The sequence below is a fragment of the Hemitrygon akajei genome, chromosome 7 (assembly GCF_048418815.1).
Source record: "Hemitrygon akajei chromosome 7, sHemAka1.3, whole genome shotgun sequence".
Classification (NCBI taxonomy): Eukaryota; Metazoa; Chordata; class Chondrichthyes; order Myliobatiformes; family Dasyatidae; genus Hemitrygon; species Hemitrygon akajei.
This window is the reverse complement of record NC_133130.1, coordinates 108139425-108278552: the sequence shown is the minus strand read 5'-3', so window position 1 is coordinate 108278552 and position 139128 is coordinate 108139425. Positions and strand designations below refer to the sequence as shown.

General features: G+C 47.6%; 1 protein-coding gene across 1 annotated transcript; it reads left to right on the top strand.

The window, feature by feature from the left end:
- The first annotated feature begins 48799 nt into the window (after window positions 1-48799).
- Window positions 48800-130582, top strand: LOC140730780 (ezrin-like). The gene is made up of 13 exons (XM_073051662.1): window positions 48800-48942; window positions 87002-87085; window positions 92300-92395; window positions 96239-96513; window positions 102550-102633; window positions 103459-103605; window positions 112785-112881; window positions 120509-120672; window positions 123738-123868; window positions 125185-125345; window positions 126029-126121; window positions 126469-126714; window positions 129325-130582. Exons 1-13 carry the CDS (start codon window positions 48931-48933, stop codon window positions 129487-129489), a joined length of 1755 nt encoding a protein of 584 aa, XP_072907763.1. The 5' UTR covers window positions 48800-48930; the 3' UTR covers window positions 129490-130582.
- Window positions 130583-139128: the final 8546 nt, after the last annotated feature.

Here is a 139128-nt window from a genome sequence, read left to right as displayed (position 1 = left end):
TCGCTGACCTGAAGTCGTATTTTATTTGTCACTAACCACACTAATTTAACACAAAGGGGCAAAGCTAATATTTTGTCACTTACAGTTGTGGTAAAGATTACTTAAGCAAACAAAAGATGAAAGGGGCTGGTGTTGGTGCTGCGCTGCTGGCCTCACCCTTTTCTGTCGAATTAATGCGGCTGGTGGACAGGTGAGCAACATAAAGGCTCATCAGTCCTGTCGTAGCTCCTTTGATCTCTTTCCTGTTTGATGTTCTAGTGTTTGTAAACAGACAACGCTCTCAAGTTACAACAATATTGAGTCTGAGCTTCAAATTTCCCACTCAGAACGACCAAGATGGCACTGTCTCCAGGTCCACAGTGCAAGCAAACTTAGACCTAACACTCAGCGGATGTGATTAGCTGAGATGTGTAGCTGGTGGAGCCAAAAGGCCTTTTACTGTGCTGTAGGCTCTATGACCAAGAACGTCTGTGAGTTGATGCACTTTCAGGAAGGCAGATAGGGCTGAGGAATATACACTAGGCACTGAGGAATGCTGGTCAACAGAGAGACCTCGGGATTGAAGCGCGTGGTTCCCCGAGGAGAGGTCCCTGATCTCAATCTTGACTGGCTTCCCATCCCACAGATGCTGCGAGGCTAGCAACTTTCCGTAGATCTCACAGCTTTTCGTAGATATGGCAGGGAGATCACAAAAAAGATGGCAATGTTTAAGGTGAGAAGAATATGTTATAAAGGGGATTTGATTAGAATGTTAATTGCATGGGAAGTTGTTGGTATCTAGAACTCATTGCCAGAGGAGGTGATGGAATCAGATGTAGCCACCTTTACATAGGCTCTTTAACAGCAAGGCACAGAAAGATATGAACCTAATCTGGGCAAATGATGTAAGTAAAACACACACAAAATGGTGGAAGAATGCAGCACGTCAGGCAGCATCTATAGAGAGGGGTAAATCGTTGACATTTCTGGCCAAGCCCCTTCATCGGGAATGGAAAGGAAGGGAGCAGAAGCCAGACTATGAAGGTGGAGGACGCAGGCTGGCAGGTGATAGGTGAACCAGGTGAAGGGGAAGGTGTGTGGGGAGGGGATAGGTGATAGGTGGAAGGGGTAAAGGGCTGAAGTGGAAGGAATCTAATCGGAGTGGACCATGGGAGAAAGGAAGGAGGAGGGGAGCCCCCCCCCCCCGAAGGAAGCGATGGGCAGGTGAGGAAAAAAAATAGAGTGAGAGGGTAACCAGAATGGAGAAAGGAAAATTAGAAAAGCAGGGGGAGAAGTTACTCAAAGCTGGAGAAATCAGTGTTGATACCATCAGGTTAGAGGCTACCCAGATGGAATATGAGCTGCTGTTCCTCCATCCTGAGCTTGGCCTCAGCAGAACAGCGGAGGAGGCCGTGGACAGGCATGTCAGAGGGGGAATGGGAGGTCAAGTTGACATGGGGAGCCACCAAGAGTCCCCATCTTTTGGCACAGACAGAGTGGAGATCCTGGGCCAAATGGTGGACATTGTTATGATGGGCTGTCCTCTGCAACACAGGATTCCAACTCTGAACCTACACTTACCCGTGCCAACAATGGAGATATGTAAATATCTGGTCTACACTTGGTTGACAGCCTGCAAATACTGGGGAACTACAGGCACCAGCCTGCATCCTGCCAGCCCCTGAGGGAACAATACAACTCTGCTTGGTACCAACATAACAACCAATTAATCCCAGTAAATCTGTGATGGGTATCCAGTTATAGCCAGTCCTAAGAGAAGAGGCTGTATATAATAAAGCACATTGTATCTTCAAAATGGTTAGAGATAATTTTGTTCTGACTTCCAATTAAGTTCTGTGACTCTTTCTTTATTCTTGTTCTAGCAAGTACCTGATTATATTACCTTGTCAGGCAACTCGGGAAAGATGTGTGATGTCAGAGCCTCATGATTCAAGACTAGTCATTCCAAAGATTGGACAGGATGCCAAAGAGTTTTATAATGAAGTGGCTGGAAAAAGATTAAAGCTGTATTGCCAATTTGCAATACGATCTTTTGGTTCCTGCACTTAACCATAAGATCATAAGAGGAGAATGAGGCCATTTGGCCCATCTGATGGCACCTGAAACAACATTCAAGAAGAATGGAATGTGTTCTTGCACTTGTACTATGGGCAACCTTTACAATACTGTGCAAAAGTCTTGGGTGTGTGTATATATATATCTCTAGGGTGCCTAAGACTTTTGCACAGTAGTGTATTTGTCAATGTGGAGCAGAGAGTGAGTTTGTAAACCTGGCATGAGTAAAAGGTGCGAGGGAATGGTGAGGGTGGAGTGTCTTGGGAGGGGTGTGGGACAGGTGGCAGAGGAGGAGTGCCAGGGGTGGGGGGATGGTGCGGGTACAGACACACCCAGTCCTGAGTCACCAGGCAAGGTGATTTGATTGCAAACAATGAGTTTATTGATCATTACAGAATGTCTCTTTGGTACTTCCAGCTCCCTCCCCTCTCCCTTCCTCCTTTCCCCAACCATGATCCCACCCCCCTCCCCACCGTCCCCTTCCCACTCCCAGTCCACGATAGAGACCCATATCAGAATTGGGTTTATCATCACTCACATACGTCATGAAGTTTGTGTTTTTCTTGCAGCAGCAGTACAGTGTGATACATAAGATTATTACAGTCCTGTGCGAAATGAGTGAGGATATCCAAGGGCAGAGTAACAGATGAAGGGCGAGGGATTCCATCAGCACCTTGTGAAGTCTCATAGGAATCATTAGGATGGAGGGCCTCGCATCTCCAGTTACCTGGCTCAACCCGACTGGCAGCGCAGCCCGCGTTAGCACGAGGAAACCCGCTTGCGTGTTCTCACTGTGACCATGCGCGTTTGCTTTGGTGCTCCAGCTTCTTCCCACATCACAAATATGTGCAGGTAAGGAGGTTAAATTGCCCCTGGTGCGTGGGCGAGGACTGGAATCTGGGAGATGTTGGGAATGGAATGGCACTGCTGTCGGCTAAGTGGTACCTGATGGACGGCGTAGACTTTGTGAGCCGCAGGAGCTGATTTTGTGCCGTGTGTCTTTGGGACCCTGTGACTACAGAAGGGCATTGCCTCGCTTCCCTGCGTCAGGCCACGCACTGAGTCCAGGGTTATCAGTTTCAGCACCACCTTCTCACTGATGTTTAGCGAGCTCTCACAACCATCAGCATTTAACCCAACAGCTGCCACCTCTGCAGCTGGCTCCCAAAAGCACAATGTCAGCAACACCCTTTCTCACAGTGTGAGGTGCCGTTAACCGAGTGAACGGGGCCAGTGTCCGTGACAGTTCTCCCAGGTGGTCGCAGGGTCCAGGGTTCTAGCTGGATTTTCCCGATGAGGCGTGGCCAGGGAGGACGGGGTGGGTGCGAGCAACGTCACCGAGTGGGTGCTCTCTGCGAGCAGTGGGGTGTCACACAGGTGGCCAAAGCAGAAGCTCACGTTGGTCCGGAGGCCGGCTGGGTCAGAATTCTGGAGCTCCTCTCTTGCTTTATAGTGGCTCGAAGCAAGAAGGCAGCTCACCGTCACCTTCTGAAGGCCAGTCGGGCACGTGTAATGAACGGCAAGTTCAGCCCCCAAGTGCGACCACGACCCTGAGCTCCAGGAACAGAGCAGTCCGAGTAGGATCCAAGAACAAGGAATTCTGTTTGCCGGCTCCGGGCAGTGCAGTTTCATGGAAAGGCCTAAGTAAACAAGAATTGTTTTCTGGACAGTGAGGTTAACAGGTTTAATTCAGTATGTTGCATTGCTGTTGGAGCAGGGAAGGTTGTAATGGAGATGAGGGAGCGAGGAAGATTTAGCAACTTTAGTTCATATTCCCACAACCCCACCGGGCCTGATCGTCGACAGTGACCGTGAGGCATGGCTCCACTCTGCGGGGATCGAGCACGGGCAGAACTGCAATAAGTAACGTGCAGTAACTATACAGAGATGATTCAGTGCCTCAGTCTGAATGCTCAGCTCATGGCACCTGGGTGCGAATGGGTTGCTGGGGTAAACGAACGTTGTAGGTTATAGACAATAGACAATAGGTGCAGAAGTAGATCATTCGGCCCTTCGAGCCTGCACCGCCGTTTTGAGATCATGGCTGATCATCTACTATCAATACCCGGTTCCTGCCTTGTCCCCATATCCCTTGATTCCCCTATCCATAAGATACCTATCTAGCTCCTTCTTGAAAGCATCCAGAGAATTGGCCTCCACTGCCTTCCGAGGCAGTGCATTCCAGACCCCCACAACTCTCTGGGAGAAGAGGTTTTTCCTTAACTCTGTCCTAAATGACCTACCCCTTATTCTCAAACCATGCCCTCTGGTACTGGACTCTCCCAGCATCTGGAACATATTTCCTGCCTCTACCTTGTCCAATCCCTTAATAATCTTATATGTTGCAATCAGATCCCCTCTCAATCTCCTTAATTCCAGCGTGTACAAGCCCAGTCTCTCTAACCTCTCTGCGTAAGACAGTCCGGACATCCCAGGAATTAACCTCGTGAATCTACGCTGCATTTCCTCTACAGCCAGGATGTCCTTCCTTAACCCTGGAGACCAAAACTGTACACAATACTCCAGGTGTGGTCTCACCAGGGCCCTGTACAAATGCAAAAGGATTTCCTTGCTCTTGTACTCAATTCCCTTTGTAATAATAGCTTTCTAGGTTGCACGTTTTTGCTCCAGTGAGGCAAAGACAGGCATCCCACACCTGGATGTGTGAATGAACATGGCCGCCTGTGCCAGGGTGAATGAATTCTGCCTGGAGCGAGGTGACCAGTGATGTTCTGCGGGAATCTGTTTGTGATTTTGATGGCTGCATTGGGTGGGGAAGTAGAAGGCCGGGTTAGTCGGTTCTATCCTGTGGAAGAGGACACTGCTGCACCTCAATGAGCAATCACAAATAGCTTTAGCGTGCACGTCTGGAGCTGCTGCGTGGGACGACGTTCCCGTGAATAGCCCAGAGAAGGAACACCTTGTTACACCGGGACAGAGCAGCAATGTCAAAAGGAACCTTTTCCACTGGGTGGCGGTACCACCCGAGAACGACCACTGGGCCTCTGTCTCAGGGACACCCCGGGTTGTAATCACACCACGTTAACCGCCATGTTTCTGCGGCACCCACAATATAATAACCTTCCATACTGTCCACAACTCATCTGCAAACCTACTGACCCAGCGCAACACACATAAAGTGCTGGAGGAACCCAGCAGGTCAGGCAGCGTCTATGGAAAAGAGTAAACAGTTGGCGTTTCAGGCCGAGACCCTTCATCAGGACTGGGAAGGAAAGGCGGAAGGGGATAGAGGCTAGCTGGAAGGTGATAGGTGAAGCCAGGTGGGTGGGAAGGGTCAAGGGCTGGAGAAGAAAGAACCTGATAGGAGAGGAGAGAGGACATAGGAGAAAAGGATGGAGGAGGTACCCAGGGAGAAGTAATAGGCAGGCAAGAAGAATTGGAAGGTCAGAGTGGGGAATAGAGGAAGGGGTGGGGAGGGAAATTTGTTCATCGGAAGAAGTAATTGATATTCATCCCATCAGGTTGGAGGGTACCCAGGCAGAACATGTGGTAACAATCAACTCCAACCTCTTCCCAACCACTAATTCGCCTATAATTTCCTCTCTTCTGTTTTCCTCCCTCTTGACAAATAGAGTGACATTTGCAATTTTCTAGTCCTCTGGAACCATTCCAGAATCAAGTGATTCTTGAAAAACCATTAATAATGCCTACCCAATCTCTTCAGCAAACTCTTTCACAACCCTGGGGTGTAGTCCATCTGGTCCGGGTGACTTACCTACCTTCAGACCTTTCAGAACCCTGGGGTGTAGTCCATCTGGTCCGGGTGACTTACCTACCTTCAGACCTTTCAGAACCCTAGGGTGTAGTCCATCTGGTCCGGGTGACTTACCTACCTTCAGACCTTTCAGAACCCTAGGGTGTAGTCCATCTGGTCCGGGTGACTTACCTACCTTCAGACCTTCAGCTTCCCGAGCACCTTCTCCTTAGTGATAGTGATTGCACTCATTTCTGCTACCTGACACTTTTCCATTTCTGGCATACTGCTAGTACCATCCACAATGAAAACTGACACAACATGCCTATTCAGTTCGTCTGCCAGTTTTCCAGAGGATGCGAATGGGCCCATCAAGATTCTCCATGGGAACCACCTTCTACCTCTGGGACAAGAGGTGCGGGTTGACCCAGAGCCCGACCTGGACCCTACACCTGGTAAGAGGACTCTGTGGCGACGTGGAGAGACTGGAGGGTCAGTAGCGGGAAAGGTTTGACCAGCCCCGGCCCTGAATGGGATACAGACTCAGAGGATGAGGAAATGGTGCTGTGGTATATGCTGCCTTTCGCTAACTAATCGAGGAAAAGGTTCTCAACCCTTCTCACGCTGAGGCAGGTGAAATTGTGGGGACTATCTGTGGGTAGGCAGGCATGCAGCTGGACCATGAAGGGGGGCTGGGCTCTGAAGTAACTGGGAATGAAGCTGAGTTCAGCCCAGTGGCCGAGGGAGCTGAGTTGCAGGAGGGCACGAGTGATAGGCCTCACCATGTAGACCAGCTTTATCCCAAGGAGTGTCTGAAACTGAAGACGTAGATGATGGGATAAGAAGGTCTTAAAGGGTCTTAAAGACCCCTAGATAGGCTGGCTATTGTAGCACCGGGGGAACAGAGGGTTATGACTACCCCCTGGTGAGATATGTCACTACCATTTACAAATGGATTGGAGGTTATGACATCACGAAGTTCCTTTGAAAACGGTGTTATTAATGACGGGGTGACAAATTATTTGTGGTGTGGGGGTGGTGTAACGCCCCGGTTCACATCGTTGCTGTTGGGATTTCATTCAGCAGCTCTGTTCTGCTTTCAGTCTGTTTGGGTTATTGTTGAAGATGAGGGATGATGTGGAATGTGTGTTATCTAATTAGCGGGAGGTTTTCTTGATGAGGGCCAACAAGGTTGGTCTTGGGCTTTTGTTCCAGAGGAGATGAAGAGAGGAGACACTGGGGGAACCGGTCATAGGACACGATCCAGTGGGAGACCCGTTTGTTTGAGATGGAGTACGGGTGACGTTCGGATGACAGTGTGGGTGTTCACACTGCCCAGTGTGTGGGTGACGGAGAAGTCCAAGATGAGCTCCCACTTGTGCATGTTTGACTGTTTAATTAGAACGGGCCCTTTTCTTCTTGTTGTTCTTTACTAACCCTTCAGTTAAGATTCATAAATAGAATTTCTTTAATTGTATGCATTGTGCTGTCTGTTATTTTGTGGCACTAGTTGGTAACAGGGGAGCAAATCACACAGCATCCACACAAACCAGGGTTTGGGGTGGGACAAGCAATCTCAATCTCATGAGTTTGTCGGGACTTGAGAGTTCTTCCTTAGACTTCCCAGCCAAGGAAACCAGGGTGTTTCAGATACATTTTCATCAATGAAAACGGGACTCAGCACTCCACATGAGCTTACACAATTCTGATAAGAAGTACCCACCACAAAACTACAACACAGAAAAATTAAGGAACTATTACTACAGAAGAAAGAGTAGAAGGAATAAAATGAAGAGTATGAATGCAATGGAAGACATCCCCACGGCCTGGGCAGACTAGATCTTGATAAGGAGGCATCAAACACCTGGCTCAGAGTTGGAGACCTCTTCCCAGAAACAGAGGGCTTCTTGTGGCAACACAAGACCAGGTGGTTAACACAAAAAAAAATCAAAAATACAGAATAAAAGACCAACAAATTCAAAATAATAAATGCAGAAAATGGCCGAACAGCCTACTTTCTGCTCCTGTATCTTATGGTCTTGTAGTCTAAAATGCCAAGAGAAACCAGAAACAATCCGACAATTACAGGATCCTGTCGCAGTTTAACTCAATCTGATTACAAACGCAGGCACAATCATTGCCAACGTCATTCACCAAAATCTTGCTTTAAAATACAAACTCTTAAAATAAATTGTATCTTACAATAAATAGAAATCTGATCCAGTTTTAGAGTCAGAATCCTACTTATTATTATTATTATAGATAATACAATCCATAATAACCCATAATAACCATCCAAATATAATGTTACAGGATAAGCAAACAGGAACAATTTACTTAATAAATATAGTCATTCCAAACACACATAACTTACAGAAATTAATAACTGAAAAACATCTGAAATATTCAGAATTAAAAGAGGAAATTGAAAGACTATGGAACATGAACAAGGTGTTTACATTGTCCCCATTTTAATATCGACAACTGGTATCATCGCAAAGTCAAAGTCACTACATTTTTGTATTTAGATTTTTGAGTTCAATAAAATATGTAACAGGTTTCATTGAACATAAAATGCCTCACTTTGTTTTATTTGTGAAAACCTACACTGACGACTCTGATGCTCCAGGCCAATTCCAAAGATATTGAACATGTTGGCCAACACAGTTGCTTTGAAACTGCTGGAGTTTTGGGAGCAAAATCCTGTCAGATGGTTTGTACAAGCTGCGGCCCACTGTGAGAAATCACTGCCAATGACACCAAATTCTACTACGTGGCAGCGTCGCTCAGAAACTCCGCGGCTGCGAGAGTGAGCAGTCTGTTTGAACTCCCGCCTGAACACAATAAATACCGATCGCTGTGAACTCACCTTTTACAGACGTGTGGTCTATCGGAGTCAGAGCGCGCCGAGTAGCTGCTCTCCTTACCTGCTTTCAGCAATGCTAGGCTGTCAGATTTAAAGGACTACGTGCTGACTCTCCAGGGAAATCACCATCCTTGTTTCATTTTTAAAGAACCCTTCATGCAGAAAATGCCTGATCAAGTTGAAGGACTATAGGGAGCTTGTTAAAATGGCTGATAGGCTACACTCAGCCAGGAAGCGGTGCATCATTCCTCCTCTTATCCCAACCTCAATAAGCATGGTCAGCATGGCCCCCAACATAAGGACGTCTGCAGCAGTGATACAGACAACGCAGGGCCTGTGTTTTTACCGGGCTTGCTTTGGTACGACCACTAGGGATTGTCGACCACCTTCCAGCTTTGTCAGTGCCAGCACATCGGGCATCAGAGGTCTGTGAACACCGTGGGTTCCAGCTGTCGACTGTTCATTACAGACACCCTCTCAGGGTGACACTTCCTGTGTGACACGGGTGCTCAAATGGGTGTGCTGCCAACATCGCCTATTGATGAGAAGGCAAAGAGCGACGAAACCTCGCTGGAGGCCACCAACGGCAGCAAGATCCAGACTTACGGGATACAACGGGTGAGGCTCTGCTTCAGTGGGCGATGTTATACACGTGGGGCTTCATCCTGGCTGACGTGGCCAGACCTCTGCTTGGTGCAGATTTCCCGTGAGCCCGAGGACTGTCAGTCGATGCAGGAATTGCTGGCTTGTGGATATCAAGGACTTTGGGTCGTTATCCTACTCCCTCAGTAAGTTCTTCACGGCTCTGTCAAGCACATGCACCATCACATGTGAGTTTACTCGAATGCTGGGCGAATTCCCAGACCTCATCAAGCCCACATTCTCCACTACAGTCACAAAACATGGTGTCAAGTGCCACATTCCCACAAGTGGTCCGCCAGTCCATGCCCGCGCAGGTAGACTGGACCCAGAGAACCAGGTAGCTGCGAAAGCAGAGTTTGCCAACATGGAAAGACTTGGCATTATACACTGCTCAAGCAGCCCCTGGGCTCTCCCCGCCTCCATTTGGTTCCTAAGTCCGATGGTGGTAGTCACCCATGTGGTGATTACTGAGGCCTTAACGAGGCCACCACCCCAGATCGTTACCTCGTCCCACACATCCAAGACTTTTTGGCATGTGTAAGTTTATTTTTGTCCAAAGTTGATCTGGCTAGGGGCGACCATCAGGAGCCTGCGTGCTCGGAGGACATTCCCAAATCAGCTGTGATAACCCCGTTTGGCCTCTTTGAGTTACCGCGCAAGACATTCGGACTGAAAGATGCAGCACAGACTTTGCAATGGCTGATGGGCTCTACATTAAAATTCTTAGGTTTCCTTTTTGTTTACCTGGATGACATACTTGTCGCCAGTGTGTCCAAATCACCTCCACACACTTTTCGAGCGCTTTAACGAACACAGGTTGTTTATTAACCCTAGCTTGGGTTGTCAGCCATTGTTTTTCTCGGCCATCGCCTGTCTGCTGAAGCTGCAAAGCCCTCCCGTGAGAGGTACTTGCTATCACGGATGTCCCAACTCCCCACACTAGTAAAAAACAACAGGGGCTTGTAGGAATGGTAAATCACTGCCTCATTCCGCAAGCTGCTGAACTTATCTAAGTGGGGTAAACCTGAATGTAGATCGCCTTAAACCAGCCCACCAAGATTTGGAGTATTCAGCTACCATGCCCCTGGCATCACAACATGACCATGGACCTCTGGAGGAGCCAGAGGCTCCTGACGTTCCTCCACCCATGGAACACATGCCCGAGCTGGGCTGCCTGTTCGATCTGAACTGACTGGGGCCTGCAAGTGTGGAAATCGAGGATCCAATTGCCCAAGGGGGTATTGAGGCCAGGCTTTTGAAGCTTATTGATTAGTTTTATGGGGATGATGGTATTGAATGCTGAGCTATAGTGGACAAAGAGCGTCCTGACTTTGCTGTCCTGGTGTTCCAAGGCTGAGTGAAGAGCCAATGAAATGCATCTGCTATGGGCCTGTTATGTAGGTAGTCAAATTCTCAGGGTTTTCCCTACTCTCTTTCGTGAATAAAGGAATAATATTTGCCACCTATTATCATCCGGTACTCCTGTGATCAGTGAGGATGCAAAGATCATCGCTAAAGCTGAAGTAATCTCTTCCTTTGCTTCCCAGAGTAACCTGTGGTATCTCCTATCCAGTCCTACGACTTATCTATCCCAAAGTTTTTCAAAAATTCTACAACGTTCTCTTTCCTAACTGACATCTTCTAGCATTTAAGCTGTTTTAAGCTGTTCTCACAAACTTCAAGGTCCCCCTCACTGAAGTAAAATATTCATTAAGGACTTACCCCTATCTCCTCTGACTCCAGACACAGGTTTCCTCACCTATCACTGATCTACCCTCACTCTAGTCATCTCCAATACTTCACATACGTGTAGAATGCCTTGGGGTTTTCCTTAATCCTACTTGACGACGACTTCTCATGCCCCCTTCTAGTCCATTGGTCAGCTTGTAACTCACTAGAGCCTCAGCATCAGGGGTGTTTATAGAATACCCCCGATAGGTTGATTGCTCCCTTCCTGTTCCTGACTTACACCCACACTGACTCCCTCCTTGACGTCGTCCCTTTCTGCAGCTGTGACACTATCCCCGATTCGCAATGCTCCTTTACCTCCTTCCCTGTCCATTTTGAAACGTCTGAATCCCAGAACATCCAGCGGCCATTCCTGGCTTTGTGACGGCCAAGTCTCGGAAATGGCTACGGCATCGTAGTTCCACGCACTGACCCACGTTCTATGTTCATCACCCTTGTTCCTAATACCTTTCGCACTAACTTCTGGTAAGATGGCGGTGCACTTAGTCGCAGCGGCCTTTCTGGGTCCAACAAGTGGAGCAAATATTTATTTATTTACTTAGTGATTCGCCTTGGAGTGGGTGTGTCCAGCCTCTCAAGCCATATGCTGCAACCACGATTAACCCTAACCTAGTCATGGGATGATTAACCCTAACCTAGTCATGGGACCATTAGCCCGTCTGGGACACCTTGGACTCTGGGAAGAAACTGGAGCAGCCGAGGAAAACCCATGCATTCCATGGGGAGGATGTACAGACTCCTGAACTGAACGCTGTGCTCCATAAAGCCCTGAGCTGTAATAATGTCACGCTTACTGCGACGCTGCCATAGTGCCCCGTTTTTATTCGTCTTACACGTTTTTCTTATTATCGCAGGACCTTGAAGTCCGGTTCATTAGCGAGACCGACAGCGGAGGGGCAGAGTAGCCTCAGTTATAGCACCGACTGGGCCCTCCAGGCGCTCATACCTCAGCGCTGCCTAGCGGGGAGAGAGAAATCAGAAATGCAGCAAGCGCACTGGAGTCCACGCCAGATTGAACGGCTAACCCCGCAGGCAACCTCTCCTGTCGATGCTGCTCTCCAGTGCTCGCTCCCTGGAAAACAAACTGAATTACCTTCACCCGCAGCTGACCAGAGTGAGATCGTTAACTGCTGGGTGCTCAGTCTTACAGAAACGTGGCTCCAGGACAAAGTCCCTATGCACCATCAACCTTCGCTCAGAGACAGTACTAATATTATTTTTGTGCATGTACGTGCTATTGTAGCTATGTGTACTCTGTGTGTATTTTGCACCTTGGCCCAGGAGGAACGTTGTTTCATTTCACCGTATACATGTGTATGGTTGAGAGGCAATAAACACGGAACTTAAAATAAAACTGACTGCAATTTTGCCCTAACGACTGCCTATCCTTCCTCAGAGTCTCTGTAAATACCATGTCTACCTGTATACCAACTGCCCCATCTTCTGACCTATCACTCTTTCTCCACCCACCCCGCCAGATGAGTTAGACCCTCCCCTGCAGCTCTAGCAAATTTGCCCACACGGATATTGGTCCCTCTGAAATTCAGGAGTAACCGGTGCTTCCCCCTGAAGGGATCCCAATGATCCACAGATCTGAAACCTTGCCCCCTCAGCCATGCATTCATCTTCCAAATCACCCTATTCTTAATCTCACTAGCATTTGGCAAAGGCAGCAGTCCAGAGATTACTACCCTGGGATCCTGTTTTTCAGCTTTATATCTAGCTCCCTGTAATCTCTCTTCAGGACCTCCCCCCCCCTTCCCTATCTGTGTCCTTGGTACCAATATGTACCATGATTTCTGGCTGTCCATTGTCTTCCTTTGGAATGCTTGGACCAACCATGAGGTGTCCTTGACCCTGGCACCGTGGGAGGTGACATGCTACCTGGAAGTCTCTTTCACGTCCACAGAATCTCCCGTCTGCTCCCCTAACTACTGAATGCCTTATCACTACCCCACTCCTCTTCCCACCACTTCCCTTCTGAACCACAAAAGCAGGCTTAGTACAGGGGCCTGACCAAAGCCTCAAGCACATCACTCTGACACTTTACCCACCCACTCTGTGGCTGCCGCCGCAAAGGGCACTCTGTTTGAACTTAACTTATTTTTATGGGCCTTCCTATTGGACCACGATATCTCGAGCCTGCCAAAGACTTCCAAGAGGCCCCACTTGCATTATAAGTCCTGTGCTCAGCTCACTCACCTCAAAACAGGGACTGCCCACAATCCCTCAAGCCTGCTGTGTTGTTTTCTTTGTGATGTCTGCAGCGGCTGGGGGGTTGGGGGGGATGGTGTCGGAGGATGGAGATACAGAAGATCATTGAATGATGAGAGGTACAGATAGAGTCTTTACCCCGGGTGGAAGTATGAAACACTAGAACTAGAGGCAGTAAGAGGTGGAAAGTTTAAAGGAGACATGCAGTTTTTTACACAGGGAGTCGTGGGTGCTGGAACATACTGCTAGGGGAATGCTGGAAGCAGATACGATAGCACTTAGACCAGGTTTGTTGTAATGTACAGGACACCCCTCAAAAAGATGCCCAGTTGTGGCAATGGTCATGCAGCAAGTAAGCTGGCATCCATCGGCGGTGCTGGTGGCGAGGCTGCAGTGTGCCGTGCTCAGCTGTGGGATGGTAAATGCGGTGGAGAAGACCTGCACTCTGCCAGCTGGCAGTGCCCTCTTCTCCAGGATAGCTCGCTTCCACCTGCAAAGCACAGTTGGCACTGGTGCCATGCTTGATGGAGCCTTTCAGCTGTTGACCCAGGGCACCTCTCTACCAACGAGGATTGACGAAAGCACCCATGGCTGGGCCACTGTTGCACCATTTCCACTGGCTGGTTACTGAGTTGGTGTGTCAGCCTCAAGCACAACGCTGCAGCTGCCTCTCTTATCATTCATTTTAATCCCGCCGCCCCCAAGTCTGCAAGATTTCCCACACAAGCATCTCAATTGCTGACACAGCCTTTCTAATCTCCACCAATGCTGCATGACTTTGGTTTGAATTTTGTGCTCTGCTAGTTTGGAGATATCTGCTGCAGTCTACTGGGGAGATACACAGTGCTGTGCAAAAGTCTTCGACACATACTCGTATACAGGTGCCCTCCCCCCCTAACAAAGGTAGAGCGTTCCTATGAAACCTTTCTTAAGCCGAAATGGTGTAAAGTGAAGAACCATTCATTTATAAGGGAAAAATTCTCTTGAAAGCAAAAATCCTCTTTGTAATGCAAAAACAGGTTACTAATGTAGGTGTTTTGTAAAAGCAAAGTGGCGTAAAGGACCAGGAGACCAGTGCTGAGTGTATAAATACATTAAGGTGTTTAGATGTCAAGGGGGAGGAAGTGTTGGGCCTCCTAGTGAGTATTCAGGTGGATAAGTCACCAGGGCCTGATGGAATTTACCACAGGTTATTGAAGGAGACAAGAGATGAGATTGCTGGGGTCTTGACCAGTATTTTTGTGTCCTCACTAGCCACAGCCGAGGTCCCGGAGGGAAATTGCAGGAGAATATTCTTAGGGATAGGATATGTGGGCATTTGGCCTAATTAGGAGGAGCTAGCATTTGCTTTATGTGTGGCAAGTTGTGATTTACCAACGACTGAGTTTTTTGACAAGGTGACAACAGAGATTGATGAGCGTCGAGCAGTGGATGTTGTCTACATGGATTTTAGTAAGGCATTTGACAAAGTCACTCATGGGAGACTAGTCCAGAAGGTTAAGATGCATGGGGTCCACGGCAAATTGATTGTTTGGATTCAGAACTGGCTTGCCCATAGAAGACAGGGTAGTGTTGAAGGGACTTATTCAAATTGGAGGTCTGCAATTAGTGGAGTTCTACAGGGATCTGTACTGGGACCCCTACTGTTTGTGATGTACATCAACGACAAGGATGAAAATGTAGGTGAATGGGTTAGTAAATCTGTCAATGATATGAAGATTGGTGGAATTGTGGATAGTGTGGAAGACTGGTAAAGAATACAGCATAGTATAGATCAGTTGCTGATATGGACAGAGAAATGGCAGATGGAATTTAACCCAGGTTAATGTGAGATGTTGCTGAGCAGAGAGATCTTGGGATCCAAGTCCATAGCTCCGTGAAAGTAGCTCCACAGGTCGATAGGGTGGTTAAGAAGGCTTATGGAATGTTTGCTTTTATTAGTCCAGGCATGGAGCTTAAAAATCAAGAGGTTAAGTTGCAACTATATAGAACTCTGGTTAGGCCACATCTGGTTGCCCCACTAGAGGAAGGATGTTGAGGGTTTGGAGAGGGTGCAGAAGAGGTCTACCAGGATGCTGCCTGGTTTAGAGGGCATGTGCTGTCATGAGAGGTTGGACAAATGGGGGTTGTTTTCTCTGGAACGGCAGAGGGTAATGAGGGGCATAGACTGGACAGAGAATATCCGTTTCCCAGGATTGAAATGCTTAATGCCAGAGGGTATGCATTGAGGGTGAGAAGGGAGTAGGTTCAAGAGTGATGTGAGGGGTAAATTTTTTACCCGGTGGATGCCTGCCTGGTGTGGTGGTGGAGGCAAATACACTAGTGGCTTTTAAGAGACTCTTGGATAGGCACATGGACGCAAGGAAGGTAGAGGGATATGACACAAAGTACACTGCAAGTGCTGTAGTCAAATCAACACGTACAAACAAGCTGGAGGAACTCGGCTTGACATGCTGAGTTCCTCCAGCTTGCTTGTACGTGGAGGGATATGACATTGTGTAGGTAGGAGGGATTAGCATCTGGTTGTTTTGGATTTGCTGTTTAGCTCATTCGGTACAACATTGTGGGCCGAATGGCCTGTTCCTGTGCTGTACTGTTCAATGTTTACGTTCTAATTTCAAGATCAAGTTCAACTTTATTGTCATCTGATTGTACGTAAACAGCCAAACAAACCAATATTCCCCTGGCCCACCGTACACCCACAAAACATAAAAAACAATTATAAAGAATAAAGAATTATATAAAAAATAAAGTTAGAGGTTAAAGTACAGATATGGAATAAACTGTGCATAAATACCTGGATGTATTTACAATGTAAACAACATTATAAAAAGTGGTTTAAAGTGTTTCCAGTGCAGTAACGGGGGTAATGGATGGAAGGGGGCAGGGTGGGGCTAACTAGAATAGTTGATCAGATTTAACTGCCTGAGGGAAGAAATGTTTCAGCTGGCGTGAAGTTTTAGTTTCGATAGCTCTGTGGAACTTTCCAGCAGGGAGCTTTTGGGAAAGTCGGTTTGCAGAGTGGGTAGAGTCAGCCATGAGTTTTCCTGCTTGCTGTTGTGTCCTGGACACGTAGAAATCCTGCAGTGATGGTAGACTTATCCTGCTGAGCTGACAGCTGGCTGGGATTTTCAGACATTGTGAGACTCACAGGATGTGCTCAGCCTGATGACAGCGTCCGGAAGCATCTTCCCACACGCTGTGTGCCAGGCAGCGGCCTGCACTCTGCATTCCTCTCCAGCCCCAGCGACCTGCCTTTTTATAGTAGCTATTTATAAAGCAGCAGCCCCATTGGCTGGGCGGGGAGAGGGAGGGCCGTGCTCAGGTGTGGGACAGGGATCGGCTCTGACTCACCAGTTGTCATGGTCACTGTGTTTGTGAACAACTCACCTGGATCCAGGCAGCACCTGTCTGTCTGCGGACCCAGCCCTTCACAGGTCGCTTGCCCTTGCAGGGGGAGCAGTGTCCCATCATGCTGGCTCTGCATACCCCTGGGGCACAGGCTTCAGTCAGGAACAACCTCTGGCCCTCTCCCTACAAGGGAGCAGGATTTACTGCACACACAGCGTGGCAGTGTGATCCTGCGTCTGATAACCTGGGTGCCTTCTCATCTAATCTGCAAGAACTGCTGGAACGGAGAGCTGCAGGAGGCTTTCATAAACCCAGCACCGAGACTAGGCTTGCAGGCCTCTAGACACCGAGGCCTGAGACGGTGGCGTCACCATCTTCCATCTGGTGTGTCCAGCTTTGCAGATGCCCCATTGGTGGTGTCTCTCCAGTGCTTTCTGAGGTGCCTACCGTGACTGTCCAGGTCACCGATACAATCAGAACGTCACTGCTGCTAAGATCGAGCTTTGCGCCAGGTTTAAAGTCAAAGAGTCATATAGCGCAGACCAGGCCATTCGACCCATCACATTCGTGCTAACCCTCTTGTCCTTCTGCACTAATACCATTTGCCCACATTGCCCACATCTATATCCTTCTATGGTTTGAGTATATACCTAAATGTCTCTTAAACATAGTGACTCTATCTGATGCCACTACCTCACCCGGCATAGAGTTCCAGAGCTTAACCGCACTCTGTGAAAATAAAAAAAACTTACCCTTCAAATTGGACAAGGAAGGATGATGCTAAAGGTCAAGGCATAGTTGGTAGATTGGGTTCAATATTGGCTCGATCACAGAAGGCAGAGGGTAGAACTGGAGTGTTGTTAATCTGACTGAAGGTCTATGATCTCTGGTGTTCTGCAAGAATCAGTACCTCTGTTGTTTGTGATATTCAGTATATAAATGATTTGGATGAAAGCGTAGGTGGGATGATTAGTAAGTTTTCAGATGATACAAAAGTAGGCAGGGTATGGACAGATTTAGCGGGATATGGATCAGTTGGAAATTCAAGTAGAGAAATGACAGATGATAGTTTAATCCAGGCAGGTGTGAGTTGTTGGGTTTTGGGATGTACAGAGGGACCGAGGTTTGCAAGTCGAGAGCTCCCTGAACATAGCACCACAACTGGACAAGGTGGTAAACAAGGTGCATGGCATACTAGCCTTTATCAGTTGTCATATTGTACAAAACTTGGGTTGGGCCACACTTAGAGCATTGTGTGCAGCTCGTGGCTGAGAGACTTTGTGGCTTTGGAGAAGGTGTGAAAACGGCTCACCAGGATGCTGCCTGGTTTGGAGTGTATCAACTGTAAGCAAAAGTTGCACAAACTTTCGTGAACTTCAGTTCTAAATGTTATTTGCTTATTTTTATTGTTTGCATGATTTTTTAAAAATTCTGCACCTTGGTTCTACTGGGTTTCTTTGTTTCGTGGCTGCCTGTAAGGTTGTATATAGTATACATAATTTGATAGTAGGTCCACTTTAAACTTTGTTGCCCCCGGAGCAGCCGAGGTTGAGGAGAGACCTGATGGGAGTTTATCAGATCATGAGCGGCATTGATAGAGCTGACAGCCGGTATCCTTAACCAGGGTAATACTAGAGGGTATGCATTTGGGGTGAGAAAGGGAGATGTGTGGGGCAAATATTTTACACTGAGATTAGTGGATGCCCGGACTGAGACAAACACAATGGAGGCATTTATGAGGCTCTTAAATGGGCACATGAATGGAGGGATGTGGATATTGTACAGGCAGTATTAGTAGTTAGGCATCTTCTCACTAGTCTCCCTCCTGACAGGGCAGGTGGTGGAAATAGATATCATACCAGTGTTTAACAGACAAGGATGGAGGGATGTGTTGACAGTTTAGTTTGGCATAATGGTTGACACAGACAAGATGGGCCAAAAGGCCTGTTTCTTGTGCAGTCTGTTCGCTGTTCAATGTTTCCTTACTGATGCACCATCAATAACTCTTGGAGACGTGAGGCAAGATATAGGCTTTTATTGGCTGGAAGAAAGAACAAGCAGCAATCGACCACCACACTGCATCCTGGAGACTGAGGCCGGGGCGATGTCTCCAATCGCCTTTATACCGGGGTCTGTGGGAGGAGCCACGGTCCGTGGGAGGGGCCACAGGAGCAGTCAGCGGGGGTCTGTGGGAGGAGCCACAGGAGCAGTCAGCGGTGGGTGGGGGGGGAGGGTTGTCCAGACAGGTATATGTAGTTCACCACATACCGGGGTCTGTGGGAGGAGCCACAGGAGCAGTCAGCGGGGGGGGGGGGGGGGGGGGCGTGTCCAGGTATATGTAGTTCACCACATTTACCTCTCACCTTAAACCTTTGCCTTTTTGTTTTTGATACCCCTACAGTGAGGAAAGTGAGTTTGATTATCTACCCTATCTCTGCCCCTCATCATCTTTATTAGGTTATCCCCACCCCTTCAGCCTCTTTCATTCCGGGGAAAACAAGTCCAGCCTATCCAATCCTCCGATCTGGGCAACCAACGCCCTTTTCGTCTGATGGCCAGGGGCTTGTGCTGCTGAGCTGAGGGCGGTGTAGGGTCTGATTCATTAAGGACCATCACCAAGCCTTGGCTACACAATGGTTGCTCGACAATCTTGACGGCATTCCTGGAGGAGGCAACCAGGAGGGCTAATGAGGGCAGAGTTTTGGCATTTGTTGTGATGCCCGGCTGGCCACAAAGTGAAAACCCATGGGATCCAAGGGAGAGCAGAAGATTGGATTCAAAACAGGCTGGAAGAGAGGGTAATGGTTTGGAAGTAACTCAATACACGGTGTCCTGCTTTTGGTAATATTTATTAATGATTAGATCTAGAATCATTTAGAAGGCACTTGAGAAAGGAATAGATGATCAAAAACCAATGGTGTGGTGTGTGAGGCGGAGTGTTTAGACCACAGGAGGACATCGATGGTCTGGTCAGTAAGAGTCACAGAGCTGAACATCACAGGAACAGAACCCTGTGGCTCGGCACGTCCATGCTGACCTGATAGCACTCATCCCATCTGCCAGTATTGTGACTGTGGGCAGAAAAACCGCGACTGGTGTCTGGGATTTGATCTGGAGAAGCGGAGTAATGAGAAACACGCACACAAAATGCTGGGGGAGCTCAGCAGGCCAGGCAGCGTCCATGGAGACGTTTCAGGCCGAGACCCTTCATCAGGACTGGGGAGGAAGGGGGACGAAGCCAGAGTGAGATGATGGGGGTGGGAAGGGGCAGATGATAGGTGAGACCAGTTGAGGGAGAGGGAAGGTGCATGAAGAGGGGGAATGAAAGGGAATGATGTGAGAAGCTCGGGGGGGTGATAGATGGAAGGGTAAAGGGCTGAAGAAGAAGGAATGTAACAGGGGAGGAGAGTACACAATGGAATAAAGGGAAGGAGGTAGTGAACCAGTGATGGGCAGGTCATGGGGCTGGGAGAGGGGAAGAGAAGGGTTGTGAGGGCCACCAGAATGAGGGGAAATAAAGCCAGGGAGGGAGGGGGGGGGGGGAGAAGGAAAAAGAGATGAGTAGTTACCAGAAGTTAGAGAAATCAGTTTTCATGCTGACAGCTTAGAGACAACCAAGACAGAATATGAAGTATTGCTCCTCCAACCTGGATTTGACCTCATCAGCACAATAGAGAAGGCATGGCATCGGGGGGAATGGGAAGGGGAATGGTGACCTCCGGGGGATCCTGCCAGCCAAGGAGATAGACTGCACGTGGTGTGATAGTGAGTGACATGTGGAAACAGATTGCAAAGAATCTGTATGTCTACAAGTCCTTAAAAGGCCCATCAATTAGGTGGGGAGAGAGGCATCAGCAGAGACACAGGTTAACACACATAAAAAAGATCAGGTCAGCACAGGGCCAGGTATAGGACTAGGTGAATACAGAGCAGGTACAGAGAACCATTATAGTGACTAAGTGTAAACATCAGTTGGGAAGTGGAATGTAAAGGTTTTAAACAATGCATATGACACATACCGTGGTAGCGTCACAGTTTGTACAGCACCATTACAGCTCGGGGCCTCGGAGTTCAGAGTTCAATCCCATCATCCTCTGTCAGGAGTTGCTATGGTCACCCTATGGAATGCGTGGATTTTCTCCGGGTGCTCCAGTTTCCTCCCACGGTCCAAACACGCACCAGTTAATTGGTCATTGTAAATTGTCCCGTGATGAGGTTAGGGTTAAATTGGGGGTTGCTGGGCGGCTCCAGGGCCAAAAGGGCCCATTTCCTACTGTATCTCTAAATAAATAAATGTCACTGTATGTTTTGATGTGTCAGCGTGAGTGAAGTGCAGAGCTCATCTCTTTAATCTCTCTCTTCACTCTTTGTAAGTGCATCGATTTGTTGGTTTCAACTTTTTTTTTAATTGTCCCTCAGTCCGTGTGTAAATATTCCTTCCTCTAACCAGTTCAGTCACTCTGTGACAAATTTGGGAAAAAAGTTCAGAGTGGCACCAACCTCACAACTGGAATGTGGCCTGTTTCAAGCTCACAGATATCAGTCGGTTTGCTTTAAAGGGATTCCTCAGCAGCGTGGACTGTGTCAGCACCATTACCTATCACTCTCCACCTTCTCCAGCTGATTCTAATCAACCGATTCACCTCAGGCCCTGGGCCAGCTTGGCGAGGGTTGAGGCAAGGTGTGTCATTACCCACAATACTGCATCTCTCCTCCAGCAACTTCCACACTGCAACAGAGCTAAGTTATAGGATGACCAGGAAACCATTCAACCGAGATCACTTCAGTCCAGAACCAAGGTAACACCAACCTTGTCCATTGATTTAGAACAGACACAAGAGACAGCCTTTTCTGTGCGCTTGGAATCACATCCATTGTTAACCCTTTCTCTGATCGGGATGAAAAAATTGAGAAGATAAAAATGGTACTCTCATCTGCCCATTGAGTACCATGCCACCCTCATCTGCCCCCACTGGCAACATCTGCCCATCGAGCACTATTGCACCCTCCATGTGTCTTCCAGTGACTGATATGCGGGCAGCCAGTGAATGGCTGGCACCAGGTTCCATTGTACCTGCCCAACGCAGGTGTGTGTGAACAGGGCACGTGATTGGGCAGTGGGTCTATGAGCCAGAAAGGTTGGCATTCAGAGGAGAAGTTTGGATATCTAGCGTGTAGTGATAAGCAGTGGGAGTACAAGAATAAGCAAGTCTTGCAGCTAGCGTAGAGGCTTTTGGACATGATCACACCTGGGTGGTTGTGCATCATATTCCTCTCCTTACCTAAGCTGGTTACCTCGGAGGGAGTGCAGTGAGGATTCACAAGGCTTGTGCCTGGGGAATGGGCTGCCCTTCATTCAGAACTAGCCTGCTTTTATGAAAATTCAGATGTGTAAAGTTTTTGAGGGTTGGCAGAATGGATGCTGAGGGATTTTTTCAAAGGGCCAACAGCACAGAAACAGGCCCTTCTGCCCTCCATTTTCACACAGACCATCAAATACCCACTTACCGGCATTTGATCTTCTGTACCCTTAAAGTGCTTGTCCAGTACTGTTTAGGAGTTGTAAGAATCTCTCTCACCCCCTCAGTCAGTCCTTTCTAGATTGCAACCAACTCTGGGTGAAAATGCTGTTCCTCAGATTTCCTCTGACCCTCTTACTCCTCTCCTTAAACCTTATCCCACTCGTCTTAGACACCTCTGAACAGACAGAACATGGAAGCTCCTTCACCAAACCCCTGTGATTTCAGTCTCTGAGGCTGGCGTGAGAGAATCCTTCAGGAGGGTGAACGCACGACCCCTGGTCCAGGCGGTGTACCTGGCTGAGTACTGAAGACCTGTGCTAATCCACCAGCTGTAGCGTTCACTGATATCTCGAACCTCTCTGCAGTCTGTGGTACTCGCCTGCTTCAAGCCAGCTTTAATGATTCTGGAGCCGAACATGGTAACCTGCCTCACTGACCATTGCCCGGTAGCAAATGCACCCACTTTGATGAAGTGCTTTGAGAGGTTGGTGATAAGGCATATCAACACCTGCTTGAGGGGTGAATTGGATCCGCTCCAATTTGTCCATAGCAGACGCCGTTTCACTGGCTCTGGGACGTCTGGACAATGAAGATGCGTGCATCAGGATGCTCTTCATTAACTGCAGCTCAGCGTTCAGTACCATCATCCCCTCCGAACTGATCGCTGAGCTCCAAGGCCTGGGCCCCATAACCTCTTTGTGCAACTGGATCATCGATTTCCTCGCTTGTGGATCCCAGTCAGTTGGAACTGGCAACAGCACCTCCACAATCACCACCAGCACAGGTGCACCACAAGGCTGTGTGCTTAGCCCCCTACTCTACTCACTTTATACCTTTGACTGTGTGGCAAAGTACAGCTCTGAAGCCGTATTTAAGCTTGCTGATGACACCACGCCTGTTGGCCGAATCAAAGGTGGAGATAAATCGGCAAGTAGGAGGGAGATTGGAAATCTGGATGAATGGTGCCAGAACAACCACCTCTCACTCAACATCAACAAAACCAAAGAACTGATTATTGACGTCAGGAGGAAGAAACCAAGGGTCCATGAGTCAGTGCTCATTCGGAGATCGGAGGTGCAGAGGGTCAGTAACTTTAAATTCCTTGGCGATATCGTTTCAGAGGACCTGTCCGGGGACTAGCACACAAGTGCTTTTACAAGGAAGGCACGAGAGTGCCTCCACTTCCTTATAGGTTTGTGCAGACCTGACATGTCTTCTAAAGCGCTGACACACTAATAAAGATGTACAGTGGAGAGGATCGTGGCCTGGTGTGGTGATGCCAATGCCCGAGAACAGAAAAACCTACAAAGAGTGGTGGATGAAGCCCAGTCCAGCACAGGGAAAATCCTCCCCACCATCGTGCACATCTGCAAGGCACAAGAAAGCACAATCTACCACAAGAAAGCAGCATCCGCCATCAAGGACCCCCACCATCCCGGCCACGCTCTCTTCTTGCTGATGTCGTCGGGAAGGTGATACAGGACTCGGTTCAGGAACAATTATTACCACTCAACCTTCAGACTCCTGAAGCAATATGGATAACTTCACTCACCTGAACTCTGAGCTGATTCACTTTCAAAGTCCCAACAACTCATGTTCTCAGCATTATTTGTTTCTTTATCAGGTTAACCATTTCTTGATTGGTTGGTCGGTTTATTTATCGATTGATTAATTTATTATTGTTTGCACTTGCGCAGTTTGTCTTCTTTGCACATTGGTTGTTAATCAAAGTTTGTGTGTATATTTTCATGGATCTGTTGTACACCTATGTTCTGTGAATGTCTGTAAAGAAATGATAGTATATAGTGACATCTGTGTACTTTGATAATAAATTTACTTCAAACTTTGAACGTCTGACATGGGGAAAAGTTTCCAGGGGTGTCAAACTCATTTTAGGTCATGGACCGGATTGAGCAAAATGCAGCTTCATGCGGGCCGGATCAGTCGGACGCGTGCGAATGCAGCTTTCGTTGCCTCCGTTTTTTCAGCCTGCTCTCATGTGTCTCAGTCTCTGCTATAACTACAAAGTGTTTCACTTTACAAATTCCGTTTCTTATGAAGAAGACTGCCGAATAAACACTAAAAACCCTGAAAACCTGGTACCTGAATAAACTCAGCATTAGCCATATCATACGCCATAGGCGCTTTGATTACTGGGGCCAGCTTTAATAGTAATTAGATATTATCTCGCGGGCCAAAGATAATTCCAACGCGGGCCTTGAGTTTGACATATATGAACTACCCTATCTATGCCTGTTATAATTTTGTGCTGCTCTGTCAGGTTCAGCCTCAGCCGCCTCTGCTCCGAGGGAGACAAACCCAGTCCCTCCAGCTTCTCCTTGTGACCAAAATGTTCCATTCATGTTAATACACAAAACCTCAGGTCAATACATACTGACTCCCCTCTGCACCCTCTCCAATCACATCCTTCCTTGCCATGGCAACCAGAATGGTACCAAGTCCTCCAGCTGTGACCACAGCAATGCTTTATGAAGTTAGACCATGGCCTCTCTGCTCTCACACTCTGTGCCACAGCCAACGAAAGCCAACATCCCTATCCCTTCTTTGCTGCCTCATCTACCAGAGCTGTGATGTCCAGGGATCTATGGTTGTAAATCAAGGTTCTCTGATCCTCTGTACTCTCTATGTCCCTAGTATTCATGACATATGACCTGCCCTTCTTTTTAATCACCCAAAGTGAATTGAATTCAATAGACAATAGACAATAGGTGCAGAAGTAGACCATTCGGCCCTTCAAGCCTGCACCACCATTTTGAGATCATGGCTGATCAGCTACTATCAATACCCGGTTCCTGCCTTGTCCCCATATCTCTTGATTCCCCTATCCATAAGATACCTATCTAGCTCCTTCTTGAAAGCATCCAGAGAATTGGCCTCCACTGCCTTCTGAGGCAGTGCATTCCAGACCCCCACAACTCTCTGGGAGAAGAAGTTTTTCCTTAACTCTGTCCTAAATGACCTACCCCTTATTCTCAAACCATGCCCTCTGGTACTGGACTCTCCCAGCATCTGGAACATATTTCCTGCCTCTATCTTGTCCAATCCCTTAATAATCTTATATGTTGCAATCAGATCCCCTCTCAATCTCCATAATTCCAGCATGTACAAGCCCAGTCTCTCTAACCTCTCTGTGTAAGACAGTCCGGACATCCCAGGAATTAACCTTGTGAATCTACGCTGCACTTCCTCTACAGCCAGGATGTCCTTCCTTAAGCCTGGAGACCAAAACTGTACACAATACTCCAGGTGTGGTCTCACCAGGGCCCTGTACAAATGCAAGAGGATTTCCTTGCTCTTGTACTCAATTCCCTTTGTAATAAAGGCCAACATTCCATTAGCCTTCTTCACTGCCTGCTGCACTTGCTCATTCACCTTCAGTGACTGATGAACAAGGACTCCGAGATCTCTTTGTATTTCTCCCTTACCTAACTTTACACTGTTCAGATAATAATCTGCCTTCCTGTTCTTACTCCCAAAGTGGATAACTTCACACTTATTCACATTAAACGTCATCTGCCAAGTATCTGCCCACTCACCCAGCCTATCCAAGTCACCCTGAATTCTCCTAACATCCTCATCACATGTCACACTGCCACCCAGCTTAGTATCATCAGCAAACTTGCTGATGTTATTTTTTATTCTCACTATCTCACTATTCTTATCAGCTGATTGATATATTTCTATAATCTACAACTATTCTCCTTTTTGTCAGCAAACCAACAATGTTCATGTCATCTACAAACTTACTAATCATACCAACACACACAAAATACTGGAGGAATTCCTCTCCAGCCCTTTACCTTTCCCACCCACCTGGCTTCACCTATCACCTTCCAGCTATCCTCCATCCCCTCCTCCCACCTTTTCATTCTAGCGTCTTATCCCTTCTTTCCAGTCCCGATGAAGGGCCTGTTTGTTCATTTCCATTGATGCTGCCCGACCTGCTGAGTTCCTCCAGCATTTTGTGTGTGTTGCTTTGGATTTCCAGCACCTGCAGTCTTTCTCATGTCAGTAATCATACCTCCTACGTTCATACCTGTCATTAATGTTTATGACAAACAGCAAGGTGTAATGTATACCACTGATCATTACACTATTACATGAGCTGCCAATCATAAAAATACATCTCCACCACTGCATCCTATCTCCTATCACCAAGCCAGCTCTTGATCCAACTTGCCCTGGATTCCATGGACTCTAACCAGCCGTCCATGTGGTCAAACACTTTATTGAAGTCCATGTAGACTACACCAGCTGCACTGCCCTCTTCAATAAATAGCTGAAGGTCACAGGTTGACTGTAATAGATTGCAAGACACAATAACCTCCCCGACATGTTGGGGAACCAAGAGTTTAGGAAGAGGAAGGAGCTGAATCAGCGTTAGGAAAGTAATAGTGCTAGAAAAGTTAACAGGGCCAATAAAGGTCTTCCATGTTCTACGTTCTACATCCCCAGACCATGGAAATGGGCAATGGGTTGGTGGACATCTTCAGAATTCTGGGAGAGCTGGGATAGTACTATGAGTGGTTGCTACAGACTGGAGAGTGATAGTTGTAACCCAACTGTTAAAAAGGAGGAAGGGGAACAATGAGGGATTACAGACCAGATCCCTTGTTCCTCACAAACCCCCTGCATTCAACGCTTCAATGGTAAAAGCTCCATTGCTGTTGTGTGTGGGGAAGGGTGGAAAGGCTGCGAGCAGACATAGAGAAAACGGAGGGCAAGAGGGCAAGCCATGTTTCCAGAGGAGTGAATCGGAGGTTTACCTGCACTTCCTCTGGCCTGGCTCACTGCACTCAGTTTGCACATGGATCTCCCAGTCGCCTCTCACCTCTGTGGGCTGGAAGAGAGTATACCTTGTGTACATGGAGTGTGCGAGGCTGCAGCCCCTCTGCACATATCTGAGAGCTGCCTCTTGCATTTTAGCCCCACCATCTTCATCTACGGAGGGGGGAGGGCAGGGAGAGAAGAGGATGTCCTAATGAACCTGCTCCTGGGGTTGGCTAAGATAGCTATCCATGGGTCCTGCAAACGAGGGTTCTGTTGAGGGGGTATGTCCATTCTCAGGTAGCCATGGGGAAAAACACACACACACACACACACACACACACACACACACACACACACACACACACACACACACACACACACACACACACACACACACACACACACACACACACACACACGATCCAGGGGAAAGAGAGGTGTCTTCAGACCATTGGGCACGGGCGTGGGGGAGTGGATAAATGCCATCTGGAGGATGGGAATGTGTTAATTTAATCTGTATTAGTCATGGTTTGTTTGAGTCATGGAGAAGTACAGCACAGAAACAGGCCCTTTGGCCCATCTAGTCCATGCCAAAACCATTTAAACTGCCTAACAACCTGCACCGGGACCATAGCCCTCCATACCCCTATCATCCATGTACCTATCCAAATTTCTCCTAAACATTGAAATTGAGCTCACATGCACCACCTGCACTGGCAGCTCATTCCACACTCTCATGGCCCTCTGAGTGAAGAAGTTTCCCCTCATGTTTCCCTTAAACTTTTCACCTTTCACCCTTAACCCATGACCTCTGGTCAGAGTCTCTCCCAACCTCAGTGGAAAAAGCCTGCTTACATTCATCCTATCTATACCCCTCATATAGATTTTTTTTTTGTTTGTAATGTGATTATACAATAGTACTGTAATGATTTGAATTTACAATGTGTTTTTGTAGAACAAAGAGGCATGCCACTAGTCACAGGCCTCCAGCCTGAAGAACAGCCCTCATCGTCACCCATCAAGCCAATTGTGCATCCAATTGGTTAGCTCTCCCTGGAGACCATATGATCTAATCTTCCACAGCAGCCAAGGAAACCTTATCAAAGTCCACATAAACCACATCTAGAGCCCCACTTTCGTCAGTTTTCTTGGTAGCATCATCAAAAACGCAACCAAGATTGTAGGACATGATCTCCCATGCTCAAACCCATGCTGACTACTTCTAATCAACCCTTGCTTATCCAGGTTATACGTACAAATATCCATCAGAATCCTCTTCAATAACTTATTTACGTCAGATGTTATAATGATCCATAGTTCCCAGGTTTTTCTTTGCCACCTTTCCTAAATAAAAGTACAACATTGTTTAACCTCCAGTCTACCAACTCCTCACCTATGATTAACAATGATGCCAATATTTCAACCATTTCTTCCGTAGCTCCCCATAGTGTTCTTGGATATTACCTGGTCGGACTCTGGAAGTTGCCTACCTTCATGCGTAGAACACAGCACAATACAGGCCCTTTGACCCACGATGTTGTACTGAGCCTCTAACCTACTCTAAAATCCAAACTCTCTTTCCTATCACCCATGTGCCTGTATAAGAATTTCTTAAATACCCCTTATGTAACGACCTCTACTACCACCCCTGGCAGAGTGTTCCAAGTACTCACCAGTCTCTGGGGAAAGAATGTACCCTGTACTTTCCTCCAATCATCTAAAAATTGTGCTTCCTGGTACTTTCCATTTTGTCCCTGGAAAAAAGTCTCTGGTTATCCAATCGATCTACAGTATGCCTCTTCTCATCTTGTACAACTCTATCAAGAGATCTGTAAACATTTTGAGACATTCAGCACCTCCTCTACTGTCATCCTCAAGACCTCCCCATTTACTTCTCCTAGTTCTGAAGTCTACACGTCTTTCTCCATCATAAAACCAGAGGAGGAATATTCATGAAGGACTTTGCCCATCTCCTGCGACTCTAAACAAAGGTGACCCCTTTGGTCTTTGAGATGCACTGTTCTTTCTCAATTTATTCTTTCGCCACATAATATACTTTAAAAATGTCTTTGGATTTACTTTAATCTTCTCTGCCAAAGTTATCTCATGCCCCCTTTTCTACCTGTTTGGTAGCCTACAACTCAGTATGATTACTGAGTTTTGCTATTTCATGTAACTCACGCCCTCTGTGCTCTCCACCCTCACACACACCTCTCCAGCCAGAATTCTTCACCTTTTGTTTACCTTTCCCATCCTCTCTTCCCACCTGGTTCTGCCTGCACATCGTCCTCGCCCATCTGGTACTACCTACCACTCCCTACCTCACCCCCTCCTCCCCTTGTACTGTTATATATAGGCAATCTTTTCTCTTCCCTCCCCCCCCCCCCCCCAATTAGCAACCTGGGTTAGTAGGTTAACTAATCACTGTAACTTGCCCCAAATGGGGGTGGGTAGTAAAATCTTGGAGCTGGGGTGTGGGGCGTGTGGGGGTGGCAGATGATGGGAATGCGGGGAGGGTAAAGCAGGAGTGGTTGTTGCTCAGCATGGATTTGACCGGCCGAATTATCTACTTCTGTACTACATCTATCTATGATCACAAATGTCTTCATTCATTAGTCCCTCTGGAATTACCTGTTGACTTGGGTCTGCTCTTCCATGTCAAGTGAAAGTTTTAGGTACAACATTTATAGTCATCTAAACTTAATTGCTTAGAGATTTACTTGTTAATTCAAATTGATTTCTACAAAACCTTATCAGAGTTATTCCGTTGTCCAACACCTTGTGGGGAAAATTCGGCTCAGACAACCTGGTGTGGTGCCTCAGTGAAACCCCAGCCCAGCCTCCCACAGGCAAATGCTCTAAATCCTTGAACAAAATGGCAGTGACTGTGGTAGTTTCCGTAGCAGAGTGGTTATCACTACAGACAGGCAGAAAGTGTGATTGTGTCTGTGTCGATAACGTCTGTATCTCCAACCACATGGCAAGGATTCATTGCTCTGAGCTTGGACTGTTTACACTGCGAATAGGCAGACGAGATTTCGTTTACCATGTCATAAATCACAATTCCTCTCACAGACTACTTTGCTGAAACATTCCTAACCATGACATTCATACTACCGGTAGTTATATTCACGTCACACACAGACACACCCTCATATGTCCATAATAAGCCAAGGCCAATCCCTATAATGCTTCCTCTAGAGTAATCTATTTCTCCTCACTGTATATTTAAAATGGTAAAGCTCATGGGCAGGTCAATACATGTGTGAGAAAGAAACACTCCTATGTTTGTCCAATCAATTTAGAGCCATGGCAACTGCCTAGCTAGTAATGTGTGAATGGATAGGTGACATCAGTTCATCCCTATTGATCCCAGTCCTTAGTCATCTCATCCATTTGCCTCATATATTCAATTATTACACATGAACTTTCAATGGGAGAGCTCGATACTGGCAAATTGTAAACACTAGAGCTGCACACACAAAATGCTGGCAAGCATCCATGGAGACGAATAAACAGTCAAAGTTTTGGGCCAAGGCCCTTCTGCAGAAGCAGAAAGAAAAGGGGGAAAAAGCCAGAATAAGAGGGTGTGGGGGTGGGAGGAGAAGAAGTACCAGTTAGAAGGTGACAGGTGATGCCAGGTGGGTGGGGAGGGAGGAATTAAGAAGCTGGGAAGTGATATAGATAGGGAGAAAAGGTAGAGTATTGGAGAAGAAAAATCTGATGGGAGAGGAGAGTTGACCATGGGAAGAAGGGGAGGAGGGGCACCAGGGGGAGGTGATAGGCAGGTGAGGAGAAGAGAAGAGTTAAAGGGGGGAATTCAGAAAGAAGGAAGCGGAGGGGGAAAAACTACCGGAGGTTAGAGAAATTGATGTTCATGCCGTAGGGTTGGAGGCCACCCAAACGGACATAAGGTGTTGCTCCTCTAACTTGAGAGTGACCTCATGGGGGCAGTTGAGGAGTGAATGGACTGACATGTCGGAATGGGAATAGGCAAATTGTTTACGTAATTTTAAATCTTTTTTTGCCTTAAAAATAGTGGGTTTTAATGAGGGGACAGAATCATACTCTGAACGAGTGAACTGCAGACTGAATTATTCTCTGTATAAGATTGCCCCCATTGAGTTACTTGTCACGAATGAACTTTTGCAATATTCCTGGAGGAACTCAGTGGGTCAGGCAGCGTCTGTGGGGGTATGTATCCTGCCCCTCATAACCCGAGTTCCTCCAACAGTTTGTTATCTCATAAGTGGGCTTATTTGAGAGATTTGTTGCATAATATTAGTGTGTGGCCATCTCCACACAGCTTTCATAGTTCATTACGTCATGCCAATGCAGTGGTTAGAGCTGGAGGCAGAGAGCTCATACGGACCCTGGCCCAGAGTGGGTCATGGTAGGTAGCATCATATAGACTACACAGAGTCCAGCACATGCACTCTTCCTTGTCCCGCTGGGATGGGGCTACAGTGGGGGCAGGATCACTGTCGCAGGAAAGCAGCATCCATCATCAAGGGCCCCACCACCCAGGTCATGCTTTATTCTCACTGCTGCCATCAGGAAGAAGATACAGGACTCTCAGGCCTCATGCCACCAGGTTCTGGAACAATTATTACCACTCAACCATCAGGGGACAACTTTACTTGCCCCATCATTGAAGCGTTTCTACAACGCATGGGCTCACTCATCTCATGTTCTCCCTATCTGTATATTATTAATAATTCGTCCTTATTGTACTTGCGCACTTTGAAAGCCCAAGATGGTGCAGTGCTTCACTGATTCTATTATGGTTAGTACTGTACTCTGGGTTTATTGAGTATGCCCACAAGAGGATGTATCTCAGGGTTGGATATGGACTTTGACAGTAAATTTACTTTGAATTTTGAGAGCACCAGAGATTCTTGAGGGGACCTCACAGGGAGCACTGTGTGGGCTGTCCACGTTACACACTCTTCACAGGGGAGGTGAGGGTTAGGGTGTTCAGCCAAAAAGCAGGTCCTTTGGCCCACAACGTCCTGTGGGGACAGTTCAAGAAGGATTGGCCTGCCCTCTCTGGACTTCAGTGAGACACGTTACTGGCATGCACGACGAGGCTTTGTTACTTCTGACTGGCGAGTCTGGGAACGGGGCTGTCAGGACAGGGGGGTGAGGAGGTGGTTTGCACAAAGGGAGCTCAATTCTCTGCATCGGAGACGCGGAGAACAAGCTGACCGGTGGAGTGCAGTAGTGGTAGGGGATTTCATCATTAGGGAAACAGATAGGAGGTTCTGTGGCTAATAAAGTGGCCCCTGAGTGTACGTGAATGGTTTGCTGCTGCTGTAGCCCATCCACTTCAATGTTCAGCTTGCTGTGCGTTCAGAGACGCTCTTCTCCACATCACTGTTACTGTCACCTTCCCGTAGGTTTGAGCCAATCTGGCCATTCTCCTCTGAGCTCTCCCATTAACGGGCATTTTCTCTCACAGAACTGCTGCTCACTGAATGTTTTATTTTTTGTTTTACACACCATTCTCCGTAAATTCGAGGGACTGTTGTGTTTGAAAATCCAGGAGATCAGCGGTTTCTGAGCTACTCAAACCACCCCAGCCGACACCAACAATCATTCCATCGTCACATTTCTTCCCTGTTTGGTCTGAACCTCTTGACCGTGTCTGCATTGAGTTGCTGCCACATGATTGGCTGATTAGACAATTGAATTAACGAGCTGGCGTACAGGTGTACCTAATAAAGTGGCCCCCAAGTATACAGTGCCTTGAAAAGCTTTTCAGCCCCTACAACTATTTTCACATTTACTGTCTCATTTCCCAAGTTTAAAATATATTGTAGGAATTTCTGAGCTTATCTACAAAACACTGTATCAAGTCAAATCAACAGAAAAATTCCAAAGTCTGTCAACCATTTACTAAAAATTAAAAACCAAAATTGTGAGCCTGAAAATGTATTCATCCCCTTTGTAACTTTCCTCAGATGCAATATACACACAATTTGTTGATGTAGAAAATTGGAGGATCACCTGTTTTTAATGAATTCATAAGAATAAATATCTCCTCTGTCTGTAAGGTCCAACAGTATGGTAGACTTTCAACAGACCAGACCAAATTGAAGGTAAAAGAGCATTCAAGGCAACGACAATAGAGAAACACAAATCCGGGGAAGGGTACAGGACCTTCTCAAAGGCACTGAACACACCTTGGAGCTTAGTGCAGTCCATTGTGAGAAGGTGGAAAAATATGAAACCACAGGCCGGCCCTCTAAACTTAGTAACCAGAGAATAATGGCACTTGTAAAAGAGGCTACTGTGATACCAACAGTCACTCTGCGTGAGCTGCAAAAGTCAGTGGCTGCAACCGGAGAAGGTATTGCAGTGGCAAGGAAGAAGCACAGGCTTAAAAAAACATATTCTGTCTCATAAAGACTTTGCAAAGTGTCACTTAGAAGATACTGTAAAGGTGTGGAAGAAGGTCTGGCGGTTGGATGAGACTGAAGTGGAACATTTTGCTTCAACACTACGCGTTACGTGTAGCATAAATCTAATGTAAAGTGTGGCGGAGATAGCATCATGCTCTAGGGATGCTCTTCGGCAGCAGAGACTGGAAGTCCAGTCACGATTGATGGGATGCTGCTGAATACTGAGAGATCCTGGATAAAAACCTGCTCGCCTCTGCCAGAGAGCTTAAACTGGGGAGCAAGTTTGCTTTTCAGCAGGTTGACCCAAAGCACACTGCCAGAGCAACCACGGAGTGGCTTCAGATAAAGAAAACTGATGTCCTTGAGTGGCCCAGTCAGAGTCCTGACCTTAACCTGATCAAACATCTCTGGCAAGACCTCGAGATTGCTGTTCACCACCATTTCCCAAATAACCTGGCACAGCCTGGGCAATTTTCCAAGGTGGAATGGGAAAACCTTGCTCTATCACATTGTGCAAAGTTAGTAGAGACTTATCCAAAACGACTACTGACTATAATTGGTGCAAGAGTTGGTTCAACTAAGTACAGGGCAAAAGGGGTTGAATATTTTTGAACTGCTGACATTACAGTTTTTGAAATTTTTATTTTTCATGCTTTACAATTTGCCTTGTTTTTTGGGCTCTACCGTGAAAAAGGAGTATATGATTCACCAATAAAAATTCTCACTTAAGTTGATGATCATCCCTGGTTGTAATACTCATTGATGTGAACAAAGGGTTGGGGGCTGAATACTTTTACAAGGCACTGTATATCAAACCGCCTCAATAGGTCTCTGATCTCCATTCTTTTTGGACACCAGTTCCTCTGCCCTATCACTGTCCTCTGGTTCTCACCCTCAATGATTTCTCTTTCAATTCTCAATTTCTCCAAATCCAAGGTATGGCTGTGTGCCCTCACTATGACTGCCCTTTTTGTGGGCTTCATGGAAAAGTCCACGTTGTAAGCCTGCACTGGTGACGCTCCCCCACTTTTTCTCCACTACACTGACAAGTGCATTGGTGCTACTGCATGTACTCTTGTTGAGTTTGACAATTTCATCAACTTTGCCTCCAGCTTCCACCCTGCCCTCAGTTTTACTTAGTCCACCTCTGGCACTCCTCTCCCTTTTCTCAAGCTCTCTACCTCCATTTCCAGAGCTTTCCAATTGAGAGTTTTAGTTAATGGTCCTGTTTGGCCGAGCGTTCATTGTTTCCTTTTCCTTCTTAACTCTGTTCACATTAAAGTCTGTGAACTATCGGCCCGCTTCAGTGTCTCTCACTCCGCAGTTGGGCCATATCTGCACTCGGTGACCCAGGCCAATGGGTCAATTTATTATCAAAGAATGTATACAATATATAACCTGAAATTCTTATACTTCACATTCATCCATGAAACAGAACAACCCCATAGAATGAATGACAGAAAACATTAGAACCCCACAAGCCTCCTCTGCCCTCCCAAGCACAAGCAGTAGCAAAAACAGCAACCCCCCCACTTGCTCCAGCAAAAACAGCGACCCCCCCACTTGCTCCAGCAAAAACAGCGACCCCCCCAACCACCCACCATGCAAGTAAGAGCAAAGACCTCAACGAGACCACGATCTAGTGTCCATCAAAAATTACTGTCCATCCCAACACGTCGACATCTCTGACAGGTTCTCTCTCTCACAAGCAAGGGAGAGAGTGACAGTGCTGTTGCAGCAATGAGGGGGGGAACTAGCGGCACACTGTTTTGATGTTACAATCTGTCTTATTGCTTGTCCAAGTTCCCCAGCTCAAGGACCTACAGACTCTCAGGTACCACTGAGAGAGAGAGAGAGAGAGAGAGAGAGAGAGAGATCATTCGAGTGGAGAAGCCATCCAACAGCAGAGCACTGATGTCTTCAAACTTGATGTTTCAGTCAGTCAGCGAGGAATATTGGTGAGGAACTGGGTCGTCCAAAGGCGCATGTCTTCCTAGTCACACTTGGAGATATCGAAACGCCAGGCTGCGTGGCAAATCCAAGAAGGAGAACCCATCGCCTGTGGAGAACTGTAGTTTGACTGCAGCTGTAGATCACGGACTCTGACAGGATCCCAGCCACCTTGAAAAGAAAGGAAAGACATGAAAAGAAGAATAAGAATAAATGGCTTTGCAGACGAACTGGAAGGAGTCATCTGGGTTTGCAAAAACCACTGGCGCCATCTTTAGCTCCTCTTACTCCTAACTGTCCCATGATTAGGCTAATCAGGGGAATTGCTGGACGGTGTGGCTTGAGGGTCTAGAAAGACCTGTTCTGTGCTGTATCTCAATAAAAATCAATCAGTCAATGGTCCATACATGGATTCCTACATTCACCAATGATCAGTGTGGTTCCATTCGCCAGGACTTTCTACCTCCTGCCCTGAAACAGCTTCTTGTCCTGGTCAGCATTTCCCCATTAACTCTTCTCACAAGTTGCTCTAACACACAGGTTCCCAACTGCCACTCATCAGTGAGGCCAGACATAGATAGATAGATAGATAGATAGATAGATAGATACTTTATTCATCGCCATGGGGAAATTCAACTTTTTTCCAATGTCCCATACACTTGTTGTAGCAAAACTAATAACATACAATACTTAACTCAGTAAAAAATATGATATGCATCTAAATCACTATCTCAAAAAGCATTAATAATAGCTTTTAAAAAGTTCTTAAGTCCTGGCGGTTGAATTGTAAAGCCTAATGGCATTGGTGAGTATTGACCTCTTCATCCTGTCTGAGGAGCATTGCATCGATAGTAACCTGTCGCTGAAACTGCTTCTCTGTCTCTGGATGGTGCTATGTAGAGGATGTTCAGAGTTTTCCATAATTGACCGTAGCCTACTCAGCGCCCTTCGCTCAGCTACCGATGTTAAACTCTCCAGTACTTTGCCCACGACAGAGCCCGCCTTCCTTACCAGCTTATTAAGACGTGAGGCGTCCCTCTTCTTAATGCTTCCTCCCCAACACGCCACCACAAAGAAGAGGGCGCTCTCCACAACTGACCTATAGAACATCTTCAGCATCTCACTACAGACATTGAATGACGTCAACCTTCTGAGGAAGTACAGTCGACTCTGTGCCTTCCTGCACAAGGCATCTGTGTTGGCAGTCCAGTCTAGCTTCTCATCTAACTGTACTCCCAGATACTTGTAGGTCTTAACCTGCTCCACACATTCTCCATTAATGATCACTGGCTCCATATGAGGCCTAGATCTCCTAAAGTCCACCACCATCTCCTTGGTCTTGGTGATATTGAGACGCAGGTAGTTTGAGTTGCACCATATCACAAAGTCCTGTATCAGTTTCCTATACTCCTCCTCCTGTCCATTCCTGACACACCCCACTATGGCTTTCAACATGAGTTGCTTTCAACACCGGTTTTTCTTTTATTGTTGGCCTGAATTTTGTTTCACATGTAATTTCCTCAGTGAACGTTTTAGGAATGTTCCTTTAACTTGTGTTGCTTCTCATCTCTCCTTGGGTTTTCTATTCAAAAACCCAGGTTGCAAGTTCTGTATGGTTCTGGTGTCCAAGGTTTTTGAACACCCCCTTCGTCCATCTGTAATTTACCCTCTTGGAGTGTAAGTGGTGTCCAGGGAGGGGTAACACCTCTGGTGAAGGGGTTTGTTGGGTCCATTTTGGGACAGCTCACTTACCTTTGGGCCCCACTGGACCATCAGCTCTCATTTGTGGCTCCAAGTAGCTGTTTGCGTATGACAGTGGCCACACCCCAGTACGCTGCTTCGACAGGTGGGTAAACCAGGAGAACGTAGCTGGCGGGTCTCATACTGCAGTGAGATAGGAACATACCTGTCCTAGCACGCGAGGCCAGCTCCGGCAGACTGGGCAGATGCAACCTACAAGGCACAGAGGATGTTGTGACCATCCACCGCAACCGAGGAGGACCCCAGTTTGTGACACTGGACCCGGATTCCAGAGGCCGAGAGAGTGGAACTGCCCCAAAGCAATGACTTTTCCATTTTAGAAACTCTCCCACACAGGTTTCCCATCATCATCAGACACCACAGTCAACCACTAATTTACCTTTTAACAATGTTGCAAGAATTTTATTAACCGCATTAAGTTCCTCTTTTTCAGACCCAACATTTCATTGTCATGTATTGATCTATGTCAGATATGCTTATTGCTTATGAATAAATTGAGAATGACCTGTTCTGGTACATATTATTCCAGGAAACCACCTTAAGTTCACTTGAGAATATTCATCACTTGAATTATTTTGCTTTTTTCAATCTGTCTTGTATTGGTTTGATTTTGATACAAGTCCTGATAAATCTCTGAATCAGTAGATTTTGCCACTTCATTGTCACCTTTCCAGTGTTTCTGTCCTGTTTATAGACAATAGGTCCTTCAGCTCTGCTGCGTCATTCAACACAATCACGGCTGACCTTTTATCGTGAACCTCTCCTTCACCACACCCTACAGGTTTATTATAGACGATTTTGAGAATCATCCGGGAGGACAGACACACTAACGCCAGCGTACTGGAGGAGGCCAACATCTCCACCACGTTAAAGCAACACCAACTCCGACGGATCGGTCGTGTCATTCAGATGCCCGACTCTCGTTTCCCCCCACAGAGGCCTTACTCCCAGCTGAAGGAAGGTCCGCGAGCCCCTGGTGGCCAAAGGAAACGCTTCAAAGATAACATCAAAATCTGCCTGAAAAAAATCAGCATTACATCTAAAAACTGGGAAGACACCTCACTCAGCAGATGCACCTGGAGCAAGTCCGTTCAAAAGGGAGATGCGGTACATGAGAGCAATCTATGCTGTACCGCAGAGAACAGGCGGCAGCTGGGAAATGAGGGACTGAACATCCAATAGACAATAGGTGCAGAAGTAGACCATTCAGCCCTTCGAGCCTGCACCGCCATTCTAAGATCATGGCTGATCATCTACTATCAATACCTGGTTCCTGCCTTGTCCCCATATCCCTTGATTCCCCTATCCATAAGATACCTATCTAGCTCCTTCTTGAAAGCATCCAGAGAATTGGCCTCCACTGCCTTCCGAGGCAGTGCATTCCAGACCCCCACAACTCTCTGGGAGAAGAAGTTTTTCCTTAACTCTGTCCTAAATGACCTACCCCTTATTCTCAAACAATGCCCTCTGGTACTGGACTCTCCCAGCATCTGGAATATATTTCCTGCCTCTATCTTGTCCAATCCCTTAATAATCTTATATGTTGCAATCAGATCCCCTCTCAATCTCCATAATTCCAGCATGTACAAGCCCAGTCTCTCTAACCTCTCTGTGTAAGACAGTCCGGACATCCCAGGAATTAACCTTGTGAATCTACGCTGCACTTCCTCTACAGCCAGGATGTCCTTCCTTAAGCCTGGAGACCAAAACTGTACACAATACTCCAGGTGTGGTCTCACCAGGGCCCTGTACAAATGCAAGAGGATTTCCTTGCTCTTGTACTCAATTCCCTTTGTAATAAAGGCCAACATTCCATTAGCCTTCTTCACTGCCTGCTGCACTTGCACATTCACCTTCAGTGACTGATGAACAAGGACACCTAGATCTCTTTGTATTTCTCCCTTACCTAACTCTACGCCGTTCAGATAATAATCTGCCTTCCTGTTCTTACTCCCAAAGTGGATAACCTCACACTTATTCACATTAAACGTCATCTGCCAAGTATCTGCCCACTCACCCAGCCTATCCAAGTCACCCTGAATTTTCCTAACATCCTCATCACATGTCACACTGCCACCCAGCTTAGTATCATCAGCAAACTTGCTGATGTTATTCTCAACACAGCCTGACTGACCACAGCCACCACTCACTCTTGCCCACACTGCACCGGAATACGCGGATTCTGCAGGCAACTGAGGGCACACCGATAGACAGCCCCTGAAGAGGACATCAGACTCAGATCGCGTGATTGTGGTTAATTAGCCACAGGACCTGGCAGCACAGGCATCAAATTAGCATTGCTCAAGTGCTGACTTGCCAACTAAAATTAGCCAGCATTTGAAAGTTTGATATTTGAAAGGCCAGAGGTGTAGTGGATCTGCACTGGAGGCGAGTTGTCCTGGGTTCGCATCCGGCTGGCTCCTTGCACACTTCCCACCCCTGCGGGGTTGATCATCGAGGTAGCAACTCGGTCTCGTAAAAATACAGATATATGCTACAGAAAGAGCAAGGTTACCCGCCCAATGTGCCATAAGGCACGGAGAGGAAGAACAGCAATAATTCATTGAAAGTAGCATCACAGGCAGATTGGGTGATAAAGAAAGCATTGAACAAACCTCAAGGTGTATAATTTATACATTCTTTAATAATATATCTACTTTGAATTGGAATGTGTGAAGGAACCAGATAATTCTTACGGGGACTAGGCAGACTAGATGGGCCAAAGGGACTGTAGTGCCCTATGTCTCTACGACAGTCCGGAGTTTCTGCACAGTTGCACTGACATTCGGCTTCAGTTCTTCCCATTATCAGTGCGGGGTTGGGGGCAGGGGTACAGGTATGGTTACTGGATTTTAAGATCAAATTGTATTCAGCGCAACCTGAGTTTCCACATTCTTTAACGCTGGTCCCAAGCATAAAGTTGATTGTGTGCAGGATCCATGACAAAAATTACCATTAGGAGGGACCTATCACTAATTACAGGCCTTTAAGGGCGATTCAAAAATTACTGGATGCTAATACACTTAATTGAAAGGTTTAAATGAAGTTTTTACCTTAAAAATTAACCAAACATTGTGCTGCAATATAATTCAGAAAAAAAACTTCTATATTTTTAAAGAACTTTTCATCAATTGATTTAAAAGTGGGAATTAAAGGATAATTTAAGATTTCCTCTAAGTGATAAATCTATTTTTACATGCATCATTCAATCTTCAGTAAACTACAGTAAAACTTAGATAACCTGCTATCAGGTTGTTTAGAGAACCCAGAGTCAGTGTCTGGGTCACCATCCCATTTTCCCTTTAAACTCACTATGCTTCGTTCCCAAGTTCACTCACCCAGTTCCCCAGTTAACTCAAGTTACCCTGAGATTCATTTTCTTACAGGCATTTACAAACAGAATTTATGAAAAACTATACATAAACACAGACTGACAAACAACCAAAAGAAGACAAGCTGTGCAAATAAAAAATTGTAGTGAGAACAAGAGTTGTAGAGTCTGTAGGTTGTGAAATCAGTTGGGGTGAGTGAAGTTATCCATACTGGTTCATGAGTCTGATGGTTGAAAGGTAACAACTGTTCCCGAACCTGGTGGTGTGGGACCTCCTTCCTGATGGCAGGAAACATACAATTCAACTGCCAGGACTTAAGAACTTTTTTAAAGCTATTATTAATTTTTAAAGCTATTATTAATGCTTTTTGAGTTAGTGATTTAGATGCATATCATATTATTACTGAGTTAAGTATTGTATGTAATGAGTTTTTGCTACAACAAGTGTATGGGACATTGGAAAAAATGTTGAATTTCCCCATGGGGATGAATAAAGTATCTATCTATCTATCTATCTATCTAAATAGTGTGCAGAAAGGAAAATGAAGTTGTGTTCATTTGGGAATGATGAGGGCGGAGTGCGGTGGGAGGTGGGGAGGGGGAGAGGAGGGAGGCAGTGCGGGTGAAGACACACCCTGCATCGGACACCGGACAAGGTCACTTGATTCCAAACAATCGGTTTATTGATCATCACAGAATGTCTCTCTGGTGCTTCCAGTTCCCTCCTCTTGACCCTGCCCCTTCCCATCCTCAGTCCACAATAGAGACCCAAATCAGAATCAGTTTTATCATCACTCACGTATGTCATGAAATTTGTTTTGTTTTCCCATCAGCTGTACAGTGCAAATGTAAGATTACTACAGCACTTGGGCAGCCTGGCTTAAGACTTTTGCATAGTACCGTATGTGGGAGGCACACAAAACCTACTCAAGTAGAGCCACTGACATGCCTTCTTTGTGATTCCATCCAGTGGGCTCAGGTTAGACCACCCTAGATGCTGATGCCCTGGAGCTTGAAGCTGCTCACTCCTTCCACTGTTAACCTCTCAATGTGTGCTCTCCCAACGTCCTGAAGTCAACAGTCTGTTCCTTAGTCTTACCAACGTTGAATGCAAGGTTGTTGTTGTTGTGACACCATACCACCAACTGATCTGTCTTGCTCGTGTAAGCCTCCTTGTCATTTCCTTCATCTGTTTACATATCTGGATAGTTTGAAGAGTGTGTATTTTAATGCTAGAAGTATTGTGGGTGAACGTAATGAGCTTAGAGCATGGATCAGTACATGGAACTATGATGTTATGGCCATTACTGAAATTTGGTTCAGCGAGGGGCAGGAACGGGTGATTAATGTACCAGGTTTTGGAAGTTTTAGAAATGATAGGGAAGGAGGTGGAGAGGGAGTAATCAGGGACAATAACACAGCTGCATTCAGGAGAGACATAATGGAAAGAGTGCATTTAGGTGGAAGTCAGGAATAGGAAAGGTTCAATCACACAGATGGGATTGTACTGCAGACACCACAATAGCCACCAGGAGATTGAGGAACAGGTAGGTAATCAGATTAAGGAAATGTATAAAAATAATTGGGTTGCTGTTTTGGGGGAATTTCAATTTCCCCAATATAAACTGGGATCTTCTTAATGCAAGGGGTTTAGATGGGACAGAATATGTTTAGTATATCCAGAAGGGTTTTTTAAAAATCAATATGTATATGGTCCAACAAGAGGAGGGGCTGTACTGGATCTGGTGTTGGGTGATGAGCCTGGCCAGGTGACCGACCTTTCCGAGGGTGAGCAGTTAGGGAACAGTAGCCGCAACTCCTTAACTTTCAGGATAGTTACAGATAAGGACAGGTATGGTCCTTGTGGGGGAGTTTTAAATTGGAGTAGGGCAAATCATGAGGGCATTAGGCAGAAACTAACAAGAGTTAACTGGGAACACCTTTTCCCTGGCAAGTTCATGTCAGGCGCGAGAAGGATCAATTGAACAGAGTGCAGGAAAGGTATGTTCCTGTTAGAAGGAAGAACAGGGTTGGATAGATAAGAGAACTTTGGATAGCCAGAGAAGTGGTGAATTTAATCAAGGAAAAGGAAAAGTATGTCAAGCTTTGGAAGCTAGGATCAAACTGAGCAGATGAGGATTATTAAGAAACCAGGAAATAACTCAGGAAGGAAATTAGGAAAACCAGGAGGGACCATGAAAAGCCCTTTGCAAGTAAGACTGAGGTGAATCCCAAGATACGTCCATACATCAAGATAACTAGGGAGAGGGTAGATCCGCTCAGGATAAAGGGGGGTGCTTTTGCTTGGACGTGGAGAATGTGAGTGAGATGCTTAGTGAGTGCTATACTTCAGTTTTACCAAAGGAAAGGATGTGGAGGACCAGGAGACCAGTGCTGAGTGTATAAATACGCTAGAGCATTTAGAGGTCAAGGAGGAGGAAGTGTTGGGTCTCCTTTTGAGTTCTAAGGTGGATAAATCCCCAGGGCCTGAAGGGATTTACCCCAGGTTACTGCCGGGGCCTTGATCAGTATTTCCATGTCCTCTCTAGGCACAGGGGACTTCCGGAGGACTATCAAGTAGCTAATGTTGTACTCTATTTAAGAAGGGAACAAGGGAAAATCCTGGAATGTGTAGGCCAGTGAATCTCACGTTATCTGTAGGGAAATTGCTGAAGAAAATTCTGAGGGATAGGATGTCTGAGCATTTGGAAATCGATGGCCAAATTAGAAAGAGCCAGCACAACTTTGTGCCTCACCAACTTGATTGAGTTTTTGACAAAGTGATGAGAGAGACTGATGGTAGCACAGTGGATGCTATCTATGCAGATTTTAGTAGGGCACTTTAAAAAGTACCACACAGGAGGCAAATACAGAAGATCAGGGTGCATGGGGTTTGGATTCAGAACTGGCATGTGAAAGCAGACAGAAGGTAGTGGCTGAAGGGACTTATTTGAGCTGGAGCTCTATAATTAGTGGTGTTCTGCAGGGATCCGTACTGGGACCTCTGCCGTTTGTGATGTGTATAAATGACCTGGATGAAAATGTAGATGGGTGGGTTAGTAAGTTTGTTGATGATACCAAGATTGGTGGAGTTGTGGACAGTGCAGAAGACTGGCAAAGAGTACAGAGCTATATAGATCATTTGCAGATATGGGCTGAGAAATGGCACATGGAGTTTACATAGAAAGCCTACAGCACAATACAGGCCCTTTGGCCCACAAAGCTCTGCCGAACATGTCCTTACTTTAGACATTACCTAGGCTTACCCATAGCTCAATATTTTTCTAAGCTCCATGTACCCATCCAGGAGTCTCTTAAAAGACCCTATCGTTTCCGCTTCCACCACCCCACCCCATTCCACACACTCACCGTTCTCTGCGTAAAAGTACTTACCCCTGACATCTCCTTTGTACCTAATTCCAAACACCTTAAAACTGTGCCCTCTCGTGCTAGCCATTTCAGCCCTGGGGAAAAGCCTCTGACTATCCACACAATCAATGCCTCTCATCATCCTATACACCTCTATCAGGTCACCTCTCATCCTCCGTCGCTCCAAGGAGAAAAGGCCGTGTTCACTCAACCTGCTCTCATAGGGCATGCTCCCCAATCCAGGCAACATCCTTGTAAATCTCCGCTGCACCCTTTCTATGGCTTCCATGTCCTTCCTATAGTGAGGCGACCAGAGCTGAGCACAGTACTCCAAGTGGGGTCTGACCAGGGTCCTATATAGCTGCAACAATACCTCTCAGCTCTTAAATCCAATTCCACAATTGATGAAGGCCAATACACCATATGCCTTTTTGACCACAGAGTCAACCTGCGCAGCTGCTTTGAGTGTCCTATGGATTTGGACCCCAAGATCCCTCTGATCCTCCACACTGCCAAGAGTCTTACCATTAATTCTATATTCTGTCACCATATTTGACCTACTAAAATGAACCACCTCATACTTATCTGGGTTGAACTCCATCTGCCACTTCTCAGCCCAGTCTTGCATCCTATCAATGTCCCAGTGTAACCTCTGACAGCCCTCTACACCATCCAAAACACCCCCAACCTTTAACCCAGATAAATGTGGGGTGTTGCACCTGGATAGGGCAAATGCATGGAGACTATGCTGTTAAGGTCAGGACCATATATGTCAAACTCAAGGCCCGCGGGCCAACTCCGGCCCGCGGTGGAATTATCTTTGGCCCGCGAGATAATATCTAATTACTATTAAAGCTGGCCCCAGTAATCGAAGCGCCTATGGCATATGATACGGCTAATGCTGAGTTTATTCAGGTACCAGGTTTTCAGGGTTTTTAGTGTTTATTCGGCAGTCTTGCTCGGCAGTCTTCTTCATAAGAAACGGAATTTGTAAATTGAAACACTTTGTAGTTATAGCAGAGACTGAGACACACGAGAGCAGGCTGAAAAAACGGAGGCAACGAAAGCTACGTTCACACGCGTCAGACTGATCCGGCCCGCATGCAGCTGCATTTTGCTCAATCCGGCCCGTGACCTAAAATGAGTTTGACACCCCTGGTCAGGACCATTGTCAGTGTTGCTGAACAAAGAGGTCTTGGGGTCCAAGTTAATTGCTCCTTGAAAGTAGCGACACAGGTCAATAGGGTGGTTAGGAAGGCTTATGGAATACTTGCTTTTGTTAGTCAAGCCGTTGAGTTCTAAAGTTGGAAGGTTATGTTGCAACTTTATAGAACCACAGTTAGGCTACATTTAGAGCATTATGTACAGTTCTGGTTGCCCGACTGTAGAAAGAGTATTGAGGCTTTGGAGAGGGTACAGAATGGATTTACTACAACACTGCCTGGTTTAGTATTTACTACAACACTGCCTGGTTTAGAGGGCAAGTGCTATCATGAGAGACAGGATAAACTTGGGTTGTTTTTTCTAGAGCGCTGAGGCTGAGGGGAGATCTGATAGAGGTTTATAAGATTATGAGAGGCATAGGTAGAGTAGACAGTGAGTATCTTTTTCCTAGGGTTGAAATGTCTGATACCAGAGGGGGACGTTGAAGATGAGAAGAAGTAGGTTCAAAAAGGGGGTGCCAGGGGTATGTTTTTTAACTCAGAGAGGGGCGGATGCCTGGAAGATGCTCTCTGATATGGTGGTAGAGGCAAATACATTAGAGGCTTTTAAGCGATGTTTAGACAGACACATGAATATGAGGAAGCTGGAGATATATGGCCATTGTGTAGGTAGGAGGGATTATTTTTTGTTTTTTTTTAAATTTCCTTTTCAGCTGGTTCAGGACAACATTGTGGTGCAAAGGGACTGTCCCTGGGCTGTACTGTTCTCTGTTCTATTATCCACCTTATCTATGCCCCTTATGATTTTACATACCTCTGCCTTACCCTTCTTTGGTCCAGGGAAATAAAACCCTAGCCTATTCAGTCTTTCCTTATAACTCAAACCTTCCGGTTCTGGTAACATCCTTTGTCAATGTTGTTTTGTACCCTTTCCAGTCTAACAACATCTTCCCCATTTTGGGGTGAAGTTTTACCAGTGACTCGTGACCAGAACTGCTCACGACATTCCAGTCAGTCTCACCAGTGACTCGTGACCAGAACTGCTCACGACATTCCAGTCAGTCTCACCAGTGACTCGTGACCAGAACTGCTCACGATATTCCAGTGCAGTTTTACCAGTGACTCGTGACCAGAACTGCTCACGATATTCCAGTCAGTCTCACTAGTGACTCGTGACCAGAACTGCTCACGATATTCCAGTCAGTCTCACCAGTGACTCGTGACCAGAACTGCTCACGATATTCCAGTCAGTCTCACCAGTGACTCGTGACCAGAACTGCTCACGATATTCCAGTCAGTCTCACCATTGACTCGTGACCAGAACTGCTCACGATATTCCAGTGCAGTTTTACCAGTGACTCGTAACCAGAACTGCTCACGATATTCCAGTCAGTCTCACCAGTAACTCGTGACAAGAACTGCTCACGATATTCCAGTCAGTCTCACCAGTGACTCGTGACCAGAACTGCTCACGATATTCCAGTGCAGTTTTACCAGTGACTCGTAACCAGAACTGCTCACGATATTCCAGTCTCACCAGTGACTCGTAACCAGAACTGCTCATGATATTCCAGTCAGTCTCACCAGTGACTCGTGACCAGAACTGCTCACGATATTCCAGTCTCACCAGTGACTCGTGACCAGAACTGCTCACGATATTCCAGTCAGTCTCACCAGTGACTCGTGACCAGAACTGCTCACGATATTCCAGTCAGTCTCACCAGTGACTCGTGACCAGAACTGCTCATGATATTCCAGTGCAGTTTTACCAGTGACTCGTGACCAGAACTGCTCACGATATTCCAGTCAGTCTCACCAGTGACTCGTGACCAGAACTGCTCACGATATTCCAGTCAGTCTCACCATTGACTCGTGACCAGAACTGCTCACGATATTCCAGTGCAGTTTTACCAGTGACTCGTAACCAGAACTGCTCACGATATTCCAGTCAGTCTCACCAGTAACTCGTGACAAGAACTGCTCACGATATTCCAGTCAGTCTCACCAGTGACTCGTGACCAGAACTGCTCACGATATTCCAGTGCAGTTTTACCAGTGACTCGTAACCAGAACTGCTCACGATATTCCAGTCTCACCAGTGACTCGTAACCAGAACTGCTCATGATATTCCAGTCAGTCTCACCAGTGACTCGTGACCAGAACTGCTCACGATATTCCAGTCTCACCAGTGACTCGTGACCAGAACTGCTCACGATATTCCAGTCAGTCTCACCAGTGACTCGTGACCAGAACTGCTCACGATATTCCAGTCAGTCTCACCAGTGACTCGTGACCAGAACTGCTCACGATATTCCAGTCAGTCTCACCAGTGACTCGTGACCAGAACTGCTCACGATATTCCAGTCAGTCTCACCAGTGACTCGTGACCAGAACTGCTCACGACATTCCAGTCAGTCTCACCAGTGACTCATGACCAGAACTGCTCACGATATTCCAGTGCAGTTTTACCAGTGACTCATGACCAGAACTGCTCACGATATTCCAGTCAGTCTCACCAGTAACTCGTGACAAGAACTGCTCACGATATTCCAGTCAGTCTCACCAGTGACTCGTGACCAGAACTGCTCACGATATTCCAGTGCAGTTTTACCAGTGACTCGTGACCAGAACTGCTCACAATATTCCAGTCAGTCTCACCAGTGACTCATGACCAGAACTGCTCACGATATTCCAGTGCAGTTTTACCAGTGACTCATGACCAGAACTGCTCACGATATTCCAGTCAGTCTCACCAGTGACTCGTGACCAGAACTGCTCACGATATTCCAGTCAGTCTCACCATTGACTCGTGACCAGAACTGCTCACGATATTCCAGTGTAGCTTTACCAGTGACTTGTGCTACTGGAACATAACGTCTCAACTCCTGTACTCAATGTGCTCACATAAAGTGTCAAACATCTTCCTACTACCTACCTAGTTGACCTTTCAGTGAACTGTATCCCTAGGTCTCTCTGTTTACTAACACTCTCCAGGGCCCTACTGTTCACTGTACATGTCCTACCCTGATTTAATTGATATAAATGCAAACCCACACACTTACTCAGTTTAAATTCTATCTGCCTATCCTTGGCCCACTTTCCCAGTTGACCTTGATATCACTGTAATATTGGATAACCTTTTTCACTGTCCAATACACCAATTTTGCTGTCATCTCCATTCACCATCCTTTGGCTAAAGAAACTCCCCCTCTAAAGGGGCATCCTTTCATTCTGAGGCTGCACCCTCCGCTTCTAGACTCTCCCACTATCGGAACATCCTCTCCACATCCGCTCTATCTAGGCCTTTCAATATCTGATGGGTTTCAAAGAGATTCACCTCTGTTCTTCTAAATTCCAGTGAGTACAGGCCCAGAGCCATCAAACACTCCTCCTCCGTTAACCCTTTCATTCTTGTGAACCTCCTCTGGACCCACTCCAGTGCCAGCTCACCCTTCCTTAGATAAGGGGCTCAGATATTGAGACATGCCACTGATTACAGTCCTCGAATCTGAAAAGCAACACTCCAGTACCACCATCTGATCTCTAACACCAAACCAAATTCGTATGGAGTTTACTCTGGATCCCATGTGATCTAACCTGGGCCTGCCTTCATGTAGGATCTTGTTAAACTCTATGTCTACTATCCTGCCTTCCTTAGACCTCCTTGTCACTTCCTCAAAACACTCACTATTCTTAATCAGTTAACTCCTTTGAAAATGTTGGTTGATCCTGTCACTCAAAATCCCCTCTAGTAATTTTCCCGCTACTGACGTTAGACTCATTCCATCGTCTTGAAGTTCTCTGGCTTGTCCTCTAGGCTTCGGGAACTTCACCTGTGGTTAAGGGACTCATTGCCAATCCCTCCTTTCCACTCTCTCTGTCTCCTCCCCGATGTTTCGTGGGCCGGGCTGGGCTTCGCTCCGCACCGCCCCCCGTCCCGGTGTGAGGCTGGCACCGCCCTTGTTCTGACAGGTGACCGGACCGTGCTCAGGGGCGGCTGTTTCTCTCCGTCTTTCCTCTCGCCGTCGCCGTACGACCACTGTCAAGATGCCGAAACCCGTGAGTGTTTAGCTGCAAGTGACCGGGAGGCTCGGACCCGGGCGGGGGCGGGGGCGGGGGGCGGCTGCCGATACCCCCCGAGAGTTGCGGTGCAGGGCTGCCCGGGGTTACTGTGGCCCGTCGCTGGGTGCGAATACGCCTTCCCCGCCCTTTCCTTCACTCCACTCTCCCGGGACAAAGACTCCACTTGTACAGAATGAAGTTACTCCCAACTTGTGGAGTGGTTACCAAGGAAACAAGGGAACTTTTCATAAAACCCTTGGTATTGTGTCTGTGCGGGAATGTACTCGCCGAGGTCTCGTACGCAACCGTGTCCCGCACACACCCACGGCCGCGAACATCGATGTTCCACCACTGCTAAAGCGCTGGTTAGCAATACGTATTTCTTTTATAATTCCTTATCGGCTGCTAACCTTGTGGTTTGGGCAGTTCTCGTCAAACTCTTGTGTGCGGTAACCTGGCCAGCCGTGGTGCCTGCCAGTGGGTGAGTTTTAGGCGGTTCGCTCTCAGGTCACCTGCTCCACGTTGAGCCGAGCGGAAATGCGTTCATGTCCTCCAGACGTTTGCCTGGTCGGTGGGACCGAACTTTTTTTTAAAAAGTAATGATTTATCCCCCATTAACACTTTCCTCTTGTGCGTTTGAGACTGTGAGATTGTTTCAGACGCTGGTTTTAATTTCCACACACACAAAATGCTGGAGGAACTCAGCAGGCCAGGCAGCGTCTATGGAGCAGGGTCGAAGTTTCCGCCGAGACCCTTCGTCGGGACTGGGAAGGAAGGGGGGAAGTTAGAATGGGGGGGGGCAGGTGAAACTGGGGGAGAGGATGAACTAAAGAGCTGGGAAGTTGATTGGTGAAAGAGATAAAGGGCTGGAGACCGGATCTGATAGGCGAGGACAGGAGGGAAAAGGGGGAGGAGCTCCAGAGGGAGGTGATGTGCAGGTAAGGAGACAGGTGAGGGAGGGAAACAGGAAAAGGGAATGGTGACGGGAGGCGAGTCATTACCAGAAGTTAGAGAAATCAGTGTTCGTGCCCTCAGGATGGAATGTGGAGTCCAATCTGAGTGTGGCCTCATCGCGACAGTAGGGGAGGCCATGGGCTGGTTTTAATTGATCCATCCTGGCAGTTTAAAGTTTTTACTTAAACAATAAAGTTTACTGAATGGATATCAAATCTGAACTAGTGCTATTAAAAACTTCCAGTAAGAATATGTAACAGATTGAAATGAGGAAAGGTTTATTAATCTGTGTTTAAAATGGCTACACATTAACTCAGTTTCGAATCTATAAACATTTTGCTTTGTTGCTGGCATCACAGGCCTCCAAAACTTATGCCAGTTTCATCCTGAAACTCTCCTTTCTCCCTCCATAGGAGCTGCCTGACCTGATGAGTAATTCCCCAGCATTTTCTCCTTTTTATTTCAACTTTTCAGCATCTCCATTTAAAAAAAAATCCCAGTCCTGTTTATAAATATATGTGCAGATTGAAAATTGAGATGTGCAACTTTATAGGAATTTAGTTTGATCAGAATTTGAATGTTTGGGGCTTCATGCAATTTTCTGGAAAGTGAAATTTGTGCATTTTCACTGCGACCTGCTGTAAAATTGTAGGTGTTTTCTTTGAAGCCAGAGATTTAAATGTGAAAAAGGTGCATTCTACACAATACCACAAGGGCTGGATGGGTTTACAGGTTTGGTTTTGTTTTTAAGGTAATGCATTTATAAGTTTCTAAGCTCCAAAAGCACAAAACTGTTGAGTTTCATATTAAAGGCAAAGGCTTTCCGAGGCTGGGGCGTGATACCAGTTACCAGTGAAGTGGAGTGCAGACCTGAAATGGAGACTGCCGGAGTGGGGAAGCTGTCCGTTCAAAAGTGTTGCTTTATTGTGCTGATTGTTTAACCTTGTGGCAAAGTTCAGTCTGTACACTTACATTCTTGGAATGCCGGAGTTTAAACTGAGTTACTTTGACTTGTCTATCCTGCACATTATAATCACAATTGGAAACTCTTACTTGGCACGCCCTCCCTCCCTGAAACAGCAGTAAGCAGTTTACTTTCTGGATGCCATCCTGAGGAGTCATTCTCTTTGCCGGGTGATAAAGGTCATCGTTTGGAATCTCTGTAGGTGCGAGGAGGTGCTCAATAATGCCTCTCAGAGCAGCTGGGAGCTTTTTGAGTAGATATGGAAGGTTATTTGGCACCCAGCTGACCATAGCAGGTGGTTCTTCCAACTCCCAATGATATCCATGAACTATTGTGACTCGCCAGTCTCTCGTCATCTTCCATTTCTGCTTGTGGGGCCTGGGTCTTCCTTTGTTTACCACATTGCAACGATATCACTACAACTCTTACCGGGCATGTTTGAACGGTATTATTGAAGTGATAACTTTTCTTTACGGGTGCTGTGGCAACTGCTTAGCCCCCTGATCAGGGTCACACAGAGCCATGGGAAAAGGCCGTACAAGCAGCTGGTGCATATCACAAGTCCTGGTTAGGACGCCAGGCAGACGACCTCTGAAGAGCATCGATAATCGCTGGGGTCACCCGTCTTGTAAAGACACAGCCCAGAGGAAGAAAATGGCAAAACACACCAGCAGGAAGGTTTGCCGAGAACAATCATGGTCAGGGGACTGTGACGTATGACGAGACACATTTTTGATCTTTCTGCTGTTGGTAATGTTTGGCAGATGGCTGTGGGGGAACCCATGCTGATGGGGTGCAGGTATTTTGTTTTTTACTTGGAGATACAAGCTGAGTTGCTCAGCAACCCAGCAGAAAACAATTTACAATGACCGACCGGTACGTCTTTGGACTGTGGGAGGAAACCGGAGCACCCAGAGCAAATCCATGGGATTGTGAGAAGGACGTACAGGCTTCTTACAGGCGGCATCGGAATTGAACTCTGACCCCCCCCCCCCCCCCCCCCGATCTGTATCTGCGTTGTGCCAACCGCTAAGTTACCGTCAAGCTGGAGCAAGTGGCTGGACGCTACTCTTATAGCCTGGCCTCCTGGAAGATGGCACCTCCTCTGCGGCCAAAGTCAAGTGATTGAGAAAAAGAAGAGACAAGTGTGGCCCTTTACAGTCAGAAATGGGGGAGTTTATAACAGTTAAGTAAAACAGAGCCATTACATTCATACTTCAGTACTTTCCTCACAGAGGGCTGAAATGGAAATAGTGTTGGGGAATCAGTGGGATTAAGAGTATGAATACCAGTGTATCCAGGAAACCGTCTGTGCAAATGGAGGATATAGCGATGGTCAGTCTTTAGATTCTAGAATGGTTCCAATGGTTTGGAGACCAGCTAATGTAACCCCAGTAATTTTTAAAAAAACAGGATTGGACAGAGTCAATGTGGACATGATTATGTTTGACAAATCTACGGGGATTTTGAGGGTGCAACCAGCAGAGCAGAGAAGGGAGAACTAGTGTGTGTGTGATGTATTTGGACTTTGAGAAAGCTTTCAGTCAGGTTTGGCATGAGCACTGTTACACAGTTCAGAGTTCAATTATGGCACCACCTGTGAGAAATTTGTACGTTCTCCCCGTGACTGCGTGGGTTTCCTCCTGGTGCTCCAGTTTCCTCCCACAGTCCAACGACGTACCTGTCAGTAGGTTAATTGGCCACTGTAAATTGTCCTGTGATTGGGCTCGGGTTAAATAGGTGGCTTTGGCTTGTTGGGCAGGAAAGATATCATGCCCTGTATAACTAAGTAAATCAGCGTGAAGACACATGGGCTTAGAGGCAGTGTACTGTCATGGATGAGAATTGGTTGGCCGACGGGGAAGAATAAATAGACTGAGGAAGAATAAATCGGTCTTTTTCTGAGTGGTGGTTGGTACCAAAGGGATCCAGGTATTCATGATGTAGATTGGTGAAGGAACTAAGTATAATATCTCTGGGTTTATAGAGCGTATAGGCTGGTGGGAGGTCGCAGGGAAGCTCCAGGTTGATTTGGATGGGTTGAGGGAGTGTCAGATGCCTGGCTGGTCTAGTGTAATGTGGCAAGTGTGATGTTAACCACTCGTACTGTAACAGGATGACGGATTATCTGAACGGTGGTGCAGCAAGACCCACGTGTCCTTGTGACAAATCTGATTGAATTCCTTGAGGATGTCACGGAGAAAAACTGATCCTAGGGAGCCTGGAGAAGTTGTGTATTTAGATTTCTAAAAGGCGTTTGACAAGTTGCCACATAAGAGCGCAAGGTAATGAAAGAAGTGTGTTGGCACGGATTGAAAACTGGCTGAATAAAGAGTTCCTTTGTAGGCTGGGGGAGATGTAACCAGTACTGTACCCCAGAGATCAGTTCTTGGCTCCTGGTTGCTTAGTGGCTACATTAGCAGTGGGGCAGGGGAAGAAATGTAACGTTTACAAGATTACTTGCGATGCAAAAATAATTGAGGGTGGGGGAGCATGTTGTGCTTCTGCAACGGGATAAAACGGAATGAGTGAGTGGATCAAATCCCCGGCAAAACGAATTCAGTGCATTTCAGCAAGAGGAATTAAAATGTGGGTTACTATCTAAACAGAGAGTGGGTGAAGTTCAGAGAGATCTGGCTGATCAAGTGCATGGTAGCACGCAGATCCAACAAGTGCTTAAGAAGATAAATGGCAAGTTGGCCTTTATTATGAAGCAATCAGAGTTGAAGAATAGGGAGGTTTCACTGCAACTTTACAAGGTGTTAAAGAGGCTCACCTTAAATACTGAGCACAGTTTTGGTCCCCATACTCGGGAGGGGATGGAGTAGCATTGGAGGCTGTCCAAAGGAGGTTCGGCTGCCTCATTCCTGTAATGAGAAGGTTGTCCCATCGAGCGGCTAGACATTTTGGGTTTCTGTTCCTTGGAATTTAGACGAATGAGGGGTGACTTTATTTAAGTGCGTAAGATCTTGAGGGGTCTTGACATGGTAGATGTTGAGATATTTTCACAAGATGAGAAGTCACGAGAAAGGGGGCATAGAGGTTGGTCATTTAAAACTGAGGGGTAGAAATTTCTTCTCTCAGATGGTAGTGAACCTCTGTTGTTCTCTGTCCCTGAGGCGGAGGTGACATCATTAGCCATATTGAAGATGGAGACAGATAAATATCTGAAAGATTGAGGAATTGTGGGTTATGAGGATCTGGCATAGAAGTCTAGACCAACGTAAGTCAGCCACGATCACACTGAATAGTGCAGCTGATCAGAGGGGCGGAGTGGTCTACTCCTCCCGTATTCTTCTGTTCTTGGTAAGCAGACAGGTGCAACGGGAGTACTGAGAAAGCAGATGATGCCCTGCCATGCCCAGAGTCACACGGCAACGTAGCGGTTAAATCACTTTATAGCATCAGTGATCACCGGTCAGGTTCGACTCCCGCCACTGTCTGTACTTTCTCCCCGTGACCGCGTGAGCTTCCTCGGGGTGCTCCCGTTTCCTTACCCTGCAGGGATGTTCAGAATCAGGTTTAACGAACGTCTTGAATGTGTGGTTTTGCAGCAGCTGGACAGTGCAATATGTAATCTATAAATTATCAGAAGTAACATGTATTTAAAAAACTTAATGAAATGAGTAGGGTAAAAAGAGGGAACACTAGTGAGGTAGTATTCATTGGTTGGTTCACTGAATATTCTGGAATCTAACAACAGAGGGTAAAGAGCTGTTCTTAAAATGTTGTGTGTGTGTCTTTGGGCTCCTGTACCTCCGCCCTGAAGGTAGCAGTGCAGCAGAGGGAGTTCAGAAAAGGTTCACAGACTGAGCCGATCCCTGGCGTGGCAACACTGCTGTATGAAGAGGAATGGAGTCAATCAGCCTGTCCACAGTAGAGTCTGGAAGAATGAGATGAGATCTCATAGAAGCCTACGATGTTCTGATGGGACTGGACAGATTCGAGGGCAGAAGGACATTGCTGACAGCTGGGAGACTAGGACCAGGGGTCAAGGGCTAAGCATAAGGGGTAAACCACCTTGCTCTGATATCTCATCTTTTTTCTCCAGTCTTTCCAGAAATGTCGACTGTTTACTCGTTTCCACAGCCTGGCCTGCTGAGTTCCTCTAGCATTTTGTGTGTGTTGCTAAGAGTGAGGTAACAATTTTGTTATCCCAGACAGTGGTGAACTTGCAAAGCCCTTTACCACAGAGACCCACTAAAGTTAAATCAAGTCAAGGAGTTGGATATGATGGTGAGAACGGGAATGGGGATGATTAGCTATGATGACATTGAGTGGTGGAGCAGGGCAGAAGGTCTGAATGATCTTCTTCGCTAATGTTATGTTTTAATTTACTGGAGTTTGGATTGGTGCCAGGATTCTCTCACTTTAATACCAAGAGCGCGCATACAAACATTGAGGCAGGCTGGTAGCTTGTTTGTCTTCTTCCAGCGAAGGGTGGAGCAGTTAATATAGACTCACTTCAGTTGTTTGAGTTTCAGCTTCTCATGCATCTAAGGATTGTTGAGTTCTTTAAATTTATGCTAAGTTCTGGAGGAAGCTCCTGTGTTTAACTGGTGTCCTTGGTTTCAAAAGGAGTGCTTGTTTATAGAGAACAACCGTTAGATTTTGGCACATGAATCAGTCTGAGGGCAGGCCCATCAAATTAATCACCGCTTTTCAATTTTGTTAAAAAGAGAAAAAAGCACCCTTTATTTCATTATTCATTAGGGATGAGAGGCTGGTGAACCGAGTAGAAGACTAAAAAGCTCCTTATCTTGATGGTTGGATGGTCCAGCAGTATTGCAGCGAAGGCCCTGGACCTGGGGTTGTCCATAGGGCTCTCAGCAAGCACCTCACGTGAAATGAGGACGGAAATGCCGGCGATGCTCAGCAAGTCGGGCAGCATCTCATGGAGTCCGAGTTGTACAGCACAGAAATGGGCCTTTTGGCCCACATGTCGTTCTGCACATCTATATGAATCCTGTTTGCCTGCACTCTCCTATGCATTGCCAAGTTACACATCTCTAAGATGTCGTGATTGCAACTGATGCCACCGCTCCTCTGGGAGAGTACCATCCTCTGTGTAAAATAAAGGCAGCAAGCCTCAGTTGCCCTTTACATCCCCTACCTCGCTTCTGTTTCCTGTCACCCAACATCACGGCTGTCTAGCTCTCATCATTTTAAAGGCTCCTTCACACCAGGGAAAACAAGCCAGTTCCTCATACCCTGTGCAAAGAGAATTATATTGCTGACGTTATCATATGTTTGGAAATGTTGTTTTTGTTTCTGTCTTCACAGCTGCTGATCTGCTGGATACCTCCAGACCTTTCTGTTTAGCTTTCTGTCTGTTTTTAATGCCTGCTGTGAGAGACTGCACCCTCGGCTCAGCACTCCCCCAGTACTGCATGAATGTCGCTGTGAGCTGTAGTCACGTTGTAGTGTATCTGCACACACTAGCCCTCGGGGCCCTCGTCGAGCTCGTGTGCTGCTGCAGGATGAGATCACTGGCTTGCTGCAGTTTATTTCTCTAAAGCCCACAGTGCCAGTGGAGCTATATAATGTTTGTCACCAACCACAATGTAAGAGACCGATGTCTGGTTTCCATATCCCCTCCAAACACCAGCACACTACAAAGTTTTTGAGCGCTGGTCTTGCTCGAACTCTTTCGTCTGACTGAAAGTTTAAAGCAGATGGGTTGATCATCTGAATGGTGTAAACACATTTTCTAAATGTTGACAGTGGTTAAACCAGGGTTATAGACAACGTTCCCTCCAATTTGCAATGACCAGTGTGCGCAAAAATCTTAGGTTGTGCGATTTTTTTGCCCAGTGACAATGTGCTCACTGATGAATTTTTAAAATAATAACAGTATAAATAAGTCAGTGCCAAAATCTGCAGGCTCAGGAATCCGGGATGATGAGAGGTATAAATTTAGAAAGGAAAAAGAAACATGAAAGGTTTAGGAAGCTGAAATCAAGTTCAAGTTGAAGTTTATTGATATTCAACCAGGAGCATGTATACCACCGATGTTCCTGTGGACCAAGGTGCACAACACCGTACATATAACTCACACAACACATCAAGTAATATCACCACAAATAAAATTAACTAATAATAGGGCGCATTGGCGACTCATTAAAAAAGTAAGCAATATTACGCTACTGGCGCTTCACACGTGAGGAGACCTGGGTGGTAGCAGGGCATTCTGTCATCTCACGGTCTGGGGGAAGGAAGCTGCTCCCCATCTGACGAGGCCCTTGAAGCTAAGAGGGGCCATTAAAGGTCCTTGGTGAGTGGGATGAAGGACAATGTTGCGTCATACCAATTAAATTAGTAATCAAATGCTATCCCAACTAGCCTCTTCGGCTCACACAATGCCGCTATCCTTCCACTTTCCTCACATTCGTGTGTCTACCGAAGCAACTCTTTAAAGTCTCTGATGGTTCTGCCTCTGCCACCTTCCCAGACACCCACCACTCTCCATGTGGGGGGGGGGGGAAAGAACTTGCCCCTCACATCTCCTTCGAATTGACCTCTTCTCACCTTAAGTGTCTGCCCCCTGGTATTAGGCATTTCAACCCTTGGAGAAGGATATTGTCTGTCTACTCTATCTCTGCCCCCTATACTCTTGTACACCTCTGTCAGAGCTCCCCTCAGCCTCTGCCGCTCCAGAGAAGACAATTAGTTTGACCAAGCTCTCATTATAGCAGATGCCCTCTAATTGAGGCAGTACCCTGGTAAACCTCTCCTGCACCCTCTCCAAAGCCTCGACTTCCTCCCTATAATAGGGCAACCAGACTGTATGCAATACTCCAGATGCTATCTGACTAGAGTTTTTTTTAAAGCTGTAGCACAACTTCCTAACTTTTGAACAGCCTACGTAGCCACCTTCTGGGACCTGTGAATTTAGACCCCAAGATCCCTCTGATCATCAACATTTGACCCACCAAGGTGCAACACCTCACATTTAGCTGGGTAAAACTCCATCTGCCATCTCTCTGCCCATATCTGAAACAGTTCTATATCTTGTTGTATTCTTGGCCAGTCTTCTACGCTTTCCACGCCTCCGCCAATCTTCGTATCATCTGTAAGCTTACTAATCCACCCCCCTTCCCCCACATTTTCATTCAGGTCATTGCGCCTGCCATCCCGAGAAGCACTGGCGAACCTCCCAACAGGATATTGGATCCCCTCCATTTTAGGCCCAACTTATTCCCCTTGTACAGCTCACCCCTGCCCCAGAAAAGGTTCCAGTGATCCAAGAACCTGAAACCCTGCCCCCTCAGCCACTCATTCACTGTTGTATCTTTCAATTCCTGCCCTGACACCAGGAGTAATCTGGAGATCCTGCTCTTCAGCTTTTTTCCTAACTCCCCGGGCAGGGCCTCTTCCCCCTTCCTACCTGTGTGATTGGTGCCAAAGTGCATCAAGACCTGACTGTTCACTCTCCCCCTTGAGAATATTCTGCAGCCGCCCCGAGACCTCCAGGACCCCAGCACCCAGGAGGCAACACGCCAACCGGGCTTATCTTTCAGAATCCCCCTAACTATCAAGTCTCCTATCACTGTCGAGCAAGCTGACTTTCCCTTCTCCACTGAGCCTTGGAGCCAATGGGCTAGCTGCTGCTGCTGCTGTCCCCTGATAAGTCAGCCCCCCCACCCCCTCCCCCATTTCAATCACTGCATTATTGGAGGGGTGTGGAGAGGTTCGTCAGGATATCACCGGGATTGCAGTGTGGTAGCTATGTGGTGACGATGGATAACCTTCGCTTCAGACTCCGAATTGGGTTCATTATAGAGGATCAGAGGGATCTTGGGATCCGAGTCCATAGGACAGTCAAAGCTGCTGCACAGGTTGACTGTGGTTAAGAAGGTGTATGGTGTATTGGCCTTCATCAGTCATGGAATTGAATTTAGGAGCCGAGAGGTAATGTTGCAGCAATATAGGACCCTGGTCAGACCCCACTTGGAGTACTGTGCTCAGTTCTGATTGCCTCACTACAGGAAGGATGTGGAATCCATAGAAAGGGTGTAGAGGAGATTTACAAGGATGTTACCTGGATTGGGGAGCATGCCTTATGAGAATAGGTTGAGTCAACTCGGCCTTTTCTCCTTGGAGCGACGGAGGATGAGAGTTGACCTGATAGAGGTGTACAAGATGATGAGAGGCATTGATCGTGTGGATAGTCAGAGGCTTTTCCCCGGGGCTGAAATGGCTGCCATGAGAGGGCACAGGTTTAAGGTGCTGGAGAATAGGTACAGAGGAGATGTCAGGGGTAAGCTTTTTACGCAGAGAGTGGTGCGTGCGTGGGATGTGGTGGCGGTGGTGGAGGCGGATATGATCGGGTCTTTTAAGAGACCTTTAGATAGACACATGGAGCTTAGAAAAATAGAGGGCTATGAGTAACCTTAGTAATTTCAAAGATAAGGACATGTTCAGCACAACTTTGTGGGCCGAAGGGCCTGTATTGTGCTGTAGGTTTTCTATGTTTCTATTGTTATTGACATACGTCGTGAAATTTGCTGTCAAGAGTGCCAGAGGGCGTGTGGAGAGCTGAGAAGCGTGGACAGGCCTTTTCCCAAGATAGAAATATCATCTGCAGGGCTCAAGGTGAGAGGTGGAAAATCCGAAGGTGATTTGAAGCAAATCTTTTTACAAAGAGCATGGGGGCGTTTGCAGTGTGCTGCTGGGGAGGTCGTGGAAGTAGATATGGGAGGTATTTAGACAGACACATGTAGAGATGGGGAATGGAGAGGTATGGACCATGTACAGACAGCTGGGATTAGTTAGATTGGTACAAGCATTACAGACTGAAGGGCGGGGCCCTGTACTGTACTGTTCCATGTGCGAATCCTTCAGAAATATTTCCATGACTCATCTGCCCCATCTTTGTGAGGTGCGCAGTCTGCGGAGGGCTGGATCTGTGTGTAGCGTTCGGGACCGGTGATCCACAACTCTGCAAAATGTCCAAATGTGACTTACGGAAGGCAATCTCAAGAGTGAAAATGAAAATCTGTGCGAAGGTTGAAATGGAATCGGATGTACGTCTGCTCTGGCAGGGTTTGCAGGCCATTGCTTCTTACAAGGTGAAACCTAACATCATAAATGGCTGTGATGCTTCACTCCCTGATGAGCTCAATGCCTTTTATTCACACTTTGAACCGTACCTGTTCCATTCGCTGCAGCATCTGGTGACCCTGTGATGTTTGCCTCAGAGGGCAATGTCGGAACATCTTTCAAGAGGGTGAACCCTTGCGAGGTGCCAGGCCCCGATGGTGGTACCTGGTAGGGCACTGAACGCCTGTGCCAACAGACTGGTGGGAATGTTCAAGGGCATCCTCAATTGCTCACCTGCTTCAAAAGGGCAAAGATCACGCCAGTGCCCAGGAAGAGCTGTCTCAATGACTGTCGCTTAGTGGCTCTCCTGTCTACTGTGATGAAGTGGTTGAATCTGCTTGGCCAGAAGCAAGGAGCTGGACCTGCTGCAACTTGCCTACCTCCACAGAAGGTCTTCCGTGGACGTAATCTCACTGGCTCTCCATCCGGCCGTGGACAACAGGAATACCTGTATCAAGCTAATTACGGCTCAGCATTCCCTCGGCGCTAGTCAGCAAGTTTCAAAACTTGGGCCTTTGTTGCTCCCTCTGCAACTAGATCCTTGACTTTGTCACAGTCTGAGCGTGTTGGAAATAACATCTCCTCGCTGACAGTCCACACAATGCTCCTCAGGGCTGTATGTGTAGCTTGCCGCTCTACTCTCTCAACACTCACGGCTATGTGACCAGACACGGCTCAAAAGCCATCTGTGAATTAGCTGATGACACAACTGTTGTCGGTAGAATCTCAGACGGTGACGAAGAGGTGTACAGGAGTGAGGTAGTTCAGCTGCCGCAGCAACAGCCTTAGTCAGCAAGACCAAGGAGTTGATTGCGGACTTCAGAAAGGGGAAGTTGAGGGGACACACAGCAGTCCTCATCGTGGAGTCAGTGAGGGCATTTTTAATGCCTGGGCCCAGCATATTGATGCAATTATGAAGAAAGCACACCGGCAGCTGTATTTGAAGAAAGCAATTTGAGGAGATTTGGTATGTCACCAAAGACACTCACAAATTTCTACAGATGCACCGTGGAGAGCGTTCTAACTGGCGACGTCGCGTCAGTGTCTGGTGCAGAGCGGCTATTGCACAGGATCGGAAAAAGCTGCAGAAAGCTGTAAACTCAGCCAGCTCTGTCACGGGCACTATTCTCCCCACGTCGAGGACACCTTCAAATGCGATGCCTGAGAAAGGCAGCACCCATCATTAAGGACCCTCATCACCCAGGACATGCCCTCTTACTGCCACCAGGGAGGAGGGGCAGGAGCCTAAAGACTCACTTTAGAAACGGCTTCTTCCCCTCGCCGTCAGATTTCTGAACGGACAGTGGACAGGTGAACACTACCTCACTACTTTTGCTCTCTCTTTGCACAAATTATATATTGCTATATATATTTCTTATTGTAATTTATAGTGTATTTTATGTATTGCACAACAAATTTCATGATGCATGTCAATGATAATGAAACAGATACTGATTCCCATTTCCTCGAAAGGGCTTTGGCCTGAAATGTTAGCCCTATTTCATCATGTATAGAAGCTGCCTGGTCTGCTGTGCCTGCATAGCCTGGTCTGGTAGAACAGTTCTCGTCCCTGCGTTGAGCCTGTGAGCACGGCTGCCAATGGCAGGGGAGCACCTGCCGACGTTTTACAACGGGGCAAGGGTCGCGTACATTTACGGCCTTTTTCCCAGCTTGCAGTTGCATGTTCGGAGTCATTTCCATTTGGCCTGAGGTGGGTTGTTTGAAACAGCTGGTAATAAGAGAACATATAGCAGACAGGACCCAAGAGTGCTGTCATGCCATCACCTCCCCAAAGAAGGGGACGTTAATCTCGATGTAGAACTCTCCGGGATTGTGATATAAAGAGGGGAAAATAATCCGTTTGCATTGCTCACTTTGTAACTCCAACGTTCCGCAAGATTGGCGCCAGCGTTCATCGATCCCACTGCAGTATCACCTGCTAGCAACACTTCAGCCGGCCAGTAGGCAGGAGTAGGCATTTGCTATGTAAAGTCACTACCTTTGGGCTCGACTTTTACAAGAAATTCAGTGATGTCGAGGTGTTATTGTCCTCACTGTAATTCAGTGATGTCGAGGTGTGAATTGTCCTCACTTTAATTCAGTGATGTCGAGGTGTGAATTGTTCTCACTTTAATTCAGTGATGTCGAGGTGTGAATTGTCCTCACTGTAATTCAGTGATGTCGAGGTGTGAATTGTCCTCACTTTAATTCAGTGATGTCGAGGTGTGAATTGTCCTCACTTTAATTCAGTGATGGCGAGGTGTGAATTGTCCTCACTGTAATTCAGTGATGTCCAGGTGTGAATTGTCCTCACTGTAATTCAGTGATGTCGAGGTGTGAATTGTCCTCACTGTAATTCAGTGATGTCGAGGTGTGAATTGTCCTCACTGTAATTCAGTGATGTCGAGGTGTGAATTGTCCTCACTGTAATTCAGTGATGTCGAGGTGTGAATTGTCCTCACTTTAATTCAGTGATGTCGAGGTGTGAATTGTCCTCTTCTAACCTGCTGGTTCCTAGTTTGGTCTGGGGGGTTGGTCTAATCAGGTGGCAGCCAGCCATTTCCTACCCTGGGTGTCCCAGTCTAGTTACCAATGTCCTTTCTCAGGATGTCTCCCTGGCCACTCATAGTGGAGAATCTGCCCGTCAGCATTCAGACTGGGATAGTTTGATGCCAACAGGGAGTTGGTGAGCGGGGGGTGGGGCTGGACAGATGCCTACATCCAGCCTGATGTAGTCCAACGTGAGGGTGTTGCTGGACACTGTGATTTAAGCTGGAGCCAGTAGTTAGAGAGGGTGAGCAGAGAGATATTGGGTGATCGGAATCAGAATCTGGATTCATATCACTTGCATATGTCATGAAATTTATAGTTTTGATGCAGTTTTACATTGCAATACATAGTAATAATAACTGTAAATCTCAGTTAAGAAATTTATAAATATATATAAAATTAAATAAATTGTGCAAAAAGAGAGCATGAAAGAGGACAAAGTAAGTAAGTTAGTGTACATGTGTTTGTTGAAAATTCAGAAAACTGTTCAGTGTGGGGAAGATGCTGTTCCTAAACTGTTGACTGTGTGTCTTCAGGCTTGTGCACCTCCTCCTTGTTGGTAGCAATGAGAAGAGGGTATGACCTGGGTGGTGGGGGTCCGTAATGATGGATGCAGCCTTTTTGAGGCATCATCTTTTGAAGGTATCCTGGATGTTGGGAGGCTTCTGCCCCTTGTGGCGCTGGCTGAGTTTCCAACTTTCTGCAGCCTTTTCCGATCCAGTGCGATTCCTTCGTTCATCTTGTGCCACGTTGTAGGACGTGGGCAATTGTGGTCTTCCTGTGACCGTGATTGTATTTGGCAGTTGCTTTTCCAGAAGTGGATGGACATTGCCACCTTTTGGCCGACATTTTTACAAGACGGGTGACCCCAGCCACTATCAGTACTCTTTAGAGATTGTCTGCCTGGCGTCAGTGGTCGCGTAACCAGGATTTGTGATATGCACCAGCTGCCCATACGACCGTCCACCACCGGCTCCCATGGCTTCACATGACCCTGATCCCGGGAGGTGGGGGGGGGGGGGGTTTGTCTAAGCAGGTGCTACAAGGGTGACCTTTGTCAGAGACAAATCTCCACCCCATCCCCACCTGTGCAGTGGAGCCCGCATACCAGACAGTGATGCAGTTAGTTAGAATGCTCTCCACGGTACATCTATAGAAATTTGTGAGGAAATCTCCTCAAACTCCTAATGAAATATGGCAGCTGTCGTGCCTGCTTGGTAGCTGCATCAAAATGTTGGGCCCAGAGATATTAACACCTAGAAACTTGAAACTGCTCACCCTTTCCAGTTCTGATCGCGTAGCAAGAATTGGTGTGTGTTCCCTTGACTTCCCCTTCCTGCAGTCCACAATCAATTCCTTGGGTGTTTTTGTTCATGACACAGCTGCTGTCTGAACGACTATGTCCTTGTCTTTTTGTGTGTCCCGCCTTCAGCTGCCATCAGTTAAACTTAATGCCACCTCTGTCCGTGCTTCTCTGCCCAATACCTTTTCACCCCTCACCGCTACACACCCTAGCCGACACCTTCCATCCTGACTTCCAGCCTCCCTTTACAGCTCTCATGCCAATCCATGAAGTGCTTTGATGTGTCTTAAAGAATGCTTTTTGAAGGAAGCTGCTTTAGAATCCATTGGACTTAAAGTCAGTGGAACTTTGAACTTTTAAACTGAATCAGTCTCCAGCATTTTCCATTTTCCTTTCCTGAATAATACACTCATTAACAATGTTTAAAACATTTTTTTCCTCGACCTCCCCTCTTCTATTCCCCATTCTGGACTCTTACCTCTTCTCAATTGCCTATCACCTCCCTCTGATGCCCCTCCTCCTTCCCTTTCTCCTCCGGTCCACTCTCCTCTCCTACCAGATTCCTTCTTCTCCAGCCCTTTACCTTTCCCACCCACCTATCACCTTCTACCTATCCCTTTCCCCTCCCCCAACCTTTTTATTCTGGCATCTTCCTCCTTCTTTTCCAGTCCTTAAGAAGGGTCTCGGCCCAAAATATTGACTATTTATTCATTTCCATAAATGTTGCCTGGCCTGCTGAGATCCTCCAGCATTTTGTGTGTGTTGCTCTGGATTTCCGGCATCTGCAGAGTTTCTTACGTTTTTAAAAAAGAAATGTCACTGTTGACTTGGTTTCAGTGTAGATGGTATTTGTGCGTGATCTTGCTGTGGGTTTACCAGAAACATTGCATTTTGATGTAGAAAGTGAGGATGTCTTGTGGATCTCCAGTCCTGGCTTTCTGAAAAGACTGACCTATTTAACCCTTTCTCAGAAACTGTTTGTTGTGATCTTTCTTTAAGGTAAAGGTCCCAATGTGTAATTAGCGGAATGCTTTGGGAATGCACGGGAATACTAACGCACAAAAATGAGATGTTAGGATTCTCGCAGTGCCTGAAGGAATTTGTAGTAAGTGTGCTGTGAAGAAACAAATGTTTCATAAACAGAATAACATCTGATTAAGTATCAGAACTCCCCCGCATCGGGCAGTACAGAGCTGTCCAGTCAGGCGGGCAGGTACTGTGTAACGTAGGTGAGAGGTAGAATCTCTGGAGGGATGTGGAGTTGGTAGGATGTGCCTTCAGAACAGAGATGTGGAGGAATTTCTTTGGCCCGAGGGTGGTGAATCTGTGGAATTCATTGCCACAGATACAGTATAATTAAAGCAGAGTTTGACAGGTTTTTGAGTGGTAAGGGTGTTGAAGGTTATGGGGAGAAGGCAGGAGAATGGAGTTGGGAGAGACTGGCCTGTTCAAATGGTGGAGCAGACTCAATGGGCTGAATGGCCTAATTCTGGTCTTATGGATCTCATAAAGAGATGATGAATATGCTAATATGGCACTCCCTTGGAGCTGGGCTGCGACAGGAGTGTTTAAGACAGGAGAGTACCTGTAGCACCACTTCCTGTTCAGTCCAGTGCCCAAACCTGTCCCAGGAAGGACAGCCTGCTGTTTGTACGTAAACCAGTGACGCTGCTTGTCAGCCGCAGGGTCTGCCCTAACTGGTTTTGATTCGTGAATGTGATATCCCTTTGAAATAAGATAGTGACAAAACAGCCCCTACACTCAGGGACAGGTGAATTAATACTGAGGGGAACTTGTAGTTTGAACCCTTCCTTAGGGTCACACGGTGTCGTTTTTACCTGGGAGAAAGTTCACTACCTGCCTGACAGTGCTACCCACCACTTGTGTGGGCACAGCACCAGATTGGGATGGAGACACTTCAAAATGGGATGCCAGCTGTTAGTTACTTAGCAAAGATAGCTGGGAATGGGTCTGCTGTGAGCAGAGGGAATTTAACTCCCCTGGAGGAAATTGCTTGTGTGAACGTTGATTGTGGAGATCACGGGCTATATGACTCCAGCTCCCTCTCCACCTCCGTTTTGCCCAGAAGAAGTGCTCGGCTTCTTTAGATAGGTGTTGTATATTGAGGCCAGCAGCTTCCCTTTCGACACCAGTTGAAGCTGTTTGGGCTCTGTGCCAGATTTTAAATCACCGCACCGCACCGCACCACCCTGCTGGGAGCTCTCTCAGTCAGTACTCCTCGCCTGACGTTCTCCCTCCTGTGCTGCCTCGCTGTTGGTCTGTGTTGGGGAATGTCCAGTCAACATTCCAGTTCAGTATCTCTCTCACCGAGCTGCACATTGCAACTCCTCCAGGTTTCCCAAACTCTCTGAGTATAAACTGGTTATGCTTCATTTCAAATTAAGTGTTTATTCAAAGTGCTTTAAGTACTGTAGCTCTATTCATTGGGTTATGAACAAGAGAAAATCTGCAGATGCTGGAAATCCGAGCAACACACACAAAATGCTGGAGGAACTCAGCAAGCTAGGCAGCATCTATGGGGAAAAAGTACACTCGACGTTTCAGGCCGAGACCTTTCGGCAGGATACATCTGAGAAATAGGCCCTTCAGCCCGATATGTTGATGCTGATCTATTCTAATCCCATTTGCCATCACTTGGCCCATGGCCTTCTGTACCGATACAGTTCTAGTGCTCATCCCAGTAGCTAAGTGTAGTGAGAGTATCTGCCCCCCCCCCCCCCCCACCTTCACAAGCCAAGCATTCCAAAAATCCTCTGCCTGAAAAGAATCCTTCCTCAAATCCTGTCTGGTTTTGGACATCTTCGTGATGGGGGAAGGTTTCTTGCTTTCCACCGTATCTGTGCTTTCCATAATTTTGCATGCTTCTATCCACCCACCCACAGGCTCCTGTACTCTAACGTCAACAAACCAAGCACTCCTGTCTCCCCTCATTACTTTTTCCTCTGCACCCTCTCCAGTGCAGTGGCAATCCAGTATGGTGGCCGGAACTGTACACAGAAGCTCATCTGTGGCCTGCTCAAAGTTTGATGACGTTGTCATGACTTCCTTGCTCTTAAACTCGCAAGCTAATGAAGACAAACGTCCCCTGTGGCTCCAGAGCCACCACTTTATGTGGAACAGTTTGAAGGAATTTGGGGTGAAGCGAGTCAAATTGCTCAGTGGTGGATGGAGTGTTCATTCCCTGCAGCTCTGAACATCCCTCATTCAGGAATGTTCCGGTACCTGCACACCCTCCTGTCAGCGTGCTGCCCAGAATTACTGGACGCTGCTGTCCAGTTGTAGACCTCACTCTTTTGCACTTGGACCATGAAGCTGAATCTTTTACCTGTGCCTTCAACGTGTCTCATTACTTGTCCACCACTGCTGCAGCTCCTGCTGTTCCTCTCAGAACCATGGCTTTTCCATCTCTGTTTCACAACTGTATTAAGTTTCATCTGGCTCCCGTCTACCCATTGCTGAGATACATCCTAGGAATCTCTGGGACACACCATCAGTGATGTAACCTGGGGTCCTCGGGTGTTTTGGCTCTTTCTCTCCCAGGCGACCCAGCCTGGGTTGATCAGGCCCTGGCTTGTGTCCCAGTAACATTGGTCCATGGGTCACACCGCTTGATCCTCAGCCACCTGGAGGCTCACTCAGTGTCTCTGTGACGGTCCTGATGTCTGTTTTCTTTGCCACCCTTGTAATCCTAAGGAGAGAGTAGGTTCTGCTGGGCAAGCAGCCAGCAAAAGCTCTACAACCCACCTCTATAGACCCGCATTGTGCCCTCCACCCCTGTCACTGGCACTGCTCTACCAGCTCCTGGTACTTGGCTTTCTTATGGTCAAATGCCTCCTCAATCTGATCTTCCCAAGGAACTGTCCGTTCTACTGTGACCAGCTGCGTCGAGGTTTCTGACAGAATGACCATGTCAGGCCTCAGGGATGATGATGCAATGAAGTCGGGGAACTTTAATTGCTTGCCAAGATCGACTTTCAGTTGCCAGTCAGATGCGGTGGCGAGCAAGCCTGCTGGTGATCTGGGCTGAGGCTGTGGTCGGTCTCCAGCTTTGACAAAGGCTATGGGACTTCTGGGTTGGTGGAGGTGTTAGTGGCCGAGAAGCTATTTTCTGCCACTGCCTCCAGCACCTGGAGATGGGCAGTGGAATGTTTTTGATCACCACGCTGTCCTGCTGGTGCAAGTGATGACACTTGTCAAAGAGAAATGCTTGTAGGTCAAGTGTTATTTTGGATTTGTTTTAGACAAACTGGATTGTGTAATTTTGTTAGGGTTTAGAGAGTGGATAGCGGTTCTTAAGATGGGAGCTATGGAGGGACAATTCACACATGGTTTGGTAGGTCAGTAGTGAGAAATGTTCTGGAGCTGTGTTCAGTGTGCAGTTCTTGCTATGACCTTCTCCTGGTGTCCTGTTAAACTGGCCACCTGTGGCAGATCAAGTTCTTCAAAACTCACTCCAGTCACCATGTTCCACATGTCCTCTTCTCTCGAGTTCTGCTCACTGCTGACTCCTCTCCTTCCAACACCCTTGATAATAAATGTACTTCGAAACTTTGAAGTTTGGTCCAAACACACCCCCCCCCCCCCCCCAATAACTTGTTGGTTTTGCTTCTGCACTTTTCAAATGGAAAATCTCCAGCCTCCAGCTCTAAATCCTGGTGTAGACACTAGAAACTCTGCAGATGCTGTAAATCCCAAGCAACACGTGCAAATTGCTGGAGGATCTCAGCTGGCCAGGCGCATCTATGGAAAAGAGTACCGTCGACGTTTTGGGTTGAGACCCTTTTTCAGGACTGGAAAAAAAGATGTGAAGATAAATCATTGATTCTATTATGGTTATTATTCGTTATGGATTTATTGAGTGGGCCCACAGGAAAATGAACTGAGATATATGTACTTTGGTAATAAACTCCCTTGAACTTTGCAGCTCATTGAAACCTATCGAATATTCGAAGGCCTAGATAGAAGGGCTGTGGAGTGGAGGTTTCCTATAGTAGGAGAGCCTAGGACCAGCGGGCACGGCTTCAGAATAGAAGGACATCTCATTAGAACAGAGATGAGGAGGAATTTCTTCAGCCAGAGCATGGTGAATCTGTGGAATTCATTGGCACAGACGGCTGTGGAGGCCAAGTCATTGGGTATATTTAAAGTGGAGGTTGATAGGCTCTTGATTAGTCAGGGCATCAAAGGTTATGGGGAGAAGACAGGAGATGGGGTTGAGAGGGATAATAGAATGGTGGAGCAGATTTTAATGGGCTGAATAGCCTAATTCTGCTCCTATGACATATAGTTTATAAAGAGCTGCAGGTCTTGAAGAAACTGTCTTATATCTTACAAACCAGCAAACACTTTAATGTTCAATGTCCTTCTACCTCCTGGCTAACCCCTGTAAGTTTCCCGTTACCTGTGTATTAGATAAAAAGGGGAGGCTTATAACATTAACAGGGGAAGTAGGAGTCCTGAAGATTGGCAGCAGTTTGGAAGTCAGCAATAAAGGGCCAAGATTTGGGTTAAGATAGGCTGTGGCAGATGGACATACCTGAAGTTACCACAGGAAGAGAATGAAGAGATTTCTGCACCATCACTGTACACGAAGCACAGGTCTCACCAGAACAAACTTTCAGGGAACATAAAGGTAGGCTGTAGAAGCTTCGGCATGCAAGGGAGGAAAAAAATATAGTGAAGTCAAATGTTGCAGTCAGTAAGGTGAGAAACAGAAACAACAGAACGATTAGAGAAACGTTTCCCTCTTCATGGAAGAGAGCACAATACCAGAGGCTAATGAACAGGAGGAATTAAATAAAATTTCATGTTGAAATTTAAAATAGTGCTGGAGGAATTACTGGCAGTAAAAGTGGACAAACCATCTCGGGGTTTGATGATCTGTCTCCAGAATATTAAAAGAGCTGGTGGATGCATCTTATGTGATCGTCTAAAATTCTATAGGTGGAGGACCATCCTGCAGATTGGAGGGTGGAGTGTGTAATTACACTACTTAATGAGGGAACCAAAGGAAAAGCAACACCCAACAGAGCGGTCTGCCTCCACTGGAGGGAAAACACTGGAGTCCGGTGTAATGGACACTCAGAAAGCACCAGAAGAATTTGACACCATTAACATGGATGCTGATATTTGACAAAGGTACCAGAACCTTTGAGGATGTTGCTTGTAATTTAAGAGCAGATGTGGTTTTCTTTTTGGGAGGTGGCTTTCAGAAAGGCGCTGTGGTGGCATAGCGATTAATGTAACGTTACTACACCGCCAGCCATAAGATTGGAGTTCATTTCTCGCCACTGTCTTTATGCCGTTTGTACGTTTGCTCCGTGATTTCCTCCGGGTGCCTCAGTTTCCTCGCACATTCCAGAGGCGTGCGGTTAGAGTCAGTGAGCTGTGAGTACGCTGTGTTGGAAGGATGAGAGCTCTTGTGGGCTGCCCATCACAATCCTCGCTGATTCGATTTCACGCAAATGGTGCATTTCCCTGTATGCTTCGAGGTACATGTGACAAATAAAACTAATCTCCTTAATCTTTCTTTTGATAAAATTCCCCTTGGAGGTTAGTGCGCAAGGGACTGAGCATCCTCTCTGCAGCCTGTCAGTCTATGAGAACTGGTTGGTCAAGCTCTGGACAATGCAGACCTGCATGTTGTAATCCCCATATCTCTAATCGGACAAATAAACCCTATCGTACGTAAAGGGGGCTGGAATACACCGGACCAGTCTCACCAAGGCCCTGTTGCTTCTTCCTGCCATCACTGTGAGGCCCAGCTGATCATTTGCCCTCCTTCTCTACCTGCACGCTGACTTCACTAACTTATGGAAGCTGTGTACAATTTTTGCATGAGAGAACAGGGCTTGAATTTAAAAAAAAGGTCTTCCAGAATGTAGCTGAGGAGTCCGAACAAAATTCAATAGTCTATTTATTTATTTAGCGATACAGAGTGGAATGGTTCTGTCCAGCCTAATAAGCTACACTGCCCAGCAACCCCCCCCCCCCATTGAATCTGAGCCTAACCGCAAGACAACTGATGATGGCCAATTGTCCTACTAAATGGTGCACCTTTGGGATGTGGGAGGGAACCGGAGGTAACCCATGTGTTCGTGAGGAGAATGTACAAACTCCTTACAGATGTGCCAGAATTGAACTCTGAACTCTGATGCCTGAGCTGTAATAGCGTCACACTACCATGGCACCTGGTTTGTGGTAGGATTGGTGCAGCTGGGTGGATAATGGTTGGCACAGGCTTGTTAGGCCTGAGGGCCTGTTCCTGTGAACTGCCTGAGACTTTTCTTTCTCTTCGTGCCTCGCCCTGCTCTCTGTGCCCTATAGGGGGCTCCACATTGGGCCATCCCACATGATCCTTTGCAGAAAGGCATTTGCCTCTCTGTGGCAAAGGCATTTCCCTTTGTCCAGTGGAAACCCTGGTGTTTACTATGGAGTTCCTGCCATTGACGACAGTGTGTCCCAGTAGGGAGAGGGTGAAGTCTCTCGAAGAGTGAACATACTCCCCTTCTGTATCCTTCCCAACTGTGCAGAATGTGCTGACCTTGGCCAGGCCCTGCAATAACACTCTGAGCTGGTGGCTGAGTTAGATTTAGCAATGAGTAGAGATTGCATTAGTTACCGTTTGGTCACTTAATCCCTGGCTCAGCACTGTACCCTGTAAACTCTGTTAATAATTCACCCTGGAACTTGCGGATTCTGTTAGAATCAGTTTATTGGTCTCAAACTCTTATCTGCATCTATATTTGGGTGATAGTAATAGCAGGCAGCTTCAGGTAAATAAGGTTCCCCCATTACGGCATCAGAGAGAACTTTAGTTTACAGCTGGCTGCAGTGTTGGTCAGTTTATCTTCTTGGCTGGGAGTGAAATGTCTGCCAAAGCCTCTTCAGTGAGGAGCCTGCGTTCCAAATTTAACAAAGCTGCGCAGACCAGTCACCAAGTGGAGAGGAGTGCTGGTCTTGTTAAAACGGAGACCATTTCTGTCTGCTGCTGTAACTGGGAACTTCAGCAAATATGCAGTGAAATGGTAAAATCTATAATGCCTGTTCATTTTCACCCCACTTGGAGGTGTGACCTTGACAGGAAGCAATAATGTAATCATTCCGATTCAATCATTTATCACAAGTACATCGAAAAATGAGGTGAAACTTGCCTTTGTATTCACAACCAACACAACCCAAGGATGCGCTGCAGACAGCCCCAGAATGTAGCCTCGCAACCCAGCGCAGACGTCTTCATCTCCACATCCTGAGGACTTTTCACTTCTACCCTTCCCTTTAATCATACTTACTCTCCCACCTCACTCTCTCACTGACTTGGGGTTTCTGTGGAATGGGTCTGTGGGTCATCCAGTATTTTTTGTGGGGGGGGGGGTAAGAGAGCATTCAGAGTCAGAATCAGGTTTAATGCAATTTTGTTGACTTTGTGACGGCAGTACAATGTCATACATGTTAACAGAAAAAAACTGAATTACATTAATTCTAAATAGTTAAATAAGTAGTGCAAAAACAGAAATAAAAGAGTGGTGAGGCAGTGTCGGTAGGTTCAATGTCCGTTCAGAAGTCAGTGAATCCGGTTGATTCTGTGTTGTTTCTCGAAGAGGTGGGTTTCTGGGCATTCCGCGGATTGGGGTCTGGTACAAGATCTGCCGTGATCCTACCCACCGGTGGAATGAACTCTGGGTGATTGGCCCATTCTGGCCCTCCCTACGCCTCCCTTGTGTTTACCTCCAATGAGGTAGAATCGAGGTTAGCACAATCACGTCATAACGCCAGCATTCACCCACTCGGGGTCGGATCCCTGCCCCTGACTGTAAGCAGTGTGTACACTCTCCCCGTTCCTCCCACGCTGGGTTTAGTGAGTTGTTGGTGCCGGCACCTCCACATCCTCAGACTGTGTTGGTGGTTGACGCAGAACGCGTCGAAGTGCATGTGAAAAGTAAAGCTAACCTTCAAAGTGTTATAAAGATGCAATATGATGTATCCATTCAGGACTTCCTTCCATGTAGTTTGAGCTGCGTTGGAGTGCTGGTCAGTTCCCACCCAAGTCATCAGACTTCCAGTATTTGTAAGTGGTTCTGTTGCTGTGAACTGCTTTGTGTAAATTGTCCCTGCCCCCACCACACCCACGGTTGCCTCTCGCACACCCAGCTGAGCCCAAGTGCAGGTATCCACACCTCCTGCTGCCTCTGATTTCCTCCATCCGCCTCCCCTCACTCCTGATCCTCCACATTCCCGAATCTCCAGCTCCTACCCTTCCCCGCCCCCCTCCGGCCCACTCACCCTGATCCCAGAGGGAGATGAACTTGTCTTGCTGTCTGACCTCGGTCCCAGATTCGGAAAGGGTGAAATCCCTGGAAGGCTGAGGAAGAGAAAAGGAACGGTCACACTCCTGAAGTGACCAGTGCCCTGCTTTCCCAGAGAAACCTGCGCATGCTCCCCCATCCTGCCATGGGCGTCTGTGATGACGCCATTGTCCTTTCGACACCCTCGTCCACTTCCCTGGGTACTGATAACTGCGGGCCACTTCTAAACCCATGTGCATTGGCCTGCCTCAGGATAACGGCGGTTTCTGCTGGATCGTTGGGCAGATGGAATTTAATCCAGGCAAGTGTGAGGTCATGCACTTTGGGAGGCCAGATTCTGGAAGGAAATTCTATAAGTGTACCGTGGAGAGCATTCTGACTGGCTGCATCACCGTCTGGTATTGGGGGGGGGGGGGGGGGCTATTCAACAAGTTCAAAGTAAGGTGATGAAACTTATAAGATTAGTCAGCTCCATCATGGGTACTAGCCCCCATGGTGTCCAAGACATCTGCAAGGAGTGGTGCCCCAGGAAGGCCCCCACCACCTTGTTCTCACTGTTGCCATCAGGTAGGAGGTACAGGAGCCTGACGGCACACACTCAGCGATTCAGGAACAGCTTCTTCCCCTCTGCCATCTGATTCCTAAATAGACATTGAATCCATGAACACTACCTCACTATTTTTTAAATTTGTTTTGTTTTTGCACTACTTATTTAAATTTAACTATTTAGTAGACATTATATCTTTTTTACTGTAATTCATTATCTTTCTCTGTTTATTGTGCATTTCATTGTACAGCTGCTGTAAAGATAATGAATTTCATGACATATGCCAGTGATAGTGAATCTGATTCTTCTAAATGACAAGGACCTAGGGGTGTTGATGTTCAGAGGGATTTTGGGAGCAAATCCATAACTCCCTGAAAATGGTGAACACAGGATGATAGGGCAGTGAAAAAGACATTCTTAGCTTGGAAATGTCAACTACTAGGCTTAAGGTGTGAGGGGGGGGAAGGGTTAAAAGAATTATGAAGCATATTGTTTTACTGAAGAGTGGTGGGTGCTTGGAATGGGTTGCTGGTGACAGTGGTAGAAGCAGATATGATGGCAACATTTAAGAAGCTTTTGAACAGACACATGAACAAGCAGTGCACGGAGGGATATAGGCCCACGTGATTACTGGTGGGTTGTGGACCCGCGTGATTATAGGTGGGACGCGGGCCCGCGTGATTACAGGTGGGACGCAGACCTGCGAGATTACAGGTGGGCTGAGTTGCTTGTCGTCATTGTTGCCAGGGACAAGATGGACTGAAGGGGCTGTTCTCGGTTCTGCATCGTGTTATCGTCGTATGAAACTTTGATTAGACGCAGTTGGAGCGTTGTTTACAGTTCTGGCCACAACACTCCACAAAGGATATGGTGGCGATAGAGGGAGTGCAGAAGAGATTCAGTAGGATGTGGGCTGGATTTAGAGTGCCGTAGTTATAAGTGAGCGAAGCATCGAGAGGTGACTGAGACAGAGCAAGGAGGGGCAATATTATACACCACGGTTTCTCAACTGGGTTCTGCAAGAGGTCACTAGGTGAGAGATTGTGACTGAAAAAAACATTGTTTTTTGCACTTCACACAACGCTAACGCTCACAGTGGAGGGCAGTGACTGCGAAACCCTGTTAGCAATCTTGTCAGAGGTTCCTCAGCCCAGTATGGCAGTGTACAATCAGCATTCTCAGTTTATGATGTGAGATAAAGGAGGCCGTTAATTGGTGAGTGCTGTATTACACGGAGTGGAGGACAATCGGCTGATAATTGGTGAGCGCTGTATTACACGGAGGGGAGGACGGTAGGCCGTTACTTGGTAAGTGCTGTATTACACAGAGGAGAGGACAATCGGCTGATAATTGGTGAGTGCTGTATTACACAGAGTGGGGACAGTAGGCTGATAATTGGTGAGTACTGTATTACATAGAGTGGGGACAGTAGGCTGATAATTGGTGAGTGCTGTATTACACAGTGGGGACAGTAGGCCGTTAATTGGTGAGTGCTGTATTACACAGAGTGGGGACAGTATGCTGATAATTGGTGAGTGCTGTATTACACAGTGGGGACAGTAGGCCGTTAATTGGTGAGCGCTGTATTACACAGAGGAGAGGACAGTAGGCCGTTAATTGGTGAGTGCTGTATTACACAGAGTGGGGACAGTAGGCTGATAATTGGTGAGCGCTGTATTACACAGAGTGGAGGACAATCGGCTGATAATTGGTGAGCGCTGTATTACACAGAGGAGAGGACAGTAGGCCGTTAATTGGTGAGTGCTGTATTACACAGAGTGGGGACAGTAGGCTGATAATTGGTGAGCGCTGTATTACACAGAGTGGAGGACAATCGGCTGATAATTGGTGAGCGCTGTATTACACAGAGGAGAGGACAGTAGGCCGTTAATTGGTGAGTGCTGTATTACACAGAGTGGGGACAGTAGGCTGATAATTGGTGAGTGCTGTATTACACAGAGTGGGGACAGTAGGCTGATAATTGGTGAGCGCTGTATTACACAGAGGAGAGGACAGTAGGCCGTTAATTGGTGAGTGCTGTATTACACAGAGTGGGGACAGTAGGCTGATAATTGGTGAGTGCTGTATTACACAGAGTGGGGACAGTAGGCTGATAATTGGTGAGCGCTGTATTACACGGAGGGGAGGACGGTAGGCCGTTACTTGGTGAGTGCTGTATTATACAGAGGAGAGGACAATCGGCTGATAATTGGTGAGTGCTGTATTACACAGAGTGGGGACAGTAGGCTGATAATTGGTGAGCGCTGTATTACATGGAGGGGAGGATGGTAGGCTGATGAGGGGCATGAAGTGGGTTTTCCGAGCACTGAATGGACTCACCCAATTTGAGATTTACTGACCTGCCCCAGGACATTCTGGATTTCTGTGAAAGAAGAGTATCCTGCCATTCATTGGGAAGCAATGAACATTTTGCTGCAGTTTCCAACTTCTTACATGTGTGAGCAAGCTTTTTCTTGTTTAACAAGCATCAAGAGCAAGGATAGAAATCCTCTCATTTCAGCTGAAGGTGAAATCCATTGTGCTTATCTCAATTTCAATCCAGAATTGAGTATTTGGGCAGTAAAAACAAGCCCAGGTTTCACGTGCCAGCCAGGCCGGTATTAGAGCCTGATCATGTCACTTAGTAAGAAAATGTTTTTTCAAAGTCTTGTGTAAAACTGTGTCTTAGGCTATGTTTTTATTCATATTGTTTTGACTTATGGTTTTTAGTAACCTTACTATTATTGGTGTTTGGAAGTAGGTGCAGAGGAGATGTCAGGGGCAAGTTTTTTAACTCAGAGAGTGGTGAGTGCGTGGAATGGGCTGCCAGCGATGGTGATGGAGGTGGATATGATCGGGTCTCTTAAGAGACTTTTGGATAGGTACATGGAGTTTAGAAAAATAGAGGGCTATGGGTAAGCCTAGTAATTTCTAAGGTAAGGATATGTTCGGCACAACTTTGTGGGCGGAAAGGCCTGTATTGTGTTGTAGGTTTTCTATGTTTCTATTTAACATTGTCAATAAATTTTCATGTTGTAAATAGCATTAATTAAAATCAATCTGCAGCCTTTCTTTAAATTAAACCTACTGAGCCTATCTTTAGAAATATTAAATCCCATTTTGGCTTAAGCCAGTTACTTAACAGAAATTTATTATGTTTGCCTTATGAGTTCTGAAAATTTATGAAAGGGAAAGAAATTAATTTCAAGAACGGAAAGCTAAGTTTAACTACCTGGTTTTTTTTTCCAAGAAAGGTTGGCTAAAAATGTATTCTCTACTCAAAAGAGCATTGACAATTATTTTTGGATTATTACGTCTACAACTTACTGATCCCACTAACGTACTGTGAGCTGTAGATACCATAATTTTTACGCAGGGGTTCCCTGAGACCAGATAATTATTTCCAGGGTTCCTCCAAGGCAGAAAGGTTGAGAAAGGCTGGTCCAGATGGATGAAGATGATTACTGATATAGTGATGGGAGCATTTTAATCCCCGTGAGATGACCAAGGTTGAGATTGCATAGCGTCAAGAAGTGAGTGGACAGAACAAGGATAAAGGAATTCCTGAAGGAAAGTAGAAAAGATTATGGATGCAACATGGAAACAGACCCTCAGTGTGGCCTATTGACCCTCGTTCTGTGTGAATCTTGTTTTATAAGAATCACATTTTCTTCTCCTTTGAAACATCACCTCCCCACGCAGACTCTACCCCTCGCTGGGGCAGTTTACCATGATCAATTAGAATGTGGGAGGAAAGCCACATGGTCACGGAGAGAACTGCAGGCTCCACACGGAATGCACCGACTGTCAGGACCGAGTGTGGCTCGCTGGATCTGTGAGCGAATGTCGTCCCAGCTGATGCAGAGGATGGAACTGCTCAGAGGCGGTGGTCAGGAAGAGCATTAGTACGGAGAGGCGGCCGAACCTCGCTCGTGAACTGTTGGAGCAAGCGGAAAGAGGAAACGTGACAGGATGTTCAGAGGCGGATAGAACCGGCCAAGAGCATTCCCACTCAGTTAGAGGGTGGAATGGTGGAATCGGAATCATTTCCACTCTGCCTTGCCACAATTCACCCAGCTTATCTGTTGGATCAGGTCCAACACTGGGTCTGCAGGAAACTCTTCCAGTCACCAGTCAGGTACCAGGAGAAACCCTGTTGGGGTTGGCCTGTCTGACTTCACCTGAGCCAGAGCCTTCACGTCAGCAGGTCAGGTTTGGCAGGACTGGGGCTTGAACCATTCCTCATCCCTGCGGGTGGGTGGGATGTAGGATGGCCCACTGAGGGTCTCCAGCATTTTTTTTTGCTGGACCTCACTAAAGTTTAGAGGGATGTAATAGCCAGTGTTGTGGCAGGGTAGGACAGGCAGGAGGTTTCCCAAGCTGGGTTCTAGGGCCCAGAGTAATGCTTGAAGTGAGGAGAGGTTCCGTCACTGGGGTTGGCCAACCGCATGGTTCTCTACCCGAAGGCTAATGAACCCAGGAGAGACGTAAAAGGCATCGATCCCAACCTCTGCTGCTGACTGTGTGGAGTCTGTATGCTGTCCTGTGGGTTTTCCTGGGTGCTCCACATCCCAAAGGTTTGGTGATCCACGGTGATGTTGGTGGGTGGCAGTGGAATTGGGGCGGGAAGGAGTGATTGGGATGTGGGAGGGAATGGATTACAGGGAATCTGGGCTAGAGTGGAAGGGGGAAGCAGGAGCCAGTCACGTGATAAAGAGCGTTATCAGCGAGAGCAAGTGTAGTAATTGAGATGGTCTGGGGCAGAGAAAGACAGGAAATGGAATACCCATTTAAACTGCATTTATTTTGATGATTGAGGTTTAGCGGGTAAGGCAGATGACACATTCAAAGCGTGGATTGGCTCAGGACTGGGACGCTAGGGGGCATAACAGAAACGTGGCTGAGAAAGTGGCAGGACTGGAAGCTCAGTGTGCCAAGATACGGACGGTACAGGCGTGACGGTGACACAGGTACATGGGGAGGGAGTGTTGCATTTCTGATAATGGAGGACGCAACAGCAGTTGACATTCTCAGTGAGGCCAGTGGGTAAAACTCAGAGACAAGAATGAGACGGTCACTCTCATGCAGAGATTCAACCTTCCTTTATGCCATTAACAGAGGGGTCTGTAGACTCCAGGTTGGGAACCCCTTCTGTAGTGGGTCTGTGTTGTATTCCCCCCCAGAACTCAGTGGGAACTTAAGAAGCAGATGTGTAGAGGAGTTGCTTATAATTCAAAGTTAAAAGTGAATTTATTACCAAAGTACATGTATGTCACCAGATACAACCCTGAGATTCACTTTCTAGTGGGCATACTCAATAAATCCATAGAATAATAACCATAACAATCAGTGGAAGAATGCACCAACTGGGAGTACAACCAGTGAGCAAAAGATGACAAACTACAAACACAAAAATAAATAAGTAAACAAACAAACAATAAATATCGAGAACATGAGATGAGGAGTTCTTGAGAATGAATCCTTGAGTTCTGGGAACATCTCAGTGATGGGGGCGAGTGAAGATGAGTGAAATTGTCCCCTTTGATTCAAGAGCCTGATAGCTGAGGGGTAATAGCTGTTCCTGAACCTGGGCGGTGTGGAATTGTAATTGTGTTACAATTGGGAGATTTCAAATTCCCCGTATTGGCTGGGCCACTCGGAGTATTCAGGGCCTAGGTGGCATGGAATTTGTGAAATGTGGCCAGCTACATTTCCCGAGTCACTATCGAGGGCCCTACTCGGGAGCTTGCAGTGTTGGTGCAAGCTTGGGGAATGAGACAAGGCAGCTAACTAAGATGGCAGTCAGGGAGCACTTAGAAATACTTTGAACTTTGGCTCTCAAAGTCGCAAGATAGTGATGGGAAAAGGTAGGACGGATTTGCAGTTGAGGGTCCTCAACTGGGGCTGGGCTGATTCTGGTGGAGTTGGAGCGGGTTTGGCAGGGGTTGATTTGGTGGGAGAGCAAGTGACTTTTGGCTTTTGAATCGAGGCTTTAAGAGAAAGCAGCATGGTTCTATTTCACTGATAGGCAAACCTGGCAAGTGTAGGAAACCCTGGCTGCTCAAGAAGAAGAAGAAAACGTACATTGGGATTTGGAGTTTTGGATCAAGCACTGATTATAAAAGGAATCAAAATATTCTTGAAAGAGTAATCAGGGAAAAGTGAGGGTGTGAAATGAATCGGGCAGGTAAGGTCTAAGGAAATCCCTAGAGCTTCTAAAGCCATATGAAGAGTGACAAACGTGGCCAGGGAGCTCCCCTTCAAGATCAGAAGGGCCATTTATGTCTTGAGCTGCAGGAAATGATTGGGGTATACTGAGGAAAAAGAATATCATGGCTGCTGAAGAGATGAGGGATTCGAATAAGTGGGTATGTTTTGGATGACGTTCACATTTCGGGGCAGGAGGGGAGGTATTTGAGTGTATTGATGTGGATAAACCCCTGGGGCCTGAGTGAGTGCATCCTTGAGCTTTGTGAGAGGCTCGAGAGGAAATTTGTTCTTATTTATTTAGAGAGAGATTGCGGAAAACTCTCCTTCGGCCCAACGAGCTGTACCTCCCAGCATGCCACCTATTTAACCCTAACCTAATCACAGGACAACTTCCAATGACCAGTTGACGCTCTGTATTAACCGGTACGGAGGAAACCGGAGCACGCGAAGGAAACCCACGCGCTCACGGGAAGGGCGTACAGATGGCGTCAGAATTGGCCTCCAAACCCCGGCGCCCCAAGCTGTAAAAAGATGCTGCTAACCGCTGTGCTACCATGGCAGATCTGTGGAGATGTCTGCATCATTGCTCGCCACTTGTGAAGTTCCCAAAGACTGGAGGGCAGCTGACAGTTTCCTGTTGTTTGGAAAGGGTAGCAAGGCCAAACGAGGCAGCTGTCAGAGGTGGAGAAATTACTGGAGGGAATGCTGAGGGACAGAATCTGCCAGCATTTGGATAGACAAAGTCCGACTAGGATGAGTCAGCATGGCTTTGTGTGTTGGAAGTCATGCTTGACAACCCTTTTGAGAGTTTTTGAAGTAGTGACCCAAAAGGTAAATGGTGGTAGGGCAGGGCCTGGTGTTTCTTTGGGCTTTGATGAGGTTAGGTCCCATGGAATGCAGGGTGAGCTAGACAGATGGATTCAAAACTGGCTTGGAGGCAGGAAACAGCGTGGTGGTTGAAACTTGTTTCTCGGAATGGAGGCCGGTGACTAGTGGTGTGCCGCAGGGGCTGGTGTTATTGTTCATTATTTATCTAAATGATTTGGTTGTGATGCACAAGGCTTAATAAGTTTGCAGGTGACACAAAATTAGGAGGTGATGTTGATAGTGGAGAAGGTTATTGTAGAACAGGGATCTTGATCAGTTGGGGAAATGGGCTGAGGACTGGCAAATGGATTTCAATACAGGTAAGTGCTTGGTGATGCATTTTGGAAGGTCTAGGGCGTGCTGTGAATAGTAAGTCACAAGGAGTGTAATGGAACTCTTAACAGGGACATTTTAGCTTGGAATGCTCGCTATCACAATTTTTAAAAGCTTCCCACTTACCAGATCCCTTAATCTGCTAATATCATTTTCCAATCTCCCTTTGTAATACCGCCGGTTAAAGACCAGCCCCCACTGTTCTCCATGACAATCTTAAAGTTCAAGTCCAAAGATCCCTCAGAGTTGCTGTGCTAATTAACAGGGTGGTTAAGATGATGTATAGTGTGGTGAGAGATTAACCTGAAGAGCCTCAAGGTAACGTTGCAGCTCAATAAAACTCTGGATTGACCACACTTGGAATACTGTATTCAGTTTTGGTCATCTCATTATAGGAAGGGCGCGGAAGCTTTAGAGAGGATGCAGAGGAGATTTACCTGTCCCAACTAGAGAGCATGTCTGATGAAGATAAGTTGAGTCAGCTATGGTGTTTCTGTTTGGAGTGAAGGAGGATTTGATAGAAATATACAAGATGATAAGAGGCATAGATAGAGTGGACAGCTGGAGACTTTTTCCCAGGACCGAAGTAGCTTATTCGAGGAGGGCATGATTTAAGGTGATTGGAGGAAAGTATAAGGGGGACGTCAGAGGCAAGTTTTTTTTTTACACACACAGTGTTGGCTGCGTGGAACGTCCTACCAGGGGTGGTAGTAGGGGCCGATACATTAGGAACATTTAAGAAACTTTTAGGCACGTGGTTGATAACAAAAATGAAGGGTTATGTAGACGGGAAGGGTTAGATCAATCGTACGATAGGTTAAAAGGCCGGCACATCATGGTGGGCTGAAGAGCCTGTACTGTGCTGTAACGTTGTACGTCACTGGTCCCAAAATGCTCCCCCACTAACCTATCAATCACTTGCCCATTTTCTCTGAGGTGGTCAAGAATAGCCCCTTCTCTGGCCGGCTGATCTATGTAGATCCGGAAGCTTTGCTGGACACACGAAACAGGATCTGCCTAGACTAATCCCTTAGCACTAAGGCAGTCCTGGTCAATGCTAGGAACGTTACTACAGCCCCAGCCTACACCCGTCTGCAGTTTCCCTTTGTCTGTACTCTGATTCCTGTTGACCGGTGGGACTGGGCTGGGAGTGCATGCAATCCAGCAAAGAGGTCACCCTTTTATTTCTAAGTTGTGTACATATGGCTTTGCTAGACTTTGCACCCTGAGATAACCTCTCCAGGTACTGCTATAATGTCTTCCCTTATCTGGTGCATATAACCTCTCTTACCTGCACCTCTGTCAGAGTCAAAGTTAATTATCAAAGTAGAGGTCGGTCACTGAACCCTACCTTGAGAGTTATTTGCTTGCAGGCATTTACCGGAAGGTGAAGAAGTGTGGTACATAAAGGCTGACAAGCACTCAATGTGGAAAAAGATGACAAATTGTACAACTAAAAGTAAGATAAATAATACTGACAGCATCATTTGTAGAGTCCTTGAAAGTGAGTTTGTTGGTTGTGGAATCAGTTCAGAGTTGAGCTGAGTGAAATTATCCACTCTTGTTCAGGAGCCTGGTGATTGAAGGGTAACAACTGTTCCTGAACCTACTGCCTGATGGTACTATCAAGAGGAGAACGTGGCCTGGGTATTGGGAAGCCCTGGATGATGGACGCTCCTTTCCCGTGGCAGCACTCCTTGTAACTGTGTTCAGTGCTGGGGAGAGCTTTGCCTGTGATGGACTGGAGGCGTTGATAGCCGAGAACGACAAGCTGCCAATCCTGTCCGTCCCTCAACCCCGTTTCCGTGATCGGTATAATATCGCAATGCTGTGTGCTGATGCGTGCTCTGAATTCATCGGCCTTACTTGCGAGGTTTTGATTTGAATTAAAATAAGTGCCTTGCAGACCGACCAAGTGCTCCCTCCTGCCCCTGTCTATCTTGCAGTGTTACTCTGCACGTCTGCTTCAACTTTCTCATCTGATTGAACATAGAGCAGTACATTTGGCTGGCAGTGTTATGCCAAACCAGCTAAAAAGTAAATCAAACCCCCCCCCCAAAAAAAAAACAAATCTCTCCTGCCTACACAGTGTCCACTTGTGTCCCTGCCAGATTCATTTTAAACCCTCCCAGGTAGCTTGCAAAAATCTCCCTGCTAGGATACAGGTACCGAAGAAACCACAACCAAAGGAGTTGAATGACTTCAGACCTGTTGCCTTGACGTCGCACGTGATGAAGACCATGGAGCGGCTGATAATACAGAATCTGAGGCCACAAACCAGGCACGCCCGGGATCCGCTTCAGTTTGCGTATAAGGAGAAGGTGGGAGTGGAGGATGCTATCACGTATTTGCTGCACAAATCACTCTCTCACCTAGATGGGGTCAGTTGTGCTGTGAGGATTACATTCCTTGACTTCTCTAGTGCCTTTAACACCATCCAGCCCAAGATCTTAAAGCACAAACTAACGGAGATGGGAGTAGACTCTCACATGGTGGATTGGATAGTGGACTACTTGACAGATAGACCTCAGTATGTGCGGTTGGGAGACTGTAGGTCTGACACAGTGGTCAGCAGCACAGGAGCGCCACAGGGAACCGTACTCTCTCCGGTCCTGTTCACCCTGTACACATCTGACTTCCAATATAACTCGGAGTCCTGCCATGTGCAGAAGTTCGCTGATGACACGGCCATAGTGGGGTGTGTCAGGAATGGACAGGAGGAGGAGTATAGGAAACTGATACAGGACTTTGTGATATGGTGCAACTCAAACTACCTGCGTCTCAATGTCACCAAGACCAAGGAGATGGTGGTGGACTTTAGGAGATCTAGGCCTCATATGGAGCCAGTGATCATTAATGGAGAATGTGTGGAGCAGGTTAAGACCTACAAGTATCTGGGAGTACAGTTGGACGAGAAGCTAGACTGGACTGCCAACACAGATGCCTTGTGCAGGAAGGCACAGAGTCGACTGTACTTCCTTAGAAGGTTGGCGTCATTCAATGTCTGCAGTGAGATGCTGAAGATGTTCTATAGGTCAGTTGTTGAGAGCGCCCTCTTCTTTGTGGTGGCGTGTTGGGGAGGAAGCATTAAGAAGAAAGACGCCTCACGTCTTAATAAGCTGATAAGGAAGGCGGGCTCTGTCGTGGGCAAAGTACTGGAGAGTTTAACATCGGTAGCTGAGCGAAGGGCGCTGAGTAGGCTACGGTCAATTATGGAAAACCCTGAACATCCTCTACATAGCACCATCCAGAGACAGAGAAGCAGTTTCAGCGACAGGTTACTGTCGATGCAATGCTCCTCAGACAGGATGAAGAGGTCAATACTCCCCAATGCCATTAGGCTTTACAATTCAACTGCCAGGACTTAAGAACTTTTTTTAAAGCTATTATTAATGCTTTTTGAGTTAGTGATTTAGATGCATATCATATTATTACTGAGTTAAGTATTGTATGTAATGAGTTTTTGCTATAACAAGTGTATGGGACACTGGAAAAAATGTTGAATTTCCCCATGGGGATGAATAAAGTATCTATCTATCTATCTATCTATCTACCACTGCAATTCGCTTACAACTCCTGTCTTGTAGAGGTCACCTCTGCTTATGAAGGGATCCCCCGATCCCAGTGGCTGAAACTTTTCAGTCACATGTTCGTTCGCCCTCCTATTCCACCTACCTCTGGACAAACGCACTGAGAGCAACAGGAACCTGCGTCACCATTTAACAGCGTACTGCAGATCTCTCTTTAGCCTGAATTCCGCATCCATGTCTATCCTCTGTACTTTACCCTCTGGCAGCCAGAGCCAGTCCGGCTGAAGGGACTGGGACCGAGACGTTGACCGTACTCTTTTCCATTGATGCTGCCTGGCCTGCTGAGTTCCTCCAGCATTCTGTGTGTGTGTGTGTGCATGTTAAATAAGTTATGCAAAAAGAGGAAAAGAGTATTGAGGCATTGTTCATGCGTGCAGTGTCCATTCAGAGATCTGATGGCAGAGAGCAAGTGCTATTGCTGAATTGTTGAGTGTGTGCCTTCAGGCTCCTGTATCTCCTCTCTGATGGTAGCAAAGAGAAGAGGGCATGTCCTGGGTGATGGGGGTCCTGTATCATTGACGATGCCTTCAGGCTCCTGTATCTCCTCTCTGATGGTAGCAAAGAGAAGAGGGCATGTCGTGGGTAATGGGGGACCTTGGTGCCGGGTGCCACCTTTTCGAGGCTCTTTATCTGTCTCTGGCACAAAAGCATTCCAGTCCGGTCATTCGCCGTTCACTCTCTGGTCCTTGAGGGAGAGATTTGCCCTCTGTCTTAACTCAGTAACCCCTTACTTTGCCACCAGTGACCTCTGATTCTACAAGCTATGCTCCCCAATATGCTTCATTTGTCTCCTCTCGTTGTACTGAACTCCAACCTCCCCACTCCTCAATCATAAAATAACCTGTCCATCCCAGGTATTAGTCAGGTAAACCTTCTCGTGTATCAACATCCTTCCTTAAATAAGGAGACCAACTGTTACCAGGAAGCAGGTTCATGGGCTTGGTATGTGAGACAGAAGACACTGATTATCAATAAGCACATTAACCATTGATAAAACATTCAGCTAAACAGTTAGGCCACCCTAAGTTGCACAAACTACAATACTGAACACCTCAAACTCAGCAGGTGCCTCATTTAGTCTCCCCAGGTTGCACAGCTACGAAATTAAACGTTCAGCAGAGTGCACATAGCATTCAGCGCTTCACAAAGAGTGCGTGTGCTTTCCCCATGGTTCTCCGTCACTGGCCGTGACCTCAGCGTGAGGTCGAGAGCCTGGACACAATGGAAAGCCGCGGAGGCATCTGAAACTGGTCACCGGTGCCGTGGCAACAGGGCAACCAATGGGAAAGAGCTGCTGCATCCTTCGAACGGGCTAATTGATAACCGGCTGAGTGGAAGTGGCTTTCGACTGGCAAGTAAACTAACCCTTCACATGACACCAACCACTAATGACTGAAACAGGAGCAGGCCACCCGGCCCACAACGCTGTGCCAAGCCAATTAAATTAGTAAGAATAATCTCCTGAATTCTGTGTTCAATTCCTCTGGCAGTAAACAATGCGGGGTTTCAGCCTGAAATGTCAACAGGCACTGCTCCTCCGGAGCCCCAGATTCCAGCCTCGTTGTGTCTCCACCATGCTAGCTCTCCCACTCACTGACCCTGCGTACTAGCCTTTAGTGAATCCTGCACTCTTGGACTCTCTTTCACCCCTGGGATGATCTGTTGCCACCAGCGAGGACTGCTACCTAGGCGGCCACTGTAGTTAGGTGCAGCGTTTGAAAATTAAGGCTTGAAACTAACATGCTGCTGCGTCGAATCAGGAAGGTGGGAAGCTGAAACTTTTGGGAGCTGGTCACACCCAGAGAATAGGTTTTGCCAGCAATTCCTCAGCAATGAAGACGTACACAGATAGCGTTTCACTTGGCCTCACAGGGGCCAGGATACCTGTTCCTGTATGAGAGCTGATGGGTTCACTCTACTAACGTGCCTGACACGTGGATATTTCCTGCAGCTCTGACCCGTATTCGCTTTCGAATAGCCATCGATGAGCTGGCTTCGTCACAGTTAATCACCCCAGCAGCCTGGCCCTGACCCTGCCCGTTCCCCTTTTATCCTCAGCATTCCTTCCTGTCCTTTTCCCTAGTCCTGATGGGAAACATTAACCACTAAAACATTAAATCTGTCGCTCTCTCCACAGATGCTGCCTGACCTGCTGAGCACACTCTGTTTTTATTTCAGATTTCCACCATCTGCTGTTTTTTATTTTGTTATTTTGATTTGATCTCCGGAGGTCAGGTACTGTCAGTTTCAGTTGCGGCCGAGACCTTTGTGGCACTCGTCTCATCCCCCCCCCATCTCTGTTGCTTTCAGATCAACGTCCGGGTCACGACCATGGATGCGGAACTGGAATTTGCCATCCAGCCCAACACCACTGGCAAGCAGCTCTTTGACCAGGTGGGTCCCCAGCTCAGCGCATGCCGCCGATGTCCCGCGGGAGCGTTTTGTGCTTTGGGAGTGACGCTTCAGGTCCTGCTGGGGATTTCCCGTCCCGTGGAGAGACGGGCAGCAATCTGCAGTTCAACGTGAAGGTGGTAAACTTACTGAAACAAAAGTGGGTCAGAGGCTGAGTAGCAAGCAGTGTTCTGGGGAGGGGGAAGTGAGCAAGAATTATTGGAAATTATAGTCTGCAAACTTATTGTATTGTGCCAGGTGTAACCGTATTGTGGAATGTCTCTGTGTTCTTATTCACATAATCAATATTTGCTTTGGAAGTACTTAACTCGAGGGACAAATGCTTGCCTCAGGTTTTTTTTAATTGAAGACTGTGTAAAGAAGTAGAATTGAATTGCCGCAGGATATTTATCTGGCCAAGTACGTTGGACTTTGAGATTGAGTGTTAAAGGGACAGTGCACTGGTAAAGGCAGGACCCTTGATGAGCAGAGGGACCCTGGGCTCCGAAGTCCATAGTTCCCGGAAGTAGCGACACCGGTTCATAGGTTGGCAAGTAAGCTTTCCTCTATTAGTCAAAGCATTGTGTTCAAGGATCAGGAAATTGTATAGCAGCTGTATCAGGTGCACATAGGAGCAGAATTAGGCCATTCAGCCCATCGAGCCTCCTCCACCATTTCATCATGGCTGATCCTTTTCCCTCTCAACCCCGTTCTCCTACAGTCTCCCCATAACCTTTCACGCCCTGACTAATCGAGAATCTGTCAACCCTAAAGGCACCCAGTGACTTGGCCTACACAGCTGCCTGTGGCACTAAATTCCACAGATTCACCACCCTCTGGCTAAAGAAATTCCTCCTCATCTCTCTTCTAAATGGACACCCCGTTATTCTGAGGCTGTGCCCTCTGGACCTAGACTCCCCCACCAAAGGAAACAAAATCTTCACAGGCCATCCAACATTCGATAGGTTTCAACGAGATCCTCCCTCATTCTCCTAAATTCCAGCGGGTACGGACCCAGAGTGTTCAGTCTCTGCTCGTGTGATAAGCCTTTCGAAATTGGACTCATTCTCCCGAGCCGCCTCTGAACCCTCTCCAAGGTCAGCACACCCTTTCCTAGCAAATGCTGGAAATCCAAGCAACACACACTCAGCAGGCCAGGCAGCATCTACGGGAAAGAGTACCGTGGACGTTTTGGGCCGAGACCCTTTGGCAGGGCACTCCTCTTACACAAGGAACCACATCTGGAGTATTGCGTGCAGCTCTGGTCGACCCCATTATGGCAAAGTTGTCAAGCCCTTGGGGAGGGGGGCAGAAGAGGTTTACCTGGATGCTGCCCACGTGCCATAAGATGTCGGACAAGCTTGGGTTCTTTTCTCTGGCTGAGCGGAGATCTGATGGAAGTTTATAAAATCTTGAGGGGCATAAATGGTCAGCTGGTATGTTCTTCCCAGAGTCAAGATGCCCGATACAACAGGGCTTGCATTTAAAGTAGAGGGGGTAAGTTTAAAGGGGATGTGTGGGGCACAGAGTGGTGAATGCACTACGAGGGTTCCTGGTGGTGGAGACAAGTATAACAGAGGCGTTTAATTTGTTCTTAGATAGGTGTGTGAATACACGGAGCATGGAGGGACATTGTGCAGGCAGAAGGGATTAATTCAGTTACTAGCTTTAAGAGGTCAGCTCTACATGGTGGACCAGGGGCCTTGTTCCCATGCTGTTCTGTGTGGAATTTGGGCTTTGGGAGGGGACGATCCCCTCTGGGCGATTCACCCTGTGTTGATGGTGAGGCACTGGCCCCTGTGTCATAACCCAGCAGCCCCTGGCACAGCCACATTATCCAAGTGCACTGGCGGCTGCTTGAACAAATCCGTAAGCACTGGTTTCTCCGCATTCATTTACGTGCTTCACCAGATGCCAGAAAATCTGCCTGTTACTGCTTGACAGACACTCAGCGCTGAATCGTTATTTCCAAAGGCTTGTCTGACTTTTTTCATTTAATTGAAACACTAATTGGACCTGAAATTAGTGAAAGGCATTGCAGTGATGTGTGTCTGAGTTTGTTGCTCTGTTTTATAATCACACAGTGTTCCCAGATAATAGACCTCGTCTGTTTCCTCGCCTGTGTAATTGTGAGAAAGACACTGGCGGAAGCAGTCTTAGTTTCAAAGGGATTCAGGTCCTGATTTCATTTGGACAAGCTCCTAGCTGGGGGATTGGAGAACAGAACGAGGTTCTCACCCCACATATCCTTCCCAGCCCCTGTAAGCCCAGAGCTGCCAGGGGTAACTGCTGACAAGTTTTTTCTACCCGCTCAAAGTGTGCAAAATGTATCTTTGGGTGGTGGCCTCATCACAGCTGTTAAGGGCTGGTGCACTTTTCTGATGAAGGTAGATGTCAGTCCCACCGTTTTGGGGCTTTTATTTCTGTCGGCTGAAGGCAGCCTCCCTTTTGTTACTGCTGAAGGAGGCAGTTCACAGTAGGAACGGTTTGCAATAAAAGATGGGTGAAGTCCAAGTCTAGATTGAAGGCTGAGAAAATGGCAGATGTAATTAGAATCTGCCCCTCAATGGAAGTACTAAGGGGTAGCTGTCTCCCAGCATTGTAAATCTGACCCAGTGCTCATCTGTCCTCAGTCACTCTGCTTCCATTTTGATTAACTTAGTTCAAGTTACTGGGCCGCATTTTGGCAAAGCCTAACCCTCAGTTAATTTGTTTTATACTTCATTAAACTGGAAATGATAAACCTCAAGGTGCCAGCAGTGTTTATTGGTGGAATCCTCCCTTCTGATGATTGTGATTCAGTAGGGGTGGGGCAGCCTCGTGGTCCCTGTCTGTGTCGTTCTGCTGAACAAATTGCAGGCAGCGCGTGCCAATCAGGTTGTTTACCTCGCTGACGGACGGAAACCTTTACCCAGCACCGTTCATGGCTTTGATTGGATGTCCCTGGTGATCTTGTCATTTACAGTTCAGGGCTGAGGCAGAGGTTTGACCAGATCTCTCAGTTTCTCACACCCCACCCACCCAATCAACTCGCTTCGAGCGGGTAGTGTTGACGTGGTGTTTTGGTAGATGACTCTCTTAGATGTTGGCTGATCTCCCGAGTGTTTCCAGCATCTTCCTGTTTGATTTCATTGCATCAGGTTGTTGTGAAGCCAAATACAAATCTCCCCCCTGCTGGGACAGTGTTCCTGACTGTGGCTGGCATGCTGACTGTCACAGAAGGGCGAACCAAACTGGAGGACTGTCGCCCTGAGCACAGGTTTACAACTGGACTAGATGTACGAGATCTGGGAACACACGTCCATAATTGATTGAAAGTGGCGTCACAGTTGATAGGGTTGTAAAGAAATCTTTTGGCACAATGGCCTTCAAAGTATTGAGTGCCGGAGATGGGCTGCTGTGTTAAAGTTGTACAGGACATTGGTGAGGCCTAATTTGGAGTATTGTGTGCAGTTTTGGTCACGTACCTACAGGAAAGATGTAAATAAGTTTGAAAGAGTCCAGAGAAAATTTACAAGGATGTTGCCGGGTCTGGAGGACCTGAGTAATAAGGAAAGATCGAATAGGTTAGGAATTTTTTTTCTTGGAAGGTAGAAGATTGGGAGGAGATTTAATAGAGGCATACAAAATTATGAGGAGTATAGTTGGAGTAAATGGCGGGGGGGATGGAGAGCTATGGTCTTGGTGCAGATTGATGGGAGTAGGTGGTTTAAATGGTTTGGCACAGACTAGATGGGCCAAAGGGCCTGTTTGCATGTGTACTTTTTCTATGACTATGAAAAGAAAACAGACTGTTGGAAATAAACAAGGCAATGAGTGTCTGGGAGGAGAGGATGGCCTAATGTTTCGGATGGGATAGATGTAATGTGTTTTTTTTCCCTGATAATAAACTAATTTATAAACAGCCAACAGAGATCTGGTTGTACATCATGTGTCACCTATACAGACCACCTCTCTTGTATCAAACATTTAGTGTGCTAAAGCTACGAGTACGAGCTGCCGGACAAACTCCGCGAGTCAAGCAGCGTCCGTGGGGGCAGAGGGATTTCATTTGAAACCTTGCGCCATGCCCGAAACGTCGACAATTCCTTTCACCGCCAACCCACCCCCACAAACGCTGCTCGACCCGTGAAATTCTCTCAGCAGTTTCAGCTCCAGGTTCCAGCATTTGAAGTCTCCTGTGTCTATAAAACTTTACTCCTCCGCCCACTCTTCCTAATTAGATGTGAGTTGTATATGTTATAGAGGGTTTGTCCCAGTTGGTAGCTACGTTATTGTCTGGTGTTTGATCACCAGCTTATCAGACTAATTGCCATTGTTCTAGATTTGAACATCTAAATTCCCTTTAGTTTAATGAAGATTGAATGGGAAGCAATTTACTTATTTTTTACTTGGAGACCGTGCAGAACGGGCACGTGCTGCCCAGTGACTCACTAGCCCAGTCACAGGACAATTCACAATGACCAACTAACCTTCAGGCAGTGGGAGGAAACCGGAGCACCCGGAGGAAACCCACGTGGTCACGGGGAAAATACGCAAGCTCCTTCAGACCGTGGTGGGAATTGAACTCTGAACTCCGGAACGGCCTGGGCTGTAGTAGCGTCACACTAACATAGAGTGCTTGCCTCTACCTTCTTATCATCAGTTAGGAATGTAGCCTGGACTTGTCAGCGATAACTACGCCCCAAATTTTACTACCTGGGAGGTGCTTGGTTGCAATTTAGAACTTACAGAAGGGCCTTGGACAAAAATACCAACTTTTGAGAAAGTTCTGGTAGAAGCTTAATGGGATTATATTACAAATGTCTCCCTCAACACTTAAAGGGAAGAGTCAAGTCCTGAACTGACGGGTGAGCTGGTTTACAGGGAACACTACCCTGACAACCTGACGTGCAGTGTTTGTGTTCGTAAAGGACCGGCAATAAGAGGCTGTCACTGCTCTCTTGTTGGTCACCACTTCTGCTTGCTCATCACTGCTCAAGTGTTTCCTCTTGCTGGAGTTTTGTTCGTTTAGTTTCTGTCAGCTGATTGCAGTTGGCAAAGACCCTGCTGTCACCCACCGGGCGACCTGACCGATCCCAGGTCGAGAAGCTGGCTTCTGCCATCCCCCACTGACTCATCTCCACCCTCCTGTCACCTCTCAGATCACTTGTGGGTGGAAAGGTGCCCATAGAGTCCTGTCAGTTGACTGTGAGAACTTGTCCGTTTATTCCACAGGTGGTGAAAACAGTCGGACTGCGAGAAGTCTGGTATTTTGGACTCCAGTACACTGACAACAAGGGGTATTTGAACTGGCTGAAGCTCGAAAAGAAGGTACGTGCACCAACATCGGAGATGTCCAATTGATTCAGATGGTCCTCATCGTTTCAGCAGTCGTTTGTCCAGGTTTTTATGAATGAAAGCAGGCAGCAGAAGCTGTTTTGTCCGCGTTTCCTCAGTTGTGTTCTGGGTGAAGTGTGAGAAAGGTACAAGACTGCGTCAGGCCACTCCCAGTGTGAGGGAGAATCCCTTTGTTTCTCCCGTCAGTGTCATTTCTGTGATTGATGCGATATGTAACCCTCCTTCCTCTTCCAGTGCCGATCGGGTTTGCATTTGGAAGATCTGAAAGGATGGAATGCTATTTTCCAGTTTGCACGTGTGACGTTTCTTCCCCTCTTTATTTTCCCAGCTTCATTAGACGGCACTAATAAAATCCTTTTGTAATTCCCATCAGAATCCATTGCTTCCGAGTCCTCCATTGTACGGCCACAACTTTCCCAGTCTCTCTGTGTACTTGGTCGCAGGACCATCCCAATAAATACGTTCTCTCCCTCCGATGTTCCGACATCTGTTCAGCTCAGTGCGAATTGATACTTGTTGATGGCTTTGCATAACGTCCCCCCTTGTGTAGTCCGTTCATAAGCAGAAGGGATCCATGTCTTTTTTTTCATTAGCTTGCTCAACACCATTCCTTCAGGTCCACTCCTCTGTCTCATCAGCCGTGTCTCAGAACGCTGGCTGCCTGCCCAAAGTGGACTTCACAGCCACTCACCAGAAGAAGCAGGACGGTTATCTTATGTGTGAGGTCTTCCCTCACTGTTCTCCCTGGAACTGAGATGAAAATTCCTTCAGATTTCTGCCTAGGGTCTTGGCCAAAGTTGCTTTCACTACACTCAGTGGCCACTTCATTAGGTGCATCTGCTCATTACTGCAAATATCTAATCAGCCAATCACTTGGCGGCAATTCAGTGCATAAAAGCATGCAGACACGGTCAAGAGGTTCAGTCATTGCTCAGATCAAACACCAGGATGGATTGATTATTGGTGCCAGACAGGGTGGTTTGAGTATCTCAGAAATTGCTGATCTCCTGGGATTTTCATACACAACAGTCTCTAGAGTTCACAGAGGATGGTGGGAAAAACTGAAAAACACCCAGAGAACAGCAGTTCTGTGGGTGAAAAAGCCTTGTTAATGAGAGAGGTCAGGGGAGAATGGCCAGACTGGTTCAAGCTGACAGGAAGGTGACAGTAACTCAAACAACCACACGTTACAACAGTGGTGTGCAGGAGAGCATCTCCGAATGCTCAACATGTCGAACCTCGAAGTGGATGTGCCACAGCAGCAGAAGACCACGAACGTACACCCAGTGGCCGCTTCATTAGGTCTAGGAGTTTGCATGTTGGATGAGCTAGTCATTTGTTTCATAGATGTTAGGGTGATCACCATGTACAAGTGAGTAGCTGTAAATCCAACATTACAGAGCTTTGGAAGTAGTCACGATCTTCGTTGCTGTGGGACATCCTGCCATGTTGTCCAAGCCTTGAGCCGATCTCTGCTAACCAGTCTGAACACTGGAATCTGGAGCACCAGCCAAACAACTTACAAACCTGTTGTGCGGTAGTTTGTCAAACAGCCCTTTGGTCGCACAACCGCCAAAGAACCCAATCAAGTTAGTCACAGTGCACCTTTGATAAACATCCATTGCTGCCTGCTTCAGGTGCCAGTTACCCTGCTCCGGATGAAAGTCCGTCACTGGCTGGCAAGTCCGCTCCCTCTTTGTAAACAAAGGTGTGGTGGTCCCTGTTCTCAGGCACCCAGCTCACTGGCACCTCTCGAGCCAAAGGCTGCAGTTTGCTCCCTCTATCTCTCCCATTGAATCGCCTGGCCATAAAAGTCTCAGGTTGTGCCCTGGGAAATGGGGTTAATGTGGATTGGAGCCCAACGGTTGGCTGAATGCTCTGTGTCCATACTCTCTGAGGTAGACGACGTCTCCTGCTTTTCCGGTTTGACAGCTGCCACCTGAGGTGAGGGTGGAGGGACAACACCATGTATTCTGTCCGGGTTTCCTTCCAATAAACAAATTCACCCCCCACCCCCACCCCCACCCCCTCTTCCTCTAATCCCCACTCTGACCTTTTACTGCTCACCTACCGAGCACCTTCCCCTGGGTCCCCTCTTCCTTCCTTTTCTCCTATGGTCCACTCTTCTGTCCTGTCAGATTCTTTCTTCTCCTTTCTCACCCACCTGGCTCCCCCTGTCACCTTCCAGCTAGCCTCTTCCCCTCTCCCCACCTTTTTAATTCTGCCACTTCTCCCTTCCCTTCCGGCCCTGAAGAAGAGACTCGACCTGAAATATCAACTGTTCATTCATTTCCAGAGATGCTGCCTGACCAGCTGATCTCCTCCTGTGTTTCCAGCATCTGCGGACTTGCTCGTGTTTCTAATTTGTCACCTAAGTATGTTTTTCATTTCCACAAACCGCCTCCTCCACGATCACAGTGACAGTGAAGTAGCACCTCACGTACCTTTGCTTCCTGTTGGCCCCCAGGGTCTGTTGCCTTGCTCATCTCCTTTCCTCATTTGATACCTGTTGAAGGTTTAGAGTTTACTTCATTGCACCCTCCGATCTCAGCTCTGTGCTTTGTTGTTTTCTGAAAGCTTTAACCCTGCACCATCGGTACCCGGGAGTCCCCACTTCCAGGGAGTGCCTGCTCTGAATTGCTTTTCACTCTCTGAACTTGTTCATCCTCCACTGACGATTTTTGATGTGAATTATTCTTTGTCCTGTCACGTTTTTCTGGCGAACCTCAGGATTGTTTCTGCCAACCTGATGTGTGCTGGTCCCCACTTCATTCCTCAGACTAAACTCCCAGACTGAGGAATGCCTTCTCTTCCTCAAGTTGCAGCCCAGTTCTTGCTGGATTCGGACAACCGTAGGAGCGCACTCGCTCTGCGCTTGCCTTAAGATTAGCTGCTTTCCTTCCTCATGCTGAGTTCTCTGTGCTCTCTCCTTCCATCACATTCCCTACCTCACCCTCCCATCCACGTGCCTATCCAAATTTTCTCTTAAATGTTAAAATCGAACCCACATCCACCACTACCTCTGGCAGCTCATTCCACCCTCTCACCACCCTCCGAATAAATTCCCACTCGGGTTCCCCTTAAGTGAGGGGCAAGCTGATGGGTCACCTTTTGAGGGAAACAACAGACCACCCTGTTGTGACAGAGATGCAGCAATCCTGAGATGATCAGGGGGAGCTGAGGCCCAGTCTTTGCATGTGAATGTGTTCGGAGGCGAGACGCGCCGGAAGGTTGTCGGCAGGAGCAGAGGGTTCTTTCCCTGGTGTACGACCGCGTGGGCTGGAATTCAGCGCCGAGGATACTCAGTGAAGAAGCAAAGTGGAATAATCCAGAGAGGATGATAAACAGTCTGCTGGAGGAACTGGGTGTGTTGAGCAGCCTTGACGGGGTGGGGGAGGAGAGCAGATCGTCAGTGTTTCAGGACTCGGAAAGGAGAGGGAGTGTCGAGAAGGGATTCTGAGGTGACTGGTGGACTGAGGAGGTGACAGATAGTTAGGGGAGGGGAGTAGGGGTGCAATCCTTTCTCACGAATTCACTCTCTTCCCCCTCCCTCCCCCCACACTTCCCAACCACCGGTATCGCCTCCTCACTCACTGTCCAAACTCTGCCCCATCGGGCTTGGGGTCACAAGTGGGATTTTATGGGCTGAGAAACCGAGCTAGCGATTAATTGGTAACAGAGGTTGGGCCGTTACGCTGGCGCATTGTAACCTTGCAATTGTCTCGTTTAACATGGGAGTAGTTAATCCAGAGGGGAGGTGGGAAGGTTGAGCTTCTGGTTAAAGCTGTTATCTGACCAGGGCTGTTTCCCTGCCAGGTGTCCCAGCAAGACTTAAAGAAGGAGAGTCCGGTCCAGTTCAAGTTCCGCTGCAAGTTCTTCCCTGAGGACGCGTCGGAGGAGCTGATCCAGGAGACCACCCAGAAGCTCTTCTTCCTTCAGGTGAAGGAAACCATTCTGTCTGACGAGGTCTACTGCCCTCCCGAGACAGCCGTGCTCCTCGCCTCCTACGCCGTGCAGGCAAAGTTCGGAGACTTCAACTTGGAATCCCACAAGGCCGGCTACCTGACATCCGATCGGCTGCTCCCACAGCGGTAGGTACAGCGCGGCAACGCCGTTGAGCTGGGGCTTAGCCCGTTGTTATCCTAGGGAAGGACCGCTTCTCCCACCCGAGCAACTCTGCTCCTTAGTAAGGAATGCCCCGGGGTAACGGACAGGGTGGACGTCCTAGGTAGGGTGTTTCACTGCATCTTGGGCCAGGGGACTCAGTTTGACAATAGTCAGAAATGCCTTCATTCTAGTGGCAGCTAGGGCAGGCTGCCAGCGCTGGTCTACATCAGTCAGGAGTTACCACATTATCCTGCAGTTGTACAAGACCTTGACGAAGCCACCGTTTCCAGTTTAGGCCACCCTGGTATTGGGAAAGGCTTCATTAAGCTGGAAAGAGCGCGGAGGAGATGGAGCAGAGTTTTAGGGAGAGGTTGGGCAGGGTAGGACAAAAAATCGTTGAGATGACCTTGTAGTAGGCAGCCGTCGACCCCAGGGGATCATGGGTTTGCGTCTCTGGACGTAAGCCTGGATGGGAAGATTTGAAGAACCTGGTGTTGTCCATGCAGTGGGTTCCCCCCTCCACGTCACCGATGTAGTCCAAGGGGAGGGCAAATGCCAATACAGCCTGGCACCAGTGTGGTCACAGAGATTGCCAGAGTGGAATTGTAAACAACATCAAACTGCCTTAGGGACCCCGGCTCCGGGTTTCTTCCTCAGGGTGGGTACGGCCACAAGGCAGCGGAGCCCCTTCTCTCGTCAGAAGACACAGTTCCACTGGGCCTATGAGCTAAACCACACGTGAAGACCAAGGTTGGACTTGGTGGTCTGAGGCTCCATTTGGAGCCCTTTATAGGTAGTGGGAACTCCGACTGTGACAACTGAGGAACCGATGATCTTGTCTAGGTGTATAAAATTATGAGGGGGGCATAGACAGGGTAAAAGTACCCAATCTTTATTTTTCTCAGAGAAAGGACATCAAAAACTAGAGGGATAGATTTAGGGTGAGAGGGGGGAGATTTTGCAGCGATGTGCGGGGCAAAGGTGGTGGATGTGTGGAATGAGGTCCCGGAGGGAATGGTTGAGACAGGCAGAGTTAAATGGCAGAGAAATGGCAGTTAAATGGCAGAGAACATTTAACAACACGTACCCTTGGACAGATGCACTGAGGTTTAAAAGGATGTGGGCCAGACACCGGCAAATGGGGCAAGCTTGGATGGGGATCTTGGTCGGCATGGAACCGATGGGCAGAAGGGCCTTTTTCAGTGCCCTTTGGCTCTCTGGCACTCAGGGTGGTGAACCTGTGGGGTTCTCTACCCGAGAGGCTCGGTGATCGTGTCCATTTAGGACAGAGACTTGTGGAAATCTGAGCACTGGGGAACTGGGAGAGATGGAGATTATGCAGGAAATGGTCCCTGCAGGATAGTGGAGCAGACTCCGTTTGCCAAACCTGCTGTTTGCCCCTCAAGGGGTGGTTGTTGGAGGCTGTTGCAGCTGTTTAGAGAGAGTTCTAGTGAACTGTGAGCTCTTTCCGTCATTCCTCCTGGTCAGTATTGCTCTATACATTCTGCGTACGTCCTTCCTAGCTCTCGAGTCCCTCGCACAGAGGGGGTTATTGGCTTCCAACAAGCCAGGGGTTGCAACGGGGCAACTGGCGATGATGTGTGCAGCGGTGTCATTTAGAAAAGGTAGCACATGGGGATTTGCAGCGTCAAGCCTGAGGGGTGTGCGCGATTGTCTGGGCCCCTGCTCGTGCTTTCGGCTCCCCTCTCCCATTTGCTGGATTTGCAGCGTCAAGCCTGAGGGGTGTGAGCGATTGTCTGGGCCCCTGCTCGTGCTTTCGGCTCCCCTCTCCCATTTGCTGGATTTGCAGCCGCTGTGGGAACCGGGCGTCAGCAGGCAAGGTGTGTTCCTGCAGTACACAGCTGAGTATTGTTCCCACAGACGATTACGTAATGAAAGAAAAACAGTGGAGAACGCACTACACCCCCACCCTGTGCACTTCTGCTTCAGGCCACACTGTTCCGATCGTGCTTTGGCAAAACGTGTGTTTCTCCAGAATTCTCAATATGTCTGCCCCTTTTCATGTTTTGTAAATGTTTAGTTTTTCTCCAACCTGCTCTGTTCACAAAGGCTCTGCTACACAAACACAGGTTAACCCACTTCAGTGCATGTCGGTGCATCCGATCCCCAACCACACTGGCAAACAGCCTCCTACTCCACTCCACTCCAATCCTGACATTCCATAGTCTCCCGCCTCGACACTGACTGAAATCCCCACCCCTACATCGGCCCTGACCCTGACATCCTCACGCTGACCCTGATCATCCTCACGCTGACCCTGACCATCCTCACGCTCACCCTGACATCCTCACGCTGACCCTGACATCCTCACGCTGACCCTGACCATCCTCACGCTCACCCTGACATCCTCACGCTGACCCTGACCATCCTCACGCTGACCCTGACAATCCTCACGCTGACCCTGACCATCCTCACGCTGACCCTGACATCCTCACGCTGACCCTGACCATCCTCACGCTGACCCTGACATCCTCACGCTGACCCTGACAATCCTCACGCTGACCCTGACCATCCTCACGCTGACCCTGACATCCTCACGCTGACCCTGACCATCCTCACGCTGACCCTGACAATCCTCACGCTGACCCTGACCATCCTCACGCTGACCCTGACATCCTCACGCTGACCCTGTCATCCTCACGCTGACCCTGACCATCCTCACGCTGACCCTGACATCCTCACGCTGACCCTGACATCCTCGCGTGTACCCTGACATCCTCGCGTGTACTCTGATGTCTCCCTCACGTTTGTAGGGTAATGTAGTGTTGACAGGCACACTTATTATTCACAATAGAAACTTTTCTACATAATTCGCAAACATCGTCAACAAGTTGTGTTCATTTGAAAAGACTGCATCTGACGTAATACAGTCAGTGCAAGGCAAATGCATTTGTTTTGTTCACAATGGAAGGGCTATGGCTTTTGATAAGCACGCAAAACAACACTTGCATGTTTTATTCACAAAATGGTGATCCTGCAGCTATAAGGTTATTACGGAGTTACTCAATGACATGTCAACCACGGTCGTTTTGAAGCTGCTGGAGTTTTGGGAGCAGCAACAGTGTGGTTTGCATAAACAAAAGTCCTGTTTGTGCTGTGAGAAATCAAATACAAATCACTACGGACAATACCAAATTTTAACTCAGCATGGCATTGCTAAGAAGTTCCACTACAGCCAGAGTGGTGAATCTACTAGGAGACCTGCCAACATGTGATAAATAAGTCATTCCTAAACTCACTCATTATAGACCTGTGGTCTATCTGAGCATGCTAAATAGTTGCTCTCCTTGCCCAATCTGGGTGATGCTCGGCCTTCAGACCTAATGGGCCATCACCATCCTTGTTTTTTTTTAAAGATCCGTTCCTTAAAGGCTGCTGGGAGGGGTTCCCGGACGGATGAGTGTTGGTCCTCCCGTGGGTCCTGCTCGGGCTCAGAGCAGTTTCCGAAGAGGACCTGCAGTCCCTTGCGGCTGAGAGCCGATGTACAGGCAGCTGCTATGGGGCTGCCTGATTCTACAACCGCCTAGTATTCTGCCCTCTTCAGTAAACTCAATTCGTTCACACTATTCCTACCTCTCATCATGGCGTACAGCACTCGAGTTCCAGCTGACCTTCGCCCTACCTTGTTCACGCTTGTCTGCGATGAGTCACTACAACACCCCCCCAAAGCCCCCTTACGATGGCCCTGTTCACTGTGGACAGGAAGAGTGAACTGGAATGTATTTCTGTAGGTGGCCTTAAACTGGCCCACCAAGACCTGGATGTTTCCGCTGCCATATCCCTGCATCACAACGGGACCACGTGCGTGTCACCCCACGTCGAGCCAGAGGCATCTGCTGTTACTTCACAGAGGACCCGAGCCGGGCGGCTCGTACGAACAGACTCACGATGCTGGTTTTGGGGTGGGGCCCGTGTAGGGTAATGCAGTAGGTGCCAGATGACACGTACAGTTCACAATAGAAACTGTTCTACATAATTCACAAACACCGTCATCGAGTTGTTGTGTTCACTTTTAGAGACGGTGTCTGACGTTGTGATATCAGTGTAAGGGGACTGCTTTTGGTTTGTCCATAACGGAAGTAAAGCACGTCAGACGACTCTCGCATGTTTTATTCACAAAATCCCTTTTAGATATCTCCAAATTAGACACTTTATTAATCCTTTAATTCCTAACTTCCCTGAAATGCCTGGGAAAAATGTTATGGATTTCTTTCTTTCTATTAATCCACTGGGTAAAGGTTTAATATCATTTATTCGTGATAAATTAGCTTTCTCATGGCGTGCCCCTGTGGATAAAACTAGAATGGCTTGGGAGCATGGTTTAAATATCTCTTTATCTGATGAGATTTGGGACTCGATTCTCAAATCGGTTAATTCAACCTCTCTTTGTGCTCACCATTGCCTTTTACAGTTTAAGATTGTTCATAGAGCCCATATGTCTCAATCTAAATTATCTCGATTTTACCCTAATATTAGTCCTCTTTGTGATAAATGCAAAAGGGGTGAGGCTTCTCTTATTCATATGTACTGGTCCTGTCCTAGCTTAGAGAAATTTTGGAAAGATGGTTTTATAACTTTATCCTGTATTTTGAATCACCACTTAGAACCTAACCCTTTAATTGCTCTGTTTGGTTTTTTGGGTGAGACAGATATACGTTTGAGTTCGACTAAATGTCGAATATTATCTTTTGCTTCTCTCCTGGCTAGACGTTTAATCCTCCTTAGATGGAGGGATGTTGCCCTGCCCACGCATGCTCAATGGCTTAATGATATTATGTCCTGTTTAGACCTTGAAAAAATTAATTATTCAATTCTTAATTCGGATATAAAGTTTCATAAGGTCTGGGGACCTTTTATTGAGTACTTTCATAACCTTCCTCTTAATTAAAGTTTTTTTTTCAGTCCCTTGCTTTCAGCTCTTTTTTTTTGGTAGTAGGCATTATTATCTTCGGTTTTCAAGTGTATTTACAGTTTTGGGGGTTTGAATGTCCTGATTTATACTCTCTATATTGTGTCGTGGTTGGTCTGGAGTTTTTTTTTGTTGTGGGGCTTGGGGAGGATACTAACTTTACATGACTTCAATTTGGGTGCTTTCTCAATTATCTTTTTTGTATTATATTATTGTATGTTTATTTTTGCACTGTATTAATTTTTTTATTTTGGTTTGGGTTTTTTTTAATTTGTAGTGTTGTAGAAAATGCATAAAAAAACCAATAAAAAAAAAACAAAATCCTACACGTTGAACCCCAGAGTCCCCTTGATGTCCCTCACACCGTCCCTGACCCTAACCCTGCTCCTGTCCCACACCAACAGACGTTCCTGTCTCCACGCGACCTCAACTGTGACAGTCATGGAGCCTGTTGGTAATTCCCTCTGGCACAGTGTACAGAGGGCAGAATGAGTCTGCCCTCAGTGATGCTGTAACATGAATAGGTCCTCAGTAAAAACACAAAGTACGTTGGATTGGTAAAACTGGGGTGTGGCTGGGCATCTGCCCTGGGTGGTCTAGAGGGATGGGAGCCAGAGTGACAGGTCAGACGATGGGGTCGTGCGTGCAGGCAGTTGGATGGGTTGAAATCCAAGAGTGTGGGAGGAGGGTGTGGGGTTATGCGTTATTGGCAGGGGAACATTAAGATATGTGAAGGCAGTTTAGGAGCATTAGTATGGTTTTCTGGGTAGGGGTGCCCCACTGAGGCAGGGAAAGGGCCGTGGTTGACAAGAGATGTGGAGCGTGGCCAGGAGGAAGAAACAAGTATCCGTAACGTTTAGGAAGCAAGGATCAGACAGAATCCGGGGTAAGAGTCCAGATGTAGTAATTAGGCTCCCAGATCTGTGGTTGAGGTTGATTCAGGCCTGGATCCATCTAGGGGGACCTTGTGGCTCTCGTTAAGGGGCGGGTCCAGTGGAATGTGGGGATAGGATCTGAATGCGTGACTCGCTGCCGTTCTGCCCGAGCCGGTGAATGGCTGGGACTGATGCTTGTGCTGTCTTCCCTGCAGTGTGATGGAGCAGCACAAACTGACCCGAGAGCAGTGGGAGGAGAGGATCCAGATTTGGCACGAGGAGCACCGTGGGATGCTGAAGTGAGTTCACACAAACCGGGGACCAGCGGTCTTCTGTCCCAGTGAAAGAGTACCTGTGCCCTGGTCCTCTGCGGGGCGCCATCACCTGCATTTCATCTTCTCCTGTGACCTCGCCTCCCCACATCCCCCTCAATTCCACTGCTCGCCTACGCCAGTGAACCTGCCAGTCACCTGAATTTGGGGTATGGGAGGGAGCTGTAGTTCCCAGGGGAAACCTGAGTGGCCACAGGGAGAACTCGTAGACTCCACACAGACAGCACTGAAGGTCGAGGTCGGGATCAGACCCGGTCTCTGGGTCTGTGGGGCACTGGTTCTACTCAATGGGCCCCCCTGCCTCATGGCCTGGCCTATCTGTACGGTGAGGCCCAATGCAACCTTGAGCAACGATATCTTGTCTTCAGCTGGGTACCTTGCACGCAGCAGGACTCAAAACTGAAGTCCCCAGCTTTAGGTAACACATCCTGTCTTGTCTGTGTCAGAACTGGCCATTAATGGCACTTGCTGTTTTAGCTCACTTAGTTCCTGTTTGGTTTGGTAGTCACCTGTTCTCCTGACATAGTCATTCATGAGCCCCACAATGGGGACAGACTGCAGTGCCCAGTTACCTACTGACCCAGCGTCAGGGTCAGATCCAGTTACATTTTCTACTTGTCATATTTCCATACAGCAAAGGAGGCCGTTTGGCCCAGTGTCTCCTTGACAGCCCTCCAAGAATTCCCAGCAGTCCCGTTGCCCCATAACCTCTCACATATCTGACTCCTTGCACGCTGTTCTCTGGATGTTTTATGTACAAGTCTGCACCTAAGTTTGCCGTCTCTTTAACAGAGAGGACGCCATGGTGGAGTACCTGAAGATTGCCCAGGACCTAGAGATGTACGGCGTCAACTATTTTGAGATTAAGAATAAGAAGGGCACGGACCTTTGGTTGGGAGTCGATGCCTTGGGTCTCAATATCTACGAACATAATGACAAGTAAGTGATCAAATTTCCCTTCAGAGCAAGGCCGTGCCCATTTGGAGTGGGCAGGTGTTATTAGACCATAAGAGATAGGAGCAGAATTAGGCCATTCAGCCCATCGAGTCTGCTCCGCCATTCCATCATGGCTGTTTACTCATCCCTCACGACCCCCTTCTCCTACCTTCTCCCCATAACCTTTAACATCTAGAACTTATCAGCTTCTGCTTTAAGTACACCCAGTGACTTGGCCTCCACAGCTGTCTGTGGCAACGAATTCCACAGATTCAGCACCCTCTGGCTAACTAAATTCTTCTTCATCTCTGTTCTAAAAGGATGTCATTCTATTCTGAGTCAGTGCCCTCTGGTGCTAGACTCCCCCACGTCCATTCTACATAGGATTTTCAATATTTGATAGGTTTCAGTGAGATCCGCCCTCCTCCTCCTCCTCCTCCTCCTGAACTCTGGTGAGTAGAAGCCCAGAGCCATCAAACGCTCCTCACATGTTAACCCTTTTGTTCCCAGAGTTATTTTCATGAACCCCCTCTGGAACTCCTCCAATGCCCGCACGTCCTTTCGTGGAGAAGGGGCCTGAAGGTGCTCACAACACTCTACAAGTGCAGACTAACCAGTGCCCGATAAACCCTCAGCATTGCAGAGTAGAACCCTTTTCTACTCCGTCCTCCCAGAATGAACGCTAGCATTGCATTTGCCTTCCTTGCCACCAACTCAACCTTCAGGTTATTAGCTGGATAATATCCAGTTTCAGAGGAATGGCCCTTCACATACGGCATCTAGAGTAACAACTGGTTTTCATAATGTTTTGGTCTTCTGGTAAAGGGTGTGGCAACTCTGGATGAATACAGAAGCTGTTCTCACTGAATCACTATCTTCCAAAGTAACCATGGCTCCCTGGACTGGTTTTTCGAGCTGTCGTGAATGCGTTCACTGTGCTCGTGCTCGAGGCTGGGTTGAGAACTTCGGAAAGGGAGTCTGCTGAGGCCTTTTCCCCTGTTGAACCATTCTCCAGCAACGTTTTCCAAATGGCCTTTGCTCATCTTGTCTTTCAGCTTTGGGCGGGTAGATGTAGTCTGAGCTGCCGGCCTGTGACTGGGGCCTAGAGCTGAGAGTGTTTCTCAGCACCAGCCTGCATCAGCTGAGGGCCACACCCACCGCTTTTGTCTTGTCCCGCAGTGCGGCGAACTCTCGCGGAGATGGATGTTGCGTGCATTCAGTTGGAAACTAGGGAAGACCTTGTTTCCTCGACTCTGCTTAGGCAGGACAGATGTACTTGCCTTGAGTACCGGAGGGATCACCAGTGGCAGTTAACTGCTGGTCCAGTCAGTCCTGATGTAGAGGTTTCGACAACTCCTTTCTCCCCACAGCTGCTGCTAACCCAGCATATTCTTGTTGCTCCATCAGCCACCCTGGTGTTCTCTTGCCACCTCTGGGCTGGGCAAGGGGAGATGATGCTTCACAGTTAGAGTTCAGTGATTGGACTGAGAGTGGCCCCCTTCCACCCCTCGCGGGGCACCCCGTCTCCCCCTCTGGCCCTGCTCGCCCTGCGTCTTAATCCATCTTCCTGTCTTGTGGCCTGTAACCTCTAATTGTGGAATAATCCACTCCATAAAATCTGTGCTGGTCGTTTCCATGAAAGAACTAACTCGTCCCACATTTGGCCTAACGCCACAACAGCAGAGGCTCAAAATTATAAATAATAACCCAAAATGGAATTAGAACTCAGCAGGACAGGCTGCGTCCGTGGAGAGATGCGCGATATTTCACCGAAAAAACTTAGCCTGACCCGTTGTGGTTTCCGGCTCTCGCTGTGAAATCGCACTATAATATTCTGTACTATTTTCCCTTTGATTTCTTGGGCCGAGGCTGGTAAATCTGTGGAATGTATTACCACAGACGGCAGTGGAGGCCAAGGCACTGGGTACAGTTAAAGCGGAGGTTTGATAGGTCCTGGATCAGAGGTTGCGAGGAGAAAGCAGCAGAATGGAGATCAGCCATGATGGAATGGCAGAGCAAGCTCGATGGGCCAAACTCCGCTCCTACGTCTTATGGTCTAATGGAAGGTCACCCACCCAGCCGAGAAGCCTGTTTGCAGTCTCACCGTTTAAAACACTCCCCTGTTCAGTTACTTTATTTTGAGATCGTGTGGAACAGGCCCTTCTGGCTCAGCAACCCACCTGTTCAACTTGGCCTAATCACAGAGCAATGACCGATCAACCTGCTAACTTTGGACTGTGGGAGGAAACCCACGCGGTCACGGGGAGAACGTACAACATCCTTACAGACGCCACCAGAATGGAACTCCAAACTCCGAGGCCCCAAGCTAAGCACTGCACTACCGTGGCTGTACAGCACAGGAATGGGCCATGGTGGTGTGCCAAATTAATTGAGCTAATGACACCTAATCAGTTCTGCATAAACGCTGTCTATATCGCTCCATTCTCTGCATATTCATGTTCCTAAGGGCCTTTTAAACACTTACAATCTGCTTTCACCCTCGTGCCACTCCAGGCAGCCAGCACTTCCTGTGTGTGGGGGGGGCGGGGGGGGAGGAAAAAAGAATCTTGCCCTGCATATCTCATTTGATCCTATCCCCTCTCACTTTAAATTCTCTTCAGTATTAGACATTTTAACCCTGGGGAAAAAAGCTCTTATCAATGCCGTATAATCTTATAAACCTCAATCGGGTCTCCCCTCAACTCCCACCACTCCAGAAAAGAATCCAGTTTCAATTTGTCTAACCTCTCCTCATGGCACATACCCCCTAATGCAGAGGGCATCCAGCATCTCTTCTGCCCCACTGCAAAGCCACCAACCACATCCTTCTTGTAATTGGGTCACAGTGCTCCTGATGCAGCCTGACCAGTTTTATATCCCTGCAACATAACGTCCTGGCTCTAAATTCAGTGCCTCGACTAATAAGGGCAAGTGTGGCAAAGGCAGCCTTTGGCACGGCCTCGGCCTCGGCCTGTGGAGCCTCTTTCAGGGAGGCATGGTCTTGGATCTCAGTATCCCTCTGTACATCAACACTCTTAACGGTCCTTCTGTGAGTTGCATACTTTCCCTTTACATTTGATCTCTCCACCTGCATATCTGCAACTGATCTATGTCCCATGTTCTGTTTGGCAACCTTCTACATTATCCACCATCGTAATAGCATCAACAAATGTAATAATCCACACATTCATATTTTCAACTGGATCATATTGACGCGTCACAAACAGCAGAGGTTCAGAAAGGATCCCTGCTGAGCCCTGATGAAGGGTCTCGGCCCGAAACGTTGGCTGCTCTTTTCTCACGGATGCTGCCTGACCTGCTGAGTTCTTCCAGCGTTGTGTACGTGTTCCTTGCAGAGCCCCACTGGTAACGATTCCAGCCCAAACTAAACCCTTTGACTACCCTCTGCCTTCTATAGCCAAGCCAGTTCTGAATCAGAATCTGGTTTGATATCACCGGCATACGTCATGAAATTTGTTTGTATGAGGCAGCTGTACATTGCACACATAATAAAAACTAAAAATTACAGCAAGAAGCATGCGTGTGTGTATTTAAATTAAATAAGTGGAAAAAGAGAAAAGAAAAGGTAGTGAGGTGGTGTTCAATGTCCAATCAGAAATCTGGTGGCGGAGGGGAAGAAGCTGTTCCTGATTTGTTGAGTGTGTGTCTTCAGGAGAGGGCATGTCCTCCGTGAGGGATGCTGCCTTTTTGTGGCATCGCTCCTTGAAGATGGCCTGGAGGGTGATGGATAGATAAATATCTTTATTGATCCCAAAGGAAATCGCAGTGTCACAGTAGCATTACAAGTGCACAGATATACAAATATTAGAAGAGAAGTAGAAAGATCAAAAAATAAGTCTAAGGGTCTAACGGGGGGGGGGGCATCACTTCCCCAGCTATAGGTTGACTCGTTATAGAGCTGAATGGCCGAGGGTAAGAATGACTGCATATAGTGCTCTCTGGAGTGGCGCAGTTGTCTCCGCCTGATACTGAAAGTGCCTCTCTGTTCAGCCAAGGCAGCATGCAGAAGGTGAGAATCATTGTCCAGAATTGCCAGGATTTTCCAGAGGATCCTTTGTTCTACCACAGCCTCCAGTGTGTCCAGTTTGGCTTCTATAACAGAGCCAGCCTTTCTAATCAGTTTATTGAGCCTGTTGGCATCACCCATGTTGATGCCATTGCCCCAGCACACCACTGCATAGAAGGTTGAACTGGTGACAACAGACTGGTAGAACATGTGAAGGAGAGGCCCGCCTACTCCAAAGGACCTCAGTCTCCTCAGGAAGTTGAGGCAACTCCAGCCTCTGTGTTGGTGCTGCAGTCAAGTCTGTCATCCGGGTGCACCCCCAGGTACTTGTAGGTCCTCACCATCAATAGTAACAGGGAGCAGTGCTGGCTTACTCTTCCTAAAGTCCATCACCATCTCCTTTGTCTTACTGATGTTGAGCTGCGGATGATTCAGCTTGCACCATTTGACAGAGTCCTTGACAATGGCAAATGAGGCTAGTACCACACCGCAAAGACACTGTGGCCCCCATGCATGTTAATCTGCGGATAAATTTAGCATAAGGGACCCTCTGAAGGCCTTACTAAAATCGACGTAGACTGCTCTACCTTTGTCAAAAACATCCACTGCTCTACCTTCATCAAAAACATCCACTGCTCTACCTTTGTCAAAAACATCCACTGCTCTACCTTCGTCAAAAATATCCACTGCTCTACCTTCATCAAAAACATCCACTGCTCTACCTTTGTCAAAAACATCCACTGCTCTACCTTCATCAAAAACATCCACTGCTCTACCTTAGTCAAAAACATCCACTGCTCTACCTTCGTCACCACTTCAAAAATATCCAGTGCTCTACCTTCATCACCACTTCAAAAACATCCACTGCTCTACCTTCGTCAAAAACATCCACTGCTCTACCTTCGTCAAAAACATCCACTGCTCTACCTTCGTCAAAAATATCCACTGCTCTACCTTCGTCAGAAATATCCACTGCTTACCTTCGTCACCTCTTCAAAAGCATCTACTGCTCTACCTTCATCACCTCTTCAAAAATATCCACTGCTCTACCATCGTCAAAAATATCCACTGCTCTACCATCGTCAAAAATATCCACTGCTCTACCTTCGTCACCTCTTCAAAAACATCCACTGCTCTACCTTCATCACCTCTTCAAAAATATCCACTGCTCTACCTTCATCACCTCGTCAAAAACATCCACTGCTCTACCTTCATCACCTCTTCAAAAATATCCACTGCTCTACCTTCGTCAAAAATATCCACTGCTCTACCTTCGTCACCTCTTCAAAAACATCCACTGCTCTACCTTCATCACCTCTTCAAAAACATCCACTGCTCTACCTTCATCAAAAATATCCACTGCTCTACCTTCATCACCTCTTCAAAAACATCCACTGCTCTACCTTCGTCAAAAATATCCACTGCTCTACCTTCATCACCTCTTCAAAAACATCCACTGCTCTACCTTCGTCAAAAATATCCACTGCTCTACCTTCATCACCTCTTCAAAAACATCCACTGCTCTACCTTCATCAAAAACATCCACTGCTCTACCTTCATCAAAAACATCCACTGCTCTACCTTCGTCAAAAATATCCACTGCTCTACCTTCATCACCTCTTCAAAAACATCCACTGCTCTACCTTCATCACCTCTTCAAAAACATCCACTGCTCTGCCTTAGTCAAAAACATCCACTGCTCTACCTTCGTCAAAAACATCCACTGCTCTACCTTCATCAAAAACATCCACTGCTCTACCTTCGTCAAAAATATCCACTGCTCTACCTTCATCACCTCTTCAGAAACATCCACTGCTCTACCTTCGTCACCTCTTCAAAAATATCCACTGCTCTACCTTCATCACCTCTTCAAAAACATCCACTGCTCTACCTTCATCAAAAACATCCACTGCTCTATCTTCGTCACCTCTTCAAAAACATCCACTGCTCTACCTTCGTCAAAAATATCCACTGCTCTACCTTCGTCACCTCTTCAAAAACATCCACTGCTCTATCTTCGTCAAAAATATCCACTGCTCTACCTTCGTCACCTCTTCAAAAACATCCACTGCTCTACCTTCGTCAAAAATATCCACTGCTCTACCTTCATCACCTCTTCAGAAACATCCACTGCTCTACCTTCGTCACCTCTTCAAAAACATCCACTGCTCTACCTTCATCACCTCTTCAAAAACATCCACTGCTCTACCTTCATCACCACTTCAAAAACATCCACTGCTCTACCTTCATCACCACTTCAAAAACATCCACTGCTCTACCTTCATCACCACTTCAAAAACATCCACTGCTCTACCTTCATCACCACTTCAAAAACATCCACTGCTCTACCTTCATCACCACTTCAAAAACATCCACTGCTCTACCTTCATCACCTCTTCAAAAACATCCACTGCTCTACCTTCATCAAAAACATCCACTGCTCTACCTTCATCACCACTTCAAAAACATCCACTGCTCTACCTTCATCAAAAATATCCACTGCTCTACCTTCGTCACCTCTTCAAAAACATCCACTGCTCTACCTTCATCACCTCTTCAAAAACATCCACTGCTCTACCTTCATCACCTCTTCAAAAACATCCACTGCTCTACCTTCATCATCTCTTCAAAAACATCCACTGCTCTACCTTCATCACCACTTCAAAAACATCCACTGCTCTACCTTCATCACCTCTTCAAAAACATCCACTGCTCTACCTTCGTCACCTCTTCAAAAACATCCACTGCTCTACCTTCGTCACCTCTTCAAAAACATCCACTGCTGTACCTTCATCACCTCTTCAAAAACATCCACTGCTCTACCTTCATCACCTCTTCAAAAACATCCACTGCTCTACCTTCATCAAAAATATCCACTGCTCTACCTTCGTCAAAAATATCCACTGCTCTACCTTCATCAAAAACATCCACTGCTCTACCTTCATCACCTCTTCAAAAACATCAACTGCTCTACCTTCATCACCTCTTCAAAAACATCCACTGCTCTACCTTCTTCAAAAACATCCACTGCTCTACCTTCGTCAAAAACATCCACTGCTCTACCTTCGTCAAAAGCATCCACTGCTCTACCTTCGTCACCTCTTCAAAAACATCCACTGCTCTACCTTCATCAAAAACATCCACTGCTCTACCTTCATCAAAAACATCCACTGCTCTACCTTCATCAAAAATATCCACTGCTCTACCTTCGTCACCACTTCAAAAGCATCCACTGCTCTACCTTCGTCACCTCTTCAAAAATATCCACTGCTCTACCTTCATCAAAAATATCCACTGCTCTACCTTCATCAAAAATATCCACTGCTCTACCTTCATCAAAAACATCCACTGCTCTACCTTCATCAAAAATATCCACTGCTCTACCTTCGTCAAAAATATCCACTGCTCTACCTTCATCACCTCTTCAAAAACATCCACTGCTCTACCTTCATCACCTCTTCAAAAACATCCACTGCTCTACCTTCATCACCTCTTCAAAAACATCCACTGCTCTACCTTCGTCACCTCTTCAAAAACATCCACTGCTGTACCTTCATCACCTCTTCAAAAACATCCACTGCTTTACCTTCATCACCTCTTCAAAAACATCCACTGCTCTACCTTCATCAAAAATATCCACTGCTCTACCTTCGTCAAAAATATCCACTGCTCTACCTTCATCAAAAACATCCACTGCTCTACCTTCATCACCTCTTCAAAAACATCAACTGCTCTACCTTCATCAAAAACATCCACTGCTCTACCTTCGTCAAAAACATCCACTGCTCTACCTTCGTCAAAAGCATCCACTGCTCTACCTTCGTCACCTCTTCAAAAACATCCACTGCTCTACCTTCATCAAAAACATCCACTGCTCTACCTTAGTCAAAAACATCCACGATACGATTTATCTGGCGCAAAGCCATGCTGACGGTTCCTCGTATTTTTCCAAATGCTCTTAATCGTCTGTAACCACAACAGAGTTTAGGATTTTACCCGGTATCCCTCGTCTTCAAAGACGAGATTACAATACCAAGCAAAAATAGCTTAGACTGGAAAATTGGAGGGTATCACAAATAGGAGAAAATCTGCAGATGCTGGAAATCCAAAGCAACACAAAGTGCTGGAGAAGCTCAGCAGGTCAGGCAGCATCGATGGATAAGAGTGAACAGTAGATGTTTTGGACTGAGACCCTTCAGGATCTTCCTTAGAGGGTATAATTACTTCATGTGGGAGGTGATGAAGAGTGAAGTGTTAAAGACCTCAGTGAGACCAGCTCACAGTTACACCCCTACTGACGTTCCAGTGTTAGAATCAATGAGCAAGTGGAGGGAGCTTTTAACAAAAATGGTGCAATAATTGCCTGGAGTTTGTCGTCAGATGGACTGTCTGAAACCCACTGGAAACACATGATGTTGTCCTCCCTTTGGACATATTTGAGGTTGTTCTGGGACAAACTGAGTGATTGAATTCAGACCCTTCCCCACCCCACATTGTCACCGGCTCTCTATGAATCTTCTTCCTCTCCTTTCCTATATTACATCATGAACTCACTCTCGTCTATACCTCTGTAATTTTTCCCGTCCCCCTCAGCCTCCATTCGAGGGAAAGCAAGCCCAGCCCTCACCTGATAGTTGACCCCCTCTATCTGAGGCAGCGTCCTGATGAAGGGTCTCAGCCCGAAACATTGGCTACTCTTTTCTCACGGATGCTGTCTGACCTGCTGAGTTCTTCCAGCATTGTGTACGTATTCTTTGATCCACAGCATCTGCAGTTGTATTTCTGTGCTGTGCAATCACATCCTCACTATACTGTGGTGACCATTCTCCCGTTTGGCCCGGCCAATATTTTATAAGGTTATGCCGTGACTTTGAATGCTCATGTCCTCTGACTGATGAAGGCCAGCATCCTGTATACCATTTTCAGCAGCTGTCTACCTGTGGTTCCACCTTTGGGATCCTTAAACTTGAGCACAAGAGCTCTCATTCTGCTACTTCAGATAAGAGGACCCAAAACGCTGACTCTCTGTCTCTCCCCACAGATGCTGTCTGACCCACTGACTATTTCAAACATTTTCAAAGTTTATTTTGTATTTCCAACTTCAGCAGTGTCTTTTAACTCTAGTGACAGTTACTTGTATTCTCTTTAATCTCAGGCTGACACCAAAGATTGGTTTCCCCTGGAGTGAAATCCGCAACATTTCCTTCAACGATAAGAAGTTTGTCATCAAGCCCATCGACAAGAAGGCCCCTGTGAGTCTGCTTTCTGGGGTTTGAGCTTTAGAGAGAGAAAATGTCAACAGATTGATTAGGATTGCATTTCAAAAGTTTTATTTAATAGAACTGTTACTTTAGGCTCAAGTAAACACCCCAGAAAATTATTTTTTTCCAAATTGCTTCTATAGAACTCTTTTGTTTATGATAGACCACTGGAACACAAATATAATTTCAGGGTACTTGAATCGTGTAAGGATATGGAGAAATAAGAAATTAACTTTTATTGAATATAATGTGTTTAATTGTGTAACGATGCCGACACTTTGCAGTAGTTGAACTAAGTTAAAAATGTTTTGTTGATGATTTTCATTTGTACTCCGTGTCTGAGGTTTCTCACTGAACTGTCTGACGATAATCAGCCAGGACTGTTGGATTCCAGTTGCCCTGATACCATTTCTCCATGACCACAATGTCCCGGTGAAACCTTTCACCGTGCACGTCACTGACTGCGCCAAGATTTGCAGGGAAGAAGTGTAAACGGGAATGCAGAAAATGAATCTGTAGTGACATGTTGCACTTCATGGTTTTGTCTGCTTGGAGCATGTAGTTTGGTGCTCTGTCGTTGCCCAGAAAAATTTCAACAACATCCTTGAATGTCTTCCGTGTGATGTTCTCTCTTCCCACTAGAAGTTCTTCAAATTTCCCATCACTGACGACCTGTTTGATTTTGTGGACCTATAAAATACTACCTTAATCTTGGCATCAGTTATCCTGACTTGAATTGAAATAACAAATATAGGCGATTTTTTTTTAATGGTGCGTGGTAGGGAAATTTCAGTGATTTTCATGATTAGCAGCCCAAAATCCACAAGATACACTCGAAGTATTCAGTTATTACCCAGTAACACGGTTCATGTATTTTCTGTTTGCCCTTGATAGAATTACTTGTATTGATTACAAGTTTCTGCCTCTCATTCTGCACAAGGGGAATGTCCTGTAGTCCGTTTTAATTTCATTCATGAATGAGCTGGTTACTGGTATGGCCAGCAGTTGTTACCCATCTCTGAGTTGGCCCTAGCCTGCTGCTTTCTTTCTGGTGACGGTACTGTTGGGTAGGGCAGGGCATTCTGGGATTTTGACCTGGGGACCGTGACCCGGGGTTGGTGATTTGGTGCAGATATTCCCGTGCACTTGCTGGGAGGGGGATGAGTGGGAAAGGGTCTTACTGAGGAACAGGAGGATAGCCGCTGGATGGGCTATCTACTCCTCACTTGAATACTTAAGCCTTACTTCAGCGTTCACGGCACTGGGGTGGGGATGGGGGGAATGGGAGGTATTTGCCCCTCCCGCTAGCTGGATAATTATCTGGGGGGGCTGGCGAAAGGGAGATATTTGCACCTCCATTAGCTGGTTAATTATTTGGGGGGGTGGGGAAAGGGAGATATTTGCCCCTCCCATTAGTTAATTGTCCGGCACCATTCATGACTGGATGAGGCAGGGTGTAGGGCTCTGATGTAATCAGTGGTGGGTTCCTGGTCAGTGGGTAATGGTTATACTGAACCACGTGGTAATCTGAGGCCCCTCACAGAATAAACTCTGTGCTGCTTCACATAGAGTATAGATTGGCACGTGTGTGGTCACTAGCCAACGGTTTCCTCATCCGCCTTTGACCTCGATCGTCACAGCTCCTGGAGTTGAGGTTAAGGCCTCCAAGGTTCCTGCTTGCTGGTAAACCTGACTGTACTGGGGCAGGGTGTGGGCAGTCTTGTGAAAAGCAGCCTGACATGTTGCCTGTGGCTCTGTGACCGCACGATGAGGCCACTGTCAGTCATCTGCGGCCCAGATCTTCCAGACCACCCTGGTCCTCAGAGAAGTTGCAACATCATCTGCTCTGGCTACAAGTCTTTGTTCAAGATCCTCCATTAATATAATAAGTGAGAGAGGAGGCCTGTTGGCCTGTGATCCTGTGCGTTTCTGTCATCGGTCCGGTGTGGAGCCTGAGCAGTTGGCTAATCCACTGTCCTTTGAAAATTCTTCAAAGCTGCCTGATGAAGAGTTGACTAATGCAAGCAGAAAGACTTTGATCCCAGCCCAGAGCACGGCACTCAGAACATAGAGCAGGAGGGGTGGTTACCAATCAGGGAAAATGTTACGGCAGTGCTCCGTCAGGACAGACTGGAGAACCTAGTGAGGCGTTGTGGGTGGAACTGAGAAATAAGAAAGGTGCCCACGTTAATCGGCCTATATTACAGTCCATCCAACAGTCCAAGGGATTTGGAAGAACAAATTTGTAAAGAGATTGCAGACTGTTGCAAGAAATATAAAGTTGTTATAGTAAGTGATTTTAACTTTCCATTTATTGACTGGGAATCCTATACTGTAAAAGGACTAGATGGGATAGAGTTAGTCAAATGTGTTCAGGAAAGTTTCCTTCATCTATACATCGAAGTCCCATGGAGAGAGCTTGTGATGCTGGATCTGCTGCTGGGGAATGAGACAGGGCAGGTGACAGGAGCTTGTGTAGAGGAACACTTTGCATCCAGTGACCACGATGCCATTCGTTTCACTGGTCCATGGGTTGAGGTTCTAAATTGGAGAAAGCTCAATCTTGATGGTATCAAAAAGGATCTGGCAAATGTTTATTGGGCAGGCTATTTTCTGGCAAAGGTGTACTTGGTGAGTGGGAGGCCTTCAAAAGGGAAACTTGCAGAGTACAAAGCTTGTACACCGTTCCATCTCCTAGCACTTGGCCAGTAGCCTTCTATGCCTGGGTGATTCAAGTGTTTCTCTGGATACTTCTTAAATTTTGTCAATAGCTCTTCTTCACGTCTCTCTAGATGAGAAAAAAGTCCTCCTCAAATCCCCTGTAAACATCTTCCCCCTTGCTCTAAACATATGGTTTTATCTTCTTCTGATATCAGGGAAAGTTCCCTGCAGTCTACGCTATCCATACCTTCCCAACATAAATGTCCCCTCAATCCTATCCACTCTAAACCTCCACTGCTCTGGATAGATCAGGCCCAATCTATCCAGTCTCTTCTCGGAATAGAAAAGCTCCAACCCAGAGTACGTCCTGGTGAATCTCCTCTGTACCTCCATAAGCACCAACGGATTCTTCCTGTAGAGTGGTGACCAGGACTGCATGCATAACTCACCCTGTGGGCTAACTAGTGTGTCTTTTTAATATATACATTTTTATAGTGACACAGCACAGAGTCGGCCCTTCCAGCCCTCTGAGCTGAGTCACCCAGCAAACCCGGTTTAATCCTAATCTAATCACGGGACAATTTACAAAGGGTAATGAACCTGTTTTGACTCTGGGAGCAAACTGGAGCACCCAAGCAAACCCTACACATTCCATGTGGAGGACGTGAAATTGAACTCTGAACTCCTGCCCCGAGCTGTCATAGTGTAGTGATGATGGTGCTTAACCATGTTCCAGGATAACCTCCCCGCTCTTTTCTTCTTTGTCTGGGCTAATAGAGAGAAACATCCCACACGTCTTTTCGGCCTCCTTCCATACGAATCCATTGGTCCTCTACACTCCCACCCACCCCTCTCCCTATCCTTGTTGTCGGTCACCTGCTTTTGCCACTTCCCTGCCCGCCCTCCTGAGCGGCTCCCTGCATCCTGCCACACACTAAGGCAACCCCCCCCCCCCCATGCTCACACACCTACAACTGTGCCGGCTTCCCAATTCTTTTCACGTGGTCAAATCCGACTCTTAATAAAAATAGTTAAAAGAACCAAGCCCTGAAAAACTACACAAGTGAAAACCTTCCAGCTGTGAAAATGAACTGGTAAAAGGTAGAAAATGAGAAATGAATGTACACTTCCGGTTCTGTGCAAACCACTTTGGCACATTTATATACACAGTAGCTAGGGTGCCTGAGCTTTTTGCACAGAACTGTATTTGTCAACAGGGAGCAGAGAGCGAGTTTGTAAATCTGACCAGAGCAAAGGATGTTGGGAATGGCGAGGGCGGAGCGCTGCGGAAGGGGTGTTGGACAGGTGGGAGAGGTGAGGGGGTGGTGCAGGTGCAGACACACCCAGTCCTGAGCCATTAGGCACGGTCATTTGATTTCAAACAATTGGCTTATTGATCATTACAAATTGTCCCCTCCCCTCTCCCTTCCCCTTTTCCCAACCATGATTCCCTTCTCTCTGCCCCCTTCCCTCTCTCACTCCACAAGAGAGACCCGTATCAGAATCAGGTTTATCATCACTCACACATGTCGTAAAATCCTCCTGATGAAGGGTTTCGGCCCGAAACGTCGTTACTACCTCCTCCCATAGATGCTGTCTGGCCTGCTGAGTTCTGCCAGCATTTCGTGTTTTTTTATTTTGTCGTAAAATTTGTTTTTTTTTTGTGGCAGCAGTACAGTGCAATATGTAAAATTACTACAGTACTGTGCAAAAGTCTTAGGCACCCGAGCTACATACATGAGCCTAAGACTTTTGCACAGTACTGTGTATGAGGAAAAATGTAGCTGAGGTTAAGTGGGATTGCCTGTAAAACCTTTGTTAGAAAGTGAGTGATACTGAATAATTGCTCTATATTTGAATTTGTTGAAGTGTGTCAGCCATTGTGGGACTTGGGGATAACAACCCATTGTAATTAGTGCAATGAAGGGTGACCTCACATAATCTGACCAAGCCCCTCTCTGGACCCCATTATCTGAAGGTTTAACCCAGAGAACCAAGCCCCCCCCCGGTCTGCTGGCCTGAGACCTGGGGGATCAGTACTTGTATCTGTTAAACAGAGGCTACAGTCGCTGCTGCCTGTATCTCCCTGGCCCGCTGCACTGGGCACTGATGTTAAGTCAATATGGAATTGGACATTCCAGGCGGCAATAAGACCTGCCAGCTCCACGGTGAACTTTCCCTTCCAAATTCCGGATCCCGTGTCCCGTGAGTTCATATCTGGGAATTATATCAGTCTCCCTGTATTGCTTCTGAAGTGTTCCAATAAGGGGACGGGGATCTTCCCATTACCCCTCTCTCTTTCAAACTCTTCTGCAGGGAGTTTGTGTGTTCTCCCTGTGAGTGTGTGGATTTCCTCCAGGTGATCCGGTTTCTGACAAATTCCAAGACATCCCGGTTAGTAGGTTGGTTGGTCATTGTGAATTGTCCTGTGATTAGGTTGGGGTTAAACAGGTGAGTCGTTGGCTGGTGCAGCTCGTTGGGCCGGAAGGGCCTGTTCTGTGTCTATCAGAAAAAAATTTACAAGGATGTTGCCGGGACTACAGGACCTCGGTTATAAGGAAAGACTGAATGGGTTAGGACTGTACTCTTCAGAATGTAGAAGAGTGAGGGGAGATTTGATAGATGTATACTAAATTATGAAGGGGTTAGAGAGGGTAAATGGAACCAGGCTCTTTCCTCTGGGGGGAGAAAATCTGCAGATGCTGGAAATCCAAAGCAACACACACAAAATGCTGGAGGAGTTCAGCAGGAGCCAGGCAGCTGGAAATGAAAAGATAGTCGACATTTTGGGTCAGGAACCCTGCTTCCTGACTGAGAAGGAAGTGGAGAGAGGGGGAGGAAGTTAGCTGGATAGGTGAAGCCAAGGTCAAGGGCTGGAGAAGAAAGAATCTGAGAGGAGAGTGGACCATAGGAGAAAGGGAAGTGGGAGGGACCCAGGGGAGGTGACAGGCAGGTGAGGAGAGGTAAAAGGTCAGAGTGCGGAATAGAGGAAGAGGGGTGAGGTGGAAATCTGTTTAATGGAAGCAGAAATCGATATTCATGCCATCGGTTTGGAGGATACTCAGACGGAATATAAGGTTACAGAAGATGAGGGTGGCTCATCTTGACACAAGAGGAGGCCGTGAACTAATCTGTTGGAACAGGAATGGGAAGCAAATTAAAATGTTGGCCAACGGGAAGTCACGTTTGGGGTGAATGGTGCGGAGGTGCTGGATAAAGTTGTCGCCCAATCTTTGGCGGGTCTCACCATTGTAGAGGAGGCCACACTGGGAGCACCGGACGCCATAGCCAACCCCAGCAGATTCACAGTTGCAGTGTTGTCTCACTTGGAAAGACTGTTTGGGCCTCGAATGAAGGTGAGAGAGGAGGTGTATGGGCAGGTGCAGCATTTGGGGTCGATGCTGTGTCTGACCAGCTCTCTCTACCCTACAGGGGAGGTTGTGGGTGTCACAGAGACCCCAGTGTGGGTGACCTCGGCCCCCGGCTGTGTCTGACCACGTTCTCTCTCTCTACCCTACAGGGGAGGTTGTGGGTGTCACAGAGACCCCAGTGTGGGTGTCACAGAGACCCCAGTGTGGGTGACCTCGGCCCCCGGCTGTGTCTGACCAGCTCTCTCTCCTACAGGGGAGGTTGTGGGTGTCACAAAGACCCCAGTGTAGGTGACCTCGGCCCCCGGCTGTGTCTGACCAGCTCTCTCTCCTACAGGGGAGGTTGTGGGTGTCACAGAGATCCCAGTGTAGGTGACCTCGGCCCCCGGCTGTGTCTGACCAGCTCTCTCTCCTACAGGGGAGGTTGTGGGTGTCACAGAGACCCCAGTGTGGGTGACCTCGGCCCCCGGCTGTGTCTGACCAGCTCTCTCTCCTACAGGGGAGGTTGTGGGTGTCACAGAGATCCCAGTGTAGGTGACCTCGGCCCCCGGCTGTGTCTGACCAGCTCTCTCTCCTACAGGGGAGGTTGTGGGTGTCACAAAGACCCCAGTGTAGGTGACCTCGGCCCCCGGCTGTGTCTGACCAGCTCTCTCTCCTACAGGGGAGGTTGTGGGTGTCACAGAGATCCCAGTGTAGGTGACCTCGGCCCCCGGCTGTGTCTGACCAGCTCTCTCTCCTACAGGGGAGGTTGTGGGTGTCACAGAGACCCCAGTGTGGGTGACCTCGGCCCCCGGCTGTGTCTGACCAGCTCTCTCTCCTACAGGGGAGGTTGTGGGTGTCACAGAGATCCCAGTGTAGGTGACCTCGGCCCCCGGCTGTGTCTGACCAGCTCTCTCTCCTACAGGGGAGGTTGTGGGTGTCACAAAGACCCCAGTGTAGGTGACCTCGGCCCCCGGCTGTGTCTGACCAGCTCTCTCTCCTACAGGGGAGGTTGTGGGTGTCACAGAGATCCCAGTGTAGGTGACCTCGGCCCCCGGCTGTGTCTGACCAGCTCTCTCTCCTACAGGGGAGGTTGTGGGTGTCACAGAGACCCCAGTGTGGGTGACCTCGGCCCCCGGCTGTGTCTGACCACGTTCTCTCTCTCTACCCTACAGGGGAGGTTGTGGGTGTCACAGAGACCCCAGTGTGGGTGACCTCGGCCCCCGGCTGTGTCTGACCACGTTCTCTCTCTCTACCCTACAGGGGAGGTTGTGGGTGTCACAGAGACCCCAGTGTGGGTGACCTCGGCCCCCGGCTGTGTCTGACCAGCTCTCTCTACCCTACAGGGGAGGTTGTGGGTGTCACAGAGACCCCAGTGTAGGCGAACTCGGCCCCCGGCTGTGTCTGACCACGTTCTCTCTCTCTACCCTACAGGGGAGGTTGTGGGTGTCACAGAGACCCCAGTGTGGGTGACCTCGGCCCCCGGCTGTGTCTGACCAGCTCTCTTTACCCTACAGGGGAGGTTGTGGGTGTCACAGAGACCCCAGTGTAGGCGACCTCGGCCCCCGGCTGTGTCTGACCACGTTCTCTCTCTCTACCCGTCCCCGCAGGACTTTGTCTTCTATGCTTCTCGCCTGAGGATCAACAAGAGGATCCTGCAGCTGTGCATGGGCAACCACGAGCTGTACATGAGACGGCGGAAGCCCGACACCATCGAGGTGCAGCAGATGAAGGCTCAGGCTCGGGAGGAGAAGCACAAGAAGCAGCTGGAGAGGTAGGGAGGCTGAGCAATGAGGTGACGGCACATTAACCACAGGAGAATCCCAACACGGAGGGTAATGTAGGAGAGGAATCCAGCGGCTTAGTGAATGAGGTAATGTTAGCCTCGGATGGAAGACGACGTTCCATTGGCGAGCAGTCAGGGAGATGTTTCACGGTAGACAGCCACAGTGACCCTCCCTTGCCCCTCACCCAGTAACCACATGCATCTGAAAACCGGTTGGGCTCTGTAGTGTTAAGTTGTAACGCGATGATTAAAACTGCTCACCGGGCAGAGTGTGTGCGGACAAAGAGCAGGATTCCTGCCCGTCGGCGTGGTCAGCGGATGGAGTCTGAGAGGCCAGCTGTGTGAAAATATCAGACTCCTATGGACTTCCCTTTGCCAGAGTGACGAACTGACGTCCTTTCCTGGGTGGATGAGGGGGAGCCAGTGGATGTGATGTACTTGGTTTTCAGAAGGATGTTGCTGTACAGAATCTGCATATGGGGGGGTGGTGAAAGGAGACACAGGAGTTAATATTCTGACAGGAGAATTGGGGATGGGATGGAAAGTGGGTTGATGTTCCTTTCTGAAACTTTCAGTCACTCTCTTGCTTCAGGACTAACTCCGCCCTCGAACTTTGAAGTAAATTTCTCTCCTTGTCAGTGTATTGGACTTGGATCTGAATCTCTTGGTTAGATTAATGTTTAAAATCTGCGATCTTTAAACAAGTAGAAGTGTTTTATAAAATATTTGTATCGGGGCAGTAAGTGACACGACTGGGAGAGCCATTGTCTCACTTCTCTGGGGACCCAAATTCAACCCTGCCCTCGTCTGCTGTCTCTGTGGAGTTTGCACGTTCTGTCTGCAACCCCATGGGCTTTCTCTGAGTGCTGGGGATTCCTCACACACCCCAAAGTACAAAGTAAATTTATTATGACGTACATCCCCATGGACTATGCTGAGATTCACTTCCTTCATAGTCAGAGTAAATACAAAGAAACACAATCGAATCAATGAGGAACAAATGGACAGTGTGCAGAAGACAAACTCTGCAAATACAAAGAGAAATAAACAAAATAATAATAAATAAACAAGCAATAAATATCAAGAACATGAGTTGTAGAGATCCTGAAAGTGATACCGTAGGTTGTGGAATCAGTTCAGAGTTGGTGAGTGAAGTTATCCACGCTGGTTCAGGAGCCTGATGGTTGAGGGGTAATAACTGTTCCTGATGCTGGTGGTGTGGGTCCTGAGGCTCCTGTACCTCCTTCCTGATGGTTGAGGGGTAATAACTGTTCCTGATGCTGGTGGTGTGGGTCCTGAGGCTCCTGTACCTCCTGCCTGATGGTTGAGGGGTAATAACTGTTCCTGATGCTGGTGGTGTGGGTCCTGAGGCTCCTGTACCTCCTGCCTGATGGTTGAGGGGTAATAACTGTTCCTGATGCTGGTGGTGTGGGTCCTGAGGCTCCTGTACCTCCTGCCTGATGGTTGAGGGGTAATAACTGTTCCTGATGCTGGTGGTGTGGGTCCTGAGGCTCCTGTACCTCCTGCCTGATGGTTGAGGGGCAATAACTGTTCCTGATGCTGGTGGTGTGGGTCCTGAGGCTCCTGTACCTCCTGCCTGATGGTTGAGGGGTAATAACTGTTCCTGATGCTGTTGGTGTGGGTCCTGAGGCTCCTGTACCTCCTGCCTGATAGTTGAGGGGTAATAACTGTTCCTGATGCTGGTGGTGTGGGTCCTGAGGCTCCTGTACCTCCTGCCTGATGGTTGAGGGGTAATAACTGTTCCTGATGCTGGTGGTGTGGGTCCTGAGGCTCCTGTACCTCCTTCCCAATGGCAGCAGTGAGAAGAGAGCATGGCCTGGATTTTTAATGAAAGCGTGGGGAGGTGGGGGTAGGATTGCAGTAAATACGAGAGTAGGTGGAATCAGTGACCCAAGAGGTCGTTTCCATGCTCGAATAAATTCTCAAGGATGTTGCGGGGTCTGGAGGACCTAGTTAGAAGGAAAGGTTGGACAGATCAGGACTTTATTCCTTGGAATGTTGAAGATTGAGGGGAGGTTTGATAGAGGTATACAAAATTATGAGGGATATAGATACGGTAAATGCAAGTTGGCTTTTTTGGCTGAGGTGGGACTACAACTGGAGGTCATGGGTTAAGAGTGAAAGGCAAAATATTTAAGAGGAGCATGAGGGCGATCTTCTTCACTCAGAGGGTTGGAGAGTGTGGAATGACCTCCCAGTGCAAGTGGTGCATGCGAGCTCAATTTAAGAGAAGCTTGCACGGGACATGGATAGTTAGAGTATGGGGGGCTTCGGACCCACTGCAGGTCAACGGGAGTAAGCAGTTTACAAGTTTCAACACAGGTTTGGTGGGCCGAAGAGCCAGTTTCTGTGCTATACGTTTCTATGACTCTATCTTAATCTGATCCCAGCTCTGTCTTCACCTGTGAGTCTGCTGGGGTTGTCCGTAGTGTCTGGTGCTCCTGAATCGACCTCCTCTACATTGGGGGGACTTCCACTCCATCCAGCAAAAGCACAATTTCTAAGTGGGCAACCGTTTTAATTGTTGTCCCCATTCCTGTTCCGACTTGTCAGTCCATGGCCTCCTCTTGTGCCACCCTCCAACCTCATGGCATTAATATCAATTTCTCCTTCCGGTAGAACTAAATTTCCCCTTTCCCCATTGCCTCTTCCCCACTCTAGCCTCTTACCTTTTCTCACCTGCCTATCACCTCCCCCTAGGTCCTCTCCTCCTTCCCTTTCTCCCATGGTTCATTCTCCTCTCCTGTCAGATTCCTTTCCACCATTTTGCTTTTCCTACTCACCTGGCTTCATCTCTCGCCTTCTTGTAATCCTCCTTCCCCTCCTCCCACCTTTTTATTCTGGTGCCTTCCCTCTTCCTTTCCGGTCCCGATAAAGGGTGTCGGCCCGAAACGTGTGCATTACGTTGATATCAGTCTGTGCAGCCTCCGCACTGGCAACGACTCCTCGAAACTCCGTCCCACCAGGGAAGTCTGCGTCTTGCCGACGTGACGTTTATGTTGGTAACACTAACCTTGCCGTCTCGTGTGCAGAGCACAGCTGGTGCAGGAGAAGCAAAAGAGAGAGATGGTGGAGAGGGAGAAGGAGCAGATGGAGAGGGAAGCCCGTGACCTGATGTTGAAGTTGAAACATTACGAGGATCAGACAAAGAAAGCTGAGCAGGGTAAGTGGCCAGCCTTGTCTCACGGGTACACGGGGGTTGGTCACCGAGTCCTGCCCAGTGACCACTGCATCGGAACACCCGTAAGCCAGAGGAACTTCATAGTCAGGTAGACTTTTGAGTAGCAGGCGAATTAAGGGTTATGGGGAGAAGGCCAATCGATGGAGCAAAGTCCACAACCAGATCAGCAATGATCTTACTGAATAGGAGAGCAGATTTGATAGAGTCATAGAAACAGGCCCTTTGGCCCATGTAATCCGTGCCAAGCCATTTAAACTGCTTGGTCCCATCGACTAGGCCGTAGCCTTCCATACCGCTACCATCCGTGTACCTATCCAAATTTCTCTGAAGCATAGAAATTGAGCTCGCATGCGCCACCTGCTCTGGCAGCTCAATCCACACTCTCACCACCCTCTGAGTGAAGAAGTTTCCCCTCATATTCCCCTTAAACTTCTCACCTTTCACCCTTAACCCATGACCTCTGGTTGTAGTCCCACCCAGCCTCAGTGGAAAAAACCTGCTTGGATTTCCCCTATCTATACCCTCATAATTATGTATTCCTCTAGCAAAACTCCATCAGTCCCCTACATTCTAAGAAATAACGTCCCAACTCATCAGTGCTTCTCCTACTGATATTCTTGACGTTGAGTGGAAGCTGGAGAAGGGCAACTGAAAAGTAGAGTAGATCCCGTCAGAAGAGTCACAGCTGTCGAGTGACCATAAAGCCATATGGCATAGGAACAGAATCAGGCCATTCTGCCCCTCGAGTCTGCCTCACCACTTCATCATGGCTGATCCATTTTCCTCTTAACCCACTCTCCTGTCTTCTCCCGGTAACCTTTCGTACCCTGACTAATCAAGGACCTATCCACCTCTGCCTTAAATGAACCCAGTGACCTGGCCTAGATTTAGCAGTTCCTGGCTAAAGAAATTCCGCCTTTTCTCTGTTCTAAATGCACATCCCTCTATCCTGAGGCTGTACCCTGTGGTCCTAGAGTCCCCCACCCAAGGAAACATCCTGTTCATGTCCACTCTATCTCGGCCTTTCAACATTTAATAGGTTTCAATGAGATCCTCCCGCATTCTTCTAAACTCCAGCAAGTACAGGCCCAGAGCCTTCGCTTGCTGCTGATGTGAGAGGGGGTTGATGTCAACAGGCAGTAGACTTGGTGTGACCTGGTGGTGGTCAGTGGGTGTTAGAGATGTCGGGTTTTTGGGGCTGGGATTGGAACTCAGCCAGGATCGTAATGAGGGGCTGGCTGACGGTCGAGCCCTCTGCCCACCATGACTGGTGAATGGTTCTTTGTCTGGGATCCTAGACCTCGCCGATCAGATGCAGAGAGCTGCCCAGCTGGAGGACGAGAGGAGGAGAGCCAAGGCGGAGGCCGAGCGGCTGGAGTTCGAACGCCTGGAGGCCCTGCGTGCCAAAGAGGAGCTGCAGAGGCAAGCAGAGGACCAGATGAAGAGCCAGGAGCAGCTGGTAAATACCGGGACCAGTGGGGGGTGTGGCTGCCGGACACTGGTTCGTCCTCCCTCGTACACTGGCTCTCAAACCATTCCTCATACACTGACTCACCCTCCCTTCCTCCCCATACATCAACTCACCCTCCATTCCTTCCCTGCACACCAACTTGCCCTCCTCAGACACTGGCACACCCCCCCTTCCCTTACACCCCTCACTCCCCCTTACACCAGTCCACCCCCAACCCACCCCTCACTCCCCTCACCTCACCCTCATTATCCTGTCAGGCATGAAGCCTGGGGTCTGCAGTAGGTAAGAGGGCCGAGGTCTGAGGCATTGGAGTGACAGAGACCCCCCCCCCGTATCCAAAGTGACTCCCTCATCCGCATTCCAGTGGGGAGGGAGTCTTAACCTGAATATCAGTTACCAGCGAAATCTTTGTGTGTGGAGTGAAAAGTCTGCGGGTGCTAACCATTGGAAACATGAGCAGACGGTGCTGAAATCCCTCAGCCGGTCGGACGGTGACTCTGCAGAGAGAAATGGGCCCGAGCTGTCTGCTGATGGTTTCAGTTGTCAAACCGCCCGGCGCCTGTCCCGGGGGTGGGGTGTCTGCCAGGGCGGAGGTAACGTGGTTTCTGTGCCTCTCAGCTGAGGGGCGTAGTGCAGTGGGGGGCTCTCACTGAGTTTGCTGTTTGTACTAGGCCGCAGAGTTGTCTGAATATACAGCGAAGATCGAGGAGCTGGAGGACGCCAGGAGGATGAAGGAGGAGGAAGCCTTTGAATGGCAGCATCGGGTGAGACCATCTCCTGTGGCAATTCTGTTAACGTGGGCGCACCCCCGAAGGGTTCGCACGCCCTGACGCGCACACCCACAAGAGTACGTGCACATGCCGGCCTGTGCACATGCATGAGACACACCCGTGAGCACACGCACACCCACAAGAGTACGTGCACACGCCTGCCTTCGCGCGCACACACACACCCTTGAGAGGTGGGTCTGGGGCACGGGGCGAGACTCTCTCTCTCAATGGGGCACCTCCTGCATTTGGAAGCAGGGGCAGCCGCGGGCCAGGGCCTGGCACGTGCCCCCTGGCACAGGTGGTCGTTGAGAGGCTGGGCACTGACTTCATCTCCACCACAGGCACAGACCGTCCAAGAGGATCTGGAGAAGACCAAGGAGGAGCTACACATGGTGCTGTCCACCCCGCCCCCTCCCCCACCCCCTCCCGTCTACGAGGTCCCGGAGGAGCCTGACCAGAATGATGTTGATGAGAACCACTCTTCGGACAGTGCTGAGCTGGTCTCAGAGGGCATCCTGGACCACAGGATTGAGGAGCAACGCATGACCGAGGTGGAGAAGAACGAGCGGGTGCAGCAGCAGCTGATGGTGAGGGCCGGTGGTGATGGGCAAGGCCGGGGCTGGATGTGTGGGGGTATTGGTCAAGGCCGAGGCTGGATGTGTGGGGGTGTTGGTCAAGGCCGGGCTGGATGTGTGGCGGTATTGGTCAAGGCCGAGGCTGGATGTGTGGGGGTGTTGGTCAAGGCCGGGCTGGATGTGTGGCGGTATTGGTCAAGGCCGAGGCTGGATGTGTGGGGGTGTTGGTCAAGGCCGGGCTGGATGTGTGGGGGTGTTGGTCAAGGCCGGGCTGGATGTGTGGGGGTGTTGGGCAAGGCCGGGCTGGATGTGTGGGGGTGTTGGTCAAGGCCGGGCTGGATGTGTGGGGGTGTTGGTCAAGGCCGGGCTGGATGTGTGGGGGTGTTGGTCAAGGCCGGGCTGGATGTGTGGGGGTGTTGGTCAAGGCCGAGGCTGGATGTGTGGGGGTGTTGGTCAAGGCCGGGGCTAGATGTGTGGGGGTGTTGGGCAAGGCCGGGCTGGATGTGTGGGGGTGTTGGTCAAGGCCGGGGCTGGATGTGTGGGGGTGTTGGTCAAGGCCGAGGCTGGATGTGTGGGGGTGTTGGGCAAGGCCGGGCTGGATGTGTGGGGGTGATGGGCAAGGCCGGGGCTGGATGTGTGGGGGTGTTGGTCAAGGCCGGGCTGGATGTGTGGGGGTGTTGGGCAAGGCCGGGCTGGATGTGTGGGGGTGTTGGGCAAGGCCGGGCTGGATGTGTGGGGGTATTGGTCAAGGCCGAGGCTGGATGTGTGGGGGTGTTGGGCAAGGCCGGGCTGGATGTGTGGGGGTGATGGGCAAGGCCGGGGCTGGATGTGTGGGGGTGTTGGTCAAGGCCGGGCTGGATGTGTGGGGGTGTTGGGCAAGGCCGGGCTGGATGTGTGGGGGTGTTGGTCAAGGCCGGGGCTGGATGTGTGGGGGTATTGGTCAAGGCCGAGGCTGGATGTGTGGGGGTGTTGGGCAAGGCCGGGCTGGATGTGTGGGGGTGTTGGTCAAGGCCGGGCTGGATGTGTGGGGGTGTTGGGCAAGGCCGGGCTGGATGTGTGGGGGTGTTGGGCAAGGCCGGGCTGGATGTGTGGCGGTATTGGTCAAGGCCGGGCTGGATGTGTGGGGGTGTTGGTCAAGGCCGGGCTGGATGTGTGGGGGTGTTGGTCAAGGCCGGGCTGGATGTGTGGGGGTATTGGTCAAGGCCGGGCTGGATGTGTGGGGGTGTTGGTCAAGGCCGGGCTGGATGTGTGGGGGTGTTGGTCAAGGCCGGGCTGGATGTGTGGGGGTGTTGGGCAAGGCCGGGGCTGGATGTGTGGGGGTATTGGTCAAGGCCGAGGCTGGATGTGTGGGGGTGTTGGTCAAGGCCGGGCTGGATGTGTGGGGGTGTTGGTCAAGGCCGGGCTGGATGTGTGGGGGTGTTGGTCAAGGCCGGGCTGGATGTGTGGGGGTGTTGGGCAAGGCCGGGGCTGGATGTGTGGGGGTGTTGGTCAAGGCCGGGGCTGGATGTGTGGGGGTGTTGGGCAAGGCCGGTGCTGGATGGGCGAGGGAGTTTGGGGGTTAGCCTGCGGCTGGACAGGCGAGGGGTGTTGGGCAAGGCCGGGATGTCACCAGGGGAAGGGTTCAGGGTATGAGCTGTGTGCTGGGCTGGTTTTGTTACTGGGTACGGGGAACGTGTGTTGGAATGGTGAAACACTGGCTGATCCTGGTTTTGTTACTGGGTACGGGGAATGTGTTGTGGAATGGTGAAACACGGGCTGATCCTGGTTTTGTTACTGGGTACGGGGAACGTGTTGTGGAATGGTGAAACACGGGCTGATCCTGGTTTTGTTACTGGGTACGGGGAACGTGTTGTGGAATGGTGAAACACGGGCTGATCCTGGTTTTGTTACTGGGTACGGGGAACGTGTTGTGGAATGGTGAAACACGGGCTGATCCTGGTTTTGTTACTGGGTACGGGGAAGGTGTTGTGGAATGGTGAAACACGGGCTGATCCTGGTTTTGTTACTGGGTACGGGGAAGGTGTTGTGGAATGGTGAAACACGGGCTGATCCTGGTTTTGTTACTGGGTACGGGGAAGGTGTTGTGGAATGGTGAAACACGGGCTGATCCTTGATGCCGGCAGCCGAGGGAATGCACACGTGGGAGAGGAGCAGTGATTGGTGTAGAGAGGCAGGGCTGACAACGGAGGAGACTGTTCTGTTTGGGCTGCTGAAGGGTTAACAGTTTGGGCAAAAGGTGATGAGGATATCTGGTACACAGGAGTGATTGCGATCCGGGCCAGTGTGTGTGGATCTGAAGCACGGCTTGATAGGACAGTTCGTGGGATGATGGGGTGGGGGAGCGGTTGATCTTCAGCGAGCCAGTGTACGTTAGGAGGGCTGAAGGACAGTCTCAGATCATAACAATTCAGGGCGGTCTGGTGTGCTGAAGGAAGAAGGTGGTACTTGAGAGAACGGGTGGTGGATGGAGTCTTGAGGCTGGATGGTTAGTGTTCAGTAGACAGAATCATCAGCAGGAAGTCACTGAGGTGGAAACAAGAGTGATAAGTTTTGTCCGGGTTTCAATTGCCTTGGGTGGGTTGGTTGATCCAAGTTGTATGTTTTCTCTCCTTTCCATCCCAGTTGTTGAGCACTGAACTGGCCCAGTCCAGGGATGATAGCAAGAAAACCTCCAATGACATCATCCACCTGGAAAACGTGCGGAAAGGACAGGACAAGTACAAGACTCTGCGCCAGATCCGGAGGGGGAACACCAAGCAGAGGGTGGATGAGTTTGAATCGATGTAAAGCTTCCTGGATAGCAGTCCATGGCCTTCCCGTGGGCGGAGAAACAAACATTGGAAGTACTTTCTCTGAGCACCTCACTTAGAATAGTGGCTGGGCCCACAGCCAACGTATCTTTTTCTTGTCTAAATTTTATATGGAAGTGTCCAAATTTTTGAGAATTTCTTTTGATCCTCTGCATTCTTGAGCAGTGAACCAGATTGTTAGTCATGTAATTGTTCAATAACTTTTCCAGAGCTTGAAGAAAAGCCACCTTTAATCTGATATAACGTGCAGTGGCGCATAAGTGATTATTCGGTGCCAAAAATAGATTACAGAAAGTGTTTCTTTGGGAAAAGAGGGGAGCTTAAGGCTATCTATGGAGGATATCAGACTTGTGCCACAAGTCATAGTCACCCATGTAAAAACATTCCATACAGTGTCACTAATAATATGTTTTATATTACCGAGCACCTGCAAACACAGTGGGCCCCACGCATGATCAATGCACTATTGAAACATTTAAGACACTCTTTTCTTTCCTCATTACATCCAGTTATGAATTGCCATAGGTTGAATATAATATCAGAACTCAGCAATGGTTGCTTCGGACAGTTCAGTTTAAAAATTACGGGGAACGGATCATATTTTATATATTTTTGCTATTACAAGATTTGCACTTCAACATTTAGGATGTCAGGAAGTTATTACCTTGAGAATAATGGTTAGCTCTGTGTGGTAATCTGACTATTTTATAGAACACAATCTATTTGTAAAGTTTTTTTTTACTCCAGATCAAACAAATAGTGAAATGTATTTGTAAAAAGAAATCCTGTAGCAAGAGCAAATTGTTGTATTCTATTTAACCTAATCAACTGAGAAGGCTTCTGCTGTGACCTGTGCATGCCTGACTTTAGATGTTGTAAACGCTGAGGTGTAGGTTTCTAATCTGAACCTTGTCATCCTTAGGCGAGCGGTACAGACCTGTCACACTCCTTCACAATAGTGGCCAGCTTGGCTCCTCTAATCTTGTACTTCGTACTTTATACTTACAAGTCTTGTACTGTTATGGTCTTTCAAGTATTAAATTGCATCTAATAAAAAGATGTTGGCAGGATTTTTGGTCTTGTGTCTATTTCCCCACTTCAACTTACAGCTTATAGATACTTTATTGATCCCAAAGGAAATTGCAGCGTCACAGTTGCATTACGTATTAGAAGAGAAATAGAAAGAATAAAAATAAATCTAACAGTCTTAATGGGGGGGGGGCATCACTCCCCCATTATAGAGCCTAATGGTTGTGTAATGCTGTCTGAGCTGCTGCCTGTTCTGGAGAAATATGCATAGCGTAAAGGTGACACCTCTGCACATTTCTTGTAAAACTCATCAGACTCCTTTAGGACTGCTGACACCAACTGTTGTGCCTCAGAACTGCACCCAACTGGCTGGCTTTTAACAGCTGTGGTAAAACTGGTTCATCCAGTCTGTACCTCAAAAGAGTGCAAGATGTTATCTTTACTCTGTATTCTTTACAAGTGAGTTCTAAATTTATTCCTCATTTGCTGTACGACTGTCAGCTGAGCCTATTCGGTGAGAACATGAGAACTAGTAGCTGCGTAGACCAAGCAGCTACACCTTGCCACTGCTTTCCTGCATGCACCCCGTATCTCTCGCTCCCTTGACTGCAGGGAGTGACCGAGAGTTCCAAAAATTCCTCCATCTCTGGGTGAAGAAATTTAATCTCATTGCCCCTTACCCCTACTTGCTACCTTGTTTCTTGACACCCCCCCCCCCCCCGTTAGAGGAAATGTCTACTTGTACGAAATGTGTAAGATCCAGAGAGATCACCGTTTGCCTTCCTAGATTCAAGAGTTTAACCTCTTGTACTGGAAAATTCCACCCCCTATTTGCAGGAATCAGATTTGTGAATCTTAATTGCACCTTCTCTATATCCCAAAACATTCCAGTTGCAGCCCACCAGCGCCCGATTGTAACTGGGACGATTCCTCCCTACTCCCATACATAATGACATCGGCATAAATTTCTGAAGACGCTGGGGATCCAGGGCAACACAAACAAAATGCAGGAGGAACTTGGCAGGTCAGGCAGCTTCGATGGAAATGAATCGATAGTTGACGTTTCGGGCCGACACCCTTCTCTGGAACTGGAAGGGAAGGGGAAAGGCACCTGACGGTGGAGGCCGGGATCCTGGAGATAATGGAGTGGTCGGGCTGATAGATTAACAAGGGAGACTACAATGAGGAAGAAGGTGACGTGTAAATGTCGTGTGACATTGATCGGAACAGTTTCCGAAAACCTGAAACAAAAAGTAAAAAGTGGGTCAGTGTCTGTGGAAAGAGGAGGATACAAAGCTAAAACGATAGACAGATAATCCTACAGCGAAGAATGCAAATTCCCTAAACTTGTTGAATTCCATGCTGAGTTTTAACTATCCATTTTAATATTGTTTGTTAGCTTGCATTCATATTTCATCTTTTCCCTCCAAATGACACTTTCAGTTGTTCTCTGTAGGATTTTAAAAACTTCCTGATTCTCTATCTTCCCACTAATTTTTGGTTTGTTGATGACATTACTATGTTAGAATTGTAGAAGGCCTCAGATAGAAAGAGAGAGGCTTATACAGTTCTGTGCAAAAGTCTTAGTTACATATATAGAAACATAGAAAAACCTACAGCACCATACAGGCCCTTCGGCCCACAAAGCTTTGCCGAACATGTCCTTAGCTTAGAACTACCTAGGCTTACCCATAGCCCTCTATTTTTCTAAGCTCCATGTAGCCATCCTGGAGTCTCTTAAAAGACCCTATTGTTTCCACCTCCATCTTCGCCAACAGCAGCCCATTCCACACACTTACTACTCTCTCTATAAAAAAACTTACCCCTGACATCTCCTCTGTACCTACTTCCAAGCACCTTAAAACTGTGCCCGCACATGCTAGCCATTTCAGCCCTGGGGAAAGCCTCTGACTATCCACATGATGAATGCCTCTCATCATCTTATACACCTCTATCAGGTCACCTCTATCCTCCGTAGCTCCAAGGAGAAAAGGCTGAGTTCACTCCACCTATTCTCATAAGGCATGTTCTCCAATCCAGGTAACATCCTTGTAAATCTCTGCACCATTTCTATGGTTTCCACATCCTTCCTGTAGTGAGGCGACTAGAATTGAGCACAGTACTCCAGTCTGACCAGGGTCCTACATAGTTGCAACATAACCTCTCAGCTCTTAAACTCAAACCCACGATTGATGAAAGCCTGTACGCCTTCTTAACCACAGATTCAACCTGCGTAGCAGCTTTGAGTGTCCTGTGGACTCAGACCCCAAGATCCCTCTGATCCTCCACACTGCCAAGAGTCTTACCATTAATACTATATTCTGCCATCATATTTGACCTACCAAAATGAACCACCTCACACTTATCTGGGTTGAACTCCATCTGCCACTTCTCAGCCCAGTTTTGCATCCTATCAATGTCCCGCTGTAACCTCTGACAGCCCTCCACACTATCCACAACACCCCCAACCTTTTGTGTCATCAGTAAATTTACTAACCCATCCCTCCACTTCCTCATCCAGGTCATTTATAAAAATCACAGAGAGAAGGGGTCCCAGAACAGATCCCTGAGCCACACCACTGGTCACCGATCTCCATGCAGAATATGACCCGTCTACAACCCACTCATTGCCATGCTTTCTTACTTTCTCAATAAGCCTTGCATGGGGTACTTTATCAAATGCCTTGCTGAAATCCATATACACTACATCGACTGCTCTACCTTCATCAATGTGTTTACTCACATCCTCAAAAGATTCAATCAGACTCGTAAGGCAGGATCTGCCTTCGACAAAGCCATGCTGTCTGTTCCTAATCATACTATGCCTCTCCAAATGTTCATCAGTCCTGCCTCTCAGGATCTTCTCCATCAACTTACCAACCACTGAAGACTCACTGGTCTATAATTTCCTGGGCTCTCCCCACTCTCTTTCTTGAATAAGGGAACAGCATCCACAACCCTCCAATCCTCTGGAACCTCTCCTGTCCTTATTGACGATGCAAAGATCATCGCCAGAGGCTCAGCAGTCTCCTCCCTTGCTTCTCACAGTAGCCTGGGGTACATCCCATCAGGTCCCGGTGACTTATTCAACTTGATGTTTTCCAAAAGCTCCAGCACATCCTCTTCCATAATACCTACATGCTCAAGCTTTTCAGTCTATATATCACTAGGATGCCCAAGTAATTTGCACATTTTGTCAATGCGGAGTGGAGAACGAGTTTGGTGAGGGTGGAGGCACTGCAGAAGGGGTGTGTGGGACAGGTGACAGAGAGGGAGGACCAGGGACAGCCAGGGGTGGGGTGGTTGCAGACACAGACACCAGGCAAGGCCATTTGATCCCAACACTTGGTTTATTGATCATTATAGAATGTCTCTCCGGTACTTCCCTCTCCCCTCCCCTTGTCCTAACCATGATTCCCCTCTCCTTGCCCCTTCCCCATCCTCAGTCCACAATAGAGGTCCATATCAGAATCAGGTTTATCATCACTCACATACGTCATGAAATTTCCTGTCTATAATTAAATTTCTGACTCGGGGTACTCCCCTGATAGGACAGGTTCTTTATTCTGATCCCAACATAGAGTAGGGTGAACAATCTCCAAAAGCTTTACAAATCAGCTCCAGATGACCGTCTGCTGGATATTGACTATGCTGGATACTGAATACATTAAATAAAGCATGCTACCTGTCACCTGTCTGCCGATTTCTCTGTGTATCGTGCTGTGATGATCAGCATCTATCGCCCCTTGGTAGATGTCGTACCTATTGAAGAAGATCTGCACCTGGAGATCTGGGTTCCCTTTCCACTTTGCACTGATCCCTCTCGGCTCCTGCTCTGCCTGTGGGAGCCACGTATCTATGGTCTGGCTGTTTTTGCCACCTTTATTTTGGTAATTTGTCACCTGGCTTGGGGCAAACGAGTATAGCCACGTATTCCCGCTTTGTCTTAGTTGTTTAGTCTAGCGGAGAGGGGGTGAGCCACGGGGAATAATATTTTTGTTGACCACTAACTTTGCTTAATTATGCTAATTGGAACACCTGGTTAAATTAATTACGCTATTATACCACTTATCGTCATTAGACCGTTATTAATTTGGTTTCGTTTGTTTTCTACAAAATTGTTGGTGTTAGACTGCTAATTAGACCACTGTATCACTAATTTAGTTCGATTAGTATTTTATTACTACAAAATCGTTCGTCTTTATGGGTTTCTTAATAAAGGATTGAACACACCTTATTCAATTTGGAAATTTACTTGGAAGCATGTCACACAGCCCGTTCTTACTCTGAGTGGTTTTGGTCTGTTTTCAACTAACTGCAGCTCTAGGTGACCTGTTTAATTCAGGCGTGAAGCTAAAACACTCACTCTGTGTTAAATGTCTCCAAATGGACCATGACAACATGGAGATACCTACAGTTCACAATTGTCCACCAACTCCCGCGTTTTGCGGGTGATAATCTGCTGTGTCACAATTTCATGGGTTTTATATTTTACCTTTTTGTTATTTATATATTCTTTTTCAATTAGTTGTCCCAACTTACTCTAAGCACAAAGCATCAGGAAAGAAAATGTGAGACCTACTGTTTTAGACATAAACATGGTGAAACCACATTTAATGAGATGCTGGTAGAATGGCAAAAGTGTGAAATTTGTATAGTAAAAGCAGTGATCAACAAAAACCATGTACAATCATCATACAGTCAATAATAGTCAGCGACAGCCCAGAAACAGGCCATTCGGCCCACAATGTTGTGCTGATCCCACTAAAAAGTAAATTTAAAATACACCATGTCCATATCCCTCCATTCGTGTGACTTTTCAAGCATCGCTTAAAAGCTAATGTATTTGCCTCTATGACCACACCAGGTAGCACGTTCCAGGCATCTACCACTCCGAGTAAAAAAAACTTACCCCTGAATTCTTTACCAGTTTTCGCTATCCACAACTCCATCAGTCCTGGCATCATCTGCAAATTTACGAACCTATCTATCTACATTTTCATCCCGGTAATTTGTATACCGTACATCACAAACAGCACATATCCCTGTGGGACACCAGTAGGTCAGAAGTTATAAGAAACTAGGAAATTACAGAAATTAGCTCGAAGCTCACAAAGCACCGTTACACTTACATAACGTGTAATAGATGCAGAGGATTTTTAAGGAAAGAAATTGAAACACTTGGCTTAGAAAGGTGGCCATACTGGGGGGCAAACAGTTGAGGAGAAAGGTGATAAAGTGAGAGGCAGTTTCTCATCATTGCCAAGTTATGATGAAGTCTGACTTTAATAACAAAAGGAAATTCTATTCCAAATTTCTGCTTCAAGTTCCTACAACCTGCCAAGTGCTTCTGTAAGGGGAGAGCTATAAGTCAGGACTGTTCAGAGCTTTTCCCTGATGTTGCCATGGCATCGTCTGTGTCCACGTGTGAGAGAGAATTTGGAGAGTGCCTTCAATCTAATCACAGTTCGCAGATAGTGTGGGGGTGGGGGGGGGAGAGTTGGCAACACCGGGTTTAACACTTCATTTCCGCCCCAAAGCAGAGATGTTGCTGTCTGAGTGTTCTGTGGTCCTGTAACTTGGCATGGGTTTGTGTTGATGGAGGTGTGCGATGTACCAGATTATACTGCCGTGTGACAGGACCCCGATGTGAAATATGTAAAGCAAACTCGATCAAATAGCCCCAACAAGAGGGAGTTGAGGGTGGTTGGCTCACACAGACTTTTCAAGGTAGTTCCAGACAGGCAGAGGATGGTCCGGTCTGTGTTGAGCACACACAGAAAGAAAGGGACCTGACTGTCATTCAGCTGTCTCACCTTCTGGGGGAGAAATAGTGTAAGATCATGAAATTCAATTCACACCAATAGGTAGAGATACCAGATCACAGCCGTGCCCCTCTGCACCCACTTTCTTAACCCCGGCACATGGCAAGAGAGGTGATGAAGCTGCATTCAGAGTGACCAAAACATTAGATAAAATGATCTGAGAGACAGGACTCGGGTCCAATTCCTTACAGCCCGAGCCGTCACTCCGTGGGAGACATTAGCCACTGCTGACGGATGAAGAGCACAGACCGATCCCAGTTTAGCGCCACTCGGGGTGCAGCCTCACTTAATTGGAGCACAAGGACTCAGTGCAGTTCACCTGTACGCGGAGGCAAGGACTGACACATCTCTCAATCACCAAGGCCCAAGGCAGAGCAACAGTAGATGGAAATTTATTTCAGTGTTATTGATTTAGAGTACAGTGTGGAACAGGCCCTTACAGCTCAGTGAGCCTCATCGCCTAGCAACCCACCTACTTAACCCCAGCCTAATCACATGACAATTTGCAATGACCAATTAACCTATCAACAGTAGTGCAGCAGTTTAGTCTTGATACACGATAACTGATGCTGATAACTTGGGAGGCCTACTGGAGTGGCTAATGTCTGTTTGCTAAGGTCAGGGAGTCTACAACTAGAGGCCATTGGTTTATGGTGAGAAGGAGGAGGTTTAAAGGGATAAATTTCACACACTGGTATCTGGAATGAGCTGCCAGAGGAGGTGAGGGATGTAGGAACAGTAACAGCATTTCAGAGGCATCTTCAACAGCTCCCGAATGAGCAGGATGTGTGGAATTAATGCAGACGAGTGGGATTAGTATAGACAGGCACGATGGTTAGCATTGATTAGGTGGGCCAAAGCCCCTGTGTCTCTGCTGTGCAGCTACCGTGCATGATATGTGCAATGAATGGTAGAGCTCTCGGGGTATTGAGGATCAGAGGAACAAGTTCACAGATAACAGTAAAGTTCACTGATAAACATAGATAACAGAGAGTTGGCATGGTAGCGTAGTGGTCAGCCAAACACTGCTACAGCACCGGCAACCTGGGTACAATTCCAGTGCTGTCCGGCAGGACTGCGTACATGACTGTGGGAGCTACCCTCCCACTTTCCAAAGATGTTAATTGCTCAGTTGGGCAATGCAGGCTCCTCGCACCAGAAGGGCCTATTGTTGAGCTGTGTCTCCAAACTAAAATAAAATCTAAGAAGAATTAAAGGCAAAAGGTAGATAGGGTAGTGAGGAAGGCAGAGGGGATACTGGCCTTCTCTGGCCAGGCGTGCAGTTTAAGAGCAGGGAGGTTACGGGACAACTGGGAAGCGGTACCGCAGCATAAAAGCCAGGACCAGCAGGCTGCGGGACAGCTTCTTCCACAGAGGTTAGGTCACAGCTGGAAATTTGTGCGCAGTTCTGCAGTGCGACTGGGGAGGCTGCAGTGAGGACTCATTGCCTAGAATTGAGCATTTCAGTTACGACGAGGAACGGGATAGTCTGGGGCGGATGTTGAGAGGGGGGATCTGACAGAGGTGGACAACATTATCAGGAGCATGGTGTGGAAGGAGAGAACTTCATCCCTGGATGGTGCTGTCTCAAGCCAAAGACGGATGATGAGGATGAAGATGAGGAAGATGTGCTGAAGGTGCTGAGGGGTTTGGTTCACTCAGGAGGTGGCTGAGGGGTGGTGGAGACAGAGAACATTTAAAACATATCTTGACGAGTACTTGAATCACGACAGCGTGAAAGGCTGTCGACCAAGTGCTGGTAGGTGGATGCTCAGTGGACACAATGGGCCAAAGGACCCGATATCACGTTGTGTGACCCCATTAACTGGGATCACCTCAATGTTTGGTAGGTTTTCAAGCGCATTCATTAGGAGTTTGCAAAGATTTGGTGTGTCATCAAAAACACTGGAAAATTTCTACAGGTATCCTGAGGAGGGCATTCTAACTGGCTCCATTACTGTCTGGTACTGGGGGCAGGGGTCACCTACAACACAGGATCGAAGTAAGCTGCAGAGAGTTGTAAACTCTCTATTTCTGCACTACTTATTTAATATATATACGGTATACTTACTGTAATTCACAGCTTTTTTCCTTTTTACTGCTGCCGGAAATTCAATGCATTTCATGACGCATGCCAGAGATATTAAACCAGAGAGTTTCCTGAGGCGGTACAGTATGTAGTCAGACACACAGCACAGAAACAACTCTGTCACTCACCATGCCCATGCTGACTGCCACTCACAATGATCCCTTTTACCAGCTGTCTCTACCAGGGTAATTCAAGTCTTAACCACCCCCTTCCTCCTCACCTATACTGATTCTCTCAGTCTTAATTCCCACTGCAATAGGGAAGAGATTTTCACTCTCTACCCCTTTCTCTGCCCTCATAAGCTTGCACACCTCTGAACTGAATTGACTTTATTTCTTACATCCTTCACATATATGAGGAGTAAAAATCTTTACGTTATGTCTCCGTCCAAATGTGAAAAGTGCAATTATAGTAATTTATAATAAATAGTGTGTACAACAGGATTGTCAATGTAACATAGAAGTACAATTGTATCAGCGTGAATTAATCAGTCTGAAGGCCTGGTGGAAGAAGCTGTCCCAGAGCCTGTTGGTCCTGGCTTTTATGCTGCCGTACCGATTCCCGGATGGCAGCGGCTGGACAGTTTGTGGTTGGGGTGACTCAGGTCCCCAATGATCCTTCAGACCCTTTTTTACACACCTGTCTTTGTAAATGTCCTGTGTCATGGGAAGTT

Coding starts and splice junctions, on each gene's coding strand:
- LOC140730780 (XM_073051662.1), top strand. Junction 103,606..112,784: donor ATCTACGAACATAATGACAA/GTAAGTGATCAA, acceptor CTTTAATCTCAG/GCTGACACCAAAGATTGGTT. Junction 126,122..126,468: donor CCTTTGAATGGCAGCATCGG/GTGAGACCATCT, acceptor TCTCCACCACAG/GCACAGACCGTCCAAGAGGA.